The sequence below is a fragment of the Oculina patagonica genome, chromosome 6 (assembly GCF_052425735.1).
Source record: "Oculina patagonica isolate OP01 chromosome 6, crgOcupat, whole genome shotgun sequence".
Taxonomy (NCBI): domain Eukaryota; kingdom Metazoa; phylum Cnidaria; class Anthozoa; order Scleractinia; family Oculinidae; genus Oculina; species Oculina patagonica.
This window is the reverse complement of record NC_135763.1, coordinates 15,109,005-15,244,384: the sequence shown is the minus strand read 5'-3', so window position 1 is coordinate 15,244,384 and position 135,380 is coordinate 15,109,005. Positions and strand designations below refer to the sequence as shown.

The 135,380-nt window shown below is 39.2% G+C and overlaps 13 protein-coding genes, 1 long non-coding RNA gene and 2 pseudogenes across 17 annotated transcripts; 7 read left to right on the top strand and 9 right to left on the bottom strand.

Annotated features, from left to right (window-relative positions):
• Window positions 1-5,279: 5,279 nt before the first annotated feature.
• Window positions 5,280-6,528, bottom strand: LOC144658845 (dnaJ protein homolog 1 pseudogene; annotated as a pseudogene).
• Window positions 6,529-6,952: 424 nt separating this feature from the next.
• On the top strand, window positions 6,953-8,478 carry LOC144658847 (uncharacterized). The gene has a single exon (XM_078519329.1). It carries the CDS (start codon window positions 7,018-7,020, stop codon window positions 7,852-7,854), a length of 837 nt encoding a protein of 278 aa, XP_078375455.1. The 5' UTR covers window positions 6,953-7,017; the 3' UTR covers window positions 7,855-8,478.
• Window positions 8,479-9,437: 959 nt separating this feature from the next.
• Window positions 9,438-11,512, bottom strand: LOC144658846 (uncharacterized). Its single transcript, XM_078519328.1, has one exon. It carries the CDS (start codon window positions 10,842-10,844, stop codon window positions 9,978-9,980), a length of 867 nt encoding a protein of 288 aa, XP_078375454.1. The 5' UTR covers window positions 10,845-11,512; the 3' UTR covers window positions 9,438-9,977.
• Window positions 11,513-15,285: 3,773 nt separating this feature from the next.
• LOC144655947 (transmembrane protein 181-like) lies at window positions 15,286-31,252 on the bottom strand. Of its 2 annotated transcripts, XM_078516135.1 has the most exons (18): window positions 31,121-31,252; window positions 30,937-31,040; window positions 28,807-28,874; window positions 27,467-27,560; window positions 23,281-23,402; window positions 22,679-22,801; window positions 22,216-22,296; window positions 21,958-22,016; window positions 21,598-21,638; window positions 21,292-21,419; window positions 20,331-20,419; window positions 20,094-20,151; window positions 19,517-19,619; window positions 18,995-19,046; window positions 18,209-18,291; window positions 17,599-17,688; window positions 17,272-17,344; window positions 15,286-17,079 (listed from the first exon to the last, which is right to left on the bottom strand). In XM_078516135.1, exons 1-18 carry the CDS (start codon window positions 31,141-31,143, stop codon window positions 17,031-17,033), a joined length of 1,440 nt encoding a protein of 479 aa, XP_078372261.1. In that variant the 5' UTR covers window positions 31,144-31,252; the 3' UTR covers window positions 15,286-17,030. The 2 variants fall into 2 exon arrangements, with proteins under 2 accessions (XP_078372261.1, XP_078372262.1); XM_078516136.1 differs by lacking the exons at window positions 15,286-17,079; window positions 17,272-17,344; window positions 17,599-17,688 and adding an exon at window positions 17,710-18,027 and having other exon boundaries at window positions 18,147-18,291.
• Window positions 31,253-37,420: 6,168 nt separating this feature from the next.
• On the top strand, window positions 37,421-56,154 carry LOC144655940 (lysine-specific histone demethylase 1A-like). The gene is given in 19 exon segments (XM_078516129.1): window positions 37,421-37,783; window positions 41,846-42,017; window positions 43,573-43,706; window positions 43,943-44,021; window positions 44,471-44,566; window positions 44,948-45,054; window positions 45,283-45,364; window positions 46,969-47,063; window positions 48,976-49,020; window positions 50,680-50,822; window positions 51,242-51,332; window positions 51,822-51,895; window positions 52,061-52,121; window positions 52,236-52,309; window positions 52,602-52,846; window positions 53,286-53,479; window positions 54,031-54,273; window positions 54,909-55,034; window positions 55,037-56,154. Coding segments are annotated over 19 exon segments (2,493 nt in total). The 5' UTR covers window positions 37,421-37,558; the 3' UTR covers window positions 55,244-56,154.
• A 1,366-nt stretch (window positions 56,155-57,520) lies between these two features.
• Window positions 57,521-61,536, bottom strand: LOC144655956 (dnaJ homolog subfamily B member 4-like). The gene is made up of 2 exons (XM_078516155.1): window positions 60,952-61,536; window positions 57,521-59,271 (listed from the first exon to the last, which is right to left on the bottom strand). The coding sequence occupies exons 1-2, from the start codon at window positions 61,310-61,312 to the stop codon at window positions 58,547-58,549; spliced, it is 1,086 nt and encodes a 361-aa protein (XP_078372281.1). The 5' UTR covers window positions 61,313-61,536; the 3' UTR covers window positions 57,521-58,546.
• A 701-nt stretch (window positions 61,537-62,237) lies between these two features.
• LOC144656193 (uncharacterized) lies at window positions 62,238-64,942 on the top strand. Its single transcript, XM_078516436.1, has 2 exons — window positions 62,238-62,999; window positions 63,089-64,942. The coding sequence occupies exon 2, from the start codon at window positions 63,121-63,123 to the stop codon at window positions 64,600-64,602; it is 1,482 nt and encodes a 493-aa protein (XP_078372562.1). The 5' UTR covers window positions 62,238-62,999; window positions 63,089-63,120; the 3' UTR covers window positions 64,603-64,942.
• Window positions 64,943-65,392: 450 nt separating this feature from the next.
• LOC144656194 (trafficking protein particle complex subunit 3-like) lies at window positions 65,393-70,190 on the bottom strand. Its single transcript, XM_078516437.1, has 5 exons — window positions 70,064-70,190; window positions 69,875-69,972; window positions 68,479-68,578; window positions 67,401-67,583; window positions 65,393-66,322 (listed from the first exon to the last, which is right to left on the bottom strand). Exons 1-5 carry the CDS (start codon window positions 70,103-70,105, stop codon window positions 66,203-66,205), a joined length of 543 nt encoding a protein of 180 aa, XP_078372563.1. The 5' UTR covers window positions 70,106-70,190; the 3' UTR covers window positions 65,393-66,202.
• A 28-nt stretch (window positions 70,191-70,218) lies between these two features.
• LOC144655950 (uncharacterized) lies at window positions 70,219-79,367 on the top strand. Its single transcript, XM_078516141.1, has 10 exons — window positions 70,219-70,235; window positions 70,318-70,422; window positions 71,572-71,664; window positions 73,291-73,609; window positions 74,323-74,490; window positions 74,858-75,061; window positions 76,032-76,153; window positions 76,767-76,881; window positions 78,607-78,695; window positions 78,793-79,367. The coding sequence occupies exons 1-10, from the start codon at window positions 70,230-70,232 to the stop codon at window positions 78,826-78,828; spliced, it is 1,257 nt and encodes a 418-aa protein (XP_078372267.1). The 5' UTR covers window positions 70,219-70,229; the 3' UTR covers window positions 78,829-79,367.
• Window positions 79,368-79,647: 280 nt separating this feature from the next.
• LOC144657892 (monocarboxylate transporter 13-like) lies at window positions 79,648-86,216 on the bottom strand (annotated as a pseudogene). Its single transcript, XR_013571627.1, has 5 exons — window positions 86,156-86,216; window positions 83,414-83,673; window positions 82,172-82,760; window positions 80,694-81,063; window positions 79,648-80,139 (listed from the first exon to the last, which is right to left on the bottom strand). The product of XR_013571627.1 is annotated as a monocarboxylate transporter 13-like (transcript).
• Window positions 86,217-92,569: 6,353 nt separating this feature from the next.
• Window positions 92,570-101,961, bottom strand: LOC144655949 (monocarboxylate transporter 10-like). Of its 2 annotated transcripts, XM_078516139.1 has the most exons (5): window positions 101,451-101,961; window positions 95,394-95,648; window positions 94,204-94,796; window positions 93,376-93,745; window positions 92,570-92,860 (listed from the first exon to the last, which is right to left on the bottom strand). In XM_078516139.1, the coding sequence occupies exons 2-5, from the start codon at window positions 95,644-95,646 to the stop codon at window positions 92,682-92,684; spliced, it is 1,395 nt and encodes a 464-aa protein (XP_078372265.1). In that variant the 5' UTR covers window positions 95,647-95,648; window positions 101,451-101,961; the 3' UTR covers window positions 92,570-92,681. The 2 variants fall into 2 exon arrangements, with proteins under 2 accessions (XP_078372265.1, XP_078372266.1); XM_078516140.1 differs by lacking the exon at window positions 101,451-101,961 and having other exon boundaries at window positions 95,394-95,673.
• Window positions 101,962-103,590: 1,629 nt separating this feature from the next.
• On the top strand, window positions 103,591-106,673 carry LOC144656901 (uncharacterized). Its single transcript, XR_013571411.1, has 2 exons — window positions 103,591-105,249; window positions 106,115-106,673. It is a non-coding gene; the product is annotated as an uncharacterized LOC144656901 (long non-coding RNA).
• Window positions 106,674-107,876: 1,203 nt separating this feature from the next.
• Window positions 107,877-111,647, top strand: LOC144656719 (uncharacterized). The gene is made up of 3 exons (XM_078516958.1): window positions 107,877-108,085; window positions 110,056-110,139; window positions 110,825-111,647. The coding sequence occupies exons 1-3, from the start codon at window positions 108,021-108,023 to the stop codon at window positions 111,030-111,032; spliced, it is 357 nt and encodes a 118-aa protein (XP_078373084.1). The 5' UTR covers window positions 107,877-108,020; the 3' UTR covers window positions 111,033-111,647.
• A 2,051-nt stretch (window positions 111,648-113,698) lies between these two features.
• Window positions 113,699-116,065, bottom strand: LOC144656896 (uncharacterized). The gene is made up of 2 exons (XM_078517143.1): window positions 115,487-116,065; window positions 113,699-114,380 (listed from the first exon to the last, which is right to left on the bottom strand). The coding sequence occupies exons 1-2, from the start codon at window positions 115,984-115,986 to the stop codon at window positions 114,095-114,097; spliced, it is 786 nt and encodes a 261-aa protein (XP_078373269.1). The 5' UTR covers window positions 115,987-116,065; the 3' UTR covers window positions 113,699-114,094.
• LOC144656897 (52 kDa repressor of the inhibitor of the protein kinase-like) lies at window positions 114,937-115,496 on the bottom strand. The gene has a single exon (XM_078517144.1). The coding sequence runs from the start codon at window positions 115,293-115,295 to the stop codon at window positions 114,945-114,947; it is 351 nt and encodes a 116-aa protein (XP_078373270.1). The 5' UTR covers window positions 115,296-115,496; the 3' UTR covers window positions 114,937-114,944.
• Window positions 116,066-119,598: 3,533 nt separating the features above from the next.
• Window positions 119,599-122,949, top strand: LOC144657891 (uncharacterized). Its single transcript, XM_078518243.1, has 4 exons — window positions 119,599-119,661; window positions 119,775-119,897; window positions 120,219-120,341; window positions 122,875-122,949. Exons 1-4 carry the CDS (start codon window positions 119,599-119,601, stop codon window positions 122,947-122,949), a joined length of 384 nt encoding a protein of 127 aa, XP_078374369.1.
• The last annotated feature ends 12,431 nt before the right edge of the window (window positions 122,950-135,380 follow it).

Here is a 135,380-nt window from a genome sequence, read left to right as displayed (position 1 = left end):
TCGAAAGGACTGTAGTCCAAAACCTACATTTTTATGTACTTTTAAGCCAAAAATTGTCCTTTGAAAAAAAAATGAATTTTGTTTAAAGCATTAAATTTGAAATAGAATAATAAGATAAATCAAAATAATTTAGGATCTGCAAAAATCAACTGTTTGAACTCAAAAAACAAACGTGACAGAGATAATGGTTTGTAATACTGCAACTTAACACTGCTGGTGACTTCTGTGGGTGGGTAGATATTACATATTTTCCACAATGGGAGTACTTGGGAGGGTTTCAGTTGGGTGTGTTTTAATTCACACGTGTGGTCCTACATGAAATTCTGTTGTTCTGATATTTCAACAAAAAGACATTCTGTTATTAACATTATAATCTCGAATAAGAGTGGAGAAAAAACAATTTGGTCCCAGTATTTGTGCCATATTTTTATTGTTTGCTGACAAATTAACTGTCTTAGCAGAGAGGTCAATGCATGGAATTATCAAGCCTGTGTGATCTACATACTGGGAATAATCAAACTACCTCCAAATGATAACTTTCTATAGCCGCCATGATTATAGACTGTTTGCGTGCCTCTCCATTTTTTCCCGTGTTCAAGGATTGAAGAAAAATACAAGAAAATTAGACTGCTGTTAACAGTCTATCGCCACTGCTCAAGCTTCGTAATGAATCATAAATTAAATTTAATAAATGCATTCCAACATGTGATTTCCTAGACCACCAAACAAATCTTGAAACTTTTTTTAAATAATTTGTGTGTGGTCTAATATACATGACACTGAACAATGCTCTGTAAGCTGTTTAAATAGATCTGTCAAGAGCAGGAGGTTAGGACCTCCATGCCCAGCTGTGGGAGGGGTGAGAGAACCCTTGTATGAGAGGAAGGGGCTTGGGCCCAGGGGGAACTTCCATACAAAAGGGGTGGAGTTGCTCGTCGGAAATGTTGAAAAGAACCCGGCTAAAAGAGACCAATCTGGGCGTGGCTCAAGCTTTTTTTGACCCCTAAAATATACCAAAATACTAAAAATTAAAATTTTCTTCATGTGCAACCCTTAACTAGACCTTAACAGCAAAAAAATATTAGCATTTTGCCCAGAACATCCTAAGTGAGACCAAAAATCTTAAATTTACACCCCTAGCTTGGTAAGACGACAGGCATCCCTGCCCCTTTTGTATGGGATTCCCCTTAGAGGCCTGTGTAGGACAACTCGACAGTCTTATAGCGGAAGGCTCTACCCCAAGGTCTAACTCCTTACCCTTTTATAAACCATTTTGACAGAAAAGGTAACCCTTTTGTATACGTACTTTTATTGAAAAAGATACCCCTTCCACATACCTACTTAAGAACATTGCATCTCTTCTCTAAACCCTTGAAATGAATACAGCCAAAAGCCCTGATACAGCCACTTAGGGTGTGTCTGTTCGAAATATTTTTATTTCTCTACCAGTTTAATTTCATTTACTTCGACTTGTGAAGTCCAATATATACCCTTTTATAAACCTGAACAGTGAAGCCTAAAAATATAATAATGGTACCCCTTTTGGGTAAAGCAGCTCCCCATATGGGAGGGAGTACCCGCTGCAACCCCCCCCCCCCTGGGGGAAGGGGCAGGTGGGAGATACAAAGGGTAAAATTTTGGCTAGGTAAATAAGTTGTTAACTGGAATGATTGTTTCAGTTAAAACCTGGGAGTTGTAGGAATAATGAATGAATGAAGCGGGAGAGAAGGGTATTGAGAGGGGGGTATGACTCATTGGGACAGGGTTAACTGTCAAAGGAGATCTAAGTGTGGGTGCCCCTTTTGGTTCAAAAAAATTGAAAAATAAAAATCTTTAACCCCCTTTTATGATTTTTTTTATAAAAAGAAAAAAGTCACAACAATAGAGCGGTAATGGAAAAATTCATGGCCATTGAATAGACCCAATGCAAATATGGCTGCGGTTAATTTTCGGCTCCCAGAAGAATCATTTGTCAACAAAATTAAATTACTGTAACTTACAGGTCAGGTCAAGGTAAATCAGTGTAGGAATTTTCAAGGCTATATATATAGTTTTATCTAATGGTATTAGTTACAGGGATATTAAATATGGCCAAAAACATGAAAATGAGGCTAGGCAGGCAGGAGTGACTTTTTCCATACAAATCTCTTAAATTTGAATGAGTCACAAATCTACAGCTTTTTAACCAAAAACATAGTGAAACTTCCAATTGTAGCATATTATTCCATATATTAAGCGCCACCATCAGCTTTTTCAGAAACTTGACCAAACAACAGAATTAAATGACAATTAACCATTTTCTGAAAGAGAGCAAGGTGCTAATGGAGACTGGAAACAGGATTAATAGAAGAGAAATTTCTGATGGTTTGTACCAACTGGAATGAAAGGACTAATAAAGCTAACATTCCGGAACATATATTCTGGAAAATTGTGTGCTTTCCAACTGAATTCCAGAATTTTTATGTTATGTAATTTAAATCTCAAAAATAATTAAAGCGTGTCTTTTTTTGTGAAATGATAAGTACCTGCATGGTCTCACTCATGGTATGATATGGGTCCCTCAACTCTCCCACCCACCCCCACCCTGAGGAGGAGACCAAGGGTTCCTGCATGTCGAAAAATTTGGGTGGGGGTGACATGTGATGCAAGCTTCCTGAAACCTGTACCCTATTTCCCCAAGAGGGGGAGGGGGTACTCAGGTATATGTTTTGGGTGGGTATGTGCTGCTCAGGTCTCCAAAGAAGGACCGCATTTTAGAAAGAATTTGCATCCAAAATGATACCTGTTCTAGAAACAGTTGAATTTTTTATCATACCCCGTTCGAGATCAGGAGCCCAAAATCACGACCCCATTGGGCGGCAAATGGCCGTATAGGTATTTTTTTATAATTTTATTTAAGAGAATAAGACTTTACAATGTGTATAGTTCCATGAAATATCCATACCTGACCCCCCACGAAAGGGATTTTTTAAAAGAATCCCTACTCCTCTGGAAATTCCAGATAAATTTCATACATGTCTTTAAAATTTTTGGTCTTTGACATCCCTCACCCCCCCCCCCCCCAGGAAATTTCCAATCCCTTCTGTGGGGGGAGTATGGATATTTTCTGGAACTTACACAATATTGAAAAAAGACGTAAAAAAACTTTACAATATTGATTTTACAGACAAAAAATTACACCATTTCACTACATATGAGTACAAAGTTTGTTTACAATTAATTGTCTTTAAATTACAATTTTTAGAAACAAAATAAAGAATTAGAAAAGAAGAAATAGGAAAAAAGGCGGTGGCACATTCTAAGTGGAAACACTTTGAGGGGGCTAAAGTACATAATGTTGTCTATCTTGATCCGTATAGGTATTTTGGGGAGTACCCCCCCAGGCTAAAATTATTTCACACCAATATATTATATAATTTTCCCTACTTTATTTCAGACTTGACCCCAAAATTGATAACCCATTTCAGACCAGACCCAATTTCTTTTATTTGTTTTTATTGCATGAGGGGAACAGGGGGGTCTTACCAGTAACTTCCCATGCCCTTTACTCCCACTTTATGCCCCATTGATCCCTAGTGGTTCCCACCTCTTGGTATATTTTCTACAGAATATATCATGCAATGTTGCAAACTTTTTCCCTTTTCCCGCCGGGTTCCTGTCTCAACAAGAATCCCACTTTGAGGGGCCAGAAGGGGTAAAATGGAAACTGGAGAAAATGGGATTTGGGTCACTGGGACTGGGAACCACAAACAAATAAATAATAGAACTGCATGGGACTGGGATTTGAAAAAATCGGGAAAACAATAAGCTGGGAAATGGGATTTGGACAAAATTCAGACTGGGAAATGGGATTTCATACCCCCCCACCCCCTTTCAGGACTGTTTCACTTCCTATTGTCTCTGCATCCATCTTCTCATAGAGATCCCATTCCCTTGACTCCCAGCTTAAGTTAAGGCAGGACTTAACATAAATGTTCTTTTTTTACTGCTTTTCATGTTTAGGGGTGTTGTGTAAATATTTGGGTGAGTTGTATAATTTAGAGAAATAAGAAATATTGAAGATTTGATGAAGTTTTAAAACTAGAATTTGAAGTTTAAAATTAGTAGACGGACACCAGACAGTCCCCTGACAACCTGAAGTGCTCTTGAGTGGGGTCAACTGTCTGTTGGTGTTCCAAAAATAATTTTCTTCCTTTTATTCCTTTTATAAATTACTATAAATTTCCCTCAAATTTACGTTACCGGTAAGTCCCCCCTTAAGTGTTATAATCTTTCTCCTCAGATCCAGAGGCAGAAGACTGGGAAGGGGCTAAGGATAATTTTACATGGAGCTATAATTGTAGTGAAAGAGTTAATGATAATTTAACCTGCATGCAAAGACAGATGTCTCATTTTTTCTTCCTGAGTTGATAAGTTGAAGTGGGAAGGAAATAGGAGATGTCCACATGAAGGCTTAATAAGAGCACTGATAGCAAAAGAGGATGATTTCTAAATTTAACTGACATACCATATTTATCCAATTAAGCACCCAACCTCAATTAGCGTCCACGTAAAACCTCAAATAAGTGCCCACCCTATGGGTAAGGAAAAGTTAATACGTGCCCAGCCTCGAATAAGTGCCCACCCCACCCCACTCCACAAAAAAATCTGAAGTGTACAAGAAGAGTATTGACCTTAGTGACAATAATTTGGGTTGAAGGTTTCTTAGTATTTTACAGAAACTTTCAATGAATGGTAAAAATTCTGCTTTAGTACATCTTCACGTTTTGTTACTTAATTAATTTTAATGTTTTGTTGCATTGCAAAATAAACTTACTACCGGTACTTCCTAAAAATGGTGAAAATTAGATAAGCGCCCATCTTGAGTATCGTAAAATTCAGGTTATAAGGGGTTGATCGTAAGGGGTTTTGTGTGGGCTTCCATTGTAAGTAAAGGGGCTTATATCTATCCGGGAGGGCTTAGAAGTGGAATAAAAAAAGCATTTTGAGACAAGCCATGGGATTGTTGTTGGGAATGCCTCTTTATAAGTTAAAAAATACATAGTAAAGCAACATAATTTAAGCCCTGTTTAGTGCTGTCATCCGGCAGAGAGGGGTTTATATCCGGGGGGCCTTATAATCGGATGTATTTTTTTGTTATCAGGTAGATGGGCATATAACTCTTCCCCCGCCTCCAAAACTTCTTCAACCCCCCCCCTCCCCCCTCACTCATGAGCCAGGTAACAGAAGGTTGTGTATCAGTCAAGGCTCGATAGGTTTGAAAAAGAACAGACCATGTGTATTATACAACTATTTTAATGTTATCAAACTCTTGATGTTATTATGGACAAAAATGTTCTTAGCCATTATATTATATACCTGCATATATTACTGTACTGTGCACGAATAAATAATATCCAACATACAAAGAAAGTTTCAAATTGTTTTTCTCCATCATCTTGGTAGTGTATCCAATAAAATGTCCCTCTGAACAGAGGAAAGCTCATCGGGAAACCGAATGTCATATTTGACAAGCAGGTCACCTCGCTTGGACGGATTTTTGGGCAAGGGAAGACCCTCTCCAGGAATATGCTCTGTAGAATCCGGACTAACTATACGATTTAGTCTTAGTTTTATCTTTCGTCCATTTAGTGTAGGAACTTCGGTTTCTCCTCCAGCCAGGGCGTCTCTCAAAGAAATCTTTGTAGTGTAGATGAGATTATTGTTTGAGTCGCGTGTAAATTGACTGTGAGTTCTGTCTTTTACAATGAAGATAACATCCGCTGGGACGACACCGGGTTTTCGATCGCCTTCCTTTGGAAAAGTAATCTTCGTTCCTGCTTTCCATCCAGGTTTGACATTCACTGTCAATATTTTCTCTTCGTTTCTGGTAAAACCACGCTCGTCCAGAACTTTCCGCGATATTTTCATTTTTTTCGTGCACCCGCTCATGAGCTCTTCGAGGCTCACGAAAAGATCTTTCTCGATCGGGGGATCTTGAACTTTTTGCTTCTTCGATTGCGGCTGCATGCCATCGAAGTCGAACATAAAATTTCCCATTCCGTTTGGTTTCGGGCCTGGCTTTCTGCTTCTGTTATCAGTGAAGAAGCTAAATCCCCCAAGACCGCCAATAATATCCGCAAATTCGTCGTCGTCGCCAAAAGCTCGAGCGAAGGTGTCGCGAGCATTCCCACTGGTGAAGACAAATGTTCTAAAACCAGGTCCACCGCCAAAATTCATGTTCGTGCCATTACCTCCACTCTCCGGAACACCGCGCAATCCTTCCTCACCATATTTGTCGAAGATTTCTCTCTTTTCTTTGTCACTGAGGACATCGTAAGCTTCGGAAATTTCTTTGAATTTCTCCTCTGCGTCCGCACTCTTGTTCTTGTCAGGGTGCCATTTTAAGGCGAGCTTTCGGTAGGCTTTCTTGATTTCGTCGTCCTTTGCTGTTTTAGGGACGCCTAGGATCTTGTAATAGTCTTTTCCCATCGCTTCGTCTTCGACTCAGCACTGTTATAAACTGAAAACTTCAATGAACTAAACTATTTGCGTCAATGGGGTTTTATATAAGTACTAACACGTGTCCAGAATGTTCTGGAATAGTCTTGAAAACAAAGCGTTTAGGGAAGGGGAGGGTACTTTATTGCTGTCAACTCTGCGCTATTTTTCCCACAAACAATTAAAATATCCAGCTTAAATACACTTTTTCTTGTTTTCGTAATTCTCTTCATAAAATAAGTAGCACTATTTATGAACAATCCGTCCGTTAATAGACATAACAACTGTAAGAACAAGTGAACCTCTCTACCCCTCCCCTGAAGAGATTCAGAAATTTCGAGGGTTTTCCCGAAGCTTCCACACGTTTCTGGAGAGAGCTAGAAAAGTTTATTCAAAAATAGAAAATGATCGCTTACTGGAGTTTTCTAGCCGTTTCCAGAAATACATCATTCTGTATAAAAGAAAGTGCTTTGTCACAACGTCAGATAAAAGTTCACTGACGAACAAGCAACAAGCAGAAGACACTTTCGTTCGAAGATGTGGTGGGACATTATGAAAGATCCTTGTGCAAGTAGCTATCCACGCGCTCAAGCGACTGGAAATCCTTTCTATGGTTTTGGTGGGTTTTACGGAGAAAGGCCTCGTTCCTTTTGGGAAGATCCCGTTTATTTTCCATCTGGCAAACCAAGAAGAGTTTCTAACCGGAAGAAAGCGAAGCGAGAAGAACATCGACAATCAGACGATAATAAAAGTAGCACCACGCGACCTCTAGACAGGGAAAACCCCTCGACAAAACGAGACGACAAGAAAGTGAAAGGAGACGAACAAAAACAAACATGTCCGTCACGGCCAAAGTTATCACAAGCCGCAATGGATATTCCTATTCCTATAGAGATTCTGCCGAGAGAAGAAAATGTTTTGAGTGAAAGCTTCGAGAAAACTTCGAACGATGCGCCTTACGATGGAAGCCGAAGCAATAAACCTCGTGCCCAGCCTTCTGTGGAAAGTACATCTACGCGTACAGATGAAGGTGCCTCGCAAATGAATCAAACAGCCGCTGATGTTGAAGCTGCAGGAGAAAATGCACCGATTGTTGATGAAAAACCCGAAAAACAAACTACCGAAGAGCAGAAACTGAACGCTATCGAGAGTGAATTATCAAAAGCAAAGGAACTGATCCCTCGAGTTCTAGCTTTCGAAGGATCGAGAAAAGATAAAGAATACTTGTATTTGGAAGAACATTTAACTCGTTGTATTCTTAGTTTAGATAGAATCGAAACGGATGGACAAGAAAATGTTAAATCAGCCCGTAGAGCGACCGTAAAAGAGATTTTATCCATTGCCAATGATTTAGAAGCTAGAGTACAAGAGTAATTAAATGAAATATTCTTTAATTTTCGTCATTATTGTAACGTTAACCGCACTTTGTCAAGCCGGTTGAACAGGAGTTTTCTAATAGTAAACTTGATCAAGGTTGTACAGTACATTTTTCTGATCGTTTGATCGTTTAATCAGAATATTAAGTAGTTTTATGACTGTTATTTTTAGGAAGCATCGTATTTTTGGTGGGTATGGGAGCCTGGGAACTGAGAAAAACCCTCGAGTCTTTATAAGTTCGAGAAAAAACTTTTCATTATTTTAATAGCTCATTGTGAGCTGCAAAAATAAAACCAGAAAAGTTAAAAAAAATCTAACTTATGCAACGATAAAAATAGTCACGCAACGCTATTTGCTTGGTCACTAATCTTCAACGACAAAAGACATTTGCATTGTTCGTTGTATCGTTTTCTGGAGTGAAAGACAAAAAAGGCGAAGGCAATGAAGGAAGCTCAACTGATTTTCAGTTTCTGGACTAAAAAAATGGAATTGCAAGCTTAATTCTGCTATGGAATCTGGAGGAAGGCATAGGTATAGGTAGCCTCGTTTATCTAACATCAGCTTAATTGTTTTTAAATATCCTGTTGCCTTTTCTTGGAATAAATCCCGAATTTTAATGAGGTTTGGTCCTGCACTGATTTCCACGAAAAGATCGTTATTTTTCCAAGAAACGAAACAGAACCAGCGTGACGTCGCGTGCTGAAGGCCTGAATCACGCGCGTGCCGACCTCAAAGCAGAATTCCTGTCCGGAAATTGAAACTTGTAAAATCTATAAACATTGATGATATTTTTTATCCCCTGTGACTTCTGGGTGATCCAATACCTTCTGTCATTAAAAGGACTGAAAAGCATCAGATTTTGACATTGCATCAGTGAACAGAATTATTGCATTCCTAATTGTAGAGAATTTATGTTTCTCGCTAGCACTGTGTGTGTGATGATTTACGCAATATTCCAAGTGGCGTTGTGTGTTTTATAAAAGAGGAACTAAAATATTAACTTCCCTTGTGGATTATTTGTCAATATCGTAAAACTACTGCAGTTGAATAAATTATATATAAAGCTGTCCAACCAAGTCAAATGAACCGTATTTGTCTTTTGTTTTGCAAAAGAAAAGGTATCCTTATACGGTTAAGCTTTTTGAAAACAAAATTCTCGAACAGGAAACTACACTAAACGACTTCCTGCCTTCATCAACAAATCGCGTCTTGGTTACCGCTTGCAGATAACAACTGTGCACATAAATAAACCATCCTGTACCGATTTGCTATCACCATAACATCCGCTTTTTCAGTTCGCCTTTAAAACGCTTCTTTCGTTGTGTGGTTAAAAAGGAAAATCTATCGTTTTCCATACAACGGGAAATCGTTTGCAATTTTTTTTACTGCACGTTTTTCAATCTCGTTAGTGAACTCGGCCCACTCAATTACGTGATTTCTTTTATGCAACAAGAACCGCGATTTAATATTACTAGAAGTGGGGGTTTTATTTTAAAAAAATACTGGTGTAAAATAAATCCAGTCTTGCGGCAATAGGGAAATTTTTAAAATTTATGTTAACTCGGGTAAAAAAAAACAACCAAGATTGATTTTTCATTTATTTTTTTTACGCCCTGCGAATTCGAAATTTCGTACTCTTGCAATATTCTGTAATATTGGCCAGCTGGTATCAGCGATTTTCACTCACTTACAATTCCCACAGCAATTTCTATTTTTATTGATTTGCTGTATTTTCAATTCGCACAAATGATATTTTTTTCGTGATTTTTACATCGCCTGCAAAGTGCCTTAAGTCGATTATTATGCAAATTTACATTTTCCATAAAACCTCTTTTCTTCCGCGCTAGTAAGCTCGGCTCCATTCTATACTTACAATTGTGGAGCAAATTTCTAATCATCTGAGCTTTTCAGTATTTGGAATAATAACCGTAAAATAATGTATCTGTGGTTCGTAACAACTTCTAGGTTACTGTATTTATAATTTTCCTTCTGCTTTCCAATTTCCTCTGGTCAGCTCTTATGACGAAACTATGCTTGGATTGAGGAAGTCTTAAGCATAATTGTTGACAGACTCCTGCTAATAATTATATGCAAAATATTTTACACGTATCAACACTAAATCAACTATCTAAGAAAAAATCCGTCGTATCAGGGGTATCTCGCGTGAGAACACCTCTGCGATGAAGTTCCCGTTTTCGTTTAGAGTCTTGTTGTTGAATGCCAGAGTCTACAATAGGATAAACGACTTGCAAATGAGGAGCCGGTACGGGTAACGCAAGCCGCGCTTGATCGCTAACAGTTCCAGGAAAGTTTGGCAATCCTGATTGTGAATAAGTAGGTAGATTAAGCAGTCTTTCGTCGTTTCTCTCTCGCATCAGCGCCACTTCTTTGTCCTTCCTTTCTCGCTCAAATGCGTTCTTATATAAGTCCACTTCACGCGAAAGGGTTGATATGAGTTCTTGGCAGTCAGTGATTTGATCAGTAAGAGCGGAAACTTTACTCTCCGCTTTTTCCTTGTCTCTTCTCTCCTTCTGAAAGTCATTTTCGTAAATATTTAACTGCTCGACGTAAAGTTCCAAGTCTGAGCAAGAATCGTCCTTTCCAAGTGTTTCGGCTAGTCGTAAAATCTCCGACTCCAAGACTGTTTTGTGATCCTCAAGGGAAATTATTTGAGCGCGCGATTCGCGCAAACTGTTTTCAAGAGCTTCGATTCTCGCAGCGAGATCTTCCGCTCTGTTTTCTTCGCTCGCGCTAACGAGGGAATTAGCATTAGAGCAAGCGACCGATTCGTTCCCTGCTGTCTCGGTCTCCCTTAGCCTCCTTCTTAAATCATAACATTCTTCTTTCAACTTCCTTGACAACTTACGCTCGCTCTCTAGCTCCGCGTTCAGTCGCCGCTTGTCTTTGAGAAGTGACAGCACATATGCGTTTGTCCGCTCCAATTCGCGTTCGACACTCTTCCCTTTCGCATCTTTGTAGTGTTCCATTGAAGTTGTATGCCTTTCCTTAATTTTCCTTACGACCTCATAGTCTTTCTTGCGTGCTCGCCTAGCTCGCTATCTTGACACTTCTCGCATAATGATGACTTATATACTACTGCGGAAGTTATAGCAGTCAAGCATAATTATACTACGCAAGTCATGTGACCAAATGCCGGATGACGCGTAGGATAATTTTCTAAGAAGACGGGTTTTCCAAATATCATCAGATGTATTCCCTGTTCTGTTTTCAAATTTCTCTTTCCTAAAGCAAGGCTAGTATAAATTTCTCTGGCCTTCAGTAGCAGTCAATAACCGCAGCTGCGCGTCCCGCTAAGCTGCTCAGAAGATGTTTTTCGTAAAAACCACTAATCAACGGGAAGACCTGAGAAAGACTTCCTGTCATGTAAAAATTCGTTTTATTGCGCTATAACACAAAATATCACCTCAGAAACAGACTTTATCAGAAGAAATGTCTGCAAAAATCTTTTTGAATTTGTTAATAAATTAAAAAGCTGGTAAAATATACGTTCTGTACGCCCACAGTTTTATGGTGGTTTTATATTTTACCAGGACACCTTAAATTAACGTTGAATTCGCATCGAGGGTCCTAGATCAGCAGGCCTTTAAATGAAAGTAAGATGTAAACCTATTTAATGGGACAAAAACGAAATAATTGTAATAGTATTAATTTAAAAGTTGCTCGGCGTTTGTTGCTCTGAATTTCTATAAATAAACTGATGCCATTTCTTCGGGAATTTTTTTTCCTTTTTGGCATAAAGTCCCGTCAATAATCACACAATAATTACAGACAAATAATTGTTCAGAATTTGTTATTAAACCTTCCCTTGCCTTGTGTGTATTTTGGACTCTTTCTTAATCACTGCAGCTGGCGGAATAAGGAACTTGTAGCTAGAGGTATATGGAACACGCTGGCATAAGTTAGCGATGATAGGGAAGTTGTAAATGAGAGACTGCGCGTGCGACATTGCGCGTGGGTCATCATCGACAAAAGCGGGCTACCTTCAGCGACCTTCGTTTTTCAAATACATTTTACACACATAGAAACCAAAAGAAACCAAAATTAAAATAACGCTGTAAAAATTCTATTTGTTTACCATGAGGTGGAATCGAACAAATTTTTCGGCCGTAATCTAAATTTGTTTCCATAAGCAAATTTGTGTTGTGTATTTTATGGCGTGACGTATTCGATCCGGCACTGAGTCACGTTTCGCGGATTTCCCCCTAATCCAAAGTACATTTTCAGTTTTGAACGTACATCCGTTAGCAAGCGTAGGCAGCTTAATTGCTAAACTGTAACGTTTCAGTACATTACAGTTTCTAAGAGGATGAACTCAAATAAAATGTATTGTACTCTTGTAAAATTCCAGAGACATGATTTCAAAACCGCTCAAGGAAAAACCTCTGATCTGGCATCCAGTGTAAGAGTATGCCAATTCAGCACGCGAGGTCAGACATTAAAATAAGATTTCATATTATTTGGCAAAACGGTAAAATATTATATTACTTGAATGAACATAAAAAAAATGTTTGTTAGAAATTTGGACATTTTTTTAAGCCTGAAAAACTGATCTGACTGATGTGGCTTCGATCTACACTAGATGTAGCGTTAATTTTATTTTTTTATTTTTTTCTATTAAAGTAAAATAGAGGATGATGACTTTAGTAGATTTTGTTTTTCAATAATAATTATTGTGCATTTGGATATATCATCGATGCCGAAAGTCTACCCCCATGGCTCACTGAATAAATAATTATGTTGTTGTTCAAATCCTTTTGCAGTGCGGAAGACCAGACCTCGATTTTTTGCTAAAAATAACTGGATGTTTATAAAAAGAGAAGGATTTCAGAGCGAATAACATGTACATGGTGTTTTTTTATATAAACTACAAAGCTGTTGCAATAGTTAAGGAACGTTGAACTCTGGACCGGAATTAGAGATGCTTGTTTTCATCAGATTTAATTTTACGCTTTGCTGAGTCGAGGTCAGTGACACATAAAAATTAAAATAAACAACACATAACAAACATTAAAATAAGAATTCATGTTTTTGGAGCAGTGACAGTCACAAATGCTCTTCTTTCAGTTAATCTATGCACTTTATATATAGCTACAAACGGATGGATAGACGCCTTAATATTTAAAATTATTTTCCTTTTTCTAGATGAATATAAATCGAATGTTTGTAAGTAATTTGGGCCTTTGTTTTTGAAGCTAAAATAAAATATATGGCTGTGTTCGATCTAGCGTTCATTTCATTTCTTGAAATAAACTACTACACTTGGGGAGGTTGATGACTTGCAGCATCAATTATTTTTCAATGATTATTACCCTTATTAATGTGGCAATATCATCTATAAGACTCCCCCCACCCCCACCCCACACACACCCCCACACACACCCCCCGCCATCCTGGGTGATGCTGACAAACAAGTTGGTGCTAAAATCAATGTGGATTGATTTTGCAGTACGGAAGACCAGATAACGCCATTCGGTAAAAATAACTGGAAATGTGTATAAAAGGAAAGATTTTAAAAGGAGCAATTTACATGCACGGTGCAGATTTTTTTAAGCTACAATTACAAAGCTACTGCAATTGTAAGGAAGTGGATTATTTGGACTCTGAACCGGATTTAGCTCTGGTGCTTCCTGCTGGGTCAAGCGAAATGACATTGTAAACTCATCACAAGTGTTTATATATGGTTGGGCAACCGTCACAGAAGGAGAAACAACGTAAAGAATATTGGACGCTTAGGACATTTTTAATACTTCAGCAAGATTTCCAATGGCTATCTTTAGTTGTGGTTTTTCAATACACAAGTCCCATTATTTTGTGTCATAACGTTTTGTGACAATTCTCAATCATAGCATTTGACCTTTCTAAGTATGGAACATTAATTAGAGTAAAAACAAAACAAAACAGTAGCTCAATATTCGCACGTATTATATTGCACTGGTTAAAGGTGGAATTGAATATTCATATATTGAACTGTTTTGCTCGGCATGGTGGAGTTCAGTCTTACCAGACTTATTTCATCCCATTTGAGCGCCATTATTTTTGTTTTATATAACATAAAAGATCTATTTCGCAGCGATTTACCTTTTCAAACAACACAACTATTCTTTTCAGCCCAGACAAACTAGATCCGCCCCTGTGATTGGCTACTTTACGTCACGTGAGGGTAAATAACGCCACTGAATTTACTTCATTGTGGATTAATAATTTTATCACGAGAGGGAGTCTTAGGTAAACCGTGATTTCTCGTTTGATTCACATAGAACGTTCCATTAACTTGATATTTCTCATCGATTCCTTAAACTGTCGTCGTAATAGCAGCTTCCTCGGGTTGGGTCATTCCTTCCAGAACGTACGCCGGCAATGAAAAGGCTAATTTTATAAAAACGTGATGAGACGGGGTAAAATTCACAAAGCACTTAGAATACAAATACACCGTGGAACAAAACTAAATTTAGTCTATATGTCGGTATGAGTTTTCTTTTCCTTCACCGTCCCACAAAATATGAGCGGGCACAGCAGCCCCACCTCACCCCACCCCCGCAAAAGCACGGTATTGCAATTGCCTGTCGAGAGCCACTGAGAAATCCTTTCGAAATTCATACGCGAGACTTGTTTCACAAAAGTAAAAGGTGTAGTAGAGTGGAAGGCAATTACAGAAAACAAGCTGCCCGGCAGGAAATTAATTTGTTGTAGACGGACGTTTTGGACCGTACTCTTGTGGTTTCGGGTGGAGTAATTTGAAAAATCAAAAGTTGCTTATGGTCCAAGTGCTTTTCAGAAATGACTTGACCTTCACCCACTCACTGCACTGCTGGTTCCTGTCCGAGCGAACCGGCACTGATCTTCTCTTTCAAATACAGCTGTGCATTGTGAAATCTTACTTCTGTAAAGCGTCATGTCACTTGGACCAGACGCGTGGGCAAGTATTTATCCCTGCCCTTTGTCTGACTATAGCATTCTAAAGCAGTTGTCTCTATGCAGCAGGGCTCAAAACATTGACAGAAATGCAGCCGTCATTCACCTACACAAAATCTTCTGGAAACTGCGAAATCAATGGGAAACTGTCTGAATTTCTTCCGTTTGTAGACAAATGTCATTAGATTTGCTTTCCTTGAATAGGTTCGACTTCCGTCTGGGTCTCTTTCGGTCCAACTTTTACGTCTGGGGAAAGATCTAGATGCATGCCGGAACAGCTAACAATACTTACGGAAGCAATAATAAGAGTATTTAGCAAAGCTCAAGTCTCAACTTTTGGCTCCCAGACAGAACAAAATAGAACGTAACGAAATTTTCACTAACGAAAAAATTTCTCATTAGCTTCCTTTGATTGCTCCACGGCCGCCCGTCGTTTTTGTTCATTTACAAACAAAACACCCACTCATATTGCACAACAGCTCCACAGCAATATACTTCTAGGTTCTGAATAAATATTTATTTGCTAGGCAATTTTCCAAGGAAACCTACATATAATTTACCTAAAATCTTACTTGAGGCTAACATGCGATTAGGCGAATTTTTCCGCGCAAAATTACAACAGCGCGACCTGAATTGCCTGATCGCAGTTCGCACATATTACGAATGTAATAAAAATTACAACTTTCAGTCTTTACACACAAACAACGTCGAAACTCTTTAAGTGAAGTCTGTTACACGTAACTTATGGACCTTGACATCGATTTAAAATCTATCATTCGTATATCTCAGCGTAACCGTTTACCGGCAGAACAAGAGGTTACGGGAAAAGAGCGAAGCACGATACACGCGCGATACACTCGTCACTCCGCGCGAGCCGCTCGCGTTTCGCGCGGTTCCTCGCTTCACCGCCTGTTCTGCAGCCAACACTAACTCATTACCCTAGTCTGCACTATTAAACTCACATGCAACAAATAAACTCGGAAGACTTACGACCATTATCACTATTTACAGAAGCTTTTAAGCTTCTGCTATTATTTATACACCTGAAGTTAGCACCTCTGAAAATATAACTGCCTGCTAACTAAAATTTAATATCAATTTTATCTCCACGCCCCCATCTACAATAAAATTTTAATTAGAAAACTACATTTTGAACCAATTCTTTATTCGTAATGATTAAGTCGAAACTTGATCACAAATATACTGAAGGGGTGGAGTGGGTGGGATTAATGACAAGGAAAATAAGGACGGGGAAAGTTGAGGGCGGCGAGGGAATAGAATCGCAGTACATTTAAATTTCTACCTTCTGTTTCTAGTTTTAGATTTTTTCCTCATTTTAGGGATAGAGAAGGGGTAACTAAGCCTTACAGCAGATATAAGGGCCTGCCGCCGATTAGAAAAAAAATCATGCTAAAAATAGCTCACTCTATTGGTAGGCGGGTACCTTACTGTAAGTGAAATTCTATAAAAGTAACCTGGTACATTGAAATGCTGAAGGGAAAGATCTCTCCAATTTTTTTTCCTTGGCTAAGGAGCACTTATTAAACACAAATAGCATCAATCCAATACTTTTCCCTCCAGACCGGACACCAAAGATTGTTTTAACCGCTTTTTGACCGCTCAAGAGGGACAAATCATCAAGACAAATGATCATGGATCTAAAACCAAGTACATATGAAATTATTTTTGCTTAGTTTAACCTCTTATTGGAGATTTTAAGGTCACAAATTAGACTTCTATACGGTCAACTGAGTTCAATAACGTTCCCTAGTTGTAACTTCAGGGACTGGGGCTTATTTCACATGAAACTGTGCATCAATACCCAAAACCCTCTGTTGTTTTGCTTCAATTTCCGCATCCACTTGTTCGGAAATGTAATAAGATGCAACTTAACATAACATACCAGTAGATAAATGCACTTATACTGGTGTACAGCTTCTAAAACACTGGAAATTTGGGAATAAGGCTGGCAAATACAACCAAAAGATTGGAGATTTCTTGGTGTTGCAGAAACCATTGCTGGTTAGCAATTGCGTTTGGGTGTGTGCAATGTTGACTGTCTTTTAAACGTTGAATTACATTATGATGAACGCAGCACCAAGAAATTGCCAATTGAAAATATTGAATGTGACTAAGGTATTTATTTTATGGATAATGATAAACGTTTTGTAAAATATCTTAATTTACGGTACAAAACTCTACGGAAAGATTCTCTTTTGATTTCAGGCAAGTTCAATGCCTCAGTTTTCCTCTTCGCTGCTGCTGAAGTTTGATTTTTCTCTCTGAGAACTGAAAACAAAACATGAAATGTTAAAAAAGTGCTGATAAAACATATAGTATAATTTTCTAACCAAAAGTTGAGTTTTTTAGTGCTCATTTATGTACATCACAAACCAAATCAACTTCCAAACTTGGAATCCATGTAACCATCGGGCACGACTCTTTTAATTATTATTTATTTCATAGAAATAAAATACTTACTTGTAAATCATGGTATCCTCATCTTCAGATTCATTCAACATTGAAAATGTGGACTGATCTCGGAAATATGACTCTGCAATGCAAGAAATGAATAACTCGACATGAGATGCGCTTACACTGCAACCAAGACTCGTGACTGGACGTTCATTGTTAGATGACGTTCCAAAGTAATAATATTGTTATTATATTCTAAGGTTACCTATTGGTTTGCATGATAAAGAGCACACAAAACAATACGCGCTAAATGATTCCAAGAAATAATTACCAACGTCAGAACCTAGAAGTTGTAAAAAAGAAAATATAATATTCAAGTACATGTTCCCTTACCATAAAGGGCGTTCTTGGATGGTGAATACACAAATGCCATGGTGTACAAGTAAAAGTTGAGCAATCCAAAAAATGTCAGGAATTCTGCAGGTAACTCAGTGTTAAGGAAAGATACTACAGAATATCATTACAAAGTTCCCATAAATTCTTTACTTTCCAAAAGTTACCGACAATATATTTCTCGTGACAAACACACGGGTGATGAGAAAGAATAAATAATAAGTCTGCAGAACAGGCAGTTTAGTGGTTTACAAACGACGCAAAGTGCGAGGGCAAGCACAGAATGTGAGTTTTTCATTGTCGAACTCCACACTACCATTATGCTTTCTGCTCGTGTTTTTGCTCCATGCTCTGCCCAGCTTAACCGCATGTTTTTATAGTTGTAGTTATTTCTTCCTTTCTTTCTTTCTTACTTAACAACTATATTTGCTAAGCTAGGGGGGGGGGGGGGGGGGGGGGGGGGGGGGGGGGGTTTAAAATTAAAAAAAAAAAAAAAAAAAAAAAAAAAAAAAAAAAAAAAAAAAAAAAAAAAACCAAATAAAAAATACCCCCCCGGGGAAGGACACCACCACGCTTTTTAGCATAACACATGTTCAAAGGTGAAGGATATAGTTATCATAGTGTGTTTCAAGTTCTGCAACAAAGTTGTCTTGTAGCACTCCTGTTCCAAATCGAAGGCCTGTGATCACCAGACTGAAATGTTAAGAGCACGATTAATATTTATTAAATCATTTGTACACAACAAAATCCTCCCTATTTCTCACATAGGGAAAAGGAACTGATGATTAACCCTTATGTCAACTGGCTGCCTGGCTCCACTAGCCCCTATGGTTATTCCAGGCAGCCAGTACTCTAATTGTATTACTAATAACATCTTGTAAAGGCAAAAGAGTACAATTAAAGATTGTTGTTGTTGTTCACAACATTCCAAATGTGTCTTAAAAGCATTTTGACCTTGCATGTAAAAAAAAACGTTGGTTTACCGTAATCATTGTTCCTCTTTTCTATTGGGAAAAAGGAAGAACAGCTTGCATATTTTATGCCCTTCTTTGTTTTGCAATAGTTTATTGTCTACCCATGGGCTTAATTTTTTTTTGGAGGGGAAAGAGGGGGGAAGGTTTTTTTTAGAGGGGAAAAAAAAAAAGGGAGTGGGGGATTGTTTTTAAAATTCTTGGGGTGGGCTGCAAAAAGCAGCAAGATGCGCAGTACGGACTGGAATTCATCTTTAAGCATTTATCCTAACTTACAAAATTGAAGTTTAAACCTTATAAAGTGACTGTCATACCGGTATTGACAAAAAGTGCAATGGGGCGTAAGTGGCCCAATAAACATGCACTGCAGTAATGGAATAATTTCAGTATTGCAAGCCATGCAAGAGATGATACGATGGACAAACCTTATGGTCAAGACAATCAGCATGAGACCAGTGAGAAACTTGAGACGTACATCTGTAAACATAACAGGGGCAAAATAGAAGAATAAATTTGATACTGGTACTGTAAATCATAGATTCTATACTGGCCTTAATGATTTAATTAGGGCCAGGGTCAGTAATTTAAGTTGGGAAGACCAGAAAGTGTACCTATTAAAGACAGGGAACACAATTATAATATTATTCGGGACAGCCACAGGGAACTTGTTTTTTTTTGTTGTTGTTGTTTTTATTTTTCATGTTGGGACAGACATGCCGTAGGTTAGCCTCCTACCCAGACGTTCTTTGGGCTCGTCACGTGTTTCTCAATGAAAGTCTGCGTAGGAGGTTTGCCGGAGGTGGGATGGACTAGCACCTCATCCAGGAGGAGAAGCAGCTTTGTGCAACAGAGACTGGGGTTATGTATCAATATTGTAAGATTAAAGTCCAAAAAAAATTGAATGGGGTTGAAAAAGCTTTATCACACTTGTACAAAAATCAACGTACCAAAATAAGGCATTGCTCTTAGCTCGCTGTATGCCCTGAACAACAGGTATACCAAGTACACTAGGTAAATTGCACCGATTGTGAAGAACAGCACCTTCAGGCCCTGAAAAAAAATTACAAAGGTCCCAAGCTTAACGTCTACATGTGAATTCCACTTACAGTTTCACAGACAATTTCATTTAAAATTTGTCATGGGGCACATCTTGAAAATAAAGACTCGCCTCTCTAAAGTTCCTTATTCATAATCTGTTCTGTTTTTAATGTTCCCCAACCTTAGCCATTCTTGTTCCGTTCATTTTTTGGCTTAAGATAATAATATGTACTTCTGTTGTTCTACCATCAGTTCAGTCAACTACTATTTTCAGGCTTCATTCAATTTGAAAGCAATTTTGTTCATCAGGAACTACTGACAATAATAATATTTTTAGCTTTCCTGACATGACACATTGTACTTTCTTTATTATCTTTAAAAAAAAAAAAATAAAAAAAAAAAAAAACATTATTTCAAAAACCCCAAAAAAAAAAAAAAAAAAAAAATAAATAACACCGAAAATGTTATAACTAGTATTAATCTTACCAAGAAATGGCCTATATCTATCTTGTACTGGTATGTTGGATCTTGCAACTCATTGTACCTGTAAAATAACCTATATTTAGTACAATCCAACATGCTTTGATCCTCATCTTTTCATGCTACATTATTCAGCACTGGGACACAGTATTTTTTTATCGATTAAAAAATGTACAGACTATTGGAACTGATACCAGTTGATGGAAGTTGATGGATCATTTCAATTCAAAGCTGATAACTTACTGCTGCCATGACGACAAGGTAAATGCCGCAACCCACAGAATTCCCACAATGAGGATCTTCGGAAGATAGAAACTCAATCTTCTTTCACTCTGTCAGAAGAAAAACCAAACAATTTATCATGATGAAAAGTGCTACATAGATCATTCCCTACAGTATAAAGTTATAAAAAAAGCTGCTAAACCAGTGAAACAGGATGCTAATCACGCTGGCTAGCTTTGTTTTTAAAAATAATAAAACACACTTCACTGCACTTGCAACATGTAAGTACAAAAATATCACCATTTAAAAACTTCCAGTACAGTCAATTACAGACATCTATTAGTAATGCTACTTGTAAGCAAAACAACTTTTGTCATCAAACTTCTGAATATTGTGAAAAGTTTAACAATTTGTCAGGAAACTATTAACAGAAGGTTCATCAGAAAAATCAAAGGTGACACAGTTCTTAAAAAACACTCTTTAAAAGTACAATGACTTTGTATACTGTCAAACCAATTAACATTGCTGACACATAAAGAATGCTTTAAAAACGGAACTTTTTTCTAATACGAAGGCAATAAAAGGTTTTATTACACGACTAAGGCGGTCCGAGAGCCAATAACTAAATCAGCCAATTTTCCTAGTATCGGACCGTGTTTTGTCCTGGACGATCCCGCCATTAGCACAAGATATTTGCAAGATTTTGTTGTAGTTTTTTTTGGCTTTGAAAATGAAATGACCTTAAACACAGAAATAAATATAACTCCTTTAGCGCGGTAAGCCGCACATTTTTTCCACGACATCTCCGGGTAGCAATTCTCACTCACAAATCGTCGTGTATAATCTCTTCCACTGCTCGGGCCTCTGGGCGATATTGGCCCTCGGTCTTTTTGTACGGACCTCGCTCGCTCTCCTACTGTCAGCCTCGGGCCAATCGTCCACCGCCCCGCGTGGTTAATAAGATATATTTATTTCCACAAACCTGTCTGATGCCATGGAAGGCACAGAGCCAAAAGAGCAGCAGTGCACAAAGGAATGACGCCTGGAACACAGAATCAAACATACTTGGCACCCAGCTGTCCACCAGGAAGTTGAGCGGAAACAGTGGGTCTGTGGAACATGAACAATGACAATACCATTACACTTAGTTACTGTACAAATTCAATGCTATCTAGTTGAATGACAGTGAGAATTGTTTGTGGTTTGAGAATGTTTGAATGATTGATGCTCTCTCTAACCGATTCCTGTTCTTAATTGTGAAATGATACATGCAAACATTGTTACTTACCATTGTACAGCAACAACAGGGGAAGGAGAAGCGACATCCACCTGTGCCAGGAAAAAGTATGTTTATTTAAAACATTTACTTTCCTAATATAAGGCAACTGGCTAAAAGCTCTTTTCAATCAACGCATATTAATTTTAAACTTCTAGCTTGCTTGTGTTGACATGAAATGCTGATTCAGAAATCTTTCTCAAATTCTTTAAAATACCAAAAAACAGGTGATACTACTGCTGCATACAGTTGGTGGTTGGGCATAACATTTCTAGACAAGTGTGATCACGCCCTCTAACTAGTAAATTATTACAATTTTCCAGTTCAAATAATTCTAATTACAATTTTCTGATGTTAATAAATGTCACTTACTTCTGCTCAATGGACCATTCACGTAGTGGAAATCTTCTTAATGAATGAGCAAACATGCACTGGAAATTTTAAGAAAAAACTTCCATTTATTAAATAAAACAAATGCTGTGATAACTGAGAATTTGCCACAATATAATTTGATATTAATATATACACTTAGAAACATAGCTGGAGCTATGGTTGGCCTGATTAACAAGTTGACAATAATTAAATAAATAAACATTTTTTATTAATAAGAACTTCTGATCAGCAACTTACCGTTACCATGAACGTGAGCACCAGAAAAACAAATCTGAACCAGATTTCCACTTGAGTGAAGTCCGCACTGTAGTGCTTCAACTGCAATTAAAATTGGTCAAACATGTATAATCAAGACAGCAGTCATAGCACTAGCTAGCTGTATGCTTATCAATGACAGTAGGCCTTGAAAAAAACTTGAATTCCAGCTTGCCTTTTGGACAAGCAGATCTTAAATTTTGCTTGCCGGAGGGAAGTTGCATGCTTGTCGTAGTTTAACGTATTAATAATTAATTAATTAAGTCAGGAGACGACTTGCCTGTGCACTAATGCCCATTGAGCAAGTAAGCATGAAAAGTTACTTTCCTTGGAAGAAGATCTACATGTCCCAGAAAACCAGATGGGACTTTTTTCGAGCTTGATTTACACCAGTTTAGCTCTGAATTATTTCTCAGTGATAAAGATTACAAACAAATCAACTTACCACAAAATCAATGTCTCTAATTTGTATTCCATTAGGAAAGTTGAGGCCATGAAATTTGACAGTTGCCACATATGATGGGTAGTCAAGATATCCAAGATGTAAAATCACCAATGAGTTGCATTCCTAGAAAGAGCACAGTTAATGCATATTACAATTAAAGCACTAGATTGAGCAGGGCTGCAAATAACAGTCAGTCATCGGACATTGGCAGCAGACCAAAAGTTGCTCATGTCCGACAAAATCCCAAGTGTGGTATATGATGTCGGACATTTTTCAAACGTAAATCATTTTACGGCAACGATCGGATGAAAAATAATAAGTAACAGAAGTGCAAAGAGATTGCCAGGAAAGTGATAGCTCGGTAATTTTAAGGAAATAAAATTCCACCTTTTGCTTTTCACAATGCTCAAGCTTTCCTTTGGCTTTTGTCCGACCACAATTTCGTTTTGTCCAACAAAGATAGTGTCTTAGTAGGACATATGTCCTTTCAAGTGAAAAAAAAATTATTTGCAGCCCTGTTAGAGCAAGTAAACTTTCCAAAAGAAAATATACCACAAAGGATAAGCCATTCTCAAATCCCAACAAACAAGTAAAGCTCGCACCTTTTGACAACTAAGCTCACGGGTCCTGTTGTATGGTGTTGTTGCTATTAGGTGATAACTGCTGTCCTTTGCTCTGCCAAAAATTTTGACACTCAAATGAAAATTGTCTGTGAAAGATGACCCTGAAGAGGAAGACAAAGTCGTACACGTCAAAATTGTACCAACTGCCAGAGCTACAAATTATTAAATTATATTTAATAATATTCAAGATTATTATTTAATGTACTACATGTTTAACATATTGGATTAATATTTACAAACTCACTTCATAAAATTGTGACTTGCATTCCCAGGGGGGTACTCTGGCTTGTAAATGACGGTGATGATCGAATGGAGGCAAAACTCAGGACCCAAAAAAATCCCTAAATCTTCCGACATTACCCAAAAAAATCCCTGGACCAAAAATAACTCCCAAAAAAATCCCTTGTCAAATTACCCCTAAATTGCCAGGAGGGGCAATAATATAACACAAAGAAAACCATAAAAAATTGAACGCTCATGTTTGTTTATTCATCATACTATAAATACGCCAAGGCCGCGCCAAGGTACTTTTATTAGTTCGTGTTTAAAACACTCTAAAAAATCCCCTTTTTAAATCAAGTCACCCAAAAAAAAATACTTGCCTAATTTTCCAACCCCAAAAAATCCCGGAATCAAAAATTTCAAACCCAAAAAAATCCTTCGATCATCCCCGTCGTTTACAAGCCTGAGTACCCCCCCCCCCCTGGGCTTGCATTAATACACGTTATCTCTCTATGATAGCAATCAAAAAGAGTGAGTAATAAAAGTATGTGAATCTAAAAATAAAACTACACAAAATTAATGTTCACACATGAGCGCCAATGTGAACATTTTGAATTATGGTCAAAACCCCATGCACTTCGCTATATAGGTGATGCTGATATCTTGATCAGAAGGAGAATAGACCTTATGCAAAAATGGTTGTCATTCATTTCTGTTGTTTGGTCAAGTTTCTTAAAATGCTGATGGGGGCACTTAAATATATATATACTAGCATAATTTAAAATTAGTGGAATGCGTTCGGTAGGGTGGGGTGATAGGGGTGAAGGGCAGGGAAAGCTGGAGGCTGGGGTGGGAAGTATGATATTTTATTTCCATATTTTCTTGATATCTGCGGTCTGTTTGTCATGTGCAAACTACAATGAAAAGTCCATGATGAATGCCAAGCTGATGAAACCTGTCGCTTGTACAACCCATCTTTCTATAAAACCAAAAAGAGAAATAAATTGATGTGCGCGAGTGGCTAAAGTTAAATATCAAAATAGAGTACAATGTATATAAGAGATACTCTGGAAAATGTGATACACTGTATAGTTATTTGTAAAATATAAAGTAAAAATACTAAACTGAAAGTAGCCATTCCAAACATTTTGATACAGTCGATTAGTAAAGCTTTTTATTTCCTTACATCATAAAATAATAGATGTAATCAAGTATTTAAAATGTCAACAACTTGAAATAGTCTCAGCTTTGCTTAGGGCGGCCGAAGGGAAAATTGGTGTAATAATTAGTCTACAGTCTGTACGCAGAGAGAAGTAAAGGTCACTCGGTGTCTTCACCGGGGGCGAGCAGCCTCTGTTTCCTACAAAACAAACCACTACACACTTTTGATAGTAGCTTTCATATTTGCTACTCATTCGCTCCGAATATAGATACAACTTCACTTACAGCTTACCTTGGAGAAAACTGCGAAAAATATCAAAATATAAAAGCGAAGGCAAAGAACGAAGAAACACCTGTGAAAACAAGTCGAAAGTACATAACCAGCTTGAGCCTGATCCTTCTCCTTGTGTTGGCGAGAAACAAAAAACTGCCTGTCGCCGCGAAGAGTACTAATTTTCACAAACGGCCACTATTTTAACGACGTTTGGTGGCGGACTAAAACTTACTTCCCTGGATAAAACCCTGTATGCTTCTTCATTTTGGTTTATTTTAACTTCGGATAATTTCGGCCACTTCTTCAAAAAAACACGTCTGGGTGACGATTACACAAACATGATGGAGATGACGTCATTCGCCCCTGAAAAATTTTCTGGGGCGGCATTGATGACATAAAAGATAGCAAAAAACTAACTACAAACGGATAGAGCTCTCCTTCGCGATGAATTCTATTCTATCAGGTGCCCAGGGTCAATACACACGGGCATTTTTCTGATTTTTGGCAACATAGCTATTTTAATAATCGAGTACGCTGATTTCGAAAATCATGTTGCCAAGCTTAATTCTCGCGTTAAGATGATGTTTTGATACATTTATATGACGTCATGGTCAAATAAGGAATTTTCTTTCCTTTAGCTATTTTAAGCATAAAATCAGAAATTCATTTAAAGCATTGTTAGTGTGATGTAAAAATGATTTAAATTAGTTTTTACGCTGTTTCTGTGAAAATCAAGCCCTTCAGTAACAATTGACACGCCCTCTTAAAAAAATCACCCTATCGCGGGAACCTTATCACGGGTGTAGTTTTGTTATTTTGTCAAAAAAACGAGCAAACGCGAGCTACAGCTAGGGAGCCCCCTTCTGGAAAATATACGTTAGTTTTTTCTTTTCTCTAACTTGATGAATATCCTTTCTTTCTTTTTTCTTTATTCGCTCTCGCTACGCATGAATCTTTGCATCTACAACCCAGTGCACAGCATCGTCTCCGGGGCAAGAGCGGGCTTCATTTCTTTCATCTACCGCGGTGTGTGGGAACTAACTTGACGAGTTTGCTTATTTCTCCTTCCTCTTTGTGCTTGCGTGATCTGCAGAGAAGAAAGAAGTCTGGCGAGTGGAAATATTATGTTGTCGCGCCCGCTTCTGACTGAACTTCTTGCTCATCTGCTATCTGCCGCTTCGCACAATAGATGAGGTCACCTGCGAGATTCATCCGCTCTTTCACTCGCCACTTCTCCGCCTCTCATTTCCTCCCCCGCTCTCGGCGTCGCCCTTTTGGGCCTCCCTCGGTTTCCTCTTTCACCTTTCCTAACAGTTTCACCGACTTTTGCTCACCGCACTCTCCCACTGCTCTTTCACTCATCTTTTCTATAAGTCTTTCTATTCGCTTGCGCACTTTACTTCGCTGGCTGGTGGATATTCTTTCGAACAGGGTCACGAAGTTTTCTTCTCCCTTCTTCCCGTTCCCTTCTTTCTTTCTGTCTGGTAGTGCCTCCACTCGCTGAGTCTTCCATCGAGATCTTTTTTATTTCTAGAGTCACGGATCTTGTTTTTTCTTTTCCTGAGAAAACCCGGATTTTGTTGTGTGGATGTAGAGAATTCTCGCTTCATTATCTTCTCTTCTCTCCTTCCCTTCTTTTGGTGCAGTCGTGGTGTATGTCAAATCGCTGATGTTTGTGGAGCATTCAAATTTTTTTATAGATCACATTCATTTTTAAAAAATGAAAACTAACCCGTGATAAGTGTTTATGGGGGCGTGGTCTTCTCACTGACGGCTTGATATTCATAGAAACGGTATAAAAAAAGAAATTTAAATCATTTTAAGAACTTTACGATTCTGTGAATTTTGCTTATAGCTAAAGGAAAGAAAATCCTTATTTGATGAGTCATTATAATGCATCAAAACATCATCTTACGCAGAAAAGCTTGGCAACATTGATTTTCAATCGCGTACTCGATTTAATAAAAATCTATGTTGCCAAAAATAGACAAAAACCCGTGGGTGTCACATTTTGACTCCTGGGCACTGACTATTCTGAGAAGTTTCAGTGTTTTGGGTTAAATGGCTGCAAAGTTATGACTCATTAAAATTTAAGAGATTTGTATGGAAAAAGTCACCCTGGCCTGCCTAGCCTCGTTTTCATGTCTTTGGCAATATAAATACCCCTGTAACTTCCCATTAGATCTGAAGTATAGCCTTTAAACTTCATACACTGAATATTTACTTTGACTTTATCTTTAAGTTACAGTAATTTTAAAAAGAAAAAGGGGAGGGAGGAAAAAGAGAGAAAAAAAAAGGGGAGAAAAAAAACAAAAAAAAACACAAAAACCGGGGGGGAACCGGGGCAAAGGGGGGAGGGGAGGGCCTCACCACTGCGCCATCCCTGCTCCCTAAATTAATTTCGTTGACAAATGATTTTTCTGGGAGCCGAAAATTAACAGCCGCCATATTTGCATTGGGTCCATACATGTATGATAAACTCCCTTTAACTGGTAGCTGTTATATTACCTGCTTTGGTTCCATTCAGTTTGATTTTACAGAGAAGCCAAAGTTGCTGGTTAAATGTTGACAGGATTCCTGTATCAATATCAAAAGGACCAGTCTGTGGAGCAAGAGAGAAATGTCATATAGAATGAGTATTTTATTTAATTTGTTAAAAAATCATTCTTAGTGGTCAGTGTGATCTTTTGCTAGGATTTGGTTGCTAGCGTTTTTTTGTTTTGTCCCCTTATATGATTTAATAATAAATGACATTTTGTGTTTAATTTATTACAATACACACAAGATGTGTTTTGGATGGCATTTCAATTCTAAGCCTTTTCTAGTATTATTATAAATTAATTGACACCTTTATCCCTGCCAGAAAGGATAATGGACATAACATAACATTTCCAGAACTTGCTCACAGCAAAAATATTCCTTTTTTAGCAACAAAAAATTTAATAACACATAAAGAAAAGGTTACAATTAGTAAGTAAGACTCAGGATAATGCATTGCTAGTCTGAGTTATTTTGAACTCAACTGTATTTTCAAAACCTACTCAGAAACATTTTTGAGTGTAAATTCATTTTAAAGGAGGCTCACAACGGTTTCCAGCACTTTTTTGCTCTTAAACTTTGATAGGTCAGTACAACGAATGTCCAACAGTTGCTGAGCACTACAAAAATGGTATGGAAAAAAATGTCTAATCATCGCTGAACAAGTTGGGGTCATTTTAATGTGGTCACTGGTTACCATAGCAACAGTATAACCCATTAAAAACACCCTTTATTTCCCCTTTAAACGCTTATAACTTCAAAAAAGATTCCAGTAACCCCCATTTTTTGTCATTGAATAATGATCAGCATGTAAAAATACAACTTTTGGTTAAGATAAAAAAATTTCTCTGGAGCCATTTCAGAGCCATCTTAAATTTTTGGTGGCTCTGAAAAAGCTCCAGAGAATTTTTTTGTGAGAGGCGGGTGGTCTTAAGGTTAGTGCGCCAGACGCCGGAACAAGCGGTCCAAGTTTTAGCCCAGGCCCAGGCTCAGGCTGTGGTCATTGTGTTGTGTTCTTGGGCAAGACACTTTACTCTCATAGTGCCTCTCTCCACCCAGGTGTATAAATGGGTACTGGCGACATAATGCTAGGGGGGGGGGGGGGGTACCCAGAGATGGACAAGCATCCCATTCAGGGGGGAGTAGAAATATTACTAGCCCCTCAAATGTTACGGAAACCAGGATAAGCTCCGGCAGTGTGGGCCGCATGGCTGGTGGCTTCCCTTCCCCAAGATCAACATCCACTGCATTTTATGTGCATTTTTTTTATTATTAGTAGTAAACAAGAAACATTTATTTTAGAAACATACTGATAACTGCACATTCTGGTGACTAAGCTCTGATGCCCTTTGAGTGTGTTCAACAATAATAGGTGGCCCTGCAAATATAAAAAAAAATATTTGTGATTTATTCATTCAATTTCTTATTCGACACACACGAGATACCCTGTTGCAGGGACATGCCACATCGACTTTCAGCAGCGACAAAACCATGTCCTGATCATGTGAAGGGACAAGCACATGTAGCGGGGATAAAATGACAACATGTACATGCAAAAGAAATGTGCCTGGGACATATGTCACGCGGACAAAATCTTATAGAGATACAAAAACTGCAGTTCCGTCGTGTCAACAATACACCATTTTGTCACTGCTGCATGTTAATGTAACATAACCTCTTGTGTATTACGATCTTTACAGTACTGGAGCAACATCCTAACAAAAGACCCAAAACATGTCGTCCAATCAGAGCAAGAATTTAGCCTCAGTCCAATTAGCAGCTGGACTGTTAATTTGTTTTGTCTGCATTGGATTCAAAATTATATCTTCCTGCTACCATTCAAAATCATTTTAATTGGTTGTTCTAAAAATATCGATTTGTCCAAAACGATTGAGACTCTGAGTGAGTGAGTGAGTAATTTCCATCCTTATTAAAATCTTCACAGATAATTCATTTCTCATTCACAGCTTAGTACAGAATGTAATCTTTTTTTGGGACTTTGTCATTTTTGTATAAATGAAAACACACAATCACTGATATTGAAATTCCCTAACTCGCATTGTCTAAAATATCTTTCCCATGTTTATACCATCTTCTATAAGGAAAACGCCTTCTTATCATTGGGTTTCACAATCAATAAAGCATACTACCAAACATAAATGTCAGGGCTTGAGACTAACTTTTTAACTCACTGGTTTACTGGCTAGTGACATGTCAGATTTTACCACCCAAAAGTAATTTTTCACTAGTCCGGTATATTGATTTCTATCAAGAACAGATGACTTTTCCGAGTTTTTCACTAGCCAAATGGCTAGTAGGAATGCTAAACCTGGTAGCCAAAACCTAAATTTTAGTAGTCTTTGGCTAGTTGGCTACTGTTAGTCTCGAGCCCTGAATGTTGAAAGCTGCAGATTGGTTCTGGGTAAGAAATGGTATTGGCACACATGTAAGAAACACGCCATGTATGCTGATTTTAAACCCCATGGGGGCACAATAAAAAGGTATAACATATTAAACTCTTTAATTTTTTTAATATACAGAATACTTTTATAATATTTGTAATTAAATATTTTATAACATCAAAGGCAGTTTGTTGTCACTAACTGGTCTTTTGACAATGTACGTTGGGTTGCATTAAATTATAACCCATTCGGTTTTTACCTCAAGTTTATATTGACTAAAGGGTGGATCAAAATCAATGAACAAAATTGAGATGGCAGGCACATTTTAACTAGTCTTTCTGAGAGGATCAAATTTCAGGAAGCTAAACGTCCTAAACTTCCTCCCATTATGCTTTGATAAGTGTACAGTAAGTACTATTTCAACCAAAAATACTTTGAAGTACAAGTTTTATTCAAGATTTGATAATGATATTCTAACTAAATCGAGTACGACGCGAATCAAGTCATATGCAAAACCACATGATCATAAAATTCTGTAATTTAGTGCTGAATTCTACTTTCAAATATCTTCACATTTGTTGTAAACCTAGACCACAAAAAACCTTAAACAATTTCAAATAAAAACATTTACAATCCAGCTGTTCTTTTGTTGGCGGTCAAAATATCGAGGCAACCGAGAGCTTTGCGAGAAAACATGTTTGAACACAAAATTTGGGATATAACAAGGCAACTGATTTATAATGCGTCATTGACTAAACGACTGGAAAAGACCATCGATTAGAGTAATATTTTCTTGTTTCTAAGAAAGTCGCTGCAAGGTAATATTCTGCACAACAGGCAATATTTATTAACAAAGGTTATTTAATATTTGGCGGGCTACTTCGACATAAAATTCGCTGTGGAATAGAAACTAATTGTAGCTGCAAATTTAAGATAATGCTGCCTTCAACTAAACGCTCATGTAGCGTTCAGAGGCGTACAAGAAAGCTTCTTACTCTTCTTTCACTATCGTCGTTAGTTTTATTTGCCATGACAAACCTGCAATTCCAATGATAACAGTGAGAAAGAAGGCCACGAAGAACGAGACGAAAACCAAAACAAATTGTCGTTTGGTGAGCGTGTACAGCCGCATTTGGACGGTCCTAACAGCGGAGAAAACAATCAGCACAATTAGCAATGGATGAAGAAATTTAAGAACGACAAACAGAGCATTTTAACTTACGAGTCCATTTCCTTGGTAGCCATTTTTGAGGCTCAGAAAAAATCTACTCCGCAAACACAGCCATATTAGCATTTGACGCCAAAGGAACAACTCATCATTTCGCTTTGTTCAAAACAGTCGAGGGAAGACTGGGAACGAGGAAAATTTGCATACCCCCCCCCCCCCCCCCCCCCCCCCCCCCCCGCGTCAAAAACTCTCAAAATTGCGGAAATTTGTCAAGTAGTTGTGGAGGATTTCCGGTTCCGCTGCTGAGGTTGAACTCATCCGTAAACTGATAGCAGAGTATGCCTGTATGGTAAAAGAGTGGTTTGGCTCCAGAGTCTATGTGTTGCCCTCATCTCGTCTTTCTCGGTCGGCTACTTTCACTAGCTTTCTCTGCTGAGATGCTGGAACACCCTGATGAAATGCTTGGGGTGTAGGGTTTGATTGGGGGGGGGGGGAGGAGGGGGGGGGATGATTTGCGAACCCGCTTTAAAATGGAACGGGCAGGGGGTGTTACATTTTTATGTACCATTTGCTACTATTTATCGCATTCTTTTCCATACCTTAACGAGCGAGCTAATCCTAAATGAGCGAACCTGAACAAAACACTTTTTCAGTCAAACCTATATTTGAGTGAAGTTTTCTTGTTTCTGACATTTGATGAAAAAAAGGAATTTAAGTTCCTCTTTTAACAGAATTCCCAAAAATTAAAATGATCGCCCATCTTAGTAGAATTACGAAATATAAGTTGTCGTGAAAGTTCCATTTAACAAGGTGCACTAGATCAGGTCAACTAGACGTCGTGCGCTACTGTATGGCTCTGTGAGTCCACAACAGTGCTACACAATGTGTAAGTCCTTCCGTTAAACAGAAGTTGCATTACCTTACTGACTGAAGCGGTAAGTTGTGAAGCCATTCGCTGTCTGTCTTGAAAAGCCATTTAGTCGTGGGTTTTGTTGAGGAAGTGGTTGCTCTCCAGTGTCGGGCATGACCTGTTCCACTGATCACAGCGCAAATACATGCGCCATTGAAACTTGTCCATTTGGAAAGATTCATGACGTGAGCCACCGCTATCGGCTAGTTTCAGCTAAACGTAGAGTGCGTGAATGTCAAGTGAAAACCTCAACACTGAGCATAGAACTTGTAAGAATTCCAGCTGGAAGCAGGCTGATTGCCGGGATACTTCAGAGCATCGACTTAGTTTGCAGTACTCTATCTGACAGCCGTGCCGAGGAATTAAACTGTGGTGCGCTACCAACGTTTGACAGACACAAGTCAATAATTTCCAAACCGGACCCTTACGTGCAGCTTCGCCTGACAGCAAAGGTTGATCCGGTGATTATTCCCTCTCGATTTGTATTCGCAATGCTCAGAGTCGATTCGGGCTGTGCCCTCAGCTTTCACGCGATACTGTTCATACTGGAATTTTGAGCACATAATCTAATAATTACTAAGAAGTATGAATTACCCAGCTATCAGCCCTGAAACTATATAGGAGTCATATAGATATCCACAATTTAACTAGACATGCCTCCATAATTACTTACTGTATTTCACGTGCACTTGTTGAAATTAATGAACAATCTGTGAGGTTCAACGGCTTTCCATCACCCAAACTAAAAGCGTTATACTGGATAGCTATTTTCAAACCTCTAAAAAATTATTACAATGGTTTGAGAAGAGAAAAAACACGCTAAATATTTCCAATGCTATCTGAAACTGTACGCCGTAATAAGGAAATGAGGATGGTAATGGACAATACGATTATATAAATTGGATTGCACCATAATAACATACCGTAGAATTCCGGTTATAAGCCCTGGGCTTATACAACTTCGTAAGGGGTTTTGGGTGGGCTTATATCCGGGAGGGCTTATAAGCGGAACAAAAAAAAAACGTTTCGAAACGATCTACGGGAGTGTTGATCAAAAACGTTTTAAGTTAAAAACGCATAATAACGCAACATTTAGCCCTGTTCAGTACTGTCATCCAGCAGAGGGGGCTTATATCCGGAGGGGCTTATAATCGGATGTATTTTTTTGTTTCCAGGTTGATGGGCCTATAACCGGGGGGGCTTAAGCAGGGGCGCTTATAACCGGAATTTTACGGTATGTCATCGGCCATGGGCTACTGCATATAATTGTATAAGTACACAGCTATAAGCTGTGGGTTTGGATAGGAATACTGCATTAAAATTAAGGTCGTTTCTCAGCTATGAGTTGAAATTTTAGCCCGGAAATCGGGCGCTGTAAGTACAGTATGTGGCCCTTGGTCCGGAAGAAAAAGACGCGAACGTGTATTTCTCAGCTTAGAAGAAGAGCGAAGAGCTGAGATTTGGATTTGTCCTGTAAGTTACCGTGCCATCCAGTTGAAGTGTGAAAAGACAACAGCTTCTGTGCTTACTCGATTACTCTGTAATATCGAAAACGGTAGTTCGGTTTGACGGCCCTTTGTCCGGACAGCGGATCCTTGGTCCGGACAGCACGCAAAATTAACGCAACAATTGTTCAAAATCTAATCTAAAGAAGCTTCTTGCAAATTTTTAATATGTTTTAGTGAAATTCAGACAAATGAAATAAAAATTTTAGGGAAGAGAGCTTTATTTCATCTCATCAAGAAGTACAGCTCTTATCACACTGATAAGCGTGATTTGCAAAGTTTGAATAAAACATCTCGTTTTAGTTTTATTGTTGTAAAATGAAGTTTATTATGCCTTAAAACTCAAACAAAAGGTGTAAATTTTTGTTAGACTCTTTTTCTTTCAGTATTAATTTAGCTTGCCACCTTCAGAAGTTTAAAGTTATATTTGGTTGCCGTCAGTGTCCGGACCAAGGACCTAGTCAGGAAAATTACTTGGAAATTTTAATTCGTTACGTTGGACGGAAACTTAAGCGGTCAATCAAAGTTTTTGCACTACATGAAAGAATATTTCGTATACATCAATTCTACGAAAAATTACCTCTTTTATCGCGCTCATTTCGGATATACAGGAATGTAAAGAAAACCAGTTAATTTGAGGCGCCATGAACAAATGGAATTCTCGACAGGAAAGCCTTCGAGCGAGGTTAAGACAGCAAACAGATCAAGAAATCTTTGGAAAGGATCGGTTTTATTAAAACTTTGTTTCCTATCGGAAAAATGCATGATGAACCGAAAGTGTCCGGACCAAGGGCTGTCCGGATTTAGGGCCACATACTGTATATGTCGCTGAAAACAATGGTATTCTGGGCGATGCTATTTCTCAGCTATCACTTATATTTCCTTGCTTTTCATACTTTTTCACTGTTTTAATTGCAATTTCAAGCTTTATTAGCTATAAGAAGAAGAATATATAGTAATAAGTTGTCATGGTAGTCTGCTATGGCTGAAGTTTCCGCCACTTTTCTCGTATATCGTAACGCAAGACCAAGATGGAAACGGAAAGTTGGCACTTCAACTGCGTCTACAAGAAGAGAAACCCTGGCTGACACCATCTCACTAGAAATATAGCTCTATTTTCTAAGCCGCGTCTGTCCAACTCGGTTGTATTACTGTTGCCAAACAACATATTTTTTTCTATATGGCGCATTGTTCACCATTTAAAATCAGCATTTAAACCACTGTTTATATGCGCTACACAGTCGCTCGAAATTTCTCTAGAGATTTCTTTGTTACAACTGCATTACTGTTTCAAGGCGCGTTTACACGGCAGAGAAATTTGGGTACGGACCCGTCATAAAAATAGTCCGGACCTCACCAATTTTGTAGGGAAACAGTCAAATCAAAACGGGGCCATAGGCGCCTATGGCCCCGTTTTGATTTGACTGTTTCTCTACAAAATTGGTGAGGTCCGCACCAATTTTCTGACAGGTCCGTACCCAAATTTTTCTGTTGTGTAAACGCGCCTTGTCATTTACCTTATTCTTTGACTTTAATGGTACATAAACTGAAAAAACGACTCCATCTTTAGAAATTTGGGCCGGTTAGGCCAGTACTCAGGTCGTAGTAGTCCCCAGTACACTCAAACGCCCACAGGGACTCAAACTCGCGGTATTTTCCTAAGTCTAAGATTTCGGTCAAGACGAATGTCAAGAGGGCAGTTTCCATTTGGAAACTGGAAACTGGGATAGGCCGTGTTTACACTTTGTGCCCGAGCACTGGTACCTGAGCACCGGCAAAACATAGCGTCGTGTTCACACATAGAAAACCAAAGTACCATTTAGTGCCCAACCCGAATTATGGCTTGGGTACTTGAAAAAATAGTGCCCAGCGAGAACCGTAATCGGGCACCGTGCCCAGGCACCAAGTGTGAACACAGCCTCACACGATCGTGATCGACGCGTGTCCTTCCCAGGAACAAAGACCATCAACATTCTCCATGTTCTCTCCATAACCCCCTGTTTTGTGTATTTCCCTTCAACTCTTGCTTTATATGGACTTGATCTCTACGTCGAGGAAAACTCCTGAGGTTTTTTGGCACTTCGGAAACGAGCCCTCTTGCGCCTCCCCTGGGGATTCCAGGTCAAAACTGCTACAAAGGGTCTACAAAAGGACTTTCGCAAGGTGTCGTGATCGACGTACTGTGATAATATGTCTGCGGCAAATACATTTTGTTGGAGAAGACTTTATTGTCCGGCAGGGACAGTAGACTAAAAAACGGGATGTTTTGTCACCAAATATTAGGCTAAAATGCATTTTTTTCACAGGTTTATACTGGGAGAAAAAAGTTTATTATGAGCGTAGTGTTACGTTCAACACAAGTCAGCGTCAGAACTCTTAAAGAACTTTGATACTGGGAGAAAGTCTACTCATAAGTTTGATAATGGCCGGTCGAGAACTGTGTACTGAGTTGCAATGGCGAAAAAAAAGCAATTAAATCCCTCGTAAGAAAGATGATTCTGTTTAGTAGAATAGTCCTATCCTATAAAGAAAATCTCATCACAGTCAGTGAAAAAAAAAACATCGTTGTTTTTATTTAATTAAAGTATTACAAAAGAAGTATATTGATCAGGTGATCACGCGATAGATTTTCATTCTTTTATCAGTAATCTCTCCCGGCTGACTAATTTGATTATCTGTGTGTGTAACTGTGCTGTCAGTCACGACTTTCCAAAACTTCGAGGAAATGGTAACGCTTTGAAGGGGAAATCAGATCACAAATCTCAGTTTCGAGAAAACCTCAATCGATTCTTAGAAGGAAACCGAGTGACATTTGGTGGATTGATTGACAGAATGTAAACGGTAACTCGCACGAAATCGATCGATAATTCGTTTTCCGCGTGTTTATTAAACAAATTTTTATGTTAGATTTATTCCGCTGGATCCGACAACCGATTTCTATCTGAGATGGTAAACAGGGGTTGACGTCAGTTTATCATTGCAATGAATTCGTATAAACACAAGGTTTCGAACTGGTATCGCCCCAAAGCTATAACTCCCTGCAGCGATGTTGGAACTGCACCAATCAAATCTCACAATTACCGCGTTCGGTATATGCACATAAATATTGTATGTGAAATTGTACCCTGTTAATATTTACGATTTGCTTTATCTTAAAACAAGAACATTCAATTCTTGATGTAAATGACAAGTTACTGGGAGAAAATTTCTCGCGAAATCCCCCAACAAAAGTCGAACCAACAATGACCTTCTTACCGAACAATAATGAGATTTGTTTTGCCGAGAATGTGTGAAAAGAAATGGTAGTAAAAGCTTTGCAGATATACATATTCTTTTTAATCGATGATTTTAATTTAATGGCAATCACTTTAATAACAAGACTGAACGGGAAATATCAAATGGTTTATACTGGATGGCAGACGCGTGGTCGTGACTCGTGAACATCTGTTCCTAGACTTTGTTTACAGACTTTGAAGGTTTAATCTGACTTTCAGTTTGTGCGCATTTAAACACGTTTTCGATTGGACAATTTATTTTTAACCAGGTTTTACGAAATTAAATCGCTAGATCTGCCTGGAGGAGAAATTGAATCGACATTCCGTCTTACAATGGGTCGTTGTCAAGGGTATTTATGACAGTTGTCAAGAACCGCGCCGATGACGTATACCTTCTCAAAGATATCACAGATAAAAACACAATCGATCCGAACGAAAACAATCGATTAATGATCGTTTTACCGCGCACTCGAAGCGATGAAATACAAATAAGTTGATAAACTGAGAAAATTTTATAGACAACAAATCTAACAGTCGGTGTATTGATTCTGTCAATAACCCGTTGCTATAGAAACTGTTTGATCTGGTAAGGCGCATGCGTTTAGAGCGTGCCGTGATTGGTGGATTTGCATCACGTGCCGTAATTCACGTTGTTATTCCACCTGGTCCTTTGTCATTTCTCTCCGCCAGATTATCACGCTGAATTTTCACCCAATTTCCACAATTTATTTCCAAACTTACAACTTGAACTAGGTTCGTTTAAAAGTGGCCAGATAGGTCAAGTAGCATCTAGAATTTGATAATGTCGGGTTCTTATCCTCCACCAATTCTCCCAAAGCCGCCAAGCGGCCTTCCTTTCATAGCACCTAAACCAAATATGCCAGGTCAGGGTGTGAATGGAAGTCATTCAGACTCCAACAATCTGGAGGAAAAACGAGAAAATGGAAATAGTCCAAGCTCAAATGCCGAAATGTTCGACCTTGAAGCTGAGATGGCTAGAAGGACAAGTCAGCGCAAGCGGGCTAAAGTATGTTTCACAGTTTGTATTCATTATCTAAATTTGTCATTCATGATATATTATGCAACATTCTTCAATTTATTGTCAACAATACGGTTTTGTGTTCGTCCGCAGCCTTTTTCTTAAGGTTTCAAATGAAGTCTTTCCAGGGCAGGAAAGACACATATAAAGCCTTAGAATCGAATTTTTCAAGAAACATTTGCCGTGACCTCCGATCCGGGGATACTAAATTTATGCAACACTAAACGAACTGTCAAGAAGCACTGAATGGCTAGTGGCTCATCAAAGTCACATGGGCTTTGTTTCAAAGAATTATTTAATAGCTTCCTCGTTAGCATTTACTTGAATTTCCTAAATTCTGAAAGGGAAAAAAGTTGGAAAAACTCTGGAATCCCTTCGTTCCGGCTCGGATGAGAGTAAATGAGAGATTTTCGGCGAGATTTTGAACCTGAAAGTGGGAAGGCCTACGTCACTTTGTCAACAATGAAACTTTGTAATCACCAACACGCAACGGGTTTTACTTGCAAGAAGATTTCCTAAGCAAGTGTACAAGCCCCGAGTTGCGTTCACCGAATACCTTTTCTTTCATTTCGTTTAATTTGTCCCAAGGCCGCCGTTTTTTTAACAGCGAACAAATCACTTAACTTTTTTTATGGCGGTGCGCGCTAGATTGTTTACATATTTGATGTGGGGTGGTCACGCGGGAATGCTTGTCCGCGGAAGAATGGGAGATGTCTGTGCCTTTCACACGTTCTTTGCGAGGAGATAACTAGTTTAACTGAGAATTTCCAGTTAAAATCGTCAAATAATCGCCTGGATTATATCACAGGAAATCGAAACAACGTCCTTCGTTTTCGTTTAGAGTTCGCGTTGGATACTTTGTCTTTTTATTATGGAGGTAAGTGAATTGAATAGAATACAAATTTTAGGTTTCCGCGAGGTTCTTCGATTCGATTCGTTTCAAAGGAAAAGATCGAAGTTTATACCTAAATATTAACGTTCTTTTTTTCTTGAAGTCGAGATTCAGCAAACAAGGGTATTTTCAAAGAAAACGATTCCACTTAACGCTCTGAAAAGTCGAAAGATATCGTCTTTGAAACTCAGCGAAGTAAATGAATGATTAGCAAGACACGCGTTCTCCATGTGCGTTCAGCTGATATTTTTGCTCGAAATTTCGCTGTTTAGTACGGGCTTATGCGTTCAAATCCTACAAACTATTTTTATCTAAGTATGCACAAAAATATAGACATCTTAGAGGAAAGATTCTTGGTTTTCTAGCAATCGCAGAAAGGGAAGGAAATTACTTTTATTATTTCAATCTTTTTCTACTGGGCTGAATCTGACAGCTGGTGAATTTCTCCTGTGTTGCATAACATTTTGTACATATAATATCTAGCTAAGTTCTATTTAGATTGCTGTAGCTTGTGCTTTGAGACTTCTTGTACATGTATGAACATGTGTATATTTATTCTTAAAATGTTTATCAGTTATTTTCTTTGAAAAGGACTCCATGTTTAAAAAAATGTAACTACATTGTACAAAACTATATGGTTTGTACAGGTGCAGTACATATTTTTTATTCAATATTTTTCAACTTATGGTAACCAACTAAAAATGCAAAACTAAGATGTGGATGAAGTGAACAAGAGTCAATGAGACCATTCAAGGGAAACGTCAACCCAAATAATGTCTACAGTTTAGAATGTCTTCTAGTGACGTTCTGAAACTCACAATTTCCAGGATATTGGGTTATTATACCACAGGGTTGGAAATAACGACTGGTGATGGGTAATTACCGATCAAATTTTCCAGCTAAAAATTAAATAAAATTTAATAAATTTAAAATATATATATATTTCTGTTGTCAAGTCTTTATCATTTGCACTTTCACAAAAAATCACCTATCAATCTGTTTCTCCTTATTTCCAACCCTGTACCATATACTTCAAAATAATTAGCCTGTGTACAGCCGTCCCGCTCCCCTCAAAAAAATCGGGTAGGGGACGTCTGTGTTATGGCGTCCTTAATCGTGTTCCAGTATCCTGCTGTTATCGATTTAAATTTCACATAAATTATTATATCGGATATCCGGTTGACCGAATTGGAATCATGCGGTTCCAAATATAACACAACAAACACGGGAGATAAAACATCATCGAGCTCAAGAAACAAAGCGCTAGATCAATAAAATGCAAGGAGAATAACATTTACAGCAGAAAATCTAATAACCAACCTTCTTCGTTCTCCAAGTAAAGCTACAATGTTCAGTTTTCGGCAAAGCCAGACACTGTCATTCGTGCAATACATTGTGCAAGAGTATAAGTTAACTGCCGCGCCCGGAATTACAATTATTAAATCGAAGAAGTCATTCGCCTTCACGCATAAATTCCAAAGCTTGTCCTTTCAAACCAAACATTTTAAATCGAAATGAGGCACAACAAACGCACTAACGAAAAATGTGGCAAATTTTAGAGGTTTCAATCAAACTTCAGCGCAGAAATTTTCGAGACCACGGTCTTCACTGAACTACGGCTCTTTCCAACTTGTTAAGTCTGAAATGTCAGCCGTCCTCTCGTCCATTTCAGACTACAGCTTGTCCTGTCTTTACAAATACTACATATTGTGCCCTTCAGAAACACCGCGCGAGACGCAAAAGGTTGTAAACTAAAGTTCGAATGCTCGCCGCACGCTGAAATAATTTGGAATGCCACAAGCCATCACCTGCATAAATTAAATGCAATTATGAATGTCTTTTGTGTAAGGGCCAATCAGATCATTTCCCACACATTCCGGGGAAACCACCCGCCGCGGAACACGATTAAGGACGCCATAACACAGACGTCCCCTCCCCGATTTTTTTTTTAGGGGAGCGGGACGGCTGTACACAGGCTACAAAATAATCTAAAGACATTTCAACCAGTGGTGTGTTTTAATAAAACTACTAGATGTACAACTCTTCTTCAGAGGGCAAAGCTTGTGTTTTATATGACAATTCTGTCACAGTGTCTAATTATTAGATCGTAGCAGCCACCATCATTAGACATTACTTAGAGCACTAGGAAGACTACTTACAGTGGAACCCTGATATGAAAAAGTGCCAAGGGGCTAGGAAAATGTGTTCACTATAAATAACGAACATATTAATATTAATATTAGAGTGGTTTTCACTTGAGTGTCGAAAGTAATTTTCGTTACTTTGGTTTTGCATTACAGTCAACTCTCTCTAAAGCGGACAACTTCGGGACCGGCTCCAACTGTCCATCTTAGAGAGTTGCCCATCTTATAGGGAGTTTAGTTACAGTAAAATGACTGAAAAATGGCAGGGACGGGACCAACACCAGATGTCCGTCTTATAGAGGTGTCCGTTAAGAGAAAGTTGACTGTACTACGCTTAGTAATTGGTGTAAAAATCCCAAACCACTTTCTTCTCCAATCATACATTAGACCAAAACCAATCCTGGCTCATTCGCCTACTTTTTCCCATGCTTTGCACATGTATTTGCCTTGAGATTTAATTGGATCAATGTACTTGGCCAGAGTGATTACTTTGCTTTTGGTTTTACCACACTCAATTGAAAACTGCTTTATAAACCAAATCCTGTTATAACTGAACCAACTTGTGGCAAAATGGCCAAAATGTTCCTTCTATAGGGGTCTGACAAATAACTGTTATTTTATAAAATTATACAGTGTTGCAATGTCATCTGATTTAATTGTACAATTTCAATGGAATATAATAGGATTCAAGAATTTCCCTTTGTGTTCATCTGGTTCACATTCAACTTCAGTTGCATGGTGACATTTATTTATCAGGGAAGATTTTAAGTTGGGTCTTCAGATTGTGTTTATTATAATGGGGATTTGTTATTACCTGGGTTCTGTTTTATACATTTTTACCATAACTTTGGCAGAGCTTAAATTAAAAATACCATTCAATATACTGGGACTTCAAAAGAAGGGACTTTCTTATAATTATTTCACTACACTGTGTCTAAGGATTACGCATACCATTTACTTTGAATTGTGTGAATTTAAATTAATCAAACAATGGATTGCATGCTTTTTTTTCAGGTCGAGTACACTGAAGTTGATGTTAAATTGGCAAATCTGACAGATGATGAATTATCTGATGATGAAATCATGAGAACCACTTCAAGGATCTCACCACCAGTACCGACACCCATGGAGACTGAAGAACCACGTGAAGTGGAAGAGGAAGAAGAAGAGGAAGATGTACCAGAAGGTGGGTTGCCTGTGCTTTGCGGCACTTAATAACAAACAATGTGTAGTTTCAGAAGATATCCATACCCACCCCATGCAAGGTCATTGGAAATTCCAAGGGGGTGGGGTGGTCTCAAAAGCCAATATTTTAAAAAGTAAAATTTTCAGCTTTACTGGAATTTCCATAGTGGTGGGGATCTAAAAATCCTTCTATGGGAGGGGTATGGATATTTTCTGGAACAACACAATGTTCAATGTAAATGTTTGATTACAAATACATGTAACTGCTGTTTGAAAACAATATGTTGGTTCTTTGAGCTAACTGGAGCCCAGAGGGTGGACTCCCATATGAAAGTGACGGGGATTCTCGTTGTCTCGCTTAGGGGTGTAAATTTCAGACTTTGGGTCTCGCTTAGGGTGTTCCGAGGAAAATGGCAATATTTTTAGCCTTCAGGGTCTTGTTTAGGGTTACACACGAAGAAAAATACAAATAAAAGTTCTTTTTTTAAAAGTTTGGTATCTCTTAGGGGTCTAAAATAGCTCGAGTCATGCCCAGATTGGTCTCTTTTAGGGGTTCATTTCAAAATTTCCGACGAGCATGGGAGTCTCCCCCCTGGAACTGGGGCCAGTGACCATTTATTGCTGAAAAATATAAGCTTTACAAATACCCCAAATTCGGTGTATTCTATGCCCAAAATTTACCCTTGAGTTCAAATTATTATAGGAGGGAGTCATTTTGTCAAGAGCCCAATGACCCAGAAAATTTCTGTAGAATTTGATGGCCTGTGAGAAAAATTTATTAAACTGTTTATTAGAATCGCAGTGAAGGGCTACAAAAGAAAAATAATTCGTGGACTTCAGTGGCTAAAAGAAATTACTATGTAAACCCCAATCTCAAAGGTCCAAAATTATCTCTCCATTGTTTTGAACCATAGTCACTGAGCAGCTCTGATCCATCCACTAATGACAGCAGTCAAATATTTGCCCTTCTTTCATGTTTAACATTGTCATGGCGTCATTGACATTTCTCCTAACTCCAGCAGAGGAATAAGGCTGTTCTGGCATACATGTCTAGTGGTCATGTGTAATGTTTCTCTGAATTTGAGTCTTTGCATATTTCCTTGTTGAGTTCGCCTCACATGATCAGTGCTCCAGGTCTGGTAGCAGCCCAGGTCAAACCAGCTTTGTCAAGACATAACTTACAGGCTGTTTTCTGTTGTTTTTTTATGACCAAAACTTGCCCTTCTTTTGCATCGTGATAGCCTACAACAACAGTAACAAAATGCACTTGTATATTTTTTTTTTTTTCTTTTTTAATAAAAAAAAATACAAACATAAAATAAACCACAACATACATGTACAACTTACTCAGTAACAATTTTAAGCACAAAAATTAAATAAATGTGACTTACATGTACTCAATAACATCCAACACTTTGAACTGAATTCCAATTTGATAGGGAATCTGAGGGCAATCTCAATTGATTGATTTGTGTATTTATCCTGAGGACTTAGCTTCTACTAAGTTGGACAGTAATTTTTGGTAATTCTAAGGTTCTATTTTAATTAACCAACAGGGCTTGAAGGTGCAGCTTTCCAGAGCAGACTACCATTTGACAAGATGACTTCACAAGAGGCATCTTGTTTTCCAGATGTCTCACAGGGCCCCCCACCAGTCCAGAAACAGTTTTTGTACATCAGAAATAGAATGGTATGTCAAAATCTTAACAGATTCACATTTAAATAATCAAGTAAACTAGAGCTAAGATCTGTTTGAAAGGGGATGGAACTTTTAGTGAGGTCACCAATAGAAAAATTATACTTGTCTAGCTACATGTATTATCTCCTAATCACAGTACCGGTAAGTGTTAGACTTTGTAAATGGAAGTTTCTTTCCCAGAAGTTATGTTATTTTCACTAATGCAAAATGTTTTGTTTGTAATGTAGCTACAACTGTGGGTTGAGAATCCACGGCAGCAGCTGACCTTGGAACATGCATTGTCACAACTGGAACCTCCCCAAAATAGTAAGTAGTCTCTTACTGCAATCAGACGTATGTTGTTGTTTGTCTGACCCTTTATTACTACAGTCTTTGTGTACATGCATGTATATACCACCACACACTACAAAAATGTATAATCGTCCCCCAGCCCTTTCAGGTTCAATGCAAAACCCCTCCAATAATAAGAATTGTGGTGCACCAGGGTATTGTCTATGCTTGTTGCAGCAGTTTCTTGCTACAGCACTTTAATACTTATTTTTTAAGTTATAATTTATGATCCCCTGATATGCAAACAAAATGCAAATATCTGGCATGTCAAATTCTTTTAGAACTTATTCTGTGGCAATCACCTATTCCCCCCCCCCCCCCACTCCCTTAGTTCAATAAACATATAGAATAGCTAGTTAATTATTTTTTTCTTTGAGTCTGTCTGAAAGTCATGAATTTAGATCTTGGTTCTGTTTTTCCTTTAGATGACCCCAAACTTGCATCTAGAGTACATGCGTTCCTTTCAAGATATGGCTTAATAAACTTTGGAGTGTACAAGATCCTCAAAATGCCACCACCATGTAAGTGTTACAAGTTATTGATTTCGTTGTACAGATGTAGGTGTTTAATATATATGTGGATATTGAAATAAAAAAGAACAGGATTCCGACCAAGGACCCACTGGTTGTTTCCTTTGGAAAAGAATTCCTTAACGTTGTTTTGCAAACCAATAAAAAGTATGAGAGATTTTCTTTTACTTTTTAAAGCCATTTTATTTATTTATTTATTTATTTATTTATTTATTTATTTATATTTACAGGAGCATCAGGTTTAGCTAAAATGAAGCAAATTTAACAAATAATCACTAAAAATCAATACAATTATTCACTAACTGGAGAGGCAGCCAAGTTGTCAGTGTCTTAAAATTTCAACTGTTTAAAGATGTTGTTTTTGCACTGCAGTGAAGAAGTCTCCTAAAGTGATAGTTGTTGGTTCTGGAATCTCAGGCCTCACTGCAGCACGACAATTGCAGTCTTTTGGAATTGACGTCACTATTGTTGAAGCAAGAGTAAGTGTCACTTTTGTTGACTTAATTTACACTGCACAGCTGTGAATGTTTGGATTACTCTTATTATCTGTGAAAATTTGTCAACAACTTGCTTTTAATTATTTTATATATTACGTTAATATTGTGTCAGTTTAATCCTTGGCATAAATTTTACTTGTAAACTTACATGTAACTTAGAAGTTCAAGGGTGAATTTTCTGATGACATTGCTCCTTTAATTTTTTTGCAGGAACGTGTTGGAGGAAGAGTAGCAACATTCCGTAAAGGCCAGTACATTGCAGATCTTGGTGCCATGGTGCTCACTGGGTTAGGTAAGTATGATACTTAACATATTTTTTAGATTTACTTTCTTTGCCTTTGTTTATAGATAGTACAACTGACTCAACTTAATCTGAAAATGTCTCTTGCTAAAAATGGAATAATGGTAACCATTAAGGTTTACATTTTTGATAAAACCTAAGATTTGGTCACAGTACCAACAGTTGGCCAAGTGGTTAATTAATAGCAGTGTTCCAGATAAGAGACGGGTCTCGGGTCAAAAACCCGATAGAGACGGTTACCTGACCCGACAAATGAAATAGAAAAATAATATTTTACTTAGAAGTAACAATAAAAACCAAGGAAGCAAGGTTTAAAGACAAAGATATTGGAAGAGATCAAATTCAGAGAAAGAAAGAAATCACAAAAATTCATCCACCATAGTTCTGAAGGAAACTTTACTTGTCCAAGGCTGTATTCTTGTTACATTTCGTTTTCATCTTCTTTCGAGCGACAAGAAAAGCAATAGTTTACCAAAACGCCCGGCCGGGTAACCTCCTTTTTTAGCTTCAACTTCGGTCTGAAAACAGACTCTCCTCGCTATCTTGTGTAGCTTTGCATTTCACAAGGTAAAATTGTTCGAAATAGAATGTTTAAATCCATTTGTGAAGTCACAACATTCTATAGTTTTCGATCGTGTGTCGATCGTGTCCTGTACGTACGATAAAACTTGTGCCTGCATTACTACAGACAGCAGTTTCCTTTTACTTCTTATAGTGTTACGAAAAGTCTTCTCAGTTCTTCTACCAGTACCTTATGTATTTATACACGAAAAGTCTCTAATTAAAGAAGATTGCCAAGCAAATTCTTGTAAAGATAGAGGGAAAAAAGGACAACGGTTTTCTATTTATAAAAATCAATTTTAATTTTAAATTTTAAATTTATTTCATTCTATGTGGACTATTGACTAAGAAAATTGAGACCATTGAAGTACATGTACAGTACCAATTACAACCTAATCTTGAGATTCAAAACAGGGTCATATGTACCCAGAATTGAGGAAACCAGTCTATAAAAAATGCTTCAATTTTTGGAAAATTGACTGGGAGAGCATACCCCCAGACCTCCTTAGGAAAGACTCAGTGAGTTAATGTTTACCATACTATCTCTTTGGGGAAACATATGTATGAGCTTGAGAGCTCTCTAATAGGGAAATTATTTTATAATTTAAGTAGATCATGTTAATAATCTGTTAGCTTTATTTTCATTTTTTAGCCTAAATGCTACCACATAGCACCCTGAAGCATAACACTTTTAAAACTTTTCTCATGAATTAAAGTGCCCGCATACTCCTTCCTATAAAAAGGGAAACTTTTTACCCCACCATTCCCCTAACAAGGTGCTACATACACCGGGCTGGTTGACCCGTCTGATAAATTCTGTGACCCCTTGCTTCAAAAACTTAACTGGAACACTGAATAGGCGTCGCACACACTTTTGCAGTGACATTTTCGTTGTCATTTCTGTTTTGATTGCTTAAACCTACCTGTACAAATTGATTTAACTACATAAAGTGATCAATGCAATCAAATATTTTCTGCTGTACAGTTAGGTAGTATCTTGTTTATTTTTCTGAGTACAATTTCTTTATTTGTAGGTGGAAATCCTCTGACAGTCATGGCTAATCAAATTAGTATGGAGCTGCATAAGATAAGACAGAAGTGCCCTTTGTATGAAACACATGGAAAGTCGGTATGTACAGGACATTAAGACTTCCCACACAATTTGTTTTGGACTGTGTTGTTCCAGAGAATAGCCATACCTCTTCCACAGAAGGTTTTGGTTTGAATCACTCTCACCCCCTAGAAATTCCAGTAAGCCCCAGACTTCCCTTTTAAAATTTTGGCTTTTGAGATCCCCCACCCCCTTATAATTACCAGTGACCTACCATAGGGTGGGTATGGATATTTTATGGAACTGCACATTACACCCTGTACATGTATAATACGTATTCTGTAAAGGAACTTGGTCGACTTACAACAAATATGAAGAGGTGATAGAATGGCATGTTGCCAACATATTAACTCTTGGGAAATTTCAAGTACCGGTACATTTACATTGGACAGTATGTCTCAATTTAATTGACTACTGAAAAACCTTGACACAGTTTAAGTCCTGCTAACTGGGAATTCTAAGAAAAAAACTTGAATCACTGATTCAGAAATGCCACATTCACTTTGAGACAGAATTTGCTTAGAGGACATATGCACTGCCATATTGCAGACAATTTTAAGTTACATCTCACTGTGTCTGCAATGTAATCTGGAGGTGCTATGTATCCTTAAGACTGAAGACACCCCTGAAGAAAAGCAATAACCTTTAAAAACAATCTTGCCAAAAAGAACTACATGATTTTTGTATGGATTGAAGCTACACTGAATGTAGTTTTAAAATCTTTGAATTTTAAAATCCTTTTTAACTGTTATATTTCTCAAATTGTATGCATTTGCAACAAAATGTACAAAGACCCTGTGACTCAGCCTTAGTCCTGATCCATAATATTTCTGACTAATACTACACAAAGCTCTTGGAGCAACACCTTGCTTTATCAGGACTTACTCAGTTATCAAACTTGACCTCGTACGTTGAGATCATCTTCTCACCAACTAAGTAAAGTTAAACAAGTTAGTCTAGACTTGAAACATATGACAAAAGAGCCTTGGTTATGACAGCACCAAAACTATGGAACACTATTCCACTTGAACTAAGATCTAGTGTTTCTATGTTCCTTTTATATCTTGCTTTTTATTTTTAATTTTTAGAGGCATTTTAACCTATCTTCGTAATTATTATAATGCATTTTTAATTTTTAGAGAACTTTTTACTTTTTTTATTCCTATTTTTTTCATTGTTGTCTCCTTTACATGACTGATGGTATCTTTTTAATATATTTTTATTGTAAAGCACCATGGGCAATTATAATGCTAGTTACCGGTACTAGTGTTGTGATCAAATTTTGATGTCTCATGATGGTTTTTCCACTACAATCATAACCAAGTTGGTTTGGGAAACAAAATGTCATAGTGAAGTTCAAGTGTGGTTGTTTGCTTTTTGCATTTAACTTTATTGATGATTTTAAGCTAAAATACAACTAATACACAGGCCATAGGAAATGTTGGGAACAGGGAAAAAATTCCCTCAAGCTAGCTTCCTAGGTTACTTAAAAATAATATAATATAACTACTGTAAACTTAAATTGTCTAATAATAATACTAACACAATATTTACATGAAAAATAAATATATAATTAAAATAATTCAACAGTCTTTCATTCAACTTATTTGCTGTAGCGCATGCAGTAAAGTTTGAAAAACTGATTCAGAAATAACATTCAGTGTAAAAACACTGTCAAAAATTAATCAAGAAATTTAGTGTGCCCCATGGTACATGTACAATGTATGTCACTGTACTTAAGTTAAAAAACTTAAGTTAAAACCCTGTGATAATCAGCCACTATGTACTCCTGGAATGCTCAATTGGAAATTAAAATAAGTTAAAAATAAATTAGCTTAAATAAAATATAAATTTCCATGCATGTGGCTTACAAGCTCAAGCAGGTTGTTCAGATTTCATTGGTTAATGTATACTTGATTTTCTCCTGAAGGGCCCACTTGAAAAGAAGGCCAACAGCAGGCTTGCAGCAGTCAGGGTAGGCATTCCTTTTTTGTCATCCAGGTGTAGAATGACACACCATTCATTGTACATGTACCTTGGGCACACATCTGATGCTTTCATTCTCATGAATCCAAACACAAATGCCTGAACCTTCTTCACATGGTCTTTCACCTCAACATCAGCTTTTTGTCTTGCTACTTATTCCTGCCTGCATCTTCACCTTCACTTATCTCTTTCATGACTGGTATCACGTAAGGCTGCAGTCTTGTCTGTACTTTGTCACATCTAAAGCCCCTTCAAGGAGTTTAAATCTGTGTATGTAAAATGGTGGTCAAGTAACCATGTGGTGACACTCACTCAGTTGTTATGATCATACTTCATACTCACATTGGGTTAGCTCAGGGTACCTGCCCCCTCATCACAGGAGGTACTAGGTTTGAATACTACTAGCAGGAATATAAAGAAGACCAAGAAGTCTCAGCTTAGATGGTGACTTCCTTGGGTAGGAAAGTTATGCCGTTGATCATGACCTTGTGTTCTTCATCTTCACATGTCGACTGTAAGAGGACATTTTAAATGACCAACAATATTGTTCCATAAGAAAAAGACATGGAACTCCTGCTTTTACAGTGTGCTCTGATCTCTATATAATTTCTCTATATGATTACCTTGGTAACCCTCCAAGTTTATTTTTTTCCTTGGTGGCCATTTGGCCACCGACTGCTGAAGTTTGGTCACCAGTGAAAAATTTTAGTCGCTAAATTATCTCACTCTTTCAAGCCTTCTTCTCAATTAAGTCTCCAGGCTGGCGTCTTCGGTTCCAATTTAGCTCACCAGCTCGAAAATTTTAGTCGCCATGGTGACTAAAATGATCTTAACTTGGAGGGTTGTTTGGGTTGGGTGGGTGAGACAAGATCATAATATTATATGGATTGATCTAGGCAACCAAAAGTACTTTTACTGTAAATGTATGTAAACTGCCATGTGCTACATTTTACATATACGCATCATCATCTTCATCATCGTACTTCTGTCTTTGTAACCTAAAACTAACAGCAAGGCGCCCAAGTGTGACCACTTTTAATTTATTCACATTCTTTCGTGACGATTTAATCCAATCAAAAGCCGTGGATAGCTTGCAGTTGACTTCTGATTGGATTAAATCTGCACAAAGAATGTGAATAAAAAGTGGTCACACTGGGCCCTTGCTGTAACTGTAAAATACTTTTAATAGAACTGTAAAGATACATGTATGTACATGTAACACAGTGAATGTTTTGGATATCATGCCTTGCAATGGCATTAAATTTGCAAGTTGCATAAAATGTTGCACAGACATTGCATCTTACAATGTGGTACAACAAGCAAAGTCACTGCAAGACAAGTTGATAGAACTGTTGAAGAAAGCATCTCTAACAGTCAAATAGACATAGACATAGACAGACATAGACAATTTATTTATACACAAAGAGCTTAGGAGCCGTAGCTCGTTAAAATGCTCTCGTTAAATGAAAAAGGTTTAAAAATTACAAATAAAAGACGGTTAAAAAGGTAAAAACAACTGCAATATTTTGTACATTTTGTCTCGACGTTCTTGAGGAAGTTGCAAGACACATGGACAAAAGATTGCACTGTGTAATGTAGTTATATTCAGCACCTTAAGTGATGTTCTTCTTCATTCATTTTTCTGTAGGTGCCAAAAGAGAAAGATGAAATGGTGGAGAGAGAGTTCAACAGATTGCTTGAAGCCACATCATTTCTATCACATCAGCTGGACTTCAACTACATGCACAGCAAACCTGTGTCATTGGGACATGCCTTGGAGCTTGTCATCAAGTGAGTAGTGGGTAGAGACAGGGCATAGGGGAACAAAGGTCACAGTAAAGATGATGGAGGAAACATTAATGCTGGAGCTGATACACCAGTGGATCTCGCTCTAGTATGCTCTTAAAGGAACTTTCTAATTATAATGTTGTTTAACAAAACTTAATTTCACATTCAAAGGATCTAAACTAATGTTTAAGTTTATCTTTAAGCAAGGCGCCCAAAGGTGACCCCTTTAATAATTCACATTCTTTCTCCCCCATCCTCAGCCCTCTTGGACTCGGGGGGGTCCACTTGCCGCGTAAACAGATTTACAGCAGAACATCTTTTTTTATCCATGAGCAAACAATTCTAGCATGTATTAAAAAAATAGTCATGGTCCTCCCCATGAACACTGTTGTTTATACCAGACTGTTTATTTTTTTTTTCAGGATGCAGGAGAGACAAGTTAAGGAGCAGCAGATTGAATATGCAAAAAAGATTCTTAAGATTCAGGAGCAGCTTAAAACAAGTTTAGCACAGGTAAATCAAAATGAATGCTTTAGAATAATTTGTTTACGTAAATTTTATCAAATAAATTATTATGAAGTATGAGAGAAATAAAATCGAACAATAGTTTCATTTATTATTACTTTGACTACCAAAATTAATAGACCCTCACTATGCAGGAACATTTTTATTGCAAATCTTGCATGTTTTTATTTCAAATCCACTTATACCCTATCCCTTTCCCCCCTTCATAAACATGTCAAAACATCATTAAACCTTAAAATCTGGAAATTTATTGGACCTTTCACTACACACTTATAATGGCATTTTATAGACTTAATTAAACCATTTGGAAGAAATAATGAAAGAATGGGGCTAAAATACATGGAAAACACAACTGTAGCACTGCTTCTTTAAGAAATAAGTTCTAGAGTGTGCATTTCCTTTTGGCCTTGCCATAGTTGCGTCAGTATTCAGTACATCCCTTCTGATTCAAATACTGCATAATTTGTTTGTCAACAGATGGTACAGATAAAAGATAAAGTAAAACAGACTCATAAAGAATACCAGGATGCACTCAAGGTCAAAGAACCAAGGTAACATCATACTACATCACTCTATCTGATGTCCAGGGCATAAGCAATGTCGCTCATCAGAGAAAGTGTACATGTAGGCACTATCAAAGCCAATTTATGTTCTTATGTTCTCATAACTTCAAGATACTGTGTAGATTTCAAATTATTATTATTTTTTTTTGATAGGGACATTACGTCAGAGTTCTTGGTCAAAAGCAAGTTAAGGGACCTAAATGCTCTCTGTAGGGTGAGGAAAATTTGATACTTGGCATAAAAATAACACAAGTTCTTTCATTGTAAACTAAGAGTTGACATGCTATTATTCTGAGTCCTATTTTTGACCTTGCAACATCACTTTTAGGAATATGATGAAATGGCAGAGGAACAGCTCCGCATAGAGGAGAGATTAGAAGAACTTGAAGACAACCCACCAAGGTATGTGTGCAGATAACAATGAAAAAAAGAAATATGTGCACCATATTTAATGTTTTTAGGGTTTTCAATAGAAATTTCAGCAGCTGTTGCTGTGTTGTTTTCACCCGTAACAGGGATCTACATGGCCAAAGGCTATGTAACTTAAATCTATTGACTGCAGTGCTTTGACAGCCCTAATACTTTCAAGTGACACTCGTGACAGGTGTTACGGGTTACGGGTTCAACTGAGAACCCTGGTTATTAATGAATCGCATGCTCTTATTATTAATTTGTGTTGATTCTTTTGTTCCAGTGATGTTTATTTGTCGTCAAGAGATAGACAGATCCTTGACTGGCACTTTGCCAATCTGGAGTTTGCAAATGCCACGCCTTTGACGTCATTGTCTCTGAAGCACTGGGACCAAGATGATGATTTTGAGTTCAGTGGTAGTCACATGACTGTGCGTAATGGCTACTCCTGCCTTCCTGCTGCTCTCGCTGAAGGACTTGATATCAGACTCAACACAGCAGTCAGACATGTCCGTTACAACAGAACTGGTGAGAGAATTAACAACTAGCCCCTGCTTTTTTAGTTCAAGCAAAAACGTTCTTCTTGTCTGGATGAGGCCTTATTTAGTGAGGCAGATGAAATGACAAAAAAACATTAAGACATTGAAATTCCAACAGCAAAGTGCAGAGTTTTCAAAATTGCAACATATGAAGAGGTTTGAATTTCAGACGAGGGGCATGCATATGCCCCTAACAGGGCCTCCTAAACTTGCACTCACTACCTTCAGGTGGAGAAAATCTTTGTAAATATAAATTCAGTGTTGTTGATGTTGTTTCTGTTGCTGTTGGTGGTGTCTTGGTGAAAGACCAAATGCAAAGACATTCAAGCCGGGCTTAAACTCCCAACCTTTGAATCTTGACCCCAGAGAAGCCCAACAGGCTGAGGTAATTATAGTAAACTGACCATAGGTTTTTTATTTGCCATCAGGTGTGGAAATAGTCACTCAGAGCACTAGCAAGTCATCTATAACCACAACACAGACATTCAAAGGAGATGCTGTATTAATAACCCTTCCCCTTGGGGTGCTCAAAAGCCATCCATCTGGTGTTCAGTTCCACCCTCCCCTCCCTGAGTGGAAGACTGCTGCTGTCCACCGAATGGGATTTGGAAATCTTAACAAGGTAAGTGAAAAACGTGAACTTAAAATGAGGCTTTCAAGTAACTTTTGAAGTAGGGATGCATCTAAACAATAAGACGTGAAGCTACTTTTCATGGATCTCAGGGATGTAGCTACGATTTCCAACAGGTGAAATTTTCTTGATCACAGGCGGAAAATTTGGGTCGCATTAAAAGAAAGATATCATTAAAAGAAAGATCTAACCAGATAAAGTCTTTTAGCTGGAAAAATCAAGTCCTCAGGTGTTTTTTTCCCGCCTTCCACCTATTGTTTTCATTCCTGGCTGTGCCACCAAAACTTATTGTCAGTAACTTTTTTGCAAACATTAATGCCAATTCACAGGCAGCAGCTGGCAAGCTTGACTTTCCCATCAGACAAACAACACTTTATGACTCACTTTTCTTAGTATGTGGATTAAAATGGACCTCTGGGCAATAAATTCATGTTGCAATTAGCGTGCCCAAGAGTTCTTAATCTTACTTTGCACCTTGATCACATACATGAAAATGCCCCTGTCTGTGGAACCCCAACTAATCATTGCTTTGTTGACTGTAGGTGGTTTTGTGTTTTGATCGAGTGTTTTGGGATCCAAACACAAATCTGTTTGGTCATGTTGGAAGTACGACAGCTAATCGCGGCGAGCTCTTCCTGTTTTGGAATCTCTACAAGTCTCCAGTCCTCATTGCCCTTGTTGCCGGTGAAGCTGCTAACAAGCTGGAGAACGTTTCTGATGAAATTATTGTTGGAAGTGCCATTGCAGTGTTGAAGGGGATATTTGGAAGCAGTGCTGTTCCTCAGGTATGCTCATACATTATGTGTTTATTGCACTCAAGGCAGGAGAGACGTTGTGACTTTAACATATTTGCAGCCAACTGTATGATTTAAATGAAACTTACAGGAAAACAACTAAAAGTTAAAAACTTGTAAAATCAGGTTATAAATTATGGAATATTGAAAGTGGAAAAAACAGGGTCTAAAAAGTTTTAACAGTCAAGGGAATAAGTGCCAGTTTTGGCAAATCTTTTTGAAGCACACAAAGAGTTTCTGATTTATTTTATCCAATCAAAAGCTAGCGCAAGTGCTCACAAGTACCCCGAAACCAATGATTAACAAATACATCATGTAACTTTGCAGTCCTATCTCGGAGGTTGGATTTCCTTGTGAAGTGGTACTTTGTCCCCCTACTGTAAAATGAGAGTGAAAAGAGTCATTTACGCGGCCCCTGTGTGCCCTTTTTTCCTCTTCGTCTGTTCCTCGGTCCTCGCTTTCCGGCTCTGCGTGTGTGTCCCTGCGTAAAAGCCCAACGTTTTCGTGTTTTAATGCATCTTGGTCTTTTCTATTGATATGAGCCCTACTTGATTTATTTTGATCTGTTGTTCAGTGATTATTTAATGTAGAAGAATGTGACTTGATCTTTGCCTTGTCCCTTGCAGCCAAAAGAGTCAGTTGTAACACGCTGGAAGTCAGACGAGTGGTCACGAGGCTCTTACTCATTTGTGGCAGCAGGCTCATCAGGGAATGACTATGATCTAATGGCATCCCCCGTAGCCCCTCCCCCAGTGCAGCAGGAATGCCACCAGGCAATCCTGCCCCACCCAACCCTCCAAGAGTATTCTTTGCTGGAGAGCACACAATCAGGAACTATCCTGCTACAGTACACGGAGCCCTTTTGAGTGGTTTGAGAGAGGCTGGTAGAATTGCCGACCAGTTTTTAGGACTTCCTTATGAAGTAAACAGAATTGGCCAGCCACCTATGACACAGGCGTAACTGCGGCACTCAAGATAAACAAAGCATTTTATGTTAAAAAGAAGGCAAAGTGGAAACATCAGTTTCCAGAGTAAGTGGACAAAAACTGAGAGCTGCATTGTCCCCCTGGTTGACATGTATAACAGAAGAGACAGCCATGCTAGTGACAAACTCATCTCTATGAGGATCTTTAATGAACATGTGTACCGACAGCATATTGGTCTGACTTTGAGGACAATATTGTTATTATTCTCATTACATTGTACAAACTGACTTTTAGTAATATAACCGTACCTCTTCAACACAAATATGTTGTATGTAGTAGCTTGTCAAAAATGCCCATAGTTTATAACTTGGAATAGGTGTCGTTCACTCTTCGCAGAGACTGACTCAATCATCCAGTCACCATGCAGTAACAAAACTGGATACACAAACGTCTTATTTATGTGATCGTCTATAAAACTGTGCTCCAAAGCAACCTTGCTTCCATGGTCTCTCTTGTCCCACCCCCTTGAGCAAAGAAAAGAGCCCCTGGAAACAAGGTTGTAGAAACTGTAAGGTAAAGAGTACTTGGAAATGTAACCGATCATTAGAATGATGCCAGAACAATATTATTCCTACTCATTAATTGTCATACACAATCATACCTCATTCACCACTATCGTTCACACAAAAAAGTTGTATGGAACTGATACTTAACATACACACTGGTTGTAATATAATTGGTAAGAATAATTAATATATTTGTTTCAACTTTCTTGAATGATTTCGCACAAGTTCAGCTTGCATCAACTGTTTTATATTGCTTATCATACTTTGTTCAAAGCCTTTTTGGCAAACACAGGACCTTAGAAGACTTCATTACATGTATAGATCTCTATTCCTTTTTATGTTACTTCATTATTAAAAAAATTGTAGATTATTATTTACAGAAGCATATCACCTCTTCTAGGTGATATGCTTCTGTTATTTATTACAAATAAAAAATAAAAATTCATTCTGAGAAAAGAGTTGTTATCAACCTCATCCCCAGTGCTCTCTTCTTCCAAGTTTCCCACCCCCTAGGGAGCAAGACAGAGAGACCCTGGCCATTATGGTCATGTGTCTCTGAGACTATGGAGGATTTTCGTTACTTGGGTCCTGTTTTTCACATTTTGTTTTTTCATTTTTCGTCCTCTAAGCCAGCAGAACCTGGGGCATGAGGAACAAGTGGCTCTGGGGACACATGATTTGATTGGCTAGATTTTCAACAAAGAGAATTTAAATAAAGCCAACCAGATCAAACGTTTTAAATTCCCCTTTACAACAAAGGGGTTTTAAAACAGTTGATTTGATTTGCTAGATTTTAGTTTTTTTTTGTTGAAAATCTAGCCAATCAAATCATGTGTTCCCAGAGCCACTTGTTCCTTATGCCCCAGGTTCTGCTGGCAAAGAGGGACAAGCGGCTATGGGGATGAGAATGAAATTTTCTTGCGTTTTTCTTTTGTCACTTCAAAGCAAGGCTCTCTCTCGCAACAGCCTGTTCCAGGCATTTAGTCAGTTGGGGAGCAATGCAAGAAGAATGGCGGGTGAAAAAAAGGGCAGGTTTGTTGAGGTGTGTGAATGCAGCTAGTGCTGTTAAACACCCTTATTACCCTCGCAATTGAATTATTCAAATTCCAGTTGGGAGGAAAAAGAAGAAAAAACTCTGGGATATGGGCAGTGTGGGATAATTGTATTCTAAATAATTCATAGACCTTGGCCATTGGCACACAGTTCACGTTTGTATCCATACTTTATTTTGCTTATAAATTAAGATGAATTGCTCATTACAAATTTACTGATTCATAAGAAAACGAGAAATAAATTATTCATCTGATGTAAAAACGACAAGTAACTGAATTGACATTGTATGATGATAACATTAAACGAAAGCACACCTGAATACAATTTATTATTAACAACTTTTAAACTACACTCACTTCCCTTTTGGAGGGAAGTACTCTCCAAGAGTTTGGAAGCTAGTGTGCACCACACTTCTTTAAACCCTTTCGGGCCGAAATGAACGATTTTTATTAGCGCCATTTCAGAACTAACCCAAGATTTGATACTATATTTCACACCAGACCCTATCCAGGAACTGTTTTAGTTTGCGTAAACATGCGAGAAGGGCTTCAAATTCCCCATGTTAAATAAAACACCTTTGCTAAATAATAAAAATAGTTTCTTCTAAGAATTTTTTCTAAGTGAAACCTAGTCAATTTACTTTCATTGCCACTAGCTTGAAGACCCACTTTCATTCTCTATGTTTTGTGGCCATTTGTTTTTTTTTTTTTTTTTTTTTAACAGTGTGACCAAATTGATCCAATAATCCTCTGATCCAGTGCACTTAATTTTAAATAATTCAATAGCTTAAATAACTCAAACATCTTCATAAAAGAAACATGACTCCATGCCAAATGTTAACAGGATAAAAATGGGCCTTGGTATCTTATTTTGCTTTCCAAGTACTGACTGCACTACTTGTGAAATGTTTTTGGAGAGAAATACCTAATTAAAAAATAATCATAAACATGATCCACTCGCATTTTAGCCTCCAATGAGGGCTAGCAATGCATAGCCCTTCCCTATACACATTCCACTCCAAGCTTGCAGGAACAGACTGGGGACCTTGGCCTATCCCCACTGCACGTTGGACTGATGAACACTGCAATATGCTGCATATTGTACAAGTAACTCTCTAACGAGGCCCTGCCTGGTGGGGTTTCCCGTGTCCCTTGTCTAAATTAAAAAATATGCCATGTCGCTGTTTTATGAAACTTCGCTGTCGGTAGTAGAATTGAAGGAAAATTACTTGTACTTGTCAGAATTTAAGTTTTTCCAAAAGGGTTGTCGTTTGTCACGATTTTATTTTATGTGCTGGGTCATGTTGCTTGTCTGAATTTACCCTGGCAGGGCCATTTTAACCTCTCTTAACCTTAAATTTGTAAAAACACACCTGAACAGGGGTCTGGTCACAATAACAACTCAAAACATGGCCTTACTTGACTCAAAACTAAATTCTCCCATTCATGGTGACCATAAAATTTACAACAGCTAAGATTCTACTAAACATTCACTCTTCTCCTCATCTCCACCCCCTTAAGAGTAAAAAGGACACCCAATTTGACTGTATGTACTGGTAGCGAAGTGTCCTTCGCTTTCTACTCTTATAAGAGTAGCAAAAATGTTAATCAGTAAGAGTGGTTCTGATCAACCCACTCTTAGCTGAAGTTAAAACTTCAAAAATAATTTAAAATAGCTGCATCAAGAGCTTCAAGCTAAAATAGTAAATGTTTTCTAGCCTCACTCTGGTAAAGCATTCTTCAACACGTCAATACTAGCAGGGGAAAGTTCCTTTGGAAACACGACTTCAAACTCTACCAGCATATCAGCTCGTTGATTGAGCTTCTTGGGTAATGGCAGACCTTCACCTTTGATGCGCCGTTTTGCTCCAGGTTTGATTATACAGTTTAAAGGAATATTGACTGTCCTCCCATCCAATGTGGGAACCGGCACTGAAGATGCCGTGGTGTGCCCTGTAAGAGCATCTCTCAGAGACAACTGGGCAGTATAGAGAATGTTGTTGTCCTGATCACGTTTGAAGTACGCATGTGGTTTGTCCTTGATTGTAAAGACGATATCAGCAGGAACAGTGTGCGGTTTTTGGTCTCCCTCCTCTGGGAAAGTGATTTTTGTTCCCTCTTTCCAGCCTTTTCGTACATCAATTGTGAGAATTTTATCTTCCGTGTGGGTTGTCACTCTATCAGGATTCAGAACCTTTTTAATGATTTTCAGTTTCTTTGTAGTTCCTTCTAGGAGCTCCTCTAATGTCACCATGAGGTATTTTTCAATCGGAGGATCCTGGGCCTTTTTGCGAGCAAACGATGGCATGTCTTCAAAAGATGATGACCTCTGTCGATTGAAGCCAGGATGCATCTGTTGGTGGAAGGACTGGTGGAAACCTCCAGTATCAGAAAAGTCCATTCCTCCAAATGCACCAGGCATAGCAAATCCATGATCAAACATTCCTGAAAGAAAGGGAAAGAAAGCCATCCGTTAGCCGCAAATACTTGATAGGTCCACCCAGTAGTTTTCACTGTGGCCCACGAAAGGACTGATATATAATGATATATACTGAGATGTCAGCTTATCAAAACTCGCTACAGTAGTTTATTTACCTTCCAGTTGATATTTACCTGACTGACTGATTCTCGTTTCGTACTTGAAAACCCCCTTGAAACACAAAGCTCACATGTAAACCCCTTCTCTTTGGAAATTTATGCCTAGAGCTATAGTCCTGCTTCAACTTAAATTTTGACATAAAATCACAACTTTGATAATATCCTTGCTATTAATTCCAGAATGAACATTCCAAGATTTAATTAACAGTTTCTAGATTCATTAGATAGGAAGACCCTTGAACAGAAAAATATTTTCAACAACAGGGAATCTCAAAAACAAGCAGTGAATGTCAGATATGTTACCACAGATAAATCTAGAATGCACACTCACAATATTCTTCATTGTTTCATAAGCTTCCCTTGTTGAAATTATAAATAAACACTTGTATAGTCATAAAAGATTTCCAGAACATGCAAATGTCTTGTTGAGAAGAATCTTTCTTTCACATAATTATCAAAGAAGAAGTTTCTTGAAACTGAAAGCTTATTAAACAAGACAAAAATAGGAAGCCATGGTCATGAAATGAAATAAAAGCTGCATCCAAACCAGAAGTTAATTATAAACAAACAAACAAACAAATAAAAATTGAGGAAGAAATTTTACCAAATTAAAATGACCTAAATAAAAACTCTTTTAGGAAGATATTTGAAAGTAAAATGAAGGAGACAGATTTTCAAAATAAAAATCTATTTTACTTTCACAGGACATTTGAATTAATGAGGTTAACCCAGATGACCTATGGTTGTTTGTAAACACAATAAAACATTCTAGATTCTTCAGGAACATTTTCTTTTTTGTAAAAATTGAACCCAAAAAATGGATAGTTCAAAAAAAAAAATAAGAATGCCTCTTTAAAATGTTTAGCAAGAGAAAGTAACATTTTTTAATTGAGTAATCCAAACCTGTTGCTTTATTTTGATTTAAACCACTTTTTTGAATTCCACAAAGTTTCCCACGATTTTCCATATGATTGCCATATTTTATAATAGTTGCAGTTCACTATTGTTCAACAACAAAAGGGTATTCAGAAATTGCTTGACAATTAAAAATATTTATAATTGAGCAAACCGCAAGTTTATAACAATTACATTTCTTAGGATAAGAATAACAAATAAGGATATGTTTGAAACATTCACGCTGTCAGCAATTAAAATAAATATTCTAGTGGATTCAGTGAGCCCCAGCGTAAAATAAAACATGTAAATTGAATTTTACGAGAACTTCAGCCGCACGCTTGAGTAAACTTGATCCAAAACATATGCATTTAATTTTACTTCAGAAAACACAGCTCAAATTCTATTTATATGTGCCGAAAAGTAAGAAAAGAGATTGTTAAATAATTTGCCATAAAATGAAGTCAAATACAAACTAGGAAATCCTATCAATACCGTACGCTTAACCTTACTTAGTGAATGAAACTCATTTCTTATATTGTCGGTCAGTTTAACTACTGTGTAAACATAATATTTTTAGCAGGATAAAAGTAAGCTTAAAGCTCGATATTTTTAATAATATAGCATGCTTACCCCTGAAAGGGTCTTCTCTTCCAAATACTCTTGAAAACGTGGACATAGGATCTCCATGGAACGTGAAAGCTGTAAATCCCGGGGGCATCTCAAAGTGGAATTCAGGAGCACCACCAGCACTTGTTGGAGGCTTCGGTGTTCCTTTTAATCCTTCTTCGCCAAACTTATCAAATACTTCCCTCTTTTGTGGGTCACTGAGAACCTCGTAGGCTTCTGCAATGTCTTTAAACCTATCTTCAGCTTCAGGGCTCTTGTTCTTGTCTGGGTGAAATTTCAAAGCCATTTTTCTGTAGGCTTTTCGGATCTCGTCTTCACTTGCGTTGCGTGGAATATCCAAGATCTTGTAATAATCCTTCCCCATTGTTTCATTGTTGACTGCCACGCAACTTCTTGCTTGATTTTTCCTGTTTTTGAATCAGCTACATTAATTTTTATTTTTCAGGTAAGTCCAGACCTTTTCCCGGAGTTATTTACAACAAAGCCGTGACGTTAAACACGAAAGTTAACAGCAAACAACATCTTGAAGACAATTTACTAGAAAGTTCTAGCGTCCTCCATCTTGTCCGCGCCAATAGAGAAGACTGGAAAGAGTGTCGCCCAGCTCAACGCGGTTTTCACGCGGCTTCCTTGTTTAAGTTTACGGTATGTGCATATCTCGATGAAAAATCCCGTGAATTAATATTATTGTTGTATTCTTTGTATCAGAACACACGCAATATGATACAACTCTGGCCTATCTTCTTCCCAAGAATGCGAGATAAAAATCTATAAAGAGAAGAGTCCTAGTCTTGCCAGGAGTTGGATTGGGGGTGAGCCTCTCTTGGGGTGAGGGAGAAGGGTAGGGGTGCGGGACACCGCGGCCGCGCGGTGGTCTTGTCGTGTTTCCGTGCTTGTTCCGTCGCGTTCTCCCGTCGCCGGCCTGGCGCGGGTCTCGGGCCTCCGGTCCCCCTTGTGTGGCGCGTTCCGGTGCCCGTGCTGCCCGTCCGGTGCTCGGTGTCTGGTCTCGTCCTGCGCGGCGCGGGTCCGGCTGTCGTCCGTCTCGTCGTCCGCTCCCCCCTCCCTCTCCCGTCTGCGCGGTCTCGGGGCGTCCCTCGGGCGACGCGGCGTCTGCGGTGTGCGGGCTCCGCCCCTGGTGGGTGGTCGGGCGTCGGCTCCTCTCCGCTGCTTGCTCTCTTCTCTCCCGTCCGTGTCTCCCTGTGCACACTCCTCGCTGGTGCCGGATGGACGGTGCTCAGCACATGCGTAGACGTTCTCCTCGGTCTTGGGGTGAGGTGGGGAGGGGGGGGGTGGGGACTGGGGAGGCCGTGATACGTGGGGCTGATTGCACCGCGAAAAGTCTATGTTTGGAACAATTAACATAACGGTCAAAAACATTATATTACCAAATGGAAACTTGGAAATTGCCGGTAGAACTACAATATATGAACTTGAACGAAAAGAAACCCGAAACCTGTCTGAAGGACAAAAGCCTGAAAGTTCGCAGTACAATATTACTTTCCATATTTATTTTGTACTAGGTACCGTACCACACCGCACAAAAGCATATTAAACGAAAGCGAAAAACAGCAGTTCAGGTCTTACTCAAAACTAGCGACTTATATAAGTCTACACAATATTACTGTTTGTCCAATTATGATCTAATTTTATGCTCGGGCCTTGATAATATCAAGACACAGTAGATGGTGTCGACAATATTAAATGCCGTACTCACGCGACGAATCATAATCGCGGTAATCTTTATGCCGCAAAAATTTCGCCGAATATTCTAGAACGATTCATTGGTCGAAACAACGGGAAGTAAATAATCACGGGTTTCTTGACTTTCACGAAACACGGAAATTGTAAATTTAGAAAATCGGTTTTCCGATAGACGATTTATTTTGAAAATTCTAGAACAGCGGAGATGAATACCATAAAACTAGCATTTACTGCGCTTTTAAAACTTTTCTGGATGATTGTAGAGACTGTCACGCAATTGTTAAACGCGAAGTGAACTTGTGTTTACGTGACAAAGTTCAAGTATCGAGTCAACCATGCTAATATCGCAAGTATGTTGTTTACCTCAATCTTGATCCATATCTTCTTGATTTGTGGTAATCTCGAAAGTAATCTTCACGAATTTTCAATCGCGTCTAAGGTCTTGTTAGTCACTCAGTTAACAACTCAAGAATGGCAATGAGTAGAGAAATTCCTATCAATGTTCACCCCGAGTACAGAAGACAAACGACGGGCGACCAGCAGGGAAAACCCCGCATTTTCACTCGATCTTCGAGTTTGCCGAGCGGACCGAAACTAAAATTGGTTGTGGAAACTTCAGACCCGAACGGGGCTGATGTGGAACAAGTTTCAAAGCCAGAACAGAAACAAACCGCGGCTGAATATCAGAGCCAAGGAACAAATGGAACAAAAAGCAACCAAAATTACAACTTCTGGGAATCTAGCTCGCCTGTTGGTTATCCAAAAATGCAACACTTCTGCAAACAGGGGCCTTGTAAACACAACGTTCCCGATGGAAAAGAACAAAGAAGGCATTTTTTCGCAGAAAATCCGTTTATCGGAGATTTGGAGAAAGTGTTTGAAGATCAGTACACATCGGATTTAAGGCGTCCGGTGAAACTGGGAAGACGAAATACGTACAGTGAGGGAAGCTCTCGGGAAACCCAGCATTCTGATCCGAAAATCGGAAGAAACTCTTCGGAACGAAACAAAAAGGAAATATCCTTCGACATACCCGTTAAGGTTGAATTTGAAGAAATGAAAGATGGGAATGAAATTGAGAAGAAAAGTTCACGGGAAAGCCATCTTTCAGAACCGAAAATTGGAAAAAACCTCTCGGGACGAAACAGAATGGAAACGTCTTTTGATGTACCCTTTCGGGTTGAAATTGATGAAATAAAAGAAGCCAATGAAAGCGAGGATAAAGATATTAAAGAAAACAAAGAAGTCGAGAAAGCGAGCCTTCAAGATGAAGAGGAGACTACCAAGCCAGTTTCAGAAGTTGTTAACGAGCAAAAAACCCGCGATACTTTCAGAATTGACGAACCTTACACTGTTTTAAGTTTTGATGGAACCAACTACTGTAACAATACTGATAAAGGACAAATTTTGGACAACAGTGAAGACGATATTGCTGGAGAAATAAATGAAGGCGAAGGCAATACTGAACAAGGTCAAGTAGTCATAGAAATCGGAGAGCAATCTGCAAGTACGTTATTACCAAAGGAATTTACGGAAGAAAATGAAAGCAACTTAAAGAACAAGCTGTTGATAATTCAAAGCATCCTCAAGAAAGCTGAAGTACTCGAGAAGAAAGTCGATGATTTCAGTGACAATAGCAAGACTAAAGAATATCTGATCCTTGAAGAAATCCTCACTTGTTGCCTGATCGAGTTGGATGGTATTGAGACAAATCAAGACGAAAATATCCGCTTAGCGAGAAAAACAGCAGTACAACGATTGCAAAGAACACTTGCCCAATTGGAACAGAAGGTTTCATGCACAGCTGTTGAAAAGAGTGAGGAAGGGGTCAAAGATGAATCTTCAAAAAGGGATCACAATTTAGAAAACAATAGGAATGAACAGCGAAGAGAGAATTCTAGAGTAGCCCCCCCCCCCTCTCCTATCAACAATTTTCGGAGGTTTCTGATGTAAGCGTATATTAGGACATTCACCAAGATAGTTCCCGCCATTAATTCATTTATACACGTCTGCTAAATTAACTATAGTGTCCAATACTCATGGTCTTGTAAGAATGTTATCATTTTCTAGAAATTTCCACTTGATGTCTCGTGCTATTTGACAATGTAACGTATTTTTACGATCCATTTAATAATGTGTCAGAGTTTTGCTGTGGTCATAAAGAATACTGTGGTCATAAAAGATACAATTATACGAAGAAGTTGATTGAGAAGTCCAGAAACATCCATATCACTTATACAGCCTATAAGTCTAGATTTTTAGCTACTGCTAGGTTGATAGCAGCTTTGATAGGTTTCTAGACGGTTTTTAATCTTAATAAACCACAAAAGAATTACTGAAAATGTAATAAACTTGATGAAATTTTCTACTTGTTTATTTTCATATTTATATGAATGATGTTCTAGAAAGTTCTTTTTGTTTCAAACGACGCGTGACACTACACATATTTACTAAAGTTTTGCATTTTTTTCACTTCAAGGTCGTCTTAAAGTATGATTAAATTAAAAGCAAGAAGCTCCTGAGTTTTTTTACTTATTGTGTCTAATATTTTAGAATTATGTCTTAGAACATTCTTGTGTCAAGTCAAGTCATGTGAGGCAGTGGCGACGATGTACAAACTGTTTCCTGTTTTTCACCGTAAAGAGACTTCTTACTGCAATAAACTATTAACGCACTGCAATGAAACGTTTTCTAGAAGCATTAAATTTGATATTTTTATATACACCATCAATAGACTGAAGAGTTAATTAAATCGTGTTTATCAGAGATGTTCCAGAACACTCTCTGCTGAGTACATCTTGTGATTAAAGCTCAAATAAGCCCGCCTCTGGAAGTTTATTTTTTAATACCCCTCTCCCCCTAAACAAGAAAACAAGATAATTTTAGCTTTATACTTATCCATCAACACATTTCCTTTTTTTGTTACTTTTGCGTGAAAGTTTGTAAAGAAACAGCGAAAATCCTTTTTATTTCTTTCATATGTTCCCTAACTGACATTTGATTTGAATTAAGTCCCCCGTCTCTAATAACCTCCCTTCAAAAGGTTTTAAAAAAGAAAATATACCCTCAGGGACTTAAAGAGAGCTTTTATGGTTACCGTAGTTTTAAAAGTAACGAGGTTCATTATTTTCAAAAGTGTGCCGTATGTGAAATCATTACTAATCTCTCTTCACGTTGTAAAATGAAATATGAAAATTCTAGTTCATAATTAAACAAAACCTGAGTTGATCATTCTACACAAAGACTAAGAACACCGGTATTTTATCTTCCTTTCCCTTGCTTTCCTTGAAGAAACGTTACTCAAATTTAAATTTTACTGTAGCTGAATTTGTTTCATAAAAATGCTGTACTCATAATGTTGTAGTCTTCTGTCAAAATGGTTCTTCAAACTGTCACGCCATACTTGTGGAGATGCAGCATTGTGTTACAAGGTCATCGCACGATAAAAGAATTGTTGCGTGACTATTCAAATAATGGCCCAAAAGGAGTCTATTGACACTACAATCTATATATTGATTAAAATGTTCACTGTACATTATAATATATTAGATGTCTAGTCTTCCCCAGCAGGAAGAGCATCTTCTAACTTTCTTATAAACTTGAGTCTTATTTCAGTCGTCTCATCTCCTCGCAACTGATCTTGAACAAACCATACTTCAACTTCCATCTGTACCTAAGGAACATAAAGCCAAGAAATGATTAAAAGTCAACTGACGAGGCTCCACTAGAGGAACCAGTGATTTTACAAGCAAAAGGTAGTTTTTACTCTGGGTGGTGGACAGGGGGGTCTGAACCTCCTGCTTCCTGTACCTCTTACTCCCACTTCCCACCTCTTTCTGTATTAGTTCTTTCCTCTTTGTCCCATTTCTTTTGCAAAATATAACAAAATGCAATTTTTTTTTTCAATTTCTCTCAGTTCCCGCCACCTTCAGGGAATCCCACTTCCCGCCCTCTCTTCTCCCACCTCCAGCCCCTTTTCTCCTGGGCTCCCCCCTCCTGTCACCCTCCACTACTCTGCAGGTGATGTGGGAAATAAGGCATGTACTCCTCCAAGAGAGTGGTGAACAAAGAGTCTAAGGAGTGCAACGCAGCTTTATTACAAAATCTAGAAAACAGCCTGTGTAAGAAAGTGCATGCTAAAAGCTGTTCTTCTATAACTTGAAAAAACACAGAATCGGCAAGAGCTGTTGACATAATGATGACACAAACAAAGGAATTTACATTTTGATAATCAAAATAACACAGAAAATGTGTTCCATTTCTTAAGTGTTAGGTGTGTCTTGTCCGTTTCCTTTTTTGGCAAATTTGTTGAGTGGTTGTTTCCTCCAAACTTCACAGTAAAATTTTTGTGTCATTTTCATTTCATTTGAGCAAATACAACTACAAAATTGTTTTTTGCTTACTGTTCTAATGTGAAATATACACAACACCTTTGCTGAGTGTCTTTTTATCTTGGTTTTCACTTTTAATGCAAGAACAAGATCTCTTATTACACCATAAATTTAGACAGATCAAAGCAAAAATATTAATAAGCAGATCAAAAAACAAAAGAATAAGTTAGTTGTTTTTCTTCAAACTGTTTATGGTAACAATATGCTTTATATGCTTGCTGATTGGTTGCTAAAAAGGCCCATATGTTATGATATACTTTTGCCTACATCGCTAGAGAAAACCAAGCTTAACAGAAGTACATTAAGTTGGTTCTTCCAGGGTAAGTATCTCTATTATCTACACCAACTGAATAATCATACCATTTCTAGAGCTCCTCTCAGGACCCCACAGAGTATGTTTGAAAACAGAAGTCCCTCATGTCCTTCTGGTAACTCAGCAAACTCCGCCATGGGGTTGTTGTCTAATATCAGTGAGAACTCATCGGATGCTGCACTCCAGTTTGTTATAACTGGTGAAAAACCAAGGAACATTTTGAATCCCAGCTGTAAGAGAAAGTGGTAAGTCTTAGAAAAAGTCTGCATTTTTTATGACCCATACTTTTGTAGCCTTTGTGTAGCCGTACCCACCCCTCTCCCCTGATTAAAATATGAGGGAGGGTGGGGTACGGCTAAATGTAGGCTAATACTTTTGAAGCTGTTGTATTTTTGCTCCCTGGAATAGCATGCTAATCATGTTGTCCAAACAGTTTTTCAGTACCCACTTATACCGCTGGTTGAGATTAAAGTGTTTGGACCAAAATACAACACAATGAAAGAGGCTGCCCCTTTTAAAACATAAAAATCCAGGAGATTACCAATTTTCTGACTTGAGATACCTCTTCTTGACACCAAAAATGGTGTAGAAAAAATAGAGCTCTCCCCTTAATTTGGCTAAAATTAGTGTGAAAATACATAAGTTTCAAGCACTTTCTTTCATATCTGGGAGATTTGATTACCCATAGGGAGACAAGGAGATTCAGTCTGTATCCAGGAGACACCTGAATAATCCAGGAGAGTTGGCATAGATGCAATGACCAAAAGTGCAAAGTCCTATTCTAACCATTAGTTCATCATTCAAAGATCCAAAGATCTTTCAAAGTCTAAAGCTCCTGCTTTATCACCAGCATGTACTAAAACCTGAAACGGCGAAATGAAAAGAAACAAACGAACCACCAAAACAAACAAAATCCATTACCATTATTGAGAGCTATCCACAAACAGGCTAACTTGGCTTCTTAGTGGTATTCAAGCAAACTGGAGTGCTTTTGTTGTCTTCATTTCGTTTCATTCTGTTTCATTTCCTTTCGTTTTCTTTTGTTTCAGTGGATTCCCGTTTTTTCGTTTCAGGTTTAAGTACAAGCCTTTTGGCTTTTTCACCATAGTGTTAAGTTACATGTACCTTGGCAATAACATCGGCAGTTTCTCTAAAGTCATGACACCTTCCAACATTAGATCTTGCTAAAAAGTCTTCCACTAATCTCACACCAATGTTGTACCCCCTAGAATCAGAACAGATAAAAAATTACATGGAAAAAATGTCTTTTTCATTGAGGATTGCCCCAAGCTATAATTAACAATAATAATTATTATTCACTGAAGTGGAGGTAAATATCCACCACATTTACCGACTCCTCAATTCTTAAGCCTGGTTTTCATATGTCGGGAAAATCCCAGACGATCGGGGATTTCACTGTTTCCCGACCGTCCCAGACTTTGCCGACTAATGAAAACTCGAAATCGTAAATATCCCCGATCCTCTGGGATGGTCGGGGACAAATCTGGAGAATCGGGAGCGTTTCTATTTTCCCGACGGGTCCCAGATTTCTGCGATGGTCAAGGCGATCGTTCAAGATATATGAAAGATATATTAAAAAAAAAAAAAAAAAAAAGCCCCCCAAAATTAAAAAAAAAAAAAATTATTTACGGAGGGGGAAAAAACCCCCACCTTCCCCCCTCCCCACTTTCCTTTTTAAAAACCCCCGAAGGGTTTCCCTCCCCCCCCCCCCCCCCACTTCCAACAAAAAAAAAAAAACCCCCCCCCCCTCGGGGGGGTGGGAAAAAGAAGGGGGTTTTTCCCCCCCCCCCCCTTTGTGGCGATCGTTCAAGATATATGAAAACTCCAATTCTTAGTGTCGGGGACGTCGGCAATAGTTTTAGCTCGTTACCAATCTTTTAATTGCTTAGCTCCAGTCTCTCACCGCCCCTCACAACTAAAAATGGCATCTGTTATTGCCGATCAAGGCGACTCTGATCCCAGATTTTCCCGATATACGGCAAAATCTGGGATGGTCGGGAAACGGTAAAATCCCCGATCATCTGGGATTTTGCCGACATATGAAAACCAGCCTTTAGTGGTGGGTGTGCACCACTAAGGAATCAAGAGTCCTCATGGGCCCGAAGAGGATAAGTATTAAAAAGCCGCAGGTCATCTCAAAGGAGGGGGTGGGTGCGCGGTGCGCCCCCTGCACCCTTCCTCTAAATCCGCTCCTAAACTTGCTCTTCTCCTATTACAAAACAGCACTCATTGAATTTGTCACCCCCACCCCCCTCCCCGTCACTTCTGATGCAAACTAACCTGGTAACTTTTCAGAGCCTATGTTATATTTCTAGATAGAAAATGGTGTTATGACCAATCAGATAGCGTGTTGTAATTTGTTTATGCTATAAAATGACTTTTTTAGCCATTTTCGATACAAGCCTATAATTTGAAAAGCATATAATTTTACATATTATTTTTGTCTATTTTTAATACCTCAAAGGTTACTTTAATAACCTGGACTTAAGAGAACACCTACATTTTGTCAAGCTGTTTGTTGACTTCTTCATCGCTTTCATAATCTTTTACAAGCTGTGCCACAAGCGCTCCATGTGTCAGAACGAACAATTCTGCACTCTGTACAAATGTGAAAATGGAACGAAGTTGAACCATAAAAATCGATGTTATTTAAGTCTTCAAACTACACTAAACTAGATAAACAACTTACCACTTTCCTGTTGTCGGCTCGAACAGCCGATTGACGGGACATCGTTGCCAATTATTGCTTGAAATTGTCGAGAACAACTGGCGGAAAAACAAATCAACCGCTATAAAACATGGCTGCTATGCCTTGGTAGCCGCGCGTCGTTTGAGCTTGGTAACCAACAGCCATCATGGCGGTAAGTCGTAACTTTTGAGTGAGCTTATTTTCACGACTGTTTTTCAGTTTTTAACTCTTGTGGTGTTGTTTTCTATCGTTAGTCATTACCAACAGTCACAACAGCTTCTCCTGGTAACTCCTCGACGAAGATTGTACAGCAGAAAAGTATGGTCGAGATGTTACAAGATTTACAAAAGAGGATCCAGGTTCGAATCTTTTTTATCATTCTTTTAGATCTTAATAATAAGCTATTTACTAGCGTCACTTCGCGTAGCTTCTTACAATTGAAACACGTAATGTTTTATTGATGGAACAACTACCCATCTTTCAGTTTAACGTAGCAAATGTGCCATTAAGCTTAGGCGTAACCATTTTTCTTGTTCATGTAAAAAGTCATCAGTACAATGCGGGGATCAGTTGGCGTCAACATTTTTCCCCCTTCTCCACCGCTGAACACATATCAGATATCCCTTGGGCATTTGCCACTCTTCCTAGCCCAAGGAGTCCTCTAAACCATTTGAACATTTGGGTCACTTGGTATAGAAAACATGTCAGCCATGGAAGGGGGTATTGGTATACCAGTACATGTGTATTCGCAATATACCCTGACAACATCCCCCAAAATACCCAAAATATTTTCTGAAAAAAGAAGTTAAACTTATATACTTTATACCCTGAAGTAGTTAGGTGATGAAAATCAAATGAATGTGAATTAATAAAATAATTGTTATTAATTAATCTTATTACTATTGGTATATGATGAGTACCTTAAGATTACTATTGTTCTAAAGCGGCTAATAATTTTAGCGATTTTAGCGAGTTGGGTAAAAATCGCTAAATTTAGTACTCGCTAAAATTTATCTTGGTCAAATTTAATACTTGTTCAATTTAAGTGCCCTCTCACCACAAAGGAAAACATCAAAATCTGGGAGACTGAACATTTCTTGCCACGATACCCCTTAACTCAACCTCCTAGACTAAAAGCTAGGGCTTGGCCGATTCATTCACAAAATCCACCAACATAAAGGCAAAAGTAAGCTTGAAAACTATTTTAAGCACCCTTCAGCTTTTTGTATACGGGAGACCAGGAGATTTGGTCTGTATCCGGGAGTCTCCCAGGTAATCAGGAAAAGTTCGTGTAGATATAGATTTGCCTGACTTTGTGTGGATTATCATAAATTATTAATCGATCATCCATAAAAACTTTGATTAGTGTCAATTACTGGTATAATCACAACACAGTGACACCAGTCAGGGCTCGAACCCAGATTGCTCAATCCAGAGTCCAGCTGGCTAACCATTAGGCCACCAGGCCTCCAAGGACTTGTATTTATTCAGTTGATTTTTCTCTTTAGTCTTTTGGGCCAGGTCCTTACACAGCGGATCAAGCTAAAGAAATTGAAAGACTAAAACTTATTTACCACAAATTTAAATCAGACTACGAGAAGGTGAGTAAAATGGTGTTTATGGGGTACCACATACACCTGTTTGAAAAAATGTTGTCAAGAAAAATGCCTGAACCGCAATCAATATGACCCTGTGGTTTTCTGGGAAACCTGAGTGTGAAGTATGGACTTTTTGTATTTACTTGAATAAGCGCTGCGGCGCCTATTAAATTTTTTGCGCTTATTCGAGGGTGGCCCTTATTTAAAATTTGGACGCCACAAAGAATCTAAAGTCTAAGCTTTAATAGTAATTGAAAATAACGTGTTTTGATTGCCAGTATTCGTCTCTTACTGAAGAGAGAAGTGGCGCTAGCTGTCCTGGCAATGTTTGCGGTCTTCACAAAATTTACAGAACTACGTATTGTAAGAATGCTGGATAGAAGAACTAATGGGAGAGCAGTAAAACAACCACTTTGAACTGCAAACCATCGCTTTTGATGAAAAAGAAATGTCCCAAGTTCGTTTAAAAGTTGCTTTGTAAAGCTCTTTTTAGTAAAACGGAATCCCTTGAATGAGCAGCGCATCGGTACTGCAGCACTTATTAACTTTTTTGTCCTAAATGGGGCGCTTATTCGAGGGCGGCGCTTATTCGGAGGTGGCACTTAGAGCAGTTTTCAATTGAGTGTCGTAAAACCAAAACCAAAGTAATTACTCTGGCCAATCACAAAGGACACAGACAATCCAGTGAACCAATCAAAACTCAAAGCAAATACATGTAGCTGGCATGAAGCGTGGGAAAACGTGCGCGAGCAGGTCACCATTGGTTTTGGTTTCAGTTGTGATTGGTTGGGAAAGTGGCGCCATAGTTTTTAAGCCAATCACTAAGCGTGGTAATGCAAAACCAAAGCAAACGCAATTTTCTTTCGACACTCAAGTGAAAACTGCTCTATTCGAGTAAATACGGAAGTTGCATTCTTAGAGACCATGTACATGCATTAAAACATTGAACAAATCAGTATTACCTGTAATCAGTAATAGTTTGGAACTAATATTGTTATTATATACACACACAAATTCAGGTCTCCATATTACCGGTATTCCTAAAGGTTTTACTGTTTGTGGTTTATACTTTTCCCAATAATGATTCTTCAGTCAACTGTATTTACATACATGTATAGTATAAATGACAAAATCTAAATGTAAATCAAGTCAATGTGTATAGAAAATTTTCATGTATCAGGTGCAGATGGACAAGAATTGAAGAATACTGAAATGGGCCTTTACAGTCACTCTCGTTAAAGCGGACCGCTCGGGGCGTCGTTGTGTCCATAGCGAGAGTCAGTACGGTCTCCGTCACCTTTCGCCGGGGACTCCTGCGGTCCCGGGACTGTATATGTTTTTTTTTAGTCTCCTTTACAACACCCGAGAGACACATTTTATTTGCGATGAGGTTACGGTTTTGTCATTTACATGTAGATCCATAGAAGAAATTTCTTTTTTTCGACTTTGGCAAAACTTAATAAAGTAGACTACAAGTAAACTCAGCTGTGACAGACCCTTTAAGTCATGATAGTTTTAATTTACAAAGTGTGAAAAGAAGCAATTATGTCTGTTAGAAGCTGTGCCAGTGTTGTCAAAATATATAGAGCCATTTTCTAAATATTTTTTTATTTGCCTTTTCTTTCCAAGGCACTCCAGGAAGGTAAGATAGCTGTGGTGAGAACGACGACTGTTATGACACCCGTCACACAGGTCTTGGTTCCTGCCCACGTCACTACTCCAGGCACCCTACAGATGGCAAAGATTGCTCCAGCTACCACAGCATTACCAACCCAACAGACCACTGTTCGTCCTGTAAGCACAGTCACTGGTGGGGTCCCTGTTGCTCAGCCATCTTTAACCACAAAGACCATCCTTCCGCAAACCACTTTACAGCAAGTACAGACTCGCAATGTGGTGATAAACCCAGCTGGAAATATACAACAGTTACAGAGGCCTGTAGAAGGGAGTAAGGCAATCAATTATTTCTAACCTAGTAGTAATTAATCCTCTGACATACATGCAAATCCATAACCCCACCGTGGTACAAGGAGGGGTTAGATGGACCCCCCTCCTTAAAGTCGTGCTTACTCCACAAGGTGGCATAATTTTTGTCATGTCATGTGAGCCACCATCTTGGATCTGCCATCTTGGATTTCACTGTTTTCTTAGAAAGTCAGGAAACAATGGAAAATGATACAAAATCAAGCCAAGATGCTTATGGAATGCAAAATTAAACAAATTGTACAATTTGTTCTAAATGACTGGAACAATAAAGAAATATGTCAAAAATGATGATTTTTTGACCAGACCTGCATGTAATTCTGATTTTACCATGGTGTCATCTAACAATTATGGGCACAGTTTACATATCAGAATTTCTGCAAAGGATGAATGAGCAACTACTAAAAGCTTTAAAAAAGCATCATAGAGCCAATCCCCTTTTCAAAATTACAAAAAAGTCTCAGGAGGAATGGCATTCATCCTGCCTTGCATTTATTTAGACAATCCTTGTTTTGCATTTTTTTTTCTTTTATTTTTACTTTTTTGTGGCCCGCATGCTTCATATGTGGGCCATAAAAAGGGAATGACATGCCAAAACGTTTTGTACAAACCTTGCACATGGTTAATAAGAGGTATGTGTAAATCAAATGTTAACTGCAATTATATATTGAAATGCAGCCCAGCTCAGGACTGTGACATCACCCCAAGCAACCCATCTTCAAGTCACCCAGACACCCATACAGACTGTTGCAGCCGGTCAGCAGATAGCAGTGAGAAGTGTTGCACCAGCACGCCCAGCAACTGGAATCAAACCTGTGGTAACTACCACAGACAGACCAATGCAAGGTGTGTTTTACATAATACAGTGTTTTATTAGATATGTAAACTCGATTTTGTATTAAATTTGATGCAATTCTGTGTATTTAACAACTATTCACTGAAGTAGAGGTGGCTAGTGGTGGATATTTATTGAGGTGTGAAGCAGCGAGGTAAATATCAACCACTAGCCACCAACACTAACACAGTAAGATAATATAACCCAAAAAGAATCACTTTAACCTATTTATTTCAGCACTGTCAACGATTACAGTTTTCACACACGAGTTGCTTGGAGGTGAATAGCAAAAGATATCGCATGTTTGGATAGCCAATCAGCGTGTGCCAACAATGCTATCCACTGTTTTAGTATATACTAATTTTATTTATCTTGTAGTAACTCAAGGTGTCACTCAGACTTTAACTGTTCAGAGGCCATTGGTTCCCAACAAATCACCAGTTAACATGCCAATCACGCTGGCTCCATCTGGGACGGTATCTGCCGCCGTGCCAACAGGAGGACATGTTGTTGCCAACATTGCACCTGCACCTGTAGCAGCTGCTGTGTCTAAAGGAATCCACAATTCAACTCAGGCTGCTGGTAAGCATAGGAGAAGTTTTTTCAGTTAAATGAACTGAACTGAACTTCATTTGTTTTTTATGAATATGGTTACAAAGTTGCTTTCCCCAGCTACTAGTAAAGACAACTAATCTAGGCGGGGGTAGTGCAACTGTGAGGACTATACTGCTTCAGCTACAACTGGTTTTTGTTAATTCTGTTGTTTGGAAGTTTAGGATGCTGAGTTTGATTATACAGCTACCGTTACCTGTAAATGTACTCATGGCTTAGCTCCTAATAACTCAGCAGTGTGAAATACTGGATAAGGGAGAAGAACAGCAAGTGGAAAAAAAAGTGAAGGGCTTAGGGAAACAGAGGACCCCTCCTCTTATATTTCACTCACAGTTTTTTGTGCTGCTCCCCAACTAACTGAATGCCTGGAGCAGGCTTCCTCAAACACATATGATCGGCCAGTAATAGTGTGCATATATCATTTATATTGCCACTTCAGAATTAAACAAACCAAAGTAATTAATTAACTTAAAAAGATAAGGCGTTAAAAATTACCCACTTTCTCACCAAGGAGACCTCCAAGAAACCACAAGGCTTATGGGGTAGGCCACCGCACGTTATCCCGCGCAATAAGTTTGCATTTCAGCTTTGAATGGTTCACTGGCCAATTGTCAGACTCCTTTGTGATTGCCAGAAATTTAATCATTTTTAACACTCATTTAAAACTGCTTTACTCTGCCAATCACAAAAGACCAGAGAAGCTACTGAACCAGTGAAAACTCGAAAACCCACGCGGAAAGGAGAACATTGTTTTGTTTTATTCTGGTAGACTAAGAGAATTGGCGCCAAATTTTTAGGACCCTGGAAAAGGGTAGAAATCAACAAAAAACCAAAACTCAAAGCAAGTGAAAACGTAGATATCAGTTAGAATTTACTGGTACACACTGTAACAAAATATAAATAAAATTGTATTTACATAGCAATCTTTGATAATTTCTAGGTTCAGCATTGAGAGGAGACACTAGCAGCCCGTCGTCAAACCAGGTTCTGACAAAAAGACGACTGCAAGACTTACTTCATGAGATTGACCCTCGTGAACAGATGGATGATGATGTTGAGGATGTGAGTTTCAAGATGATCTTCTAGGACCAGGGGTGGTAAAGTGGGATGGTGATAAGAACAAGAGCCAAGGAGATGTACAGAGAGATGTCGTCCTCTTCTCACTTTTTTTCTTACCATGCCTTATAAAATGGTTAATGTAGTGGCACTGCAGTGGGCCAGAAGATTGTGAGATGTTGCTGTACCACTTAAATGTAGTCAAAAGATCCTCATGTGGTGTGGTGTCTTGTTTAGACTGCAGACAGGCTCACACAAAGACACACAAAGATAAAGCCCCTTCCCTCTCAAAAAGAAATTGCTTAAGATAATTTACAGCTATCTATGGAGTAACGTTTGGCCACTTTTCTAAAACGATCAGTTGCCTCCGGTTTGCCCCCCCGCTGCCCCCCGGGGCCCTCCCTGGCATCTCCGGTTTGCCCCCCCCCCCCCCGGTGCCCCCCTCTCCGTGCGTCTGCGGGCTTGTTGCTTTTTGTGCGTTTTTCTCGTCTCCCTCCCGGGCTCGTTTGGCGTTTTCCTTCCGCCTGCCCTCCCGTTGCCCCTCTGCTTTGCCCCCCACCCTTCGGTTGTTGCCCGGGCCGGATTCTCGGTATTCAACTGTTTGTTGTCCTTGTTGTAGATGTTGCTGCAGATTGCAGATGACTTCATTGAGAGTGTGGTAACAGCTTCCTGTCAGATTGCCAAGCATCGAAAATCAAACACACTGGAAGTGCGAGATGTACAGCTGCATCTGGGTTTGTATTTCATTGACATCAATATTTTGTTCATAATTTTGACTGATGCCTGTGGGGTGGGGGAGGACCCCAGGGGGGGGGGTACTCCGGGGATGATGGAAAGATTTTTTTGGAGTTTGAAATTTTCGATTCCAGGATTTTTTTGGGTTGAAAAATTTGGCAAGATTTTTGAGTGACTTCATTTTGATAGGGGATTTCAATTTGGAGTATTAAAAACGGACTAAAGTGCCTTACGCGGCCTTGGCCTATTTATGGAATGATAATCCAGTGAACCAATCAAAACCGAAGCGAATTCTTTGTGTTATGTTATAGCCCACTCCTGGCAAGTTCGGGGTAATTTGACAAGGGCCGATTTTTTGGGGGGTTATTTTTGGTCCAGGGATTTTTTGGGGTAATGTCGGAAGACTTAGGGATTTTTGGGGGTCCTGAGTTTTGCCTCCATTCGATCATCCCCGTCATTTACAAGCCGGAGTACCCCCCGGGGGAGGACTCCCTAATGAAAGGGAATTGGGGTGCTTTCGATTTCATTTAGAGTGTAAATTATGGATTTTGGTCTCATTTATGGTGTGCAGGACAAGATGCCAATATCTTTAGCTGTCAAGGTCTTGTTTAGGGTTGCACATCGTACTGTGTTAGTGTCTTGGACTGATCGGCCATGAAAAAATGATGTCTTTTAGGGCTCAAGAAAGGCTTGAACCACGCCGAGATTGGTCTCATTTAGGGGTTTAATTCACGGGTATCTGTGTAACTTCAAAATCTAAAAATACATTTCAGTGTTAACGGAAACTTTAAGTAATAGTCCAGGTTCGTTATAAATTACCACCTAGTGTACTAAAACTTGCCGACGAATGTCTCTGCCCATGGGTGGAAAGGGTTAAAATGAATTACAACTTGAAAAATTCCGGCGGAAGTGTTCAAGTTCTCGCCAAGTCATTCTCGCACTTTTTTTTAAAAAAAAATACGCCATGAACGATCATGATTTGTTTTTTGTTTTTTTTTAATACTTCGGTTGATATCTTCCTCTTGGTGTTCTAGGATATTTCTCTAAACTAGTAGAGGTAGTTACACCACAGTTTCGATCAAAAACAATCAAAATCCTCGTGATAGAGCGGTTTTCACTTGAGTGTCGAAAGTAAATTGCGTTTGCTTTGGTTTGCATTACTACGCTTAGTGATTGGCTTAAAAATCTCGCGCCACTTTTTCAACCAATCAGGAGTAAAACCAAAACCAATCGTGACTCGCTCGCGCACGTTTTCCGGCGCTTCGTGCCAGCTACATGTATTTGCTTCGAGTTTTGATTGGTTCGCTGGATTGTCTGTGTCCTTTGTGATTGGCCAGAGTAATTACTTTGGTTTTGGTTTTACGACACTCAATTGAAAACTGCTCTACCTTTTCCTTTAATTCAAATTTTCAGACAATCATCCTCATCGCTTTTCCTATGGGAGGCTACCATGGTGATAGTTGCAGAATGTGGACCGCGGCGGCAGTCGCTTAAGTTCTGCGGAACTTGACACGAATCACAATGGCGTGACTTGTGACATATACCATGTACCATGGTGGTAGTTGCAAAAATCAATAATTGTTTGATTTGCATGTTTTTTTACTACGGACACCGTCGACCGCGGTGGTAGTCGCATAAGTTCTTCAGAAAAGTGACCGGGTGTTCTAGAATCATGCCTATAAATTTACATTTTTTTTATGTGTGCACTGTTGTTTACATTTTAGAAAGGTGTTGGAACATGTGGATTCCAGGATTTGGTAGTGATGAACTTCGACCATTTAAGAAACAGGCGACAACAGAGGCTCATAAACAGGTCAGTGCAAGAGCGACTTGGCAAAAGGTGTTTGTTCACTTCTTCAGAAAAGCAACTTCCTCCACAAGACTGTTCTTTATTTGTTTTTTTCTTGCAGAGGTTGGCATTAATAAGGAAATCAATGAAGAAATGAAACAGAAGAATAGTAATTTAGAAGAGATGCTCTAAGCTATTTTACTGATTTTGTAAAGCAACTGTTATTTATGATACCGTGCAGGAAGAGGTGACTTCGTCATGTTCCAGCGGTAGTCACAGAATTTATTGCATTGCCGGGCTTTTTGTAGAAGTATGGATACGGATACCATGGAACCTCTTTTTCAACATTACTTTGCTTATACTTCCTTGCTATTCTACATACACGAAACTCAAGACATCAAGAAGAAAATAGCACCAGATTTCAGGAACGTACAAACTCCAACAAGAAACGCAAACTTGAAAATTCGTATCTTCATTGGTTGATACAGATACGGGTTCAGGGTGTCAAAGAACAATTCAATTCAAAAAGACAGCCACATTTACCATCAAAGACGAATAGTCATTCGAAGTCACCCATACACCCAGAATAAAGGGCTCCAAATAAAATTGACGGAGTGCTCGTTGAGAAGGCAGACGTGCCTGATGTTCGCTAAGCTTTCGCTACAAGAAGAAAAAGATTATTTAATGTTCTTTTTATTTTTGTCAAGTCCTGTTTATTCCCGAACTTTGAAAACGAAACTATACGCATTGAGAATCCTGTCTACAGCCGTTTTCGAGTGTGCGTTTTCACAGTCAGAAAATTTGGCCAAGGAAATGAACAATCCCCCCCCCCCCCCCCGATCCACTTTCGGCTGGCACCTTAGTCACGAGTACTCACGTTAGCGTGGCGTCATAGGTTACGTCATGTTGCCTAGCAACTACTGCTCAGAATACCGCGGACTCATCAATACTCGAACCTTCCCCAAGGACCTTTCAGGCGTTGAAATCCAACATGACGGCCATCGCCTGAGCATTCCCCCCCCCCCCCCCCCCGAACGAAGTGTATTCTAAGAAATTTATGAATAACGTTCTTTACCTAAAGAGAAGCTTTATAACAAACTCGTTTACAGAATAAAAATTTATAGTTAGGGTGGCATTTGAATTTCATCCAGGGTATTATAAATAATCTCTTTTAGATTTATGTTTCCGCCCCGGATTTCTTCCCGCCGACTCCTGCTTGTATTCCGAAGCGTGTGCCTGCTCGCAGGCCAGATTTGTGAGCAACTCACTCTATGACGTAATCATAGAACAGTGACAATTTCGACAATGAGAAATTTTTCCAGCTGTAAAAGATCGTTTAAATCCTCGCGAGTGACATTGGCATTTTTGATACAATATGACAAAAAGAAAATACATCCGGCTACGGCGTGGAAAGATCCCGCTACGTAGAAGGTGAGAGTGTACGATCCAGATAAATCAGCCAGAAAACCTGTGGAGAAGAATTAAAATAGTTGGTAAAGTATTTTGAGGCCAAAACTCGACCCTGTCCCCCATAGGAATTTCAAAGTACAAATCCTTAAAGAAGGTCACTCGTTGGTTTTTAGAGGTCGATTGGAAAACTGAAAATCTTCCGTGGACAGCCTTGATTCAATTATGTCTAGTCAACGACGAGATGCAAAACGCACCACTACGCCAAAAAGTAGAGAAACTGTTTACCCCATCCCACCCGAGGGTTCGTACGGGTCATGGAAAACTTGGAAAGTCATGGAGTTTGAGAATTCCATTTTCCAGGCCTGGAAAGTCATGGAAAATGAAATTCATTGTACAAAATAAATTAGGCAGGTTATCTTTTGAGAAGAAAAGGGTTAAAACATGCCTGAAATCAAGATAATTTTTTAAAATTTCCAAGAAGAAATGGTCAAATTTTAATAGGTCATGAAAACTTTGAAAAGTCATGGAAATGATCACGGAGAGTCATGGAATTTTTAAAAGCTGAAAAGATTACGAACCCTTCCACCCCGGTTAAGACAAAAAGCTACATACCTCCAAAAGGGGGACCCACAGCTAAAGCAATCGCCACACAAAAATGAAAAAACCCAAATCCTTGAGTCCTTTGTTCCGGCGAGAGCGTTGCCATAGCTAAGATGTTCATTGAAGATATTATAGCACCGTCAGCGATACCATAGACAACGAAACAAGCCATCAACTGGTTGTAAGAGAACGAGAGCGTGGTCAGTGCTGTAGTGGCTCCAGCAACGAACACTGCAGCTTGAATGATCCACTTGGGGTGTATTCTCTTCATGTCACAGACGTAGCCCGTCAGGGCCCTGCAAATGACGGACGCGATCCCGTTCCAAAAGTACATCATGGACGCGCGCTTTGCGTCTATGTCCCGTTCTTGACAATATCGAGCCTGTGTGAAAAGAAAGGACATTTGACAAACAAATTGAATCTTAAATTAACATATTTTTGTACTGTTTACAAGAGTGTTGTGCACATTGAAGTGCCTTAGCAAACTGTACAAGTATCCGATACCATTCTACGATCCTTGAGGGAACTCGCTGACACGATTAAGGATATTTCACGTTATTTTAATTCCCAGTTCCCTAAACCTAGAGAAAATCCAAAAAGTTTCAAAAGAAACGATACCCAGGTGCTAAAATATTTTCCCAAGCCAGTCAGTTGGTCAGTTCAATAGTAAGTTCCATAGAAAGTAGGGCTATTTGTCAGTCAATTAGCCGGCCAATCAGCAAGCGAATCAGCCAAGTAGGCAGCCAGCCAGTCGAATAGTCAGTCAGTCAGTCAGTCACACAACCAGTGAGCTAGTCAGTCAGTCAGCCGGTCAGCAAAAGAGTCAGCCAGCCAAACGCCCAGTCAGTCAGCAGTCAATCAATCTGTCGGTCAGCCAGCCATTTAGCAAGTGAGTGAGTCAGTCAGTCAGTTATTATTGGAAAAAAAAAAAAAAAAAAAAAAAAAAAAAAAAAAAAAAAAAAAAAAAAAAAAAAAAAAAGAGGTCAGTCAGTCAGCCGGTCAGCAAGAGAGTCAGCCAGCCAGTTGGCCACTAAGTCAGTCAGTCAGTGATTCAGTCAATCAACCTGTCAGTCAGCCAGCCATTTAGCAAGTGAGTCAGTCAGTAAGTCAGCCAGCCAGCCAGTCAATCAATCAATCAGTCTTTCGGTTATTCAATCAGTTAGTTAGTCGGTCGGTCGATCTGTCAGTCAGTGAAACTGTTTGTCAGTCAGTCGGTCGGTCGGTCAATCAGACAACCAGTGAACCAGCCAGCCAGTCAGTCAATTTGTCATTAAGTCAGTCAGCAGCAAGTGAGTGAGTGAGTCAGGTAGGCAGGCAGGCAGATAGTCAGCAAGGCAACCAGACAGCCAGACAGTCAGAGACAGTCAGTTTATCAATTAGAAGGTCAAAAGATCAGTAAAGTCAGTCAGTCAGTCAGTCAGTCATCAGTCAGTCAGTCAGTCAGTCAGTAAACTAATTTAGTCACTTGGTGTGGAAGTCGTTATACTCACCATGTGAATTAGAGGAACAGTAATGCCACAGAAACAAGTTGTACTTGCAATCAGGTAGATAACAAATTCCTTATTTCGCAAGAATGAGAAATCTAAAGTCGAACACAAGTAAGATGATCTGCCTGGGCCCTTTACCGCTTGATTATTGTCCTTGTTAACTCGTCTCTTACATTTGAGTCAAACGAACATGACAATATGCAAGTCAATAACAACATCCCCGCCATGGCGACAAAAGTAATTCTCCATGTGGTGACATCCAGTAGGGCCTGAATAATGGGGCTCATAACAATCAATCCTCCTCCGGGTCCCATAAGAACGAGTCCCGCTGCCAAAGAGCGCCTCTTGATGAAGTACCTGGGCATGATAGTCAGAACAACAAAGAATATACAGCAACAACCAAAACCAAATGCAAGGCCAAACGTGAAGTACATCAGCGTCAAACTGGGTGCTTGTGACGTCACGAGAAGAGCCACGGTCGCGATAAGTCCACCGCTAATAGCAACTGTACGATGGCTGAATCGATCACAAAGAACTCCCACGACTGGTCCGAACAGGCTGCCGCATGCATAGGCCAAAGAACCCACCCAAGCTGTTAGGAGAGAAGAGAGCGCAGATAACAGTTATAAGCCTTGTGACCCACAACTGCAGAGGCAAGTGTGAAGAGTAGGGGTGAGGGAGGGGAGGCTATTAAGGCACAGGTAGCCCAAGGTCGATGCATGAGTATCTGTTGTAAGTTATTACGCAACACTCGAAATACAAGGGTTTGTATAAAGAGAATGGTTGCAATAAAAAAAATTGAAAATATCAACGAGTTTGGAATAAAAAGTATCTTTTCTCGCTTCAGTCGTTTATCTTAATGTTTCCGGTGAGGTTTCTGGGTCGATTTGCTGCCGATTGAGGCAGTTTTTAGCTCCGCTCCTTTGCTCTCTCTATATCCTTTTGCGTAATACCGAGAGCAAAGCAGAGGAACTAAAAACTGTCTAAATTGCAGAAAACCGTAAAGATAAACGACTAAAGCGAGGTAATATGCTTTTTATTCCAAACTCGTTGATGGTGATGATATAAAAATCGCGGGTGCTGATTTGATACGCTTGTCTGATAGCGATTCGCTTTAGGCCGTCCATTTTCCGAAATTGGCCAACGTTCCCGCCAACATTTTTCCCGGAATTCAATAACAATACATTGTCAAACAGACAAAGTAAGGGATATTGAGGCGGTCAATAAGAAGTCGTATTTTAATACCTGTCTTGGCTTTTCCTTCTTTAAACTCGTCCAGCAGTACAGGAAAGAGAAGGCCATACGAATACGAGCAGCCGATAGCTATCAAAATGGACAAAAACCCACAGAAGCACACCACGTATGAGTACGGGCTATCGGGCTGCGTACAGCTCTTCCCGGGTCGTGAAATCGACATAAACCGACGGCCCTGACGGCATCGTTTCTGTTGTTCTTTGGTGTCTTCCTCTGGCGATGAAAGGCCATCTTCTTGTTGACACTCCATACTAGAACAAAAAAACAAGATGATTCGTATAATTAACGCCAAACAATTGCCTTCAATGAAAATGTCTCTCACAGAGCGATCTTTATAGAAATCCTAAATAGTTGCAGAAGCTGTCAGCAATTGTTCAAATGTTGGAGTCTGCCTGTAGACCTTACTTTCTGTATTGTCAGTTTCTGTGTTAATGACATAAAACCCGAAGAACTATACATGCACTATAGCTACGTTGTCGAAATGCTAATTTTACCCATTAACGTTTGTCTCAGGACGGTCGTTTAGTAGTCAAAATTATCGCCCATGACGGCCACAACAAAGCCAGTCTTTATAAGTACTGTGCCTGTTCCAGGCGTTCGGTTAGTTGGAAAGCAGCGCAAGAACGGCGAGCAAATGGGGAGGGGACTCCTCCTCCCCGCCTCCCTCCCCTTACTTTTTTTCCTCGCCGTTTTTCGCGCTTCCCACTCCGACGCCTGGACGGCTATAAGTACTGTCTTTCTCGCCCCATGAAAAGGAATCCAAGAGAGTCTTGGATGTCCAACATGTTCTCACTGTTGGCTTTATTGGCAGTAAATTTGACGCATTTATCTAAATCTTTGAAAAACATGCAGAGATCATTCTAGCCTGCGTTGCAGACGAACAAAACCCCTGACTATACCGGGGTTTTGTTCGTCTGCAACGCATGCTAAAATCATTTGCGATCTAATTTAATATTCGAGTTCCGATTTAATAGACTTACTAAGCGGACTCAAATTAGTCCAGACTGTAGTTTGAAGACTTTTTTCTTTCAAAGACCTGGAGCCCTAAAAAATTTTTTTTTTAAAAATTTTTTTGAAATAAAAAATTTTTTTTTTTTTTTAAAAAAAAAAAAAAAGATTTTTTATTTATAAAAAAAAAAAAAAAAAAAAACCGCCCACAGGAAACAAAAAAAAAAAAAAAAATTTTATGTGTCCCGGTGCGAGACCTGTCATTTTTGTAGTTTCTAAGGAGTATTATGCATTTATTTAACATTAGGTATTACTATATTCAGCTTGTTGCAATGGAGAGATTAAGCATGGCGTTCTACGGCTAACAAGCTTTCCTTTCATTTTGTTACGATTTTATCTAATTCTAATAAAAATAGGGGAAAAATCCGACATTCACGACAAACAAATGAATTGCAGAAGTTGATTTTTTGTCGCTCGTGGGAAAAAACATCATAGCAGTTACTTCTAGCAGATTAAAAGAGTAATTTGTTAGGAAAGTCGTTGTTTTCTTGTGCTATCAATGTAGGTAAGTTTTGGCCCCGGTTGTTCAACGGGTGGATAAGGCTATCTACTGGATAAATCACTATCCACTGGATAAGTGTTAAAAAACATTTTTTAAAAAAATAAAAAAAAAACAATATCCATGGAGTAATCTCTATGTACGCTATGCACTAGATAGTTATTTATCGGGTGGATAGATATAGCGGTATCCATAATTCGAGGAGTTTTACTTCTTAACGTAATCTGCGATCGGGCAGGTTTAATTTTTTTCTTTTCTTTTCCTTTTTGTTTTCTTTTGTTTCTTTTTAAGAAGCCGGAGAGAGGAAAAAAAGAATGTTTTCCGATCCCTCGTAATTTAACATTTATTTTATTTTTTTCCCTTATATTATGTCTTGTCTGTAACAGTGCTCACATCGTGGGTGGCTCCTCCTAAAGTGTATTGCAATTGGTATAGGATTTAATGGAGCCAAAAACCAATTGTGGAATTGCACGCATTTAAGGCATCCTACTGATGAACGGTTACGGCAATTTAAATAGATATTTACAGGAGCGACATTATCTTCTAGGTCTCTCCTCTTAGAATTTCAGGCGAAGAAGATTTAACGGAGGGCGTAATGATCGAAGGTTAATCTCAACAACTGACCTACTCTGAGGGTCTGACAGTTGTTTTTTCTTTCTGTCACATAAACAAATTTTTGATATTGATTTGGCGATCATAATCTGGTTTTTACTATGCGACTTTTTCTAAATGAACCCACCCAAAGAGTATTTGGAACAGAGCTAAGAGTCGGCGTGCGTTTCTCAAAAAATCCAGAAGACATGATTTAGGGCCTGCAAAGATGTATTGTTTGCACAATATTTACCATAAAGCTTTAGGTTGGCCTTAACAGCAACAAAATGAAATCTTTTTTCTTTTACGGAACAAGAATGGCTCGTTTTCGACAGAAAACGACATGTTCACCACCAAGTAGTGTGTATAAAATATTTAGCTTCCACCAATTGACGTAAATAAAAGTTTTAAAAATAGCTTTCTGAAGCCCGAAAAAGTTTTCGAGAGGTATGAGAAACTCAAGCGAGAGCTTATAATATTATGTCGCATGAGAGTACGAATACGATATCACCAGACAAGACCATCTGTAAACAAGTATCGCATGACGGCGCTGTATCACGTACGGCTTACACGATCGCTTTGAAAGGCTTTTGAAGGTCGTTTTGCACGGTAGAGAATTTGAACTGCGGACAAACTTGACTCCTCTGTGCCCTGTGGGACAGGGGGCAGCGATGGGCTCTTGCTCGGACCCTCCATGTGTCTCCTTGCCGCATTTCAGTTGGTGACACATTATTTCTCCATTGAATGATCGTGTGTCTCGGAAAACACTTTTAGGACGCAATTTGGAGCCGAGATTCGAGGGGCAAAGACCTTTACCTGATTGAGATCTTCCTTTATTAGCCTTAACTGAACTCCTAGGGGAAGTTCACGAGTTGTTTCGAACAATGTGCCGTTCGAAGTGATGAGACATAAGTAGCAACACCACAGCTTTAAGGGAAACAGTGACTTTAATTTCTGTACTGGATCGTGATTGTCTTCGTACGCAATTCACAATATAATGTAGTCAAACTATAAATAAGAACAAAAATATATCTTAATTCGTGCCGAATAGCTCTCGAAAATCCTAACCTCGACAGTATAACGTTATTGTAATAATGTAATACACTACTTACAATTCTATTTGCCACTCCCGTTAATGTTCCTTGAAAAATGTCCTTGAACTTTTACTCTTGTACTTCGGATCTACCGGTTAACTCAATGTTCGTCCGCTTTTCGCCGCTAAAGGGCGTATTTAAATGTTCTCTTTGTCTCTAGGGACTCGGCCCATTACACTCTCTTGTAAATTATAATAATCCCACATACGTGCAAAACACGAGTATTACATAGTTACATGGTAGGATTGAAGATCATCAAAGTAGCGAAATCCGACATGTCTGATTCGACCGTTTCAATAATAAATATGTGAGAGGCCGCGTCTGAGAAATTTCAAGTTAAAAGCCTTAAAGGTTTCGTGACAAATGCTTTCATAACGAAGGAAATTAAATCTCAGAAAACCTGCAGGATTGTTAATAGGCTTGATTTCCGCCGCTTTCTCGTGTCCGGCAGGAGCTCTTGGGTTCCTGCGTCCGGTCCTCTCATCACAGGGGGCCCAGACAAACTGTTTGTGTATGGCCTGTGCACATTTACATTTTTATAGAGAATGTATGGAATTTACCGAATGGTTTGTAGAATTGCGTAAAATGGTGCAAAACATTAACAAATTTGTGCTGAATAAATGTTAAGTTTCCTACCTTTTGTGTAGTGTCGTTCTTTTGGCTCGAATGGCGATTTGAGTCGATTGAAGGGTATTTGCTTTCGCTTTTACTATACATCTAATTATATGGAAAGGGTGGAAACTCCAACAGCTCCAAAGTAGAACACTTCCAGCGCCGAGCCGATTTTCACCGATAATCCCATCGCACCTTCAACTACGCACCAGAAAAGAGGAAGGCTTGACGAATCTTCTCGTATCATTTGATCGAAAATTTATCCAAACGGTCCGGACAGCCCTCAAACGAAAACGGGTATCCAAAATTTTTAAGCCGTCCGATGCGTAGCACCAATTTGTGGTGCCGAGGGAAACCTTCCCCAGCCTCTTTTGATTGGATACAATTGAACAATGGTCGTTCAAGATTTTGTTTCGTGGATAGGGAGGCAAGGCAAAACCAATACTCAATAGTATAGGGAGTGATATCAATTGTGCGACACAACCTAAGGACCCTCGCGCAAAATATGGCAATATTGACGGCGATGCCGAAAGCGATGCATTATCATTTAAATATGCGTCGTTGTAACTTGTCAGTGCGGCAAGTTTTGTTCATACTGCTAAAAACGAGTAATACTATCTGTCGTCGGTTCATTTTTAACTAGCTAGCTTCAAAAAAAGTCAGCGTTCATTTTTCAACGAAAAAAATTTTACGCCTAAAAAATATCAGACTTATCTCTCACTAGTTACGAGATTCAAACATCATTGAAACTCTCGTGCAAAACCGTGTTGTGATTGCTTCTTATGTCAAGGTCTGGCTGATTGGGAAAACCCCGCGAAGTTCCATCACGACTTTCGTAGCGCAGAAAATGCAGGCGATCGCGAGTTTGCGGAAAGTGGGATTTTTCGGGACATACGAATATGGCAAGGTATTCGTGTTTGTTCCTTTATTTTTCTTTCTGTTTTTGATGTTTTAAACATTATGGCTGCAATCACCGAAATAGTCCTCATTTTATAGTTCGAAACCTATAACTTCTGAACAATCTGATCCTACACATAGCCGAAGCTGGGCACAATATTCTCGTAACTGGAGAGGGAGGAACAGGGAAATCTTTTGTGGCGAGGCTATCAACAGTTGACTGCTAAAGCAAGGGAAAAAGGTTTTCATTGTTTGTGGGAGCGGTGCTTCGGAAGAGTGTATTTGGAAGTAAATAAACAGACGTCAACGGTGCACCCTTTTACTTCGACGCATAGAAGTTACAACGACGCATATTAATGATAATGCATCGCATTCGGCATCGCCTCTCTTGCGCGGGGTCCTTGGTTGTGTCGCACATTGACATCCTCCCATACTATTGAGTTTGGTTGCCTTGCCTCCCTTCCACCTCTTGCGACCATTGTTCAATTGTTCCATCACAGAGGCTGGGGAATGCGTTTCCTTCGGCACCACATTGGTGCTACGCATTCGGACGGCTTAAAAATTTTGGATACCCGTTTCGTTTGGGGCTTGTTCCGGACCGTTTGGATATTTTCGATCATCGGGATTCGTCAGCCTTCCTCTTTTCTGGTGCGTAGTTGAAGCTGTGCGATGGGATTATCAGGTCGAAAATCGGCTCGGCGCTGGAAGTGTTCACTTTGGAGCTGTTGGAGTTTCCACCCTTTCCATATATTAGATGTATAGTAAACAGCAAAAGCAAAATACCCTTCAATCGACTCAAATTCGCATTCGAGCCAAAGAACGACACTGCACGTGGAACTTAACATATCCACAAACTTGTTCTTTTGCACCATATACGCATCTACGAACCATTCGGTAAATTCCATACATTCTTTAAAAATGTAAATGTGCACAGGCCATACACAAACAGTTTGTCTGGGCTCCCTGTGCTCTCATTCCCCGAACAGCGGCTGTTAATTGAGCCTAGATTTTTAAAACGTCCCGGAGCCATACCTACTCCCCACCGAAACCTTCCTCCTCCTCCCGACACACACACACATTAAATGCCGCATCAACTGTTACGCCCACCGTTCCTCAATATCCTGGACCCGCTCCTGATTTTAAAACGGTTTTAAGTGAACCCGGTAGCTTACAACTAGTGCCCGAAATTGTCTCGTTTCTACTAAGTTTAAATGAATTGCTATGTTTATATGGCAAGTTAACCGCAAACAGATTATTCTTCACATTAACTCTGGCATTTACATGTGGTTGTTCGTATTTGCTCCACGATTGGCCTAAAAAACATGATACCTCACTGAGATACTGCGAGCAGGCTCCCGACAGAACAAGCCTAGCGCGGCCTGCGTAGTTTTCCTAATACGGTCTAGGGCGTTTTTTGAACGTAGTGTTGGTAGTTTCAGCATGCTCGTTTGTCTTTAGACATAAGGACACAATGGTTCGATTTCAAGCCGCTGTTGAGAAAATAAGCCTGCGCTTTGTCTCCCCAACTCGAGGAGAAGCGGAGACCGCACTCAAGAAAGCGACGCAACTGGAGTCTATTAGCCTAAGGCACACATGACCTATAAAAAATGCGGTTTGTTTTCGCGGATTTCACCTCAAGATTATGAAAAAGTATTTGATTCTCTCTCTCATGCTTACAGCACGATCCAGTACCGATGTTTTTATGAACTGACAATTCTCTAAATCTTAATGTGCCTAAGCTGCCTAAGAGGATTTAATGTATATAGCGTGCCAGATAGCCTGCAAGCTATGTTTTGTGCGATGAGGTCTTCAATTATACAAACACACTTTACTGTTAAACAGCATACCTGTTAAACTCTAACCTGCCGGCTTTCTTCTCGATGTCCTTTTTAATTTCTCTATTTATGCGCTGTCGAAGTCTCCGTTGTTATCGTTGTATTTTGGTAAGAATTCGAGGGAAAAAAAATAGCGCTATTCCACACCTTCAAATCACTGAAGAAATCAAACACTGCAGAACTAGCGAAAGTTACATAATTTTTAGGCTTTCTATTTTAATTATTTATGGTAATACTTTAAAATATACCAAATAATCAAATATTTTCAAGAGCATTTTATATTCCAAAAACAGACCAAAGCCTTGTTTAAGTAAAAACGCGCAATCTTATCTCTGATACTTCGTTGACACTGGCTAAAAAATTATTTCGGATGTTTCGACTGCTACTGTAGCTTTCTTCAGCAAATATGTAAATTTAAAAATGGCGTCGCTGGTGTTATAAGAATAAAGAATAAAAAAATACATAAAAGGTGATAATGAATGCTCTTAGCAAAAAAGTGGGGTTGGTTTTTTTGCTTGGCGCATTCATTATCACCTTTTCTGTTTTTTGTTTTAATTCTTTACTCTCATAACACCAGGGGCGCCGTTTTAAAATTTACATTTTTGCTGAAATATAGTAGCCGTCCGAAATAATTTTTTAACCTCTGTCAACTTTTTAAAGAATTTTTTTAACTCAGTTTTAACCATGCCCGGCTTCAAACCAGATATTTTTAAACCAAATATATATTTAGTCTTTTTAAATCTAAATTTGTTTGCAACGCAACCTTGAGCAATGTGCGAATGTTTTTAAAGCAACGCTTTACGCCCAAATCTCAGAGTACGCCCCGTTAACTGTCCGGCTGCCAGCCTCAGCACGAGAAATAAAACAAGCAACGATCCCTTACTCGTATTCTCGTTAAATCAGGGTTATTGTGTATTATTACAAGGAAACGTTTAGAAAGGACGAAGACAATTATGATTAGATGATATTGTTCATTGGAGATGCTTCGCACCTGCAATCCACCAGCTATACCAAGGTCATTATTATTCCGACTCAATATTAAATGCAATATCACAATGTAAATGTGACAATCAGTATTAAAATCTTCCTTTTTCAAGTCAGAGATTGTGTTGACAGGAAAGCTAGGCTATGAACAGGCCCTCTTGTAACTGAGGAATAAAACGAAAAGAAAGGAGCATATGTTTCTCTCGGCTCGTTTAGCTTGCCTGTGACCGCATTACAGCTAGTTTTGCCTCGATGTTCCGTCGCAGTGTAAAGTGGTAAACTTTAAAAACGCAACTAATTCTCCTCTCTGTTCGCTCTAAACTGTTGATAAACTATATGCAACGCCTGTTGTTTTCTGTGTGTAGCACTAGATCTTGAGTCGCCTGCTGGATGTGGCAGAGGACGGAGTATGCGCACACGCGGTTCGTATTTTTCTCCCATCTTCTTGCACGCTCCTACTCTGATCGTCAAAACTGTGTTGCCAGCAAGTGAGGGTCTGAATGGGGGTACCTCGATAACACTAAACACTTAATTTTGTGGCTCTGTAACATGAAACAGTAAAATTTTAGGCATTTTAACACTAACAGTAAAAAATTGACTGTAACAGTGAATTTTCTCCAAAAAGAAACATAAACGGCTCCAAAAGGCCAATATTAATTTGTTTAGTATTTGAAGAAGTTTTGAGCAATTTTCCGACAATTTCCGATCAGTATGGAAGATTTCCGAAGACTACCGACTATTCCCGAAGACGGCCGAAGATTTCCAAAGACTATCGAAGATGTCCGAAGACTACCAAAGATTTCTGATCAGAAATCCGAAAGTTCTCTTTAAGTTCATGAGTGATTATATCCGATTTTTGAAGAGCAGATAAGGATTTATAATGCTAAATTTTTTTATAAAAAAATCTCCAAACACTTAATTACAGTATTTTTGCCGAAAACAGTAAACGTTAAAAAATTAGCCAATGTAACAGCAAACACTAAAAATTATGGGCAAATAACACTTAACACTAAACCCCATTCAGACGCAAGTTCCATATAAAGTGACATTATCCCGTTCCATAGCCAAAATCGCTTCTAGTTTTTTTTTTTTTTTTTAAATTTTCCCTATTTTTCAAAAAAAAAAAAAAAAATATTAATTTTTACAAAAAACAGCCGAACCAGTACGGACTGTAATTCATCTTAAGCCATCTAGTTAAACCCCCCACCAAGAAACGTATCGCCGATGAGATCGGGAGCCGCCCAAATCCTCTTCCTGGTTTTGCCGACCCATTCAGTAGGCATATGGTGAAGAAGGGGGCTATCACTGAATTTTCCAACACATTTTTTATAATTTTTGTTGAGAGAATATGGGATCAGATCAAACACACTTTCTCATCTTTATTCCTACGACGTAACGTCATTACTTTGTGCTTTGTGCGTTTGCATTTCTATTATTTTGTCAAACAAGCGGTTCGCTTGGTCGTACGTCCGCCATCTTACAACTGAATCGCAAAGAAAGGGGGATCGGGTGGGGGAGAAATCCGTTATTCAAGACGGCACCCTAACCTTAACCCTAGACCCCAGGCCTAGCCTATCCGTGTGGTTGTTTGACAAACTAACAAAAAATAACTGTACACGGTCACCTTCTAATACCGACCATGTGTTCGCTGGTAGTAGACGATCTTCACTTCGTATTTTAATAGTCACTCAGCGCTTATTTCACAATCAATTCATTAGATGCTGTACAAGAACCCATTGTCACAACACCGTGATTTTATCGACAATTAGCAGCTTTTCTACATGAAAGTCCTTCACAACAATGGTGTCACCATGCTTGTCACAGTTTGTTAAGAAAAGAATTACAACAGCTAAAATCTGCGCCGATGCTGCTAAGTAAAAAGCAGGGTTGTACGATCCAAATAAATCAGCGATTAATCCTGTGAAGTGGAAAAATGTAGGAAAAGTTATCACTGAATTAATTAATTAATTAACTAATTAATTAAATTTATTGGTTTTATTTAACCGATTTTGATTGATTGACTGGACAGACAAACGGACGGACGGACGGATAGATGGATGGATTGTTTGGTTTGTTGGTTGGTTGGTTCGTTTGCTAGTCGATTGTTTGATTGGGTGGGTGGGTAAGTGGGTTGGTTGGTTGGTAGGAATGGGTGGGGAGGGGTTGGTTGCTTGCTTTGTTACTTGGTGGGTCTAATGGGTGGGTGAGTGGGTTGGTTGGTTGCTTGGTTGCTTGGTGGGTTAATGTGTGAGTTGGTCGGTTACTTGCCTGCTTGCTTGCTTTCTTGCTTTCTTGCTTGCTTGGTGGGTTAAAGGGTGGGTTGGCTGGTGGGCTGGTTGGTTGTTGGGTTGATTTGTGGGTGGTTTAGGTGATTGGTTGGTGAGTTGGGTGGGTGGTGTGGTTGGTTGGCTTTGTAATTGTTAAATAACCTACCTCCAAATGGGGGACCAGCTACCACCATACATGATAGGCACAAATGAAAAAAGCCAATTCCTTGGGATTTCTGTTGAGGAGATAACGTGGATAGAACTAAAACATTCATCGAAGAAGCAAACGCGCCATCCGTCATTCCATAAACGACAAACCACGCCAACAGCTGCTTAAATGACGACCATAACGTCATTAAAATCACCATGGTCCCAGACACAAACAGTGTAAGCCTCATGATCCACACGGGGCAATCTTTCCTGATATCGCAAAGTCGGCCCGTGACGGCCCTGAAAATGGCCGATGCGAGTCCATTGAAGAAAAACATCTGTGCTACATGGTTAGCATCAATTCCAATCTCTTGGCAATAACGACCCTGTTTTGAAGAAGAATGTCGACATAGTTTCTTGTTCGGTAATACTCCTAAAGACAAGTTAGATCTGGAGCCAGAATAATCGAGTCTAATGGAGAGTTCGGTGGTAAAGGGCATTTTCGTTAGGCGTGATTTTTAAATCACGTTTCACGCCCCCTTCACCCACGTTTCCTTCCCCCCCCCCCCCAAAAAAAAAGAAGAGCTGAAACGTGAAATTACGTTTTTTTTTTCTCGTGAAATGTGATGGTGGCTATGAGCCGTGACCTGACAATTGTTCTTGAAAAGAGGATAAAGTTTTTAGGTGGCCGTGAATTGTAGCTTACGTTACGTGAAACGTGATATGAATCCCTCTTTACCACCCTTAAAGACCTAGTCGAACGGAGATGAAACAAGCGCTCAGAGCTACACTGAAAGGTATGAAAAATCTGTAAAAAAGAAAATCTGTAGGATTCATTACTTACCAGATGTACAATTGGAATGGCGTTGCCACTAAACGCTACGCTACATGCCACCAAGTACACAACATATTCCTTGTTTCTCAAATATGAAAAATCCAAACTTGCACATCTGTTTAACCGATGCATCTTTCTTGCTTGCGTCTTTTGATGGTCACTTGACTCGTTGTCTATATCAACGTTCGGGTCAAATGAACACGACATGATGCAAGTCAAAAACACGATCCCTGCCATGGACATGAAGGTCATTCTCCACGAGGTGTTATTTAACAGGGCCTGTATGATGGGGCCCATAACAAACAGTCCCGCTCCGGGCCCCGTCACAGCAAGTCCCGTCACCAAAGAGCGGCTCTTGATGAAGTACCTTTGCAGAATAATCAAAACAACAAAAAATACACAGGACGATCCAAACCCATAAAGGATCCCGTACGAGAAGTACATTAACGTTAGGTTCGGTGCTTGTGACGTCACTATAAGACCAATGGTAGAAATAAAACCACCAATGATCGCAATGATACGAGGGTCAAATCGATCAGAGAGAACTCCAACGACAGGCCCAAAGATGCCAGAAGATCCATATGCCAGAGAACCTACCCAGGCTGTTAGGGGAGGAAACAAAAATGAATTTCAGTTTACATTTAGTAAGGGGTAAGGTTAGGTAAGGTAAGGTCAAAGCTTGTTTAAATCCTTGGGTTGGACGCGCCATATTTCTTATCGGTGCAGGCGCTTCCTTCAATTTCCGTGGCATGCGACTTCAAATTTAAATGCGATGCTATAGTCCATCGCAGGTTGCTCCAGCATTCTGCCAAGTTGTTCTAACAGTTCGCTGGCACTAATTTCTACTTCATGGTTGGAGAGAGTCGCTGTGAGAGTTTAGTGGCCTGCCCAAGAGCAGGACCTTGATTCGGGAACTAACGTAACAAACATTATGGAGGGGGATACTGGGTGTGTGCGGTACAGTGTAACAGAAAAACCTAAGTCTCCACTGAAATCTTGGATAACGAAAGAAACTGTGCAATTTACAGTATCCTTTTTGTTACAATATGATAAAATGGCAATGTAACAAGCACAGGTACATACACGGGGCAGGTAAAGCACATTTGCTGGAGCTGGTCGTGTTTTTTCCTTTTTTTTCCCGCACGGGAATTAAGGAAGCAAGATTTGTGAACTGCATTTAATTAAGGTATCTGAATTACCTGTTTTTGCTTTTCCTTCTTTAAACTCATCCAGAAGTGACGGAAATATAAGGCCGTAAGAATAGGAACAGCCAAACATGATTAAATTGCAGAGAACCCCACAGAAACACACCAAGTACGCGTACGGGCTGTCAGGCTGTCGTGCACTCTTGGTTGGTGAAGTCAACATCCGACAGCATTTTTTCTGTGCTTGTTTATTACTTTCTGTAGTGATTTTTTCCAGTGGAAGATTCTTCTCCAGATCACAACCCATTGCTGCAACATAGAGGATCGGATCGGCTTCTGTTTACACGGGACCGTTCTGGAACCGGTCCAGCACGGATCCAAAGCTGGATCTGCAAAACAGCAGGTCTACAATTTTGGACCGTATGGATCAGTTCCGGACCTGTTCCAGAACGGTCCCGTGAAAACAGAAGGCCTATCCGGTCAGACCGGATCCGTTTGGAACCGGTCCAGTGTAAACATCATGCCTCAGAATGTTAGCCAGCTTTTTACACTTTTCATCGTTCCATAACTCCTTCTTAGCCATAAGATAAAAGCAAATTTTGATAAGATAATAGCAAATTTTTAAAAAAAGAACACGATAATTAATTTACTTGTGTCGGATGTTGGTGAGACTTTTCCCCATCTTTCAACAAGGGTCAAAGAGCACACTACTGCTAAAACTTTTCATGTTTTTTAAACACCTCGATTGCTCTTCTTATTGTAGAAACCAGTACAACTCTGATTGTGTCAAAATCTTAGATTCTGCTCAGTCTTAAATTAAAAAAGCTTTTTACATTAACAGCTTTTAAAACCTGAATTGGACACCCAAATTCAGTATTTGTTAAAACACCTACTTGTCTTAGTTAGGGTTTTTTTTTCTAGACAATACCTACAATTTGTATCAGACAGTACCTGACACTTTGTAGGGATTTAGCATATCTTTTGTTTGTCATATCATGATCACCTTAGTATGTGATCAGCATTTCTATTTTTGTTTGTGTAAGGTAGTACCTTCATATATAAGCCTCCCACGCAGTCGTTTTTAGGGGCGATCGTGAGGACTGAAACACGATCACCCTTTAAAAAACGACTGCGTGGAAGGCTACTTCATACTGTATACATAAATTTCTTCTTTCATCGTTGACCAACAAATGGGCGTGACAATGGCCAGGTCAGACTCTTTTTAGGCTTTTTACCGGAAATTAGCCTGCGTTGCAAACGGAAACCTACTCATTTCAGAACGCGGCAAACGACAGGGGGCGTTTGTGCAATTGCAAGCAAACATTTTACAGACCGGGCACGAAAAATAAGCAATTAATTGGCGTTTTACTACGTGTTTATACAAGAGTCTAAAATTAACACGATTTATACAAACCACTTTTATTTGCCGTAAAAGAGGACCGGTGTCTATTTCGATCCATATTTTTTTCTGTTTGTTCTGATCTGTCGGCGCGGAAAAGGTTATCGGGCTGACGAATGTTCATGCAGCTTCATGCTGAGCTGACTGCATTGCGCTGCATTGGTTACAACTAGATATAATGCGATGCAAACTAGAAATCCCAAATCCCAATAACTAGACAGAAATCCCTTGTAGTCTAACCGCAGTGCTTTTTAGGCTAACCGGAATGGCTTGCATGACTCGCTGGCTCGCACTTTGTCAAGACCCTAAATGTAAACAGTCCGTCCAAAAATAAATAATTTAGTCCGAGGATCTGTGAGAGTCAGTGACCTTTGTATAACTTATAAGCTACTTAATGTATATCGTGCTGCCCGTTATGACAAAGTGCTATTTTTTTTTTTCAGACATAGCCGCCTGACCCTGGACGTACAGGGAGCATGTATCACCTTGCCACATTTCAGTTGGAGGGGTGTCGAATTGTAAATGCGAGACTTTGTGAGACGGCGAGACTGATAACTTTTCTGCGAGCCCGAGCCGAGACCTTTTTGCAAAAGAAATCGAGACTCCGAGAAGGCGTCAAATTAAAGAAAAATTCGGGACGACGAGACCCCTGAAATTTGGCTAAAATTTTGCAAGACACGCATTTTTTGAAGGATCATTACCACCCCTAGTTGGTGATGCATTATTATGATGCATTGAAAAATCGTGAGTCTCGCAAACCCTTTTAGGACGCAGTACTGGAGCCAAGTATTTAAGGGGGAAAAACCTTTAAAGTAGCGACATAGACATGCGACATGTCCGATTCGACCGTTCCAAAATATAAAAATATATGCGTTCAGGATTTCGAGGTTTCTAATTTCGGAGGAGTTAAAATAAAACAGCAAAAATTTCCCCTAAAATAATTTATACTAATTAAAGGCAGTGGAAAAACGGTGACGAAAACGACTTACCTATCCCTGTGCAGCCTGCGCCGAATGAGCTATCGAGAAAATTCGGACAATTCGTGATCACCACAATAGGTTTATATCAAATAAAACTTGTCATATTTGCATAACAAAACACAGCCTCGATTGCGAAAACGACCCCGAGGGCGGCGAAATATGAAACACTTTCGTCACAAATGCTTTTATAATGAATTGAAATAATATCTCATCCCAGAGAATCTACAAGATTTTTTTTTTAATTTTCCCGGGGGTATACCCCCCTCCCTCCACTTCCTCCTTAGATGTCGCACTAACTGCCAAGGCCACTGTTTCTGAATATCCCTGTACCCGCTCCTGACTAGTTAGTTAATCGTAGAAAGGTTATTCTTTACACTTTTCTTTGGTGTTTATATTTGGCCTTTCTTTATACTATAAAGACACTGACACACACGGCTATCTTCCCTTCGAGTTCTCACACCCTCGACATTCGAAGAACAGCATTCCATACAGTCAGCTACTGCGCCTCCGTCGTCTCTGCTCTGATGACGACAATTTCAATTCGAGGGCACGTGAAATGTTCGGTTTTTTCGAACAAAGTGGCTACCCCTCGACGAACCTCCAAAGGCAACTTCGCAAGGTCCAAAGCACGAACAGACTGGACACCATCTACGGCCCAAGAGTTGACAATGGCCCAACTGAGAGAATTCCTTTGGTATTAACGTACCACCCTCTCAACGAGCGCACAAAGAAAATTCTTCTCCGCAACTTAAACATCTTAAGAGATGACCCCGAGACTGCGCAGATTTTTCCATCTGCCCCCCTCGTGGCCTACCGACACGATCGCAACCTTCGAAGCTCCTTGGTACACACTACCATGAAGTGTAATACTGAAGTTCCAACCGGTACTACACCCTGCAATCATCCCCGTTGCCGCACCTGTGAACATGTCATCCCCTCTGTTACTGTTGACGGCCCCAGTGGCTCCTTTACCATCAAGGAATATTTCAACTGCCAGTCCAGTAACCAGGTCTATTGCATCTCCTGTCTTCGATGCTCCGCCCTTTACATCGGTGAAACCGGACGTACCCTTCGAGAACGCTTCGGCAAACACCTTAGAAGTATAGAAAAGAGGGTACCCGGTTTTCCCGTGGCGGAGCACTTCATCAAAGACCGTCATTCTATCTCCGACATCCAAATACGCGGAATCAGACTTTGCACCGGAAACAACATGAACCGGAAGCGACAGGAGATGAGAATGATCTTCAGATTGGGCACCTGCGACCACGCGGGATGAACATTAACTTCACATTCATTTAAACTGCACGCGCGCCCCTTTGCGCGCGCTGGGCTTTGAACGTTATTTTCAAGGTCATTGCCCTGTATTGCATTGCGCATCCTTACTGCGCAGAATTTTACGCGTATTTAGTGCGCGCGCGCGCGCGAACATCAACAAAATGGCGGCTTTTTTGTATGTGGCTTGGTCCGCGAGAGAAGTAAATTGTCACTTTCTCCTAAACGAGTGTGGTGACCTATCAATTTTTTCTCATATTTTTGGTGTAGCGATCAAATTCTTTCTGTAAAATGAAAACAGATCAATTCATGTGTTTAAAAAATAAATTATCGCAAAAAAAGTGTACTTTGCCAGTACTCGCAGAGGAATTATTAAGGAATTGTATGGAATATACATGGTCTTCCTGCTCCTAAACGAATCTGGTGACCCCCCTTTTTTATTTCAAAATTTAAGTTCCCTCAAAGTAATAAACCAGTAGGCGAAGTTTGGTTAAGAAATTGTGTTCAGTTCTATTTCGTTTACCACCAAAGAAGGGCTGTTGCCCGAAACGTCTGGTTTTTCAAAAAAATCTTTTTTGGCACTTTATTACCCATTTTATTACACCTGTATGTTTAAGTGCCACGCAGTAACTTTGGAACTTTTGTGCTTATTATCAACATACTACATTACTAACGTTAAAGCAGTTTTCAATTGAGTGTTGTAAAACCAAAACCAAAGTTATTACTCTGGCCAATCACAAAAGACACAGATAATCCAGTGAACCAATCAAAACTCAAAGCAAATACATGTAGCTGGCACGAAGCGCGGGAAAACGTGCGCGAGAAAGTCACGATTGGTTTTGGTTTTACTCCTGATTGGCCGAGAAAGTGGCGCGAAACTTTTAAACCAATCACTAAGCGAAGCAATGCAAAACCAAAGCAAACACAATTAACTTTGGACACTCAAGTGAAAACCGCTCTATACGTTACAAAACTAATTACGGTATATGTTAAAAACCTAATCTTAAAAAACTTAATAATCTTATATGTTATATTACAGAGAGTTGATAATTGGCTTCCACTTTTCAACCTGAGTTTTCAGTTTGTTATTTTTTAGAGCAATGGATCGCTCAATTGATTCAATTTATTTAATTTTTATGATAACATGAGGCAAAAGGGGTAGAATGTTCTTGAGCCGGTTAGAGTAAATGACCTGTTTACCAATAATATTAATATGATTTAGAAAGGTCCATTTGAGATTCTTTTGAGCGAGGCCGAAAATGATATCGTAATCATATAAAAATCAATATTTATGTCTATGGATTTTAGCCAAAGAACAACGGACTTTCAAAAGGCTATGCTATGTTTGCAATAACAACAGTTTTCGACTTGCTTCCATCGCCGAGTTTTTTTAGCCTATACCCCAGCAGGGAGCCTGTTTCCATGCTAGAACAAAACGCTTTGGTATAATAAATTTATTGACCGGATAACGGGCAATGTTGTGTTGTTGCCTTGAATTGAAATTTATCTTAGAACATAGAGGCACATGGGCTCGAATACCAGCCGTCGAGAAAGCGACGGAAAGGAAACAGGAAACATCTTCAAAAATCCCAAGGACCGACCGAATAAAGAGCGGTTGTTCAAAAGGAATTGTATACAAAGTGACTTGCAGGACATGCTCATTTGCATACGTTGGGGAAAGCAAAAGAAGCTGGAAATCGCGAGGAGCCGAACACAAGCCCGGAACAAACGGAAATATCAACTCCGCGATTAAACATCATGCAGAAATCGGCCATGACATACATCCAAGTTACGCCGAAATTCTTGAAACAGGTGTAAGCAGCAAGAACAAAAGACTGTTTCTGGAGTCTTTACATTCTTTCCTTGACAAAAACACTATAAACGAAAGAGCGCCCTTCCCCAGGGTTTACGCATCGCTAGTTGCTCCCCAGGGGGGCAACGAACAATAACGTCAATGCAACTTATTAGAATTCTGCGAACCTTGCAAAATCCCAGCCTCGTCCCCAGTCGTCCCCGGCGAATTTGGATGTGACGTCACCCGCCAAGCTTGTCGGGGAAGTTCGCCTAGGACGCCTCGCGCTATCGTGCTCGGTACCAGTCCTCCTCCGCTCACTCGCATAGCGCGGTATGGCCTGGGGACGAGGCTGGCAAAATCCATCATTCTCTGAAGAAGACCGCAGAAGGCGATCGAAAATTTAGAGTATCCTTTTTATATTTTTAGATCTGTTTAAACCATTTTTATATTTTAAGCTATGACCACAGATCGCTCCAGCAGTTTTATCTACAATTACAAGTACAGTACTTACAAGGAGCTTAGTACCGATCCTTTTTAATAAGGTTAAGAGTTAAATCCCAATATATGACTAAAGGTTAGTATAACGTGCCAGAAAGCCGCAGTTGTAAGCTATGTTTTGTTCGATGAAGTCTTAAAAAATACAAACACGCTTCACTCAAGTATACCTGTTAAGTGTTATCCGCCGGCTCTCTTCTCAATGCTCTTAACTTCTCTCTATTTATGCGCTGTTGAAGTCTCCGTTCATATTTATGTATTTCCGTACGTAAGAATTCGAGAAAACAAAATTAGCGCCATTTCACACCTTGAAATTAAACAATCAGGCTTTCTTTTTAATTTTTAATGGCTATCCTTTAAACTAAACTAGATAAATCTAAAGTTTAAGAACGTTTTATATTCCACATGCAGGTCAATGTCTGTGTAATGTAAACACTCTCAACCTAAATATAAATTTATTCGGATTAAACCAACATTGTATTTCAAGTATTGTATTTCGACGTTTGGCAATGTGCGATGTTTTTTAAGTAACGCTTTACCCCCCCCCCCCCCCCCCCCAAAGCTCAGACTACGCCCTGTTTACTGTCCAGCTGCCAGCCACAACTCACTCCCAGGGTCTCTCTGCCTTGCAATTGTTATGATAATATCAGTTGTTTTATTCCTGAAAACAGTTCATGCGGGACACGAAGAGAAACATCCCTGTCCGCTTGAACAGGTAATAATTCTGTCAAGAGAGAAATTTATATTTACAACTATAAACAGCGTCAAGTGCTAATGAATATTTGAAAGAGCTGACAACAGATGCAGGCTCGACTGGTATGGAAAATAAAACAAGCAACAGTCGCTTACTCGTATTCAGTGTTAAATCCGGATTATTATTTATTATTAGAAGGAAACGTTTAGAAAGGACGAAGGAAATTATAAGTAATGTTATGATTCATTGAATTGCTTCCCACCTGCAATCCACCAGCTATGGTATTGATATCAATATACAGCATCACATTGCAAACATGAAAATCAGTATTAAAATCTTCCTTTTTAAAATCAGAAATTGTGTTAACAGGAAAGCTAGGATATGAACGAGCAGAACGGAGCCCATTTTTCTATCGGCTCGCGTTTGGTTCGCCGACCGCGTTCCTTGCGCTTGTTTTGCCTCGATAGTCAGTCGCAGCAGATAAACTAGTAGCAGCGATTAATTCTCCTTTTTGCCCGCATTGAACTGCAGATAGGCTATATGCAGCGCCTGCCCTGTTGTTGTTGTCGTCGTCAACATCAACATCATCATCATCATCATTATTATACCTAATCGTACCTTTTTGGTACGCTTCGGCGGCATATCAGACGAGTTTGGTCAAGCCATGGTTCGTATTTTGGCGAGACGCAGTCGAGCCAAAATACCCATGGCGAGACCGAACGAGCCTGATATGCAGCCGAAGCGTACCAAAAAGGTACGATTAGGCATTTACCGTACCCAAATTCAGCCAAAAATTCGGTTATATTTATCGCTCTGTTGAAGCCATGCTTGCAAGGTACGCACTGCAAATTGTGTTGAATTGATCTTCAACACTTTTGCCAAGTTCCTTTTCTGCCTTTTTTTTCTGCTCGTTTGTTTAGAGTTTCATTCTCTTGATTTTCAAAATCCAACTTAAGCGAAAAATTTGGAAATTCCGAGTCGACTCCATTTTTTCAGTCTGAAGGTCTCTTTACTTGTCGGCAAACATCGCGCAATTGGCGAGCGCGCTCAATTTTAGTTTTGGCAGGAAAGTTTTTCTCTTTTTACGACCGCTTAACACCGCTAAACTTAAATTACGAAGTTCTGTTTTATTGGTAAAACGTCTTTTCAATTCATCGAACAGAAAAAACTACTTTACATCAAAGTGACCGTGATACGGTGGCATATCAGGTCAGTGACTTGATATCGTAGGATATCAGGACAGTAGATCGCGCTTCTGATTGGCTACTTGCAAATTTAGGTACGGTAATTAGTAGTATCATTTGTAGCACTAGCCTTGAATCACGCTCACCATCCTGCTGGGTGTGGCAGAAAACGGAGTATGCACACAAGCGCTTCCTTTTTTCTCCCATCTTCTCACACGCCCCTACTCCCATCATCAGAACTGTTTTAAGCAAGTGGTCCATATGATGTAAAATGATCCAGTACTGCACCAATACTGTAACCCAAAACACTTCTTGTTCAGCCATCTAGCTCGTTAAGCCCTATACCAAGAAACGTATCGCCGATGAGATCGGTAGCCGCCCACATCCTCTGGCTGCTTTTACCGGCCCGTTCAGTATAGTACGAGGAGTTTTTTTAGAGAGAAAATTGGATCACATCATCTCACTTTCCCCTCAACTCGCCAGTTTCTTTATTCTTAAGACTTTATTCTTTTCCCTGACGTCCTATAATTTCCCTGTATGCTTTCCAGTTATGTTGACACACTCAAGTTTGGTCGTATGGCCGCCATCTTGTATCGCAAGGACAGAGGGATTGAGTGGGGAAGAACTCGTCATTCGAGATGGCGACTCCATCATCAAGTGTTGTTGTTTGGCGAACTAATAATGTACACATTCTTATACCTGGAGGCAAGCGTGGCCGAGTGGTTTAGGGCGCTGATGTTACAATCCGGAGGTCACTGGTTCGAGGCCTGCCCTTGCCACTAGCTGGATTTGTTTCTCGGTTGTCCCGAGTTCAAATCCTCGACCACGCTTTGTTTATAGCCAACTGGTCTGCCTCCTGCCAGTTGGGATTTTTAACCTTGTTATGTTCATTTATAAATTATTTGTTTCCTCTGTTTCAGTGGCATGCCTGTAAACTAGCTATCTCGTTGAGATATGAAGCTAAGTGCATGACCACTATAAACACATATTTATTTATTTTTTATTTTTTTTTATTTTTACCTGGATGTTGACGATCTTCGCTTTGTGTTTCCGTCAATTTATTCACGAGTGTAGTTCATGTTCAATTTATAAGATTCTGTAAAAGAACTCGTCTCCAATGGACCGTAATTTTATCAGCAACAAACAACTTTTCTACATGAATGTCCTTCATGGCAATGGTGTCACCATGCTTGTCACAGTTTGTTAAGAATAGAATTCCAACAGTTAAAATCTGCACTGATCCTGCTATGTAGAAAGCAGGGTTGTACGTCCAAATAAATTGTTAGGAGAGAATTTTCCATGTTTCAGTCATTTCTGTGTTTATCCTTATTCAGCATTTTAAACCTTTCAAAAAACCAACAGTTAGTTCCTGTCCAAGAAGAAATTCATTTGTCGTGTGTTTGGAAATTGTACACCTGTACATCTGCAGCTTTGTTCATAACCGCAGTTCATTTATTACATAAATATCTCGGTAACTTATTCTTTTGAGTTTTCCGCTCATTATTTAAAGTTCCTGGTTTTATGTTAGTTTCCACGGAAGCTCGCCAGCTGAACTTATTTTCCTTAATGAAGTTATATTGCTTTTCATTTAAGGGTCGCTCTTAGTTAGTTAGCTGAGCAAACCAATTCCAGAAATCTTAATAAGCTTTTCATGTTTAGTGCAGAATACACTATTGTGATGGATTGGTGGAGGCTGTCGTCCGCTAAACCCCTAAACCGTACCCCTCAAGCGCTAAAGCACTATGGTGTAAACTTTTAATCACCAATTAATTAATTAATATCAATTAATTATTAATTATTTCTGTGAAGGGGCAGGGGGTGGGGAGCACCTGACTGTACCCCCAGGTAAAACCTGGAGCATATCTACGTTACTTTCATATGAAGATCTCAAAGGTATATATATTTGTTTCAGAAAACTCTTTGATCTCCTTGTGGTACTATACTCTTTCTAGGGCAACTTACTTTGCGCCTCTGAAGAGATGTTTTTTGATTAGATTTGTTCCTTACTTTTGAGAAACCTCTTTCGTGCAGTTTAAACCGTAAATTAATTAGATTAAAGTGAAATAATTGGCTTTATATTATTGAAAGGAAGTCTAAGGCCTAGTTCAGACATCGTGCTCCTGCCGTGCCGAACTAAATTGTAATTAGGTTCGACTGTAGCACGGCAGAAGCACGACTTTGATTCAGACGTCGTGCCAGAGTCGTACCAAATTCAGGAGTACTGAATCTACGTAATAATTAGTCAGCGGTGATCCAACAAAAATGGCGCCGTTTTCCAAATTGCAGCAAAAACTCAAAGAAAAGCAACAGAAAAAAACTTTTCCTTTTGCGAGTACGGCGAATGTTTGTTTGTTTGCCCGACTAGTTTCCGAAAACTTGCTTATTTCGGATTCAGACCCGCTAGTTCTTCTTCCCCCTGCTCCTTGTCATTAGTGTTATCGACTTCGTTGAATGAAACATCTTCGACGTGCTTTTTAGCAGAAAAATATTCATTGTATTCCTTTGGCTGGTCGCCATGGTTTTTGCCGTCTGGCAAGAATAAAATTCAATTTGCATTTTTTTAAGTATGCAACTGGTGACGATGTTAAAACATCGTCACCAGGGTCTTCTCCGTTTTCAAAATGGCGGCTAAAAACGGAGAAGGCCCTGGGAACGAGGTTGTGCGCATACTCCGTAATGGAGAATTATTCTCGGGTCTCCTCGTAACTCCTCGCGGGAACGTAATCCCGCCAAAATACATTAATATAATTTATGAATTTGGTTTGGTGCGGCAAAAGCACGATGTTTGAACCGCTGCCGTGCCAGAGTCGTGCGGCACGACATGCCGTGTCGAACTAAATTGCTTTGCCGAACTCAATTCAAAAGTTTGATTTAGACGCCGTGCTTCTGCCGTGCTTTTGTCGAACTTAATTCTTGAATTTAGTTCGGCACGGCAGGAGCACGATGTCTGAACTAGGCCTAATGCTCTCGATGTTCGCCGTGAAACAAAACAAAAACGAACAAAAGTATCATGCTACGGCATTTTTAAGGAAAACAAAAGTATCTTGTTTCAAATGAACAAAGGTGTTGTGCTAAGTTTGCAAAGATTAGCTTAAGAAAAACCCGGAAAGAAATACAAGTGGTGTTTCAACGTCTAATTGAAAGTAAACTAAAGCAAAAAAAAAAACACGAACAAAAACATAATACTTTCAATTGTCGACTCCATTGCATTCTGCACTGTCCTTTGAGTCTCTGAGTTAATATCCTATGCTTGTTTTAGCTTAATTTAAGTTCGCTAATTCTAATTTTAAAGTTATGATTTTTAATCTAAGTTCTCGTATTTAATTTTGTAAACTTCCTACTGTTGATATAAGTTCGCTCTTGTAATTGCAATCGTTTCCTTATTTATTGTACTCAATAGAAAGCTTTTGTTCACATTGTAAACACCTTATTTGTATCTACGATATATAAGGAGCTACGTTGTAAAACTTTCTTTGATTACAAACTGAGTTAGATTAAACTTCTGTTGGACCCAAGTTCTGTCTCAGCCTTAAGTCTGTAGTACTGAAGATCCTCGAAGTTAGATCGCCGTGTACAGAAGCTAGTGACGAGGCTTCGATTCCGTAGCAAGTGGGTGCTCTACCGAGTTAAGTTCCCCGTATTTGAGTCATATTTCAGTGAAGTTCAACGCGTTTCCAGTTACAGTTCAAAAGTTGGTTCAAACACACAAAGCAAGCAAAAACCTTTCGTCACAAAATCAGCGATAAATCCTGTAGACAGGAAAAAAGAAATGTAGTAAAGTTATCATTGAACCATTGAATTCAATTCGTCTTCAGATTTTAAAAATGTCTTGGAAGAGCTTGAGCGTATGACTAAGGGTAGTCCGGGGCGAACAAAGGCGCGGTCCCCCGGGTTGAAAGAATTTTCTGTCGAGGGCCTATGGGTTGATACAGTGAAAACCCGCGTATAAGAACCTAGGTTTTTTTCAAGTAAGCCTAAACAGGTTCTTATATAAATGGTATTTAGTGTAAAATTAGGCCTACTGCGTTCTTAATTAGGTTCTTAACTTTTGTTCAAGAAATAAAGTAGAATTTGTAAATGATCTGCTCTTTAATGTCCAATAACAGTATTCTTGAAGGCTTCTGTAAGCAAAATACTATACTATTTTAATCTGATTCCGTTAAAATCAAAACTATATTGTAACCTTCACTATAATTCCCAATAAATCTTGTAACTATGCTGTAACTATAATGTGTACAGACTGTGTTATAAATATATTTTTGAAAAGATTTTTTAATTCTATATTTTTGAGAAGATTATTTTTTCTTTTTTGAAAATAAGAACCTGTTTTAGAATTTTAGCCTAAAATGGTTCTTATGTGAAGGGTGCTTAAAAATGAAATTTTAGCCTAACAGGTTCTTATACGCGGGTTTTTACTGTAGTTGCCTCTGGAAATATCATATTCTAAAAAAAACTACAAATAAGCCCTCAAACTTTATTCTCGGTCTAATCTGTACGTTTCATCCTCTCTTCTTGTAACTGTTTTTTGCTAATATTTTTTCAAACTTCGTTCACAGGGCTTTTCCGTTCTTCGTGGGGAACGGGCAGGAGGTCGATATTTTCATTCGTAACCTACCTCGACTATGGAATCAAAAACAAAAACGACATCTGAAAAACGAGCAGCTCTGAGGACAAGAATGAAATACGGGTAGCCTTGGAGACGAAAACATCTTCTCTCATATTTTAAACGTGACGTAACGTGACGCAAATATAGTATTCAGATCACCAAACCGACCCAGTTCTAAGACAAACACCAGCCAACAAGGTATTCCGCTAAAAGGAGAGAGTAAAATTTGGAGCGGAATCTAAAGATAAAAGGTAACATGGGAAACAAATGCAGTAATCGTGACTGTAAAGTGAGTGTTAAAAGCGGAAAGTACTGCAACAGGTTTGTATATCGCCGAATGCTTCTCACTTCTTATGTCCATTAGATTTGTTGTCCTTTGACCTGACCGACGCAACTAGTGCTTTAGAAAGAAGCCGTTACGTGGAGTGGTTTACTCACCAGCGGGGAATTTCCGAAAGAAAAGACCCCTGGAAGTGTCAACCCCATAAATGTAACTTGGCTGAAAGTCAGGATGCGAAAACTCAATTCGGAACTCGACTGTATTTTTGAATGGCGTTCGAGACTCGTGAAAGTTTCGCAATCGAAATCGGATATTTCTTACGCTGTTAAATAGGGTACCGCAGGTACACGAAACACCCATTCGCAACCCCTCTGCTGACCGTCATTTTTTCTGCTGAATTCTCAGATCGAGATGGAGCTTCATGTGCTTATGTCAGTTGCTAAGAACGAAATCGAATTTACACAAAGTTAAAAAACAACGGCGTTAAATTTCTCCGAAATGGTCAAGTTAGCCTGACCCTCGCTCAACACTTGGATTCTAGCGGAAACGTTTGTTTTACTTCAGTTTGAAGATGTTTTGTTCTAGCCTTGCAAGTCTTTCTTACATGTAGCAGGGAATATACAAGGGGAAAGATTTATTGAAAACAATTTCCAGCTTATATTTCCTTGAGTTGTGCAACATTTCCGAGAATTTCATAGTCTTGCTGTTTTGTTTACTCAGTTACAATTCAAAAAGGCTTTAATACCTCAGTCAGTAATGTGCTATTTTTACCTGCCTTCATCATTAATATTTCTGCCGATCAAATTTTACGCATCGTGAACGTCGAACTATTGATACTAGAAACTAGAATAGTCTTTGCTCCGGCAGCATCAGTCTTTGTAAGGGTACTTTAATATCATTTTGTAGTGCGGCCACACACACAGGCTATATAGGCCAATGCACCAAGTGTACGAAAAGCAAACTTCTACATGTTAATTAATTTCTAAGAACCGGACACTCGATGCAACAGATGCATTAGTAATTTGAACTGGCCATTTCGCTGGTAAAAATCTCTGACCCCGGCCTAAAATGGTATTAAGCCAGGTAAGGATAAATGATCAACAAGGCAGCAATGAGAGTTTTAACGGCTAATCTACCAAATTTAGGACGATTTTGGATTGCAAAGCTGCAGTGCCAACGTTCTTCAATAATTGCATTTGCGCTTTCAATATTTGCATTTGCATTTGCGCTAAAGTAACCCAAGCAAATTTTAATGTAAGTCATCCACGACATGGCCTCTTCTCTCTATGCGTTAATAGTTTATTTTAAACAGATTTAATATAGGAGCATCTGCCTCACATCGGTTATTTGGGTGTTCACATATATATCGTATAATCAACAGTTTACATCGAAACGTCGGACAACTTTAGTTGAAATATTTCACAAAGATAAGCTATAATATTAAGTTTAATTTCAGCCTAGCTCAGAAGAGTAATTTCGTTCGTAAGTAATTAAGTTTCTTGTTAGTTAAAAAAGCCAATAGGAAAAGTTTGAAAAAGATCTCGTGGAGGCGTTGACAAATTTTACGGCTGTCAAATCACGCTACATTTTAATGCAAGCACTCGACTACCACTTAAAATTAATTCCCGCCAAAATAAAGTGAGAGTGAGTTTTTAAAATGGGATTATAAGTAAAACCATATACAGTAAAAACCCGCGAGTAAGAACCTGTAAGGTTAAAATTTGCAAATTAGACCCCCTCTTTATAAGAACCTATTAAGCCTAAAATGTGGAAACAGGTTCTTAGTTTCAAAATTGATTATAAATGTTTACTTTTGGTAAAAAATTAATATGTTTGGATAAGGCAATACTGTACATGTATATAATGTTATGTTCTGAATGATTAGTGCTTTATTTATACATAAACACTTATGTGGTATGCAAATTCCATACAGGAATTAGGTCGAATATGACTAAAAGTTCTATTAGCAACAATGTAAATATTTAAATTTTTTGTTTTTCTTTATCGTCAGATGCTATAGTTTAAAGACAGGGAAATGTTGCGAATGTTTCCGCGACGTTGATCGTCACCGTGGCCAAGGAATTTATTGCACAGAGTAGGTGTATGATTAGTCCTCATTTAAATCAGTTTTCAGCTTTTCCTGACTCGGGTGACTCCGCGAGAGCTGCCAAGATGAGCTAAACCCTATGTTGGGATTGAGTACCCAAGCGGGCAAGATGGGCCTATCTTTCCCAGCCTGGATTGTCCGCGATTTTCCCGCAAAGATAATTTACATAGTTGTTGTCGCCGGCCCTCGCACTAACATTTTGCGCGCCGGAAATACCCGATTCATGCAATGTGTCATTCTTCAAACTCTTCAATCAATTAATCAGTCATTCTATGGTTTAATCCACTCGCATCAAAAAAAGCTAGCGATCAGATGTGTTCGTCCCGTTTACACACTGAGACGACTTATCCGTCTTAGACGATTTGTCCGTCTCTAGTGTAAAATCAGCTTGCTTGTTTTGTACAGAGTACGTGTTTAAATTGCCTATTTTGAAATTGCCTCATATCGTTATCAGAGTCCAAAAGCGTTACATAGTCAAGATAATGGCATTAAACGTATCATAACATGAGTGACAAGAAGTTTGCTGCTTATGTATTGTTCACTTTCTGCCGGGATTGTAAACTGACATGATACTTGGGTATTCCTGCCTGAAAGGGTACAGAACAGTGTGTATTGTCTCACGATAAAATTCAGTGACAATTCTTCTATAAGACTTTCTTCGGATCTTTTGCAGGTGCTACGATGTGAAATATCCGCCTCCTCTTAAATTGAATGTCAAGTATCAGCGAACGGAATTTAACTATTATTCTAGAGATGACAGGGTCCTTGAAGAGCTCAAAGCGATTGTAAATAATGCCCAAGAGGGGCGTACAAACCAAGGCATGATCACGGATACTCCTCGCGAGCAACAGAAAAGCCACTGGGATCGTTTCTTGTACTAGCAGATCATAATTTCAACTCGTGAAGTTCTGGAAAAAGTTGCTCGGTTACTATACCCTTGTGGTTTTAAGTTTTTGTTTAATAGTTGCTGCTCTGCTTATCAAAAAAGTACTTCTATTGTACAGAGTCCGTTCAAAAACATTAGCAAAGAAAATAAACAGTTTTGTAGTCAAATATTAAGGAATGTGTCACCGATACCAGAAATCCATAAGGGTCTCTGCCAATAATCAGTTTCTTCTATGAAACGCTTTTGCATCTAATTAAGGTAGTTGTTTTAACAAAAACAGCCAAGACTTTGCAAAGTTGAATACAAATACCATGAACCCTACAGGCGCGTCTGATAGAGGGAATTGAACGTTGACTGAACTAGTTCTCAAACCATATGGAACCCAAGTACTGTATTTTAGCGGCAAAGCTCGTAACGCAAGGAGAGTATAAATGTAAATAAATTGATAGAAGGATGTTTGCTGTGATTTTGAAACCATGTTTTTGACTGTGGTGGGTAGTAAAGTGGATGCCGTTTTTAGATGCCAATTTTAAGACACCATAATTATGTAAGGATCCGTTAGGTTAGGATGTTGCTTTGAACACGTATATAATAAACAGTTTACATCGAGTTCCTGAGCTTTTTTGTTCCTCCAGTGCAGACACTTAGCAATTGTCACAACAAATAATAATCCACTACCAGAATGGAACTTTATTACGACTAAAGGCCATGTTACACGAAACAGTTTTTCCTGCAACTTGCAACGCTACGACGACGACTACAAAAACATTGCAAGTTGCAGAGGAGGTGTCACACCAGCGCAATTTTTGGTTTGTAACTTGCAATGCACCCGCTGAATAGTTAAAATCTCAGCGGTAACGATTGGCTCTAAGTGCTATCATTGGCTGATTACAACACAAACGCGTTGCAGGTTGCGCTTGATACGTTACACGCAGCAACTTTTCTCGCAACGTTGCGAAAAGTAGAGGATAGTTCAACTTTTTCTGCAACTTGCAACGTTACAATTTGTTGCATTGCAGGTTGCGAAAATGGGATGATACACGTGCAATTTTTTTCCTGCAACTTGCAACGCAACGTTTGTTGCGTTGCAAGTTGCAGGAAAAATGGCGCCGTGTAACATGGCCTTAAGACAGCTAAGAGGGCCAGTTACTAAAATCAGCCAATCAGATTGCTCCATTGCCGGTCAAATATTTTCTAAGTATTGGACCGGGTATTGTCCCGAAAGATCCCGCACTGATGCAATCTAACAATTAAACTTGATTCGCATGAAAGACCCTCTCGTAATTTTTAATTGGTTTGTTCAACAACGTTAGGACATTCTTTTTTTACGACCGAAACACCCGTTGGCTCCACGTTCAGAATCTCGTTCAGAATCCCCTTATCCTTTCAACTTTCCTTTAACATCCATACAAATCTTTTTCAGTCATTTATAGGTGAATATCTGTCCTCGATCCGTACTGTCAAGACCTTCAACCCCGGTCAAAACTGTTGAGACAATTAACGAAAGATTACAGTTCATTTTAGTGTTCGCCAATTCATAGCAACATTGATTGGGGGGGAGGCCAGTGGGGCTGTTACCATGTAAGATATCGACATTGCCGTAATCCCAGTGAAAAAAATTAAAAACAAAAAGTTGGGCCAATATGCTCTTGGTAAGTGATAACTATATATATTTAATATTTGTATAATATACTACTTATACTACTTGTAGCCAACAGAACCGTAAAGGCCTGCCTTGCAAAGTCTGTATCATACTTGTCTAAAAACATTTACTATCTTAATGTTTAGAAAAATCCGGAATTAGAAAAAAATGAAATCTGCTGCTTGTTTTTAGATCTATCAAATTTGTTAAAGATAACCTAAAAGTGTAGAGGGCTTTTATAATAACGTGAATCTGTAAAATTGTCGGGAAAAAAACATGCATGCCCCTGACATCTCCCAGAGTGTGTCACGTGGTCACCAGGAGAATGGAGACCATTGGCAGGGTTTGTTAATACGTCTAGTTTATAATGGTAATCAAAGAAACATGTATTCCGAACATAAGGGGATATATGCCTCCCGAGCAGCATAGAAACTCTGGGCCTCTAATCCCTCATCATGTCTGCCTAACTGGCAGTGGTTGTGTTCTTTCCGACGCGACCACTGAGGGGGGAGGTCTGAAGGTTTCGATGATGAACTGGCCTCCGGCCTCTGATTTAGTTTGGGTCCTGATGATTTACATATTTATTTCCGCCATAGTCTTTCCGTAATGCATTTATAAGTTTGTGGAGTGAGGAGAACCACGCTTGAACGCTTCATTAGAAGCTTACAAGAGCTGCTACACTACTGCATATCCTGAACATCAAATTCGTCAAGATGGGAAACTGCTGCAGTCCGTTTTGTAAAGTAAACCTGTTCAGTAAAAACACCCGCAAGAGCAAAAGACCGCACAACATGTGAGTAAATCACGTACAACAACATTTGTGGATGGTTTGCGTACTTTCATCCCTTTTGAATAACGTTCTTGAAAGCTAGACGCTATTCATTGCTCTTTATAACAAAGCAGCACCGTAGCAAGTCGATTTCTGTTTATAGTATATCATTTTTATTGTTATATTATTAGATTTTTATATTCAGTATGATATTCCATCAAATTTAATACAAGAGGGAAAGGCAGTAATGTATTTCTTGCCGTGGCGTGTTGTTGCATTTAATTTAGTACAGTCCTCGAATATAAAAACTGCTCGGACTGTTGTTTTTGATAGAAGACTTGATCGAAAGGTCGCATATTAACTTGAAACCTTCATGATCGGGAATTTCAAGGCATAATACCAGCCTGCCACAACTTTAATATGATCGGGTAGATTTTAAGTTATATCCGCATTTTTCTCGGAAATCTGCGAACGACGAACCATCTGTCAAATATGAAATCGAAAAATCCATATTGATTTAAAATTTATACTCACATATTCCTTTGTAACCAGGACAAACAAATAAAACACAGTAACCCCTTTAGAAAGTGGTAAGTTTATATTACCAGCTTCAGGGTTTTGATCAATTGATTAAAATTACCAATGTTCAGAGCGGTTTATTCATGGCATTGACATAGTCTTTTGGTTTCACAGCAACTAGCCTACTATCAACAGAACCCGCTGAGAAGTCGAAGGGTGGATTTCCAACCCTACTTAAAAACCGTTGTATTCTTTCTTGTGTTACAAGTTGTAGATCAAACACTCCGTGTGAAGATGACCAAAACCACTTCAGAAGATCCTCAAGACTTTGAAATACAAGCGTGTCGTCATTGCTGTAGTAGCTTTTTAAGACGTCAAATCCGACTGTCACGCACAAGCGATCCACATCTACCCTCGTAGCCAGGATTTTTGTATAGGGGGGTTCCAAATGTGAATTGTAATTGTGAAGGTAAAACTGAGCGCCGGAGGCGCCCCTCCTCTAGAGGGGTCCGAAATTTGCGGTCCCCAGAAATGGCATCTCCTTGATTCTAAGCATAAATTTTTAGCAATTTTAGCGTCAATTGAAGCTAGTATTTCTTAGAAGGGAAGCTCAAAATCCCGCGTATCAGGTAATTTTTCCGGCGTACCATTCACTCCCGGCGTACCGTCACTCACTAGTCAGCTAGTATATCAGCCAGAAGTAGGCGCCGTGGATGCTTCCGTGCAAAAATGTCGACTGTTGCACTAATGTCAATTTGTCTGTTGTAATGTATGTTCATAAGAGCAAGTCCTGACTCTCGCTCGCTGGTCATTGTAACCCGCAGGTATGTCTTTAGTCTGCGCAATGTGCTGAACGATCGCTCACATTCTGCAGAAGTAATTGGCAACGTACACAAGATGCGCAGCAACTTGTGCACATTTGGATAAAAATCGCTGTCACATTCTGCCAAGGCCTGAACTGCACTTTTTGGTAGGTCTTAATCCGCACTTAGCCACTTTCGCCGCCAACAGGCAAGCTCCACATCTGCAACTTGGGGTGATGGTAGATCATCTGCATAGTACTGGATGGCAGCTTGCACAGGGTTTCCTTTTTGAGAAACAAGCAAGGCTGGTAGTACGTACAGGAGGGAAGACATCACAGCATCATTGTTTGGGTCGAAGTATAAATCCATCTCAGAGATAAGGTGATCTAGCAGAGGAATTGTAAGCGCTCTTTTGTAGTACTCCTTGGGTGATTCTGCTTCAACATTGCTTCGGTGCTGTTGCCGACCAACAACGCGTGGCATAGAGGGCTCGATGTCTGCTTTTCTCGCTGTGGTGGTAGCCATGTTGAAATTTTGTAATTGTAAACACAAGGTGATACTTTATAGATTTCATTTTATTTTCTCAAAAATTTCATTTTTCTAATCTGGCGGAATTAAAGGGGGGTTCTAATAATATTTTTTCTCTTGAATTAGCTATTGCGATATCCCGAAGGGGGGGTTCCGGAACCCCTGGAACCCTCCCCTGGCTACGCCACTGCCCAATACCGTGAAAGGTCATCGTAATTTGTTCTTTAGTCTCAGGGTTTAACTCGTCCATCACGCTCTCTTCAAAGGGAGACAAGGCGTCCGCGTATTGCATGGCAATTTTTCCGCCTGTTTTTAAACTGCTGAATATGTTTTTCAGCGCCTGGTGCTTGTTTGGAATCCAGTGAAACACATGATTCAGGAAAATTATGTCGTACTTTTCAGAGCCCATACCTTCGAAGTTATCTGAATTCCCTTTGGCAAAAGAGAGGTTTTTCACCCCATTATGAGCTTCTCGAGCCAATTGAAGTCGATTCATGTCAGGATCGACGCCAACAACATATCCCTTCGGTCCTACGAGCTCAGCAATGTACGCAGATAGCTCACCGGTACCACAGCCTAAATCCAAGATGGCGTCTCCAGGTTGTGGTATCACGTCCGTTCGTATGAACAGTTTACCGCTTTCCATTTGTACACTAAGGGAACTTTCCTGATAGCACTCCGCAGCCATGACTTAAGCGTTATGATGACTCTTTCAAATTAAAGGATGCTGGGTGTCGTACAGAAATACCGGCCCAATGGCAGTGGCTTCCCTATAAAGCCCGTCAGTGGGATGTCACGCAACCCTCCCCCAAAGACAGCGTTGCGTGACATCCCCCAAACGGCTGTGCGGGCGAAGGAGACTACTTGCCTAACAGTCGCGGAAATAACTCTTTGTAGCCTGTCTCTTATACAAAGAGGGGTCTGTTCCTAGAGGAAAAAGGGAAGCTCCCCCGTAATGCGGAACGATGGCTGGAGAGAAAGTGAATTTTTCCAAAAAAAACAACAACGAACAAAGAAACAAAAAAAAAAAACAGAACAAAAATGGACTGAAATAATAGTGCCTGTGCTTTAATTCGCTGAACAGTATAGTTTGGGGGAGAAATAGCGCTAAGTGTTTTTCTCTCTAGCTCTCAAACTGAGTTGACGAGACGCACTGGAACTATATAGGGTAGAGTCTACAGTTATGCATACAGTTACGTACTGTCTACAGTTGACTTTTGGATTGGTCTCTATCATGTCTCTGCCGCATTAAGTTTTCTACGCAGTTCGTTCAGCCTTGCAGTTTCACGTTTCATGTTTTTCATTTGTTGGCTGATAGGTCGGCTTTCATAGATCCTGCGTACACTAGCAGCATTTTGTTCGCAGCCCAGTGCAGTTTATTCATTTATTTATATAGGGTAGGCCAGGATCAGTATTAAAAAATAGTGGAAAAACTTTGCTTCCGTGCTGTCAGGATCAATTTGCTTTTTACTTTTATTTTCTCTTTACTTCGTAGCATTTTTGACTGCACAATGCAAATCTATTATGTTTTTCTTCTCACTGGAAAAGAAGTGCAGAAACGTAGCCTGTGATAGCCTGAAGAATCCCGACCATGCCGGCCTCACGCAAAATAACGATTGTCTTTCAGCGTACACTTGTGTCAGGATAGACTTCACGGCTATAAATCCAACGAGAAAGACGGTGGTCGTAGCTAATTGCTTTGCATCTTTACCTTGTCCTACATGTAAATAACTCTAGGTACATAACACACGAACGTTACAGTTTTAAAACAGCCGTCCTGTCGCTTCAAACATTTGCAACTAAAGCGTAAATCTTTGCTACTTTTTACCTCATGGTATCATGAGGTATAGTGGGGGTTTGGATGTCACTCCATTCCCGTTAAACAATTAATGTTATGCATTAAATCCGCATTAAAAGTGAATTAAACATGTTTACCCCTGTCTCCCCTGCTAGGTTTTGATTTGTCCACAAAGTCGGGCCATTGTCTCTTGTTGATATATGTGGGGGAGAGGGTTGGAACAAAGGCGGCAGTACATGTTTACAACAGGAGCTGAAATGGCGTCTGTCGTGTGGAGTCCGACGCTAAAATTTTGTTCCTTTCGCTACACCTTTGTTCAAAATACACTTTTGAAGACCTCACAAACGATCAGAAAATGTGCTCAAGAATGCTCAAGTGAACAAATGGGTTTTAAAGTCTTAAAAGTGGCGATGTATTTATCACGGCCATCAAGATGTGTTTGGACGACGAGGTATCGATCAGGCGGAGCAAGAATGCACTACAGTCTGCACTACACGAACTATTCGGAATGAACGCTTCATGGTCTGGGCCAAAAAAGTAAGCCACCCACCTTCTACTATATTGGATTTTGAAGTTTGTAAAAAACTCACAGGACGTATGATTTTTAAATTAAATGCGCTTTTGATATTTCGTAATTCGCTCGGAAGCTGTTCGAAAAATGTCACAAACAGATTTGGTGTCGTGGATTTCATCGATCAGAAGAGGGCTATTTGGAGGTTTTTTAGTTTCTCAAATTTATGAAATTAATGTCCTACACTTCAATTTTTTCCTGGATTGTCCGGCGGTTTTTTCTCGGGCAGCTATAAATAAACAAATAATTCCCAGACAGATGCGTAAATCTCTTCACTTAAAAAAGTCAATATTCCCGAACTTAAGATTGAAATATGAAAGAAACTTGAATTAAACTTTGCTTAGAATTTAATTTCATTCAAGAAGAAGCAAGAAATGCATTCCAAAGCTTCCAGATATCGAAAATTTCGAAGGCATACAAATTTGCATGCGTAATTAAGGGCCTGTTTACATGATTCCGGAATGACTTTCATTCCGGAACGAGTTCATTCCATCCCCATACATTTCTTTGTATCTGTTTACATGATACCGAGACGAAAGTCAAGTCATTCCGGAATGAGTTCATTCCGGTTTTCATTCCGGAATGAAAGTTTCGTTCCGGAATGACATTTCATTCTGGTATCATGTAAACGCAGAACGAATTTCGTTCCGAGATGAAATCGCAACTCATGAAACTACATACGGACTCCACAGTTTGAATTCAGAGCGAAAAAACGTAATAGCATTTACTGTTTAGCCCAAAGAAGCAGCTCTATGGTCAAATTACTCGTTGAAATTACAGATACGGCCATTAATGGGCACAAAAACATGTTTGCGCGAAACATGCGCCATCTTGTTTTGATCTCGCGCGAAACATGCGCCACTTTGTTTTGATCTCGCGCGAAAGGCGCGCACGTGAAAATGCCTTTGATTGAACCGGTCGACTCTGTCATGTAAATGCAGAACGAACTTCATTCCGGAATGAGTTTCGTTCCGGAATGAAAGTCATTCCGGAATCATGTAAACAGGCCCTAAGTTAGGTCTGGGTTATAAGACAACACGAAAATGGATTTAGTGTCGTGGATTTCAATTCATCGATCAGAAGAGGGCTATTTGGAGGTTTTTTTCGTTTCTCAAATTTATAAAATTAATTTCTGGCACTTCAATTTTCTCCTGGATTGTCCGGCAGATTTTTTTCTGGCAACCGGGCCTTTAATTTTCCTAAAAACTTGTTGCCCGAACGCAACTTGCTGCGTCTCAGACGACCAAACAATTCAACGTGACATTTGACACGTCACGCATTGCGCGTGATAAATTATATTCTCGGAACGGGATAAAAGCGAAAGTGATAACAAAGCATTTCTGTGTTCGTTATAATAAAAAAAAGTTCCATATTTGGCCACAAACTTGCCGGAACAGGCTTTTACCTTTAAAAACCTTAAATGTTTTGGGTGTTATGTGTCGAGAGTGGATTTAACTGCAGTGTGGCAAATCTTTGTAAAAGTTTCCTCTTTGTCTCCTTATTTATTTTCCGAGTGCTCTCATCAACAATTTTTAAAAACCTCAAATGTTTTGGGTGTTATGTGTCGAGAGTGGATTTAACTGCAGTGCGGCAAATCTTTGTAAAAGTTTCCTCTTTGTTTCCTAATTTATTTTCCGAGTGCTCTCATCAACAATTTTTAAAAACCTAAAATGTTTTGGGTGTTATGTGTCGAGAGTGGATTTAACTGCAGTGTGGCAAATCTTTGTAAAAGTTTCCTCTTTGTTTCCTAATTTATTTTTTTCGAGTTTAGTGGCTCGTAGCCACTTTGATTTACTGTGCGGTGCCGTGCCTCTCTAGCCAAAGAACTAAAAGAGGTGGTCAAACATTAACCGCACGGTTACAAAACTGATTAAGTTTCTTGTTCTTACTTGGAAAAGAGGCAAAGGTTCATAGAATAATAAACAGATACCATGAGGTGGCTCGAAGGAAACTTCGACATGCAGTTATTTCTTTTGCTAACAATTAGTCTTTTTGTAAGATTTTTGAAAAACGTTAAGAAAAATAAAACAAAAGAAAAAAGAGGGAAGAAAAACAGCGTTACATTGTCTATCGTGACAAGTTTAGTGCGTTACCTTTCTTTTCCCAGTCTCCTCTCTGTCTGCTGCCTTGTTGTGATTTGATCGGACTCATCGGACAGCTGACAGCGTCACTCAAGTCTGAAAACTTCCACATGCTTCGATTTCACTGTCGCTGGATGGTCGTTTGCAAGGTAGGTGTGTGAGTTTTGGAGGTTTTAAAGTGTTTTAAGAGCCAATTGTCTGTATAGTTAACTCCCACGGAATAAGTTGTGTACAGGGAAAGACCCAGAAATTAAAAAGAGTGTAAATTCTCAGCTGAAGCAAAGAAATTCGGCATTTACGAGCGTGCAGCGCTCGCACCTTCGACCACGAGATCAAATTTCAGAAGTGATGTTGGCGCTCAAAACACCACCACCAAGACATTCAATTTAGCTTATGTGGTAACGTTGCAGCCAAACAAAACTAAGAGCATCTTCTTCAAGCTCAGTGTGACATTGTGCTTTTGTTTTCAGCCGTGTTTTTCAGCTGTTTTGACAAACACGCTGGATCAATGGCCGCTGGAACGGTTGGCCGCCAAGGTGTCGTCACTTCACATTCCTCAGCTCGTGTGTTTCACTGAAGTGCAGTGTGCATGGGTATGAAATGTTTAAAATTTATTTATTTATTCGTGTAGAGTAACAAAGCTATTGCCGGTATTTTTTAGCCTTGTGTATACGCAGAAAGGCTGTTGTGTTGCTGTATAAGACTTACGCGCGCGAAAAATGGTGGAACGGATTTACTCGCGAATTTTACGCGCGGCTTCGAATCTGAAAATTATGCATCGGAAGTGTTGATGTTTGTGTTAAGCCCGGGCCAAACGAGGATGAGTCGATGAGAGTTCAAACTCTCACTCTCGTTTGGCATGAAACTCTCATGCACTCTCATCGACTCTCGTGCGCTCTCGTCGACTTCAAATTTTTCACGACAGTCGATGAGCGTTCGAAGGACTGTCTCAACTAGACTAACTGGGGGTGATCAGCAAAGTACTATTTACTTTCGAGCAGCCGGAGAGAAACAAAATGACCGCACGTTTTGCTTCGGCTACCGAAAGTTATTTTTCTGGCCCCTATTTTATTCAGCTTGTGTGATAAATACTATAAAAACAATTATTCACCTTAGTGCCAGTAAAGTGGTATCCACCACTATTTACTTCCACTTCGGTGAATAGTTCCAGGCATAGTCAATCGATAACTGATAATCAATAGCAATCAATATCAATTGAATTGATAAAGGAAAAAAGTTGTGAGTTCGATTGATATCGATTTCCATTGGTATATCGATTGTTATTGATTGCTATTAATTTTTATCGAAAGTTATTTTTGTCAATTTCTACAAGTAAAACATGGACACGATGTTGTTTTATGGATATATTGAGGCATTCAATCGGTGATATGTAATGCAAATATCGCAAGCTTGTACTAAAAGAACAAGAACACTGTTGATACTTCAGTGCGGTTCAAAATTAGAACAGGAAGTTGCGGCCAAAGTAGCAGTGTGCAACCCTCAAGGCCATAAATATGAAGCAAAAAGATGGAAGCGTTCAGGAGGGTTACAATGTCGGAGCATATATACTGTAGGATCGAGTTGAACTTTCACCTACGCGAGAATGCCATACAGAAGATGCAATCAACAGCGCTCTGAGCGCTGCTTGGGATGAATGGACTAGTTAAAATATTTTAAAACAGTAAACCCCAAACCAAGAGGATCTTGATGAACATCCTGCCTGGACCCCCAGGCTGGACTTCGGCAGGACTAGATGCTGAAATAATAAAACGTTTTTCCATTTGAAAGCCTCACCTTCTAGGAGCAAATTCTTTCTTTCTTCGTCATCGCTAGTATCCATTGCTGTGCTGGTCTTGCCCAGAACATCTTTGTTAAGCCCATATTGCTTTTTGTTTCCGTCGAACTTGAACTCTGGCTCCTTGTCACCTGGCTTCTCATGCTTTGAACGTTTAGCAGACTTGTTCGCTCTTGAGTCTCTTCAATTCTTTCCCATACTCCTGCTGTTTTAGTAATTCTTTCACCCAAGAAGGGGGATCCTCTGCTGCCGCCAGCGTTTGCTCCTTCTCCCACAATGACTCGGCCGAACTCCCGTGTTGCAATCGACTATGAGATCATCCAGCTGGGCTTTTATTGTACAGCTCGTGAGCTAGTCTTTAAACGTCTACTCTCCTTTGTCATGATATTGGAGATTGGAAAAACCCTGGACTTCGCGATAAAAAACCAGATTAATCCGACAGAAAGTACAAAAAGGTCAGTATTGGCAGATGCAACAAAAACTGCCCGCCAAAGGTCACATGACCCTTTCCCAGGTCCCAGCGGTGTGTTTTCCACTTATTTCGTTTCACTCAGTCAGTGGAAAATAACACTTACTGTTCTTGTATAATTGACAGTTCACTGTTGTATATTTTGAAGCCTAAACAAGCACATGCATTTTTTAAACACTAAAATAAGATGAAAAACAATAGACTGTTATGTTTAAGTCACAAACTATTACTTACCGGTACATGTATACCCTATTACATCCTAGTATTACTTACATCCTTCACAATTACTAGTAAGTGTCAAATTTAATATTCAATAACAACAACATGTTCTGACTTTTTTATGAATCAGTGCATGATCATAGAACATGGTATACAAGATTATGGCCTGAATGATCTGTGTAAATAACCTTCAAATTACTTGCTGACATCTGTCTTCTGACAGATGTCAATATAATAAGTCATCATCGTCATCCTCCCATCCACTGTCATCTGCGGCACCGTCAAATTCGTCACCTTCATCTAAGCCAAACAATTTTGCTGCCACTTGTTTTGCTCTATATCCTGAAGTTGATCTGATGCCTCTTCTGTTTGTTTACCAGCATCTGCTTGGGTAATTTCATTGCCTTTTCATTTTGTCCTGCAAGTGGTGTTACTGCTGCACTACTTGTCTTGGAGGCAAACTTCTTTTCTTTCTTTGCCTTCATCCATAGTTTTATTGCCCTTTTGATGATGTCATCATTCTCTGTTGAGAAGAGGTCGGGACCATTGATGGATATTTGTAGAAGGGAATTAATCAGGTCATTCTTTAAGCGACTTTGTAACCTTGACTTTATTGACTTTATATTGCTTGCACCCCTTTCAGGCCATGCATTGGAAACAGGGAATGCTAAGGCAATGTCTGCAAACTTGGAGCTGCGAGGATACAGCGATCCAATAATAATAATAATAATAATAATAATAATTTGTATAGCGCCCTTTCCATACGTTCAAGGGCGCTTGACAATGTTAAAAAGTAAAATATTAATTAAATAAATTACAATTTACTTTGAGTTTAAAAAAATAAATAAAATATGATTAATATAAAAAGGCCTCTTTAAGTCTTCATAATTTTAAAAAGTAAAATATCACATCGCATCTGCAGTAGGGCACATCGCATCTGCAGTATTCTAGACAGGCACCACTCAGTTGGGTTGGTAACTGCTCTGCTTTCTTTGTGGTCCCTTCCCTGATATCTGCTGGTATTTTGATTTTCCAGTCACAGAAAGAAATACAATTCTGTGAGGACAATAAAACCCTAAAGAAATTGTTATTTTCACTAGCTATTTTAAGAAATGGATATCTTTTAATAGTTAAAAGATAAAGCCACAAATCTTAACTTACTGATTTCACCATTTGAAGTGGATGCTTTAAGGTAATAAAAAAAGATCCAAGTTTTAATAATAATGATTCCCAGTAGTAGCCATGTAAATTTGGTGTATATTACCCCATGTACAACTTTTTAATAATATTTAAATAAGTAACTGAAATAAGTTCTACAAAAAATTTTTCTTTAAAAAACTTGTTTTCACAAGGTAAAATTTGTTTTTTTATACTATTAAGTTTATATATACAGCAAAAATTAACATTCATACACTCTTAGTAGACCCTTTCCAATTCCCCTCTATTCAAATAGGGTTTGGAGACGTGGTTTGGAGACATGCATTAAAAAAACTAATATTCCTGCATTGCAAATCCCTTTTCCAAAATTGGAATTGGGATCAACACTACAATGCTTCATAGGTTTACCACAACTATTTCGTTTACAGGCTTATAATCACATACTGCTATTGAAGTTCCTTCTGTAAAATAAAAAACTAAGTAAGTAATAATAATAATAATAATAATAATAATTGTGTCAATAACAAAATGCTTGAATCTAATTGGTTCTCAGTAGCCTTTATTTGTTGCTTAATTTGACTATTGCAGCACCATAACTGTCCGATTTGACCTGTCCGATTACAAGCTTCTTGTAATCGGACAGGTCAAATCGGACAGTTGAACTGCCAATGAAAATTTAGCAGCAGCTGTTACTAGCCAATGAAATTAAACTACCCAACCCATGCTAGCCAATCAAAATCAAGGCAAAAATCCTGAGTGAGCAGCTTGAAAACAAAATGGACAACATTAACTGGACAAATGACTTTTATTCAGATCTGTTTTCTTTTGATTTTGACAACCTGTTAAACACTATAAATTTAGAAAGCCTTGAAACTAAAGAAAACGAAAGTGTTGCCGAGGTTAACAATGTAAAGACAAGTTGAGCGAGCGAGCGAATGTCCTCGCAGAAAACAATGAAACAATGGAAACAAACAACTTTCACTTACCAGACGACTCCAGGTTTCCAGTGACTTCAAACGAGCAGATTAACCCTTTAAGGCCTGCAGGCCCAATCAGAAATATGACCCCTCTTCCCTAAGGGCTTACAGGCATTTTAGGAGTAATTTCAGGTAGGTTCAGAAAAAGCTCTTTACAGCAAAAGCAAAGCACCATACAGCAAAATGATACAAACAAAAGTTGTTGCCAAATGATAAAACTATTTAATGATATAATTTATACTATCAAATATACAGAGCAAAATGATTAAAATAAACTTGTTTTAAGAATAATGTCTCAGACTGGTTATTCCCATATCTGTGTGTCATTCATAGCACAAACAAAGTTCTATTCACATCAATGTTCTAGTCCTACTGGACACAAAAAAGCAAAAACAGAACAAACAATTAACTGTATTTACATCTTTGCAAGCACATGTTCCCATACAGACCATTTTCTGAAAATGTAAGCCAAAATGTTCGATCATGAACTTTTGAAATTCGCGCCATATTTATGACAAATCATCATCAGTGTGATTGGCAAAACAATCCAAGCATACTCTCTTGTTACAAGCCATACATGAAATTTGACAAAACTTAGTGCTCTTTCGTTTCAGACAGCGTTTGCATCGCCCTCGTGTTGTAGCCACAGGCCAATGTCCACATGTAATTCTTCCTTCTGAAACTGTTAGTGAACGACATGAAAAATCACCGATGAGCATCTTCGACAACTCAAGTCTAAATTTCAACTGGGTTCTTGAACGATGATTGTCCGCCTGACACTCTAGAATGTGAGCATTTACTATGCTCACATCAATGAAGAACCACAGAAGGTAGCGCCACCACTTGCGAGACTTTCTGCCCACAGCATAGTATTGGCGTTGTTGATCACTCAAATCCACTCCACCCATGTTCTTGTTGTAATCAACAACAACGGGAACTGTAGGAATTTGAACGATTGTTCCGTCCTTTTGCTTTCTATTCACAGTGTGATCTCCAACAGGATTTGATTGTGTGCTGAGAAAGTGAACTAACTTTGTGTCCTTCCAAACAGAAGCGACTAAGTTCCCGCGGCGGCAGAATTTAGATTCTCCTTTTCGTAGTGCCTTCACGTCCGCTCGTGTTGGATTTAAACTCGAAGGGAAGCCACGCCGATTGTAACGAACAGTTCCACAGAAATAAGTGTTGTCTCTTAACAAATCACAAGCTAATGGAATGGATGTAAAGAAATTGTCAGCAAAAACAGGATGGTTTTTGTTGATAAAAGGTCGTGTTAAATCTCGAACAACACGGTAACCGAGTCCATGTTCAGCTGCGCCGCCATCTTTCTTTCCGGTGTAGACTTGCATATTACAAACAAAACCATTCGACGCATCAGCACACATCCACACTTTAATTCCCCTTTTCACAGGTTTCATAGGAAGATATTGCTTCATTGCTAATTGTCCTTTGAAAGCAATCATTGCTTCATCGACTGAGACGTTTTGGGACGGTTGATATTCTTCAAGGAACTTTCTGTTGACAGCTTCGAACAAAGGACGGATTTTGAATAGCTTGTCGTGGTCACGGTGTCCGCGTGGAGCAGCCTTTTCATTCTCATTGATGTGGAGATATTGTGTTAATTTGTCAAATCTATCTCTAGGCATTACTTTCTGCACATAGGGAACACCAAGGGCTGGATCCTTGGACCAATACAAGTCAGTGTCGGGAAGCTTTTTGATCCCAAACAGAATGTTGAGCCCGAAGTATGCTTTCATTTCTTCCACGTTAGTTTCTCGCCACCTTTGGTCCGGTTTATGGGCAATACACTGTCTAGCGTAGCGATTTGTTTCTTCCACGAAGGCTTCAAACACTTCATCAGAGACAAAAAGGTCAAAAAAGTCCTTTGCAGGTCCGTCTTCTGGAATTCTACTAACAGCTCCTGTTCTTGATGTAAAAGGGGTTGTGTTTACCGGCGCTGGATCGCGACTCCATCCCACTTCAACATCTCCGTCTTCATCTTCTGAGAATTCTAGATCTGATAGATCTTCTGTATTTACAGTAGAGACAGAAATGTCGCTTTCACTGCCACTATCGTTTTCTCCTTCGTCTTGAAAGTCCGATTCATCAGAGTTCGAATCACGTACAGCCGCCATTACGCAAAGAAAATATAGACCGACATAACCGAAGGCAGATTTCCCACATATTTTGTATGAAACCCATTCCATGTGGCCCTACCAAGACTCAATCTAACGCTTCATCTGATTGGCTGATAGTGCTTGGTATCCATTAAAAGACAATAACAATGTTTTTGATTGGCTGAAAGATGGTAATTAAAAGAGTGCGGATTTGCACTCTTCGGATTTCAGAGCTGCCAAAAAGGAGTGCAAATTTGCACTCTTAGGCCTTAAAGGGTTAAAGAAACACTCCAAGAGGCAGAAAATAAAACACAAACAGAAGTACTACAACCTGGATGAAAGTTTGGTCCTCCTGGGCAGTGTCAAGAAACATAAATTGCAGCATGGAAACAATGGCGCCCACGACTTTGGACGAGGTCCTCCATCTCGAAGTTCGTAAACAAGACGGCTCCGAGTACGACCCAGACTCCCTCAAGGTGATGCAAGCGGCCTTGGAACGATATCTATCCGGTCGAAAATATCATTACAGCCTGATAAATAGCCGTGAGTTTTCAACTTCCAGGGCTGTATTGGACACCAAAGCCGAACAGCTACGGATGAACGGTTATGGCAAGCGAAAAACCGAGCCCAGCCGTACAACTCGGCCGAAGAAGAATCATTCTGGTCCAGTGGCCTACTTGGCGACCACAATGGAGTGGCTTTGACAAATGCTAACTACAAGAACTTGTCCGAGCACTTCGGGTTTCGAGGCCGCCAAGACCATTACGACGCTTACGTCCAAGACTTTGAAGTACGTGGATCCAGATTGAGGGAAGAGAAATGGCGAAATGCGTGCGATTTAACGAGAACCCAACGAAGACTTGAACTGGTGGCCTGACAGTGAAACACCGAAAAACACCTCAAGAGATGTGGGCAACAGATGGCGGTCCAAGAGATCCAGTCAGACTCTTCGAAGAGTTTCTCAGAAGGCGCCCGTTAGAGATGCGAACCTCTGGGCCATTGTACTCAGGGCTGTCACTTATTTTTCAAGTAGGTGGGGAAATGAAAAATGTAGCCGGGGAAAAAGATTTTTCTGTTGTAGGTTGTTGAGGGGGGGGGGGGAAGGGCTTAGGAAACAACAAAAGTTGTTCCTAATACGAATTTGTTTTTATGCAATTTTTACGCCATGATAACTTACAACTTTCTCTTTCTCGACACCATTCGACAAGAATTTGACAAGTTTTCGAAATTTATCGTTTATTATGGGATTTGAAACGGCCTGACTTGTGACTAATGGCGTGACAGAAAAGATAAGTTGAGAAACTGGGAATGAGAAAAAGTAACTCGTAACATGGCGTCGGGAACGTGTTGGGAACGTCAAACTGGTTTGTTTTTGTTTGTTTTTTTTCTTGAACCAAAACCTTTGCTTTGAGAAATTCACACAACAAAACTTTCTGCACTTATGTGGAATACTCAGACAAGCCAATGTTTTGTCATACAAAGTACGTGTAATAACGCATACGAGCCCTATAGGACTGATCTGTGTTTATTGACATGTTGCTGATTAAACAGCATTATTGTAAAACAGGCAAGAGGAGAACACACATAATGTTGCAAGTGTACAGTTAACTGATCGCCGATTTTATTTGTGTGGAAAGTGTTCATAGTTCAACTATGAACACTATTGTGACTATTACTGGGCCACATGCGTCTTGTTCAATGTCCTTCATGCAGCATCCAGGTCACTTGTCGATTCGAAAGTGAAATGCTGAAGCCCAAACTGTTTTTTTTTTTCAGTTAAACATAATCTTACCTTAAAGCACAGCCAGAAGATAAGAAGGGATAGAGTTTTATTCGTTTATCCACTTTTACCCTCTGTTTTTTCAATGACATTTTCACGCGGAGCGGGAATCTCTGACAACAAGAGAATCCGAATGAAAACGTAAACGTAAACTCACGCGCTTTCAAAGGAAGATGACATTGTTTAATATTTACGTGTTTTCAATCACAGCCTCACATGAAATGTCAATCGCTCTCTTTAAAAGGTGACAAATAATTTGAATTAATAAACTATTGATTTGTTTTTTATTCACAATTCTGTTATTTGATGTATTTTTCACTTTCCGTGTTTTGGTTTTGTATCAAAGTAGCCGGGGCTCAAACTCGTTGTAGCCGGGGAAAATCCCCGGCCCCCGGCCCTTAGTGACAGCCCTGTGTACTTGGCAATAATTCAGCGTCCAAAAACCGACATATGGTACGCCAAGTCCAGGATGGGCGAACACAAACTTGGCAGCATTATGAAGACCCTGGCACAAACTCTGAACTATGATGGAAAGCGAATTTCAAATCATTCAACCAGAAAGTCTGTTGTTGCAAAATTGAAAAAAGCCGGGCAACCGAGGCACAAAATCATTCAGATCAAAGATATAGATTGACTGGTATTAATACTCTTTATAAATTCTGACGCTGACTTATTTGAGCGTAAACAACGCTCATAATGTACTCAAGACGTTTCGACCGAGAATCTTCGGTCTTCTTCGGTTGTTATCATGGCATAAAAAACGGCTTTTTAACGGTTTCACATTGTACGCGTGTGCGAGTGACTAATACAAATACACGCGAACGCTGCGCGAGACTATGAACATTATGTAAGTGACTTATATACATCAGGGATGTCTATGTGTTCATTTCCCGCATTCTGGTTTATGCCATGATAACAACCGAAGAAGACCGAAGATTCTCGGTCGAAACGTCTTGAGTACATTATGAGCGTTGTTTACGCTCAAATAAGTCAGCGTCAGAATTTATAAAGAGTATTAATGTCAACTCCTGACTGTAATTTTGGTATTTTTCGTTTGACTGGTATTAATCGGTGACCAGTATAAAAAATTACAAGCGTAAAATTTACAATTACAAATCTAAAAAGTATGAATTCTATACAAAAATTTAAGTTGTACAAGTGTGATTAACACTAGTCTATCCATGTTTATTAGATGAGTGAATGTTTTGTGCAAGTGTTGTGAGCTCGCGAATCTCTCTTGGCAGTTTGTTCCAGGCACTCGCAGCTAAAAACCTAAATGAGGTCTGTCTAACTTGTAGTAGATCTAATAGTGTTGCATCTCTAAAGGATCGACAATGTCTATTTATGCACTGTAAACTAGCTCCTAGATGGGAGACCTAAGTAAAGTGCAATTTAGTCATGATCAACAACAGCAGACTACCATCTTTATTATTTACAGCAGACTACCAGTATATTTGACTGGACATTGTTTGATCTCTGACTGGACATTGTGACATTTCTTCTGAGCTTACCCTCCTTTTTCTTAAAGGTCTTATGTAAAAAGTGTTTGTTGTTGAACTTGAACTTCAAGATGAATGCAATGAACTTCTGGATGAATGAGCTCAACTTAGGAGATAAATGAACTGATGGAAGTTGAGATTACCATTACTGTGGTGAAACATAATATCAGTGTGAACCCAATTTTTAGGGATATGACTTATTATCAATGAATGTGTGTCCAGCAGTAGCAGTGAAATATATATATGATAAATGCAAATGCGGCCTTACACTACTGAAGACCTGAAAAAAAAATTTTCAGGCTCTGAGCGGGAGTCGAACCCACGACCTTTGCGTTGCCAGTGCAATGCTCTACCACTGAGCTATCAAAGCCACATGAGAGCGGTCGTTATATATGGGTAATCCCTTTATGGTGGACATGATACTCGGCCCAAGTATATGTGAAATAAATGAATGTGTGTCCAGCAGTAGCAGTGAAATATATATATGATAAATGCAAATGCGGCCTTACACTACTGAAGACCTGAAAAAAAAATTTTCAGGCTCTGAGCGGGAGTCGAACCCACGACCTTTGCGTTGCCAGTGCAATGCTCTACCACTGAGCTATCAAAGCCACATGAGAGCGGTCGTTATATATGGGTAATCCCTTTATGGTGGACATGATACTCGGCCCAAGTATATGTGAAATAAATGAATGTGTGTCCAGCAGTAGCAGTGAAATATATATATGATAAATGCAAATGCGGCCTTACACTACTGAAGACCTGAAAAAAAATTTTCAGGCTCTGAGCGGGAGTCGAACCCACGACCTTTGCGTTGCCAGTGCAATGCTCTACCACTGAGCTATCAAAGCCACATGAGAGCGGTCGTTATATATGGGTAATCCCTTTATGGTGGACATGATACTCGGCCCAAGTATATGTGAAATAAATGAATGTGTGTCCAGCAGTAGCAGTGAAATATATATATGATAAATGCAAATGCGGCCTTACACTACTGAAGACCTGAAAAAAAAATTTTCAGGCTCTGAGCGGGAGTCGAACCCACGACCTTTGCGTTGCCAGTGCAATGCTCTACCACTGAGCTATCAAAGCCACATGAGAGCGGTCGTTATATATGGGTAATCCCTTTATGGTGGACATGATACTCGGCCCAAGTATATGTGAAATAAATGAATGTGTGTCCAGCAGTAGCAGTGAAATATATATATGATAAATGCAAATGCGGCCTTACACTACTGAAGACCTGAAAAAAAAATTTTCAGGCTCTGAGCGGGAGTCGAACCCACGACCTTTGCGTTGCCAGTGCAATGCTCTACCACTGAGCTATCAAAGCCACATGAGAGCGGTCGTTATATATGGGTAATCCCTTTATGGTGGACATGATACTCGGCCCAAGTATATGTGAAATAAATGAATGTGTGTCCAGCAGTAGCAGTGAAATATATATATGATAAATGCAAATGCGGCCTTACACTACTGAAGACCTGAAAAAAAATTTTCAGGCTCTGAGCGGGAGTCGAACCCACGACCTTTGCGTTGCCAGTGCAATGCTCTACCACTGAGCTATCAAAGCCACATGAGAGCGGTCGTTATATATGGGTAATCCCTTTATGGTGGACATGATACTCGGCCCAAGTATATGTGAAATAAATGAATGTGTGTCCAGCAGTAGCAGTGAAATATATATATGATAAATGCAAATGCGGCCTTACACTACTGAAGACCTGAAAAAAAATTTTCAGGCTCTGAGCGGGAGTCGAACCCACGACCTTTGCGTTGCCAGTGCAATGCTCTACCACTGAGCTATCAAAGCCACATGAGAGCGGTCGTTATATATGGGTAATCCCTTTATGGTGGACATGATACTCGGCCCAAGTATATGTGAAATAAATGAATGTGTGTCCAGCAGTAGCAGTGAAATATATATATGATAAATGCAAATGCGGCCTTACACTACTGAAGACCTGAAAAAAAATTTTCAGGCTCTGAGCGGGAGTCGAACCCACGACCTTTGCGTTGCCAGTGCAATGCTCTACCACTGAGCTATCAAAGCCACATGAGAGCGGTCGTTATATATGGGTAATCCCTTTATGGTGGACATGATACTCGGCCCAAGTATATGTGAAATAAATGAATGTGTGTCCAGCAGTAGCAGTGAAATATATATATGATAAATGCAAATGCGGCCTTACACTACTGAAGACCTGAAAAAAAATTTTCAGGCTCTGAGCGGGAGTCGAACCCACGACCTTTGCGTTGCCAGTGCAATGCTCTACCACTGAGCTATCAAAGCCACATGAGAGCGGTCGTTATATATGGGTAATCCCTTTATGGTGGACATGATACTCGGCCCAAGTATATGTGAAATAAATGAATGTGTGTCCAGCAGTAGCAGTGAAATATATATATGATAAATGCAAATGCGGCCTTACACTACTGAAGACCTGAAAAAAAAATTTTCAGGCTCTGAGCGGGAGTCGAACCCACGACCTTTGCGTTGCCAGTGCAATGCTCTACCACTGAGCTATCAAAGCCACATGAGAGCGGTCGTTATATATGGGTAATCCCTTTATGGTGGACATGATACTCGGCCCAAGTATATGTGAAATAAATGAATGTGTGTCCAGCAGTAGCAGTGAAATATATATATGATAAATGCAAATGCGGCCTTACACTACTGAAGACCTGAAAAAAAATTTTCAGGCTCTGAGCGGGAGTCGAACCCACGACCTTTGCGTTGCCAGTGCAATGCTCTACCACTGAGCTATCAAAGCCACATGAGAGCGGTCGTTATATATGGGTAATCCCTTTATGGTGGACATGATACTCGGCCCAAGTATATGTGAAATAAATGAATGTGTGTCCAGCAGTAGCAGTGAAATATATATATGATAAATGCAAATGCGGCCTTACACTACTGAAGACCTGAAAAAAAATTTTCAGGCTCTGAGCGGGAGTCGAACCCACGACCTTTGCGTTGCCAGTGCAATGCTCTACCACTGAGCTATCAAAGCCACATGAGAGCGGTCGTTATATATGGGTAATCCCTTTATGGTGGACATGATACTCGGCCCAAGTATATGTGAAATAAATGAATGTGTGTCCAGCAGTAGCAGTGAAATATATATACTAGCTTGTGGAGTTGCGCTTAGGAACGATGGACTGTTTGCAGTCAGGTCTCCACGATTTCCAACAGAGGAGCCTAGATAACAACAAAAAAGTTAACATTCTAGATTTAAACATGAAATGATCACAGAAGTCATATTGGTTTGTTATAGAATGGAGTGTAACATATTTGGACACACAGGACTACATGAAGAAAGTGACATCACTCAATATTTTTAGGGGCATATTTAGTTAATGATTTTAGTACACTAAAATGAATGTAGCACTCACCATCTGAATTAACGCCACTGGTATCATTGGCAGGGTTACTAGCCATGACATTTAAATGTTCGGAACAACAATACCTGTACCAATCAATAAAAGTGACTGTAACAATTCCAAACACAGGGGATTTCATTTAAGGAGTCGCTTAAATAAACCCACCATCTGAACCAATGACACCATTGTTCGTTCCTTCACCTGCTTTCACATTAAATGCTAATTCAGCACATGAAAAGACAAAAAAAGAAATCAGATGGGTATAAAAATTTCATTTATTGCACTGTCATTATTTCGATGTAACCCTTTTTATTTTTAGATCTGTTTAAACCATTGTATATTTTAAGCTATGACCACAGATCGCTCCAGCAGTTTTACTTTTATTTCTGGTTCTTTTCTTATTATGATTTTATCGATACAGTTGATTGCATACCTTCCCAAAAGACTAAGTTTTTCTCGGCCAAAGGCTGAATTTTTCAACACCACACAGCTTCTTAAAGCGACTGAAACACCACCAGCCCCTCTGGTAATTGTTTCTCCGTCGGGGTACTTGTTGAAGAACTGTTTGATGTCCCCTCGTCCATCTCCAATTGAGATGGTCCTCAACTCTTGTCTGATTCTTCCCTCAGGAGGATGACTGGCACCAAACTGTTTCACCAGTGGCAGTAACCACTTTAAGGCTACTGCCACTCTTTTGTGTTGGACTGTCTTATCTGGCAACAATTTAAAGGATACCGAGGGGTTGACACATGTCAGCATCTGAAATGGTCAGATAACAAATCACATTAATCTAAAATGTATTTGTTGAAAAACATCATTATTTTGAATCTTTCTAAAAAAACTGCGGTCATGAACATACAAACAATATAACGAAATCACTGACTTATAATTTGTGAACATAAATGAAGATGACTCACTGTAACTTAGATACAAAATGTAGCTTGGGTGAAAGCATGAATTAATTTGATTGCATCAGTTGATGCTGAATCAGATGAATGTCCATGACATATGAATTTCCAACAACATATAATAATAACCTGTTTAATTGGTATAATGTGTTTCTGGACACATTCCATCAGAAGAGTTACAAGAAGTGGCTCCTCAGAATCCGTGGAATCATCTGGAGTATTGTTCATAGTTTCCATGTGATACTCCTTAATGGCATTGAACCCTTTCTTTTTGAAAAGGTCAAGGCAAGATTAGGTTTCAGACCCTCTATTTCAGCCATTTCAATGACCTGAAACAATATTAATTGAATCCTGCTATTATTCAACACTTTCAATGTGAGCATGCATGTCAATGTAAATTGAAATTGAGAAAAAGAAAATACAAAGTAGAATCGAAGACAATGTGGTGATAAAAATAATAAGTATATATAAACAATAATTGTTAATTATTAGTATACAATGCAAGTAGATCCAGATTAATAAAGTTACAATGTGTTACCTTATTCTTTTACCACTTCTTATATATATCAAGACACTTTGCATGCTATTTATATCATTGTATCAATACCTTTTCTGTGAGGCATATGGGAAGTGCATAGTTCTTTGCACAATGATCATCTAACTCTGGTAATGACTGCACCAGCTGCTTCAAAACTACAGGGCCTGTTTTTTTCAGGAGGTGGTCGATCTCATAGCCGAGACCAACAAGAGCTCCAAGGGCACTTGAAGCACGACTAAAGACTTCTTCAGATCTTAATTCTGCCCTTTGTTGCGCTTCCAGACCTTTTGGGCTTCTCCTCCCCTTGAGGAATGGAATTAAAACCAAGTGTCCAAACACTCTAAATGAGGAAAAGAAATTGGCCAAAAAATACAAATCAATAAAATGTCAGTGTAAAATAATTCAAGTTAAACCTCCTTTTTTGATGGTATTGTTTTGTGAAAATATTGAAATGGAACTATTTGAGATGTGTTAAGGCATGCATAAACTTCCCCTTAAAAAACACATAAAATTTCCAAATGTATACAAATTATGCCCTACTCTATGTGCTTGAGCACTCCGGCCAGGCTTCGATAAACCCAGAGGTGTGGGGTCACTTGGGGTCAGGCTATAAGTGCTTAACCTCCATTCTAGCATTAAGCAGTGCACTGCTGTGGCCGAATTCTGTCTGTGTAGTTAGTTATTTATATATATAGTGTATGCTATTGTGTACAGTACAGTTTCCCTCTGTAAATTAAAGAAAAAATGTGATGAAAATTTTACCTGGGATCTCCATCAAGTGCATAGATCTC

Bases quoted from the DNA above. Each gene is read 5' to 3' on its own strand.
- LOC144656193 (XM_078516436.1), top strand. From the start codon at position 63,121: ATGGCAATGAGTAGAGAAATTCCTATCAATGTTCACCCCGAGTACAGA.
- LOC144657891 (XM_078518243.1), top strand. From the start codon at position 119,599: ATGAGGTGGCTCGAAGGAAACTTCGACATGCAGTTATTTCTTTTGCTA. The intron at 119,898-120,218 runs GTAGGTGTGTGA...TTTTGTTTTCAG, and splicing joins GCTGGATGGTCGTTTGCAAG to CCGTGTTTTTCAGCTGTTTT. The intron at 120,342-122,874 runs GTATGAAATGTT...CACCCCTTTCAG, and splicing joins CTGAAGTGCAGTGTGCATGG to GCCATGCATTGGAAACAGGG.
- LOC144655950 (XM_078516141.1), top strand. The intron at 71,665-73,290 runs GTGAGTAAAATG...TTTCTTTCCAAG, and splicing joins TTAAATCAGACTACGAGAAG to GCACTCCAGGAAGGTAAGAT. The intron at 75,062-76,031 runs GTAAGCATAGGA...GATAATTTCTAG, and splicing joins CAATTCAACTCAGGCTGCTG to GTTCAGCATTGAGAGGAGAC.
- LOC144656719 (XM_078516958.1), top strand. From the start codon at position 108,021: ATGGGAAACAAATGCAGTAATCGTGACTGTAAAGTGAGTGTTAAAAGC. The intron at 108,086-110,055 runs GTTTGTATATCG...CTTTATCGTCAG, and splicing joins AGCGGAAAGTACTGCAACAG to ATGCTATAGTTTAAAGACAG. The intron at 110,140-110,824 runs GTAGGTGTATGA...GATCTTTTGCAG, and splicing joins CAAGGAATTTATTGCACAGA to GTGCTACGATGTGAAATATC.
- LOC144655947 (XM_078516135.1), bottom strand. From the start codon at position 31,143: ATGGCTACCAAGGAAATGGACTC. The intron at 20,420-21,291 runs GTTTGTGGAAAT...TTCTTCTGACAG, and splicing joins CCTTCCATGGCATCAGACAG to AGTGAAAGAAGATTGAGTTT. The intron at 17,080-17,271 runs GTAAGTATTTTA...TTTTGTTTTCAG, and splicing joins GAGGATACCATGATTTACAA to TTCTCAGAGAGAAAAATCAA.
- LOC144658846 (XM_078519328.1), bottom strand. From the start codon at position 10,844: ATGGAACACTACAAAGATGCGAAAGGGAAGAGTGTCGAACGCGAATTG.
- LOC144655956 (XM_078516155.1), bottom strand. From the start codon at position 61,312: ATGGGGAAGGATTATTACAAGATCTTGGATATTCCACGCAACGCAAGT. The intron at 59,272-60,951 runs GTAAGCATGCTA...CCTTTCTTTCAG, and splicing joins AAGAGAAGACCCTTTCAGGG to GAATGTTTGATCATGGATTT.
- LOC144656896 (XM_078517143.1), bottom strand. From the start codon at position 115,986: ATGGCTGCGGAGTGCTATCAGGAAAGTTCCCTTAGTGTACAAATGGAA. The intron at 114,381-115,486 runs GTGGCGTAGCCA...CCTGGCTACGAG, and splicing joins ACCTTTCACGGTATTGGGCA to GGTAGATGTGGATCGCTTGT.
- LOC144658847 (XM_078519329.1), top strand. From the start codon at position 7,018: ATGTGGTGGGACATTATGAAAGATCCTTGTGCAAGTAGCTATCCACGC.
- LOC144656194 (XM_078516437.1), bottom strand. From the start codon at position 70,105: ATGTCCCGTCAATCGGCTGTTCGAGCCGACAACAGGAAAGTG. The intron at 69,973-70,063 runs GTAAGTTGTTTA...ACATTTGTACAG, and splicing joins GAGCCGACAACAGGAAAGTG to AGTGCAGAATTGTTCGTTCT. The intron at 66,323-67,400 runs GTATGATTATTC...TATGTTCCTTAG, and splicing joins TGAGAGGAGCTCTAGAAATG to GTACAGATGGAAGTTGAAGT.
- LOC144656897 (XM_078517144.1), bottom strand. From the start codon at position 115,295: ATGGCTACCACCACAGCGAGAAAAGCAGACATCGAGCCCTCTATGCCA.
- LOC144655949 (XM_078516139.1), bottom strand. From the start codon at position 95,646: ATGGGTTGTGATCTGGAGAAGAATCTTCCACTGGAAAAAATCACTACA. The intron at 94,797-95,393 runs GTAATTCAGATA...CTCCCCTAACAG, and splicing joins AGAAGGAAAAGCAAAAACAG to CCTGGGTAGGTTCTCTGGCA. The intron at 93,746-94,203 runs GTAAGTAATGAA...TCTTCAAAACAG, and splicing joins CCATTCCAATTGTACATCTG to GGTCGTTATTGCCAAGAGAT.